Source organism: Salvelinus alpinus, chromosome 16 (assembly GCF_045679555.1).
Source record: "Salvelinus alpinus chromosome 16, SLU_Salpinus.1, whole genome shotgun sequence".
In the NCBI taxonomy this organism is placed as follows: domain Eukaryota; kingdom Metazoa; phylum Chordata; class Actinopteri; order Salmoniformes; family Salmonidae; genus Salvelinus; species Salvelinus alpinus.
Genome location: NC_092101.1, coordinates 42696980 through 42839573, shown reverse-complemented (window position 1 = coordinate 42839573; position 142594 = coordinate 42696980). Strand labels below are relative to the sequence as shown.

Below are 142594 nucleotides of genomic sequence, written 5' to 3'. Positions count from 1 at the left end.
CTCTCCCTACGGGTTGCAATGATTCATTTCATTCATTTTTAACCAGTCAAAGTATAAAAATGGTATATATAGAGAGGTTTCTAATAATATGTTGCGATGTATAATATAGTGTAAAAAGTGGATATATAAACTGTACAAAACATTAGGAACACCTGCTTTCCACAGTATAATGGCCGGGTGAGTCCAGGTGAACTATATGATCCCTTATTGATGTCACCTGTTAAATCCACTTCAATCAGTGTATATGAAGGGGAGGAGGCAGGTTAAAAAGAAGGATTTTCAAGCCTTGAAACAATTGAGACATGGTTGGTGTATGTGTGGCATTCAGAGGGTGAATGACAAAAGATTTAAGTGCTTTTGAACGGGGTATGGTAGTAGGTGCCAGGCGCACTGGTTTGAGTGTGTCAAGAACTGCAACACTGCTGGGTTTTCACACTCAACAGTTTCCCGTGTATCAAGAATGGTCCACCACCCAAAGGACTTCCAGCCAACTTGACAACTGTGGGAAGAAATGTCAACATTGTCCAGCATCCCTGTGGAACGCTTTTGACACTTTGAAGAATCCATACCCCGATGAATTGAGTCTGTTCTGAGGGCAAGAGGGGGTGCAACTCAATATTAGGAAGGTGTTCTTAATGTTTGGTACACTCAGTGTATATTTAGTGAACTAGTTAATGACTGTGGTATGCCGTGTCTCTCTCTCTCACTCTGTCTCTCACCGATCCAGACTGGTAGGTGAAGCTGCGTCTGCGGTTGAGCAGGGTCTTGCGGATGCAGAAGAGGGCCAGCAGGGCCAGCAGGATGGTGACACAGGTGACCGTCACAGACCCCACTACCGCCACCACCAGCTGGTAGCCCTCGCTGCCTGGACGCCCCCCCACACCCTGGGTGGTTGGAGTGAAGTCCTGGAAGCCTGAAAGGGGAGGAGGACAGGAGGAGATGAGGAGATGAGGAGGAGAGGAGGTGAGGAGGAGGTGAGGAGGAGATGAGGAGGAGATGAGGAGAGGTGAGGAGGAGGTGATGAGGAGGAGATGAGGAGGTGTGCAGTGAGAATCACCTGGGCATCTCCTATTTCTTATGTACAATAGGCTAAGTATCCTTAGTATTAGGTTAAGTATCCTTAGTATTAGGCTAAGTCTCTCTCTCTCTCTCTCTCTCTCTCTCTCTCTCTCTCTCTCTCTCTCTCTCTCTCTCTCTCTCTCTCTCTCTCTCTCTCTCTCTCTCTCTCTCTCTCTCTCTCTCTCTCTCTCTCTCTCTCTCTCTCTCATTCATTTGGCAGAGTGGTGTAATCTATCTCTCACCATCTCCCTGGGTCCTGGCATGGACCATCTTGCTCCACTCCCCCGGTACTTTAGAGAAGGCTCTCACTCTGAACTGGTAGAGAGTACTCCCGTTAAGCGCAGTCACGTCTTTAACCGTCTTGTTGCCATCGTCAGTATCTACCCAGGGGTGCAGGCTGCCCTGACCCACTGGCTGGTACTCTATGATGTACTTCACTATGCCCCCGTTAGGGTCCTCAGGGGGCTGCCACTTCACCTGCACCGCAGACACAGACAGGGGCAGGGCCTGGACATTACGAGGGGAGGAGGGACCTGAGGGAGAGGGGAGGAGAGGGAGGGAAAGGGGGAGAGGGGGAGAGAGGGGAAAAGAGAGGATACATCAGGGTTAGTATTGGTCAGAAGGTGTTATCTTATGCTACATGGCTACATGGCTACATGGCTATTGCCCAATGCTGCACAATGCTTTCATCCTGATTTCCTTTCTTTAATCATGACACACTACGAGGGCAGGGGGGAGCCAGGCACCATACACCATACATCCACCAATCATGCTCGTCAACACTCACCGCTAAGCCAATAGAAAGAGTTTTTGTTAGTTACCCTGGCTGTTGATGCGGAAGTGGTAAGGCTTAGAGGCAGGCCCCAGACTGCCACAGTTGAGTAGCCTGACGACCACTGTGTAGTCTTGGTGGTACTGCAGGTTGTAGAACTTGGTGGAGAGCACATTGAGCAGGGTGGTCTCCTCTCTCAGCTTCTCTCCTGAGGGGGAGGGCCCAAAGAGCTGCACTAAGAACCCGCTGGCCGCACCCACGGCCCCGCCCGCGTTGCCAGGCAACAGCCAGCGTACGGTGGCGTTGCGGCCCTCCACCGAACTGAAGTCAATCTCCGGTCGAACCGTTGGCTCTACAGTAGCGACACAGAACACGCAGTCAGGGAGAGGTCCACCAGCCTGGGATACTTTCTCATTCTACTGTTTACTTAGCCTCGGGCTTACAGACGGACAAAGAACATTCTGATCTGGTCACTTATAGACCTCAGAATTAAAGAACCATTCCCAGATTCAGAACCAGCACTTAAGCTGTCCACTAGGACAAACTACGACTAACTTCAACTCTCTCACACACACACACACACACACACACACACACACACACACACACACACACACACACACACACACACACACACACACACACACACACACACACACACACACACACACACACACACACACACACACACACACACACACACACACACACACACACACACACACTCCCCCTCTGCAGCTTCATCAAACCTCTGCTCTGACTTTCTTCCATTACGATACTACAAAAACTAAAATGGCCGCTATGTTGTTTCTCACCTGGACAGTCAGTCTCCATGATGGCCTCAGGCCCCAGAGTTCCCTCCCCTCCCTCCCCAGGACGGGTCAGCTGGACACGGACGTGGTAGCGTGTAGACGGCTTCAGATTCATCAGAGTTATAGGCTCTCTACTGTACACTGAAGAACATGAACAGAGAGAGAGAGCATCAGAGACCATTATCAATGTAGCATAGGGATCTAAAGTGTATACTGTATAATTAAGCAACAAGGGCCGAGCCGGGCAACACGGAGTGCCTGGACACAGCCCTTAGCCGTGGTATATTGGCCATATACCACAAACCCCAAGGTGCCTTATTGCTATTAGAAACTGGTTACCAATGTAATTAGAGCAGTAAAAATACATATTTTGTCATACCCGTGGTATACGCTCTGATATACCACAGCGATCTTTCCTGTGAAATGGATAATAACGCATGTTGCCACTTGCCAAGATGTGTAGTTGTAACTCCCATGACTTTACATGAGATCAAACTCCACCTGACATACCTATGATGGAGGACCAGGAGTCTCCAGTCTCCATGGGCTTGTAGAGGAGCTTGGTGGAGTCGATGGGTCCGTCTCCTCTGTAGGAGTCCACAGGCATCACCACCAGCTGCTTACTCCTCTTCTCCAGCAGCTTGGGAGGGGTGCTGGGGCACGGCGGCTCTGGGGAGAGAGCGGGTGGGGGTGAGGGTGTGGGTGAGACGGGTGATATGACAAGTTTCAACCAGAACATTAAAACCTTTTTGTCTACCCTTTTTCTCAGTGTGTATTTAGGACAGGTTTCCCACTCAAATCAAGTCCTGCACTAAGACGTATGTTCAAGTCCAGGACTAGGGTTCCTCTGTGTCTAGGAAAGCTGCCCTCGATGTTAAGCACCTCACACTGACTGATCTGGACCAGTTAAATACTTTTCTCTTCTGACCTTTGACAGTGAGGTTGAACTTGCGGGAGTCTTGTCCCCCATTGGTGGAGACCCTGCACTCCCATAACCCAGCATGCTCGAAGGACAGACGGGGGATCTCAAACTGGGCTGTGCTCTTATGGGAGTCCATGGTGGTGCGAGACGCCTGAGAGAGGTCCAAATAGATATGGGTAAGTCTGTATGTTGAGCCAACTGACATTAGCATAAAAAATATTCACCTATTTTCACTGTTACAAAAACACAGAATTTCCAAAATCTCACTGACTACACCATCACCGTTTGATTCCCAGTAACGGAATAATCCAATAGAAAATAAACACCCTGGCCATCCCTCTATTGCCTCTACCTTGAGCACAGAACTGTCCAGTTTGCGCAGCTCGATGCTGGTGTGGCTGGGCAGGGGGTTGCCTGTGGCAGAACACAGGATCTCAGGGCTGGAGTCAAGGTTCCACTCCAGACTACTGGCCATGTCCAAGATCTGAGGGGCGCGGTCTGATGGGGGAGAAACAGATGAAGATGAGGAAGAAGATGCTTGGTAGAGGCACCAGTGGTGATGATGAGGAGGAAGATGAGGAAGACGAAGTAATGTTTACCTACCTGATTTCTCACAGTGCTGTCCTCTCCAGCCAGTGGGACACTGACATCCACTGAAACGGTTACACACTCCCCCGTTCTTACACCTACAGCTCAGGCTGCAGTCTGCCCCGTACATGTCCCTGTGGCAGGCTGGGGGAGGAAAGACATTAGGATGGGAATGCCAAGCTGTTGAGGTTCTAATAAGTGTGTCATGAATTGCTACCTGATCTGGCTATGCATGTTATGTACGTATCTATTTTAACACATGCAGTAATGTCGATTGGTTGGTTGTACAGTACAATCAATATTTATTTGTCAATCCAAGGCTGAAAATACGCCATAACCCTATTTATAACAAATTAACTCACATTTGTTGCAGTGGTTCCCAAACCACCCGCTGGCACAGGAGCATCCGTAAGGGTCAGCCAGGCAGAACCTCAGCCCTACACAGTCCAGCTCTGACCTGCACCACTCCTGGCAGTTACGGCCAAACATCCCCTCTCTGCAGGCTGGAAGGGAAGACATTACAGTCCTAGATTTAGTACAGGACAGGCACAGTTATTTCAGACAGTTTGTCAATAGAATATACTGTATTTTACACACACACACACACACACACACACACACACACACACACACACACACACACACACACACACACACACACACACACACACACACACACACACACACACACACACACACACACACACACACACACTACAAATTAGCAATTGTGTGTATGTGTCAGCTTCAAGGCCACAATTTTATTCTTTAACATATTGCCTGTAACCCCCCCCCCCCCCCCCCCCCCACACACTCACACCCAGACACACCCACACTCACACCCAGACACACCCACACTCACACCCAGACACACCCACACTCACACCCAGACACACCCACACTCACCTGTCTCACAGCGCATCCCCATGAACCCTGGTGGACAGATACAGTCCCCGTCACTGTCGTGACACACCCCTCCATTGAGACACTCTGGACAGTCCTTGTCACAGTCGGCACCCCACTTCTTACTTGCACAGTCTGGGAGCGACAGCAGAGAAGCATCAGTGGCCAACCCACCCAAATACAAACACCTCATCCATATGTGAATCATCATACAGATCCTTGTAATGGTTAGCAGTAAGAGAGATGCTCCTGGGAGAGGTGTTGGAGGGCCAGTAGGAGGCACTCTTTCCCCAGGGCAGTGATTGGGGACATTGCCCTGTGTAGGGTGTCGTCTTTCAGATGGGATGTTAAACGGGTGTCCTGACTCTCTGTGGTCACTAAAGATCCCATGGCACTTATCATAAGAGTAGGGTGTTAACCCCGGTGTCCTGGCTAAATTCCCAATCTGTCTCTCATACCATCATGGCCACCTAATCATCCCCAGCTTCCAATTGGCTCATTCATCCCCCCTCCTCTCCCCTACTAACTATTCCCCAGGTCATTGCTGTAAATGACAATGTGTTCTCAGTCAACTTACCTGGTAAAGTAAGGGTTACATATAAATAAAGGTACGGTAAGACAGGTAAGACTATTAACTTAGTACTAACAATGTCCAACCAAAAGTGTTTCAGAGAAGAAATAACTAAATGTATTGTCAGGCTTACATCCAGATGAAAATAGATCAATCCCAGGACAGACAGTATACAATAGCAATGGGAGGTTCAGCTTATTTTACTGACTCTAATCTTTTGACTCGTTCAGTCAAAATAACGAATTTTTAGGGTCTCCCGGGTGGCGCAGGGCACTGCATCGCAGCGCTAGCTGTGCCACCAGAGACTCTGGGTTCGCGCTCAGGCTCTGTCGCAGCTGGCCGCGACCGGGAGGTCCGTGGGGCGACACACAATTGGCCTAGCGTTGTTAGGGAGGGTTTGGCCGGTAGGGATATCCTTGTCTCATCGCGCACCAGCGACTCCTGTGGCGGGCCGGGCGCAGTGCGAGCTAACCAAGGTAGCTAGGTGCACGGTGTTTCCTCCTACACATTGGTGAGGCTGGCTTCCGGGTTGGAGGTGCGCTGTGTTAAGAAGCAGTGCGGCTTGGTTGGGTTGTGTTTCGGAGGACGCATGGCGTTCGACCTTCGTCCCTCCCAAGCCCGTACGGGAGTTGTAGCGATGAGACAAGATAGTAATTACTAACAATTGGATACTACGAAATTGGGGAGAAAAGGGGGGTAAAAAAAATAAAAATAATAATAATAATAATAACGAATCTTTCAACTCATTTTATTTGAGTCAGTAATGCCCAGAGCACCAGGACCTCCTACTGGTGAACAATGAACTGAAAACTCAAGAGTCATGATTCTACATTCGTTCACCATAGGGGGCTTGTTGGAGCTGTCATTTGCGACTGAAACTTGTTAAATTTGTTGATTGCTAGGCATACAAATAAGATAATGTTTTGTTACATTCTGATACATTCGAAGTGAAGTTGTGGCCGCAACCGGACGAGATTGTGAACGACTCATGGCGGAATGCATTGCTTGACTGCTGTGAGGGTGATAAGCTCAATATCGTTCGTAAACTGCAGCCCCCAAACGATTTGCTCTCGAGTTGGAGTTTGTTGAGTAGAGGCTGTGTATGTTTTGGTTCTACAAAGCTGTGTCCATCATAACGTTCAATAATCAATGAACTGCAGTCATTCTTACACCATCTTACACTGAGCCGGAAGAGAATGTATTAATACTGCTGTAGGACTCATTGCGGCCAGCACTAGCAGGTCAAACGAACTACTAAAATGAACGAGTCAATTTGTGTATGTGTGTGTGTGTGTCTTTGTGTGTGTGTGTGTGTGTTTAATATGAACACCCCTTCTGTACCTCTGACAATCAGCCTCATCCAGGCTCCATTGATGGGACTGTCTCCCACGAAGCCTGCACTGTAGATGCCCTCGTGGGCACGAGCCACGTCCTCAAAGGTTAGCACAGTCGTACTGTTGGACACATCACCCCAGTGGGTCATGTAGAAATAGTTTCCTGGTGATAGAACACAGTATGAGTCAGGACATAGGACAATATATCATTAACATCATTAATCAATGAATCAAGCAATTGGCTATATTGCCATGTCATTTTCTCATTTAGATGAATCTATTCCCTCCCTCCGTAACTCACCATTGTACTTCCAGGTGACATCTCTCCTCTGGGAGCTGAGGACCTGCATGGCCAGGTGGACTGTGTCCCCTCTGTTAGTCGTCACTGTGAGGTGGGCCGGGACAAAAAGACCTGGAAGGAGCAAAACAGAAGAAGATGTGTTATCTCTCCCTCCCTCTCTCTCTCTCTCTCTCTCTCTCTCTCTCTCTCTCTCTCTCTCTCTCTCCCTCTCCCTCTCCCTCTCTCTCTCTCTCTCTCTCTCTCCCTCTCTCTCTCCCTCTCTCTCTCTCTCTCTCTCTCTCTCTCTCTCTCTCTCTCTCTCTCTCTCTCTCTCTCTCTCTCTCTCTCTCTCTCTCTCTCTCTCTCTCTCTCTCTCTCTCTCTCTCTGTCTCTCTCTCTGTCTCTCTGTCTCTCTCTCTCTCTCTCGCTCTTTCTCTGTCTCTCTCTCTGTCTCTCTCTCTCTCTCTCTCTCGCTCTTTCTCTGTCTCTCTCTCTGTCTCTCTCTCTCTCTCACACACACACGCTCTCATTCTTTCGCTGAGAGCCTCTTCCTTACCTTTGCTGTAGTTGTTGATGAGAGTGACTGTGACCAGGTTTCTAGTAGGACTAGTTCCCTTTGATGCATGACAATAGAAGATGCCCGTCTGGTCCACTATACCAACAAACTCATTGGCCACCACCTCCTTGGTCTTGGGCCTCTTGACGTTGTATCGGGACGGTGAGGGGAGGATGAGAATGCTGTTGTCCTTCTTGATGTCCAGGTCTAACTCTGCTGCATCCCGCTCCCCAGTGAGGCAAGATATGGAGAAGCGCTGAGGGGTGGAGGCCTCGGCGTTGGAGATCATCGTCAGGTCTGTAACCGCACCTGTACGGACGAGATGGCATCGCTCACATGATACAGTAATCTACACTATTATGAGATAAAACAACAAAGGGAAGCTACTGTAGTAATCTACTGATGTTATAAAAATCTGTTAATTCATTCTAACCCAAACAAACAGTACTAGACCTTAGGGCAGGGGTATTTAAATCTTACCCTACGAGGTCTGGGCTATTGCTGGTGTTCTGTTCTACCAGATTATTAAGAATGGGGGAAAAAAGCAATGGAACTGGCTTCGAGGTCCAGATTAGAATTTGAGGGCCTGAGGGCATAACGCTACAACCTGGGGACATATTTCAGTTACAAACTGACCTAGAATCAGTGCAACCAACATAAATCATTAGGAGCCAAATAAGAAAACACATCATATATGGTGGCACAGAAATGGTGCAACATAAATTCAACATTCCTGTTCTGTGGCATTTGAGCCCTGATCCACGGAACAATAGAAGGAAACAGGGATGAGCTCCTGCTCTCTTAGGAGGATGCATTCTGCACTCCCATTGAACTTTTATAGTAGCCCATGACTTGTTGTGTCAAATCAATTCTGATGTTCAGAAATCTAAATTACAGTTGCCTTGCATAGCCTACGTTATAGCCTTCTTTCTGGGGCATAAACATTCAGTGGAAATGATTACAACATCTAATAAGCACCTTGAGTAATGTAGCTTATACCTATTTCAGACAGAAGGTGTAGTATATTACCTGTAAAAAAATACCAGGCAATGTTTATATGGGCCCCTTTCAAACAGCCCCTTATTTACCACTTTCTTGCATGTATACATACCCCTTTTATACATGTCAGTGGGTAACTGGTAAATTAGGAAGCGAAGAGGGATGGGGGATGTTGTTCAACCTTGGGGGCTGTCTGTATTTCAAACATGGAGTTCTTAGCCTAGTGGTTAAGAGTGTTTGGCCAGTAATCGAAAGGTTGCTGTTTCAAATCCCCGAGCCGACTAGGTGAAAAACTGACGCTGTGCCCTTGATCAGGGCACTTAACCGTAATTGCGCCTGTAAGTCGCTCTGGATAAGAGCGTTGGCTAAATTAATAAAAATGTAAAAATGAAAGCCAGAAAAAAATAATAACAAAATATCCCAAAGCTGTGGATTTTTTCCATCCTCCACCTGTGTCAAGGTCATGCCACGCTTTGTGTAAGAGCTATTGAAGACTGAGATCCGAAATCGTAATATATACAGTTGAAGTCGGAAGTTTACATACACTTAGGTTGGAGTCATTGAAACTCATTTTTCAACCACTCCACAAATTTCTTGTTAACAAACTATAGTTTTGGCAAGTCAGTTAGGACATCTACTTTGTACATGACACAAGTCATTTTTCCAACAACTGTTTACAGACAGATTATTTCACTTATAATTCACTGCATCACAATTCCAGTGGGTCAGAAGTTTACATACACTAAGTTGACTGTGCCTTTAAACAGCTTGGAAAATGTCATGTCATGGCTTTAGAAGCTTCTGATAGGCTAATTGACATAATTTGAGTCAATTGGAGGTGTACCTGTGGATGTATTTCAAGGCCTACCTTCAAACTCAGTGCCTCTTAGCTTGACATCATGGGAAAATCAAAAGAAATCAGCCAAGACCTCAGGAAAAAAAGTGCAGACCTCTACAAGTCTGGTTCATCCTTGGGAGCAATTTCCAAATGCCTGAAGGTACCACGTTCATGTGTACAAACAATAGTATGCAAGTATAAACACCATGGGACCACACAGCCGTCATACCGCTCAGGAAGGAATCGCGTTCTGTCTCTTAGAGATGAACGTACTTTGGTGCGGAAAGTGCAAATCAATCCCAGAACAACAGCAAAGGACCTTGTGAAGATGCTGGAGGAAACAGGTACAAAAGTATCTATATCCACAGTAAAACGAGTCCTATATCGACATAACCTGAAAGGCCACTCAACAAGGAAGAAGCCACTGCTCCAAAACCGCCATAAAAAAGCCAGACTACGGTTTGCAACTGCACATGGAGACAAAGATCGTACTTTTTGGAGAAATGTACTCTGGTCTGATGAAACAAAAATAGAACTGTTTGGCCATAATGACCATCGTTACGTTTGGAGGAAAAAGGGGGATGCTTGCAAGCCGAAGAACACCATCCCGACCGAGAAGCAAGGGGGTGGCAGCATCATGTTGTGGGGGTGCTTTGCTACAGGAGGGACTGGTGCACTTCACAAAATAGATGGCATCACGAGGGAGGAAAATTATGTCGATATTTTGAAACAACATCTCAAGACATCAGTCAGGAAGTTGAAGCTTGGTCCAAATGGGTCTTCCAAATGGACAATAACCCCAAGCATACTTCCAAAGTTGTGGAAAATGGCGTAAGGACAACACAGTCAAGGTATTGGAGTGGCCATCACAAAGCCCTGACCTCATCCTATAGAAAATTTGTGGGCAGCACTGAAAAAGCATGTGCGAGCAAGGAGGCCTACAAACCTAACTCAGTTACACCAGCTCTGTCAGGAGGAATGGGCCAAAATTCCCCCAACTTATTGTGGAATGCTTGTGGAAGGCTACCTGAAACATTTGACCCAAGTTAAACAATTTAAAAGCAATGCTACCAAATTCTAATTGAGTGTATGTAAACTTCTGACCCACTGGGAATGTGATGAAAGAAATAAAAGCTGAAATACATCATTCTCTCTATTATTATTCTGACATTTCACATTCTTAAAATAAAGTGGTGATCCTAACTGACCTAAGACAGGGAATATTTACTAGGATTAAATGTCAGGAATTGTGAAGCACTGAGTTTAAATGTATTTGGCTAAGGTGTATGTAAACTTCCGACAACTGTATATATATTTTTTATGGTGTGGATTATTCTCCATCCACCCCTTTCAGAATATACCATCTTCATAGTCATGGCATGCTTGGTTCAACAGCTATTGATGAGAGAATATCCACTGAATATCCAGTATAAAACTAATTTTACCTTGGCCAAAAACAGGCAGGCATTGTACATTTGTGTGATATTTGACTGTGTGTGAAAGGGGTATTACTGTGTTTTTAAGATACAATTTATTTAGGGTTTAAAATTGAATGGATCAGAATAAGCTTGTCCCCCCCACTTACCTGACACAGGTATGAGGCACAACAAGTACAAGATATCAATCATAATCGTAATCCTCAAAACCGCAAATCACAAATGAGCAGTGGTTTCTCCAATCCAATTCTTCGGTTAAAAGCGAACACTTCTACATTCCGGGCGGCGGTCCCCAGCGTGCCAAAGAACCGCGCGTGTCTTTGCGCATTTCCATCAATTCCAGTAACTGTTTTTAACAGTAAAGTAATCCCCGCAGTGATATCTCTTTCCCTATGAGTGTTCCAGATCATGTCACATTCTCCAGATCTCATCTGAGCGTTCTGACTCTGGGTGGGAGAGGAGAGGAAGGAAGAGCGTCACGAGGGGAAAGAGGTCGTTACTCTCCAAAAGCCTTGGTTCTGATTTCAGGAGTTGCAGAGTTTTGCATTAGTTTGTGGATTAACCTACTTTATACTTGTCATAGAATGTAAATTCGTTTTCCAATCAATTTCTATATTTCCACCAAATTCGTTGTTAGCCAAGTCAATAATTCACGTAGGCCTAAAAAATAGCATTTAAAAAAATTATCCTGCAACAAATGTCGTCGTTGTTTTATGTATTTGCACAGTTTTGACGATGCCCAAGAATGGTTGGTTTTAATGCATTTAGATGTGCATGTGTTTTTTATTTCCCTCAGACATATTCTACATCTCTCTGCCCCAGGCTGGTCTCATAGACTAGACATAACATAGTAAATGTAAGTCAGGGACAGTGAAATTAGTATATGTATACGTTTGGTATGGTTACATAAGACAAAAGGTTACTTAACGCAAAAAACGAAAGTAAGGTGGTTGGTCGGGGTGGATGTATAACGCAAACTAGCGACTCAAAGGATGCGTGTTCGAATCGCAACACAGACAACTTCAGCATTTTAGCTTCCCTAAATGCTGACACTGCCTTTTGCATGGTAGTAATAATAGGCCTACGCACACAGAGTTTTCTCTAGCTGCAGATATGTTCTGAAAGGCCACAGTCAGATCTATGTAATAATAGTAGATGGGTAATGTAATAGCTGTGTTCTTTCCCCCCAGTAAGTTAGTTGTGATCCCTGCAGCTGGTGGTCATTTGGCCTCTCCTTCACTGTTCCAACCAGCCTGAGGAAATTATTATGAACAGTCTGCTTGTTGAGTCTCTGCTATTCTATCATTACAGCTGTAATCAGATGGATCAGGTCCCGTGTCTCACTTTTTTATACTCATTTAGAGAAGTTTAAGTACCACTCACTTCTCTTATTTCAGGACGGGCGGGCTTTGAAATGGTTGTTTTAATGTTTTCTTTACGTTTCCTGATGCCCTCAGACAACTGAAGTTGACTCAACGTCTTATTGTTCGAAACTTCCTGTTTTCGATAAGAGAGTTCAAGATTTGCTTAAAATGGAGTGTATTTCTGAGGGATTTGAGGGCTTGGTTCAGATAAATACAATTCTGATATAATCTACAACTCACTTGTTACGCTTGTCTTATGTGATTGCATGAAACTGCTCAAAATAGGTGAGGACACAACATTTCACCGTACCATTGAATAGCATAATCATAATAGAAAAATGACAAAAATACTTTGATGAGGTGTCCAGAGCAGGAGACTATTGTTATGTCTCCAGGTCAGAATGTTTCCATTTTGATACAGGCCAAACGGAGGGCACTTCCCAGTGTTGGCTCAGGTTTGTTTTAGTCTGTGGTTCTATGATGGTGACCTCCCTGTCCCTGATACTGTAAATAGACCATCACCTTGAGAGGGCCTTCCTATTTCCTCTACACAGGGTCACAAACACTCCACACACAGGACTGACTCATCACACATGACAATGAGGACAGAGACTCATCTTATCAGTCACACTGAATACACTTTCTGTCAGGGACACAAGAATTCCACACTTTTTTTGTTTGCATCAGTGCTGAGTTTATACAATTTCTTCCCAGAATGAATTACAAATAATTGCACAACTTTTTCTCAGAAGGAAATGAATCAAATCAGTTTCATACCAGTTTTTTGGAGGAGATCCAACTTGGCCGTGGTGCAAAACGTTTTATTGTTCTCAAATACTCACGCTGTTCTCAAAGATGGATGGAAGGTAGAGCACATGGACAGACAGATGCAGAAACAAACAGACATCTTGGTGGTTGCAGAGTGAGTGGACTCTGAGAGAGGAAGCACACAGGGGAAAAGACTGGATACTGTGTCGACATAGTCACTGTGGCTGCTGGGTGCAGCGAGGCGTCAAGAAGCCTGAGACAGGGTGTGTGTGCATGCATTTGAGCGCATGAGTGCCTGCCCGCCGATGCATTAGTTTGTGCGTGTGCGTGTGTGTGTGTGTGTGTGTGTGTGTGTGTGTGTGTGTGTGTGTGTGTGTGTGTGTGTGTGTGTGTGTGTGTGTGTGTGTGTGTGTGTGTGTGTGTGTGTGTGTGTGTGTGTGTGTGTGTGTGTGTGTGTGTGTGTGTGTGTGGATATTGCAGGGTGGGGCTCAGGACGTGGCTCGATACTCCTCAGACATGGCTCATTGTCCAGAGAGCTATTTGTTGTCCTGAGGTAATTATGAGCAGTGTTTGTTGACTTGCTTTAGAGGACACCGCCAGACAAACCAGCCCACCTCCCCTCGCTAGGGTCAAAACACAATATGTGTACCTCACACAAGGTCATCAATGGGAGAGCAAACGATCAGAAGAGGTTTATGTATTTATGGTGTTTACATTGGATCACATCACATGATGATAGTTTTCTGTTATTGTTAATGTAAAGAGCAGTAGGATACGCTGACCACCGGTTTTCATTGTGTTGCATGTTGCACTGTAACTGTATTACAGTGTTATTGCTTGAAGATAATCTGAACTGAAACACCAAACCTCAAAATCAAGCGGACAAATCTGGTCTGTGGGAAAATGTCAAACAGTAGAGGTGAATTTACAGCTGCACACTCCCCTCCGTGTTTTAGTACTTTTTGGACATTTTGTTGTGGTTTTAGAGGTGGTGTTGTTGGATGTCGGGTATGGGTGGACTGGTCATCTGGCATTTCGGGCAAAATGCCAGATGGTCTGGTCCATTTTTACCCTAGTGGGCACCTAATTATTAGTATATATATAATTTTTCCAAAAGGATTGTTATCTGGCTAATACTTGGGGCCTCAAGGAAAAACATGGGCCGGTATGGTTGCCTCAAGGAAAAACATGGGCCGGTATGGTTGCCTCAAGGAAAAACATGGGCCGGTATGGTTGCCTCAAGGAAAAACATGGGCCGGTATGGTTGCCTCAAGGAAAAACATGGGCCGGTATGGTTGCCTCAAGGAAAAACATGGGCCGGTATGTTTGCCTCAAGGAAAAACATGGGCCGGTATGGTTGGAAAAAAGGCAAAAAAATTGCAGGTGTGTTAGAAATGCCAGGACCGATTTCTGGTCCCAGTCCGTGCCTGGTGTGGAGTGGGGTGGCGGTGGTGGGTGTTGGGAGTGGGCCTGGAAGTGAGACTTTGTGAGAAAGTTTGTATTAAATTCCCATTTCCACCCATTGTGTGAGGAGCTGGCAGAATTCCATAAACACTGACCCACTCCTGCAAGCCCATGTGAGCCGGGTTAGGGATGCAGTGTACACCTCTCTGGCCCCTTGAGACCCCCTACCCCCCTTCCCTCCTCCCCTGTCTGTGGAGGAAACCCACCCATGGGACCCCAATCCAGACCCCTGGGGGCTCCAGGGCAGCCAGTGATTACATTACAGGGTCCAGACTCTTGAGAGGTGAGTGGAGTGGGTCAGAGGGCAATCAGTGTTACCTTATGTTAAACCCCCTTCGATGTGTAATATAATGTGTTAACTTCCCCAGAGATAACGAGGTGAAAACTACAGAAACATGTGTCTGCTCTCAGAGTCAGAACGCTGTCTGTCATCTGTATGGCTGAACAACAAGCCAAGAAGACTTCTAGTGGGGTGTGTGTGTGTGTGTGTGTGTGTGTGTGTGTGTGTGTGTGTGTGTGCGTGCGTGCGTGCGTGCGTGCGTGCGTGCGTGCGTGCGTGCGTGTGCGCGTGCGTGCGTGCATATTTGTGTGTGTCCTGGTGCTTGGTGACAGCCAGGTCCAGACACTTGTCATCTCGCCCGCCTTGTCACCATTCCCTCCTCCGGGCTGTCAGTGGAATAAGCCGCTCAGCAAATCCCACGCCTGCCACAGCTCTGTGTAATAATAAACAGCATCCACCCTGCCATCGCCATCATCAGAGATGAAAATGGTGCTGTGTTTAGAGTTAGTCAGATGGGACGACACTGAGTGAAGTGATGTGTGACAGTCAGCAGAGGGATATGAGGTCAGGTCAGCAAGTGCCGCTGGGATTCTGGGAGGATACAGGGTTATCATAAGAGGAAGTGCATAGTAGCTTGCTAGTTTGTAGCACATGTCAGCCTCAAGGCCTAAAATCATATGAATTAATTTATGTTGGCTACTATGAGCCCAGAAAACCCCACTGTGTTTGCATGGACGTAAACACACGTACACAAGCACACCATGATCCTGTCAGTGTGACAACCTTAAAATAAAGTGCAGTGATAAAACAGTTAACATTCAATTGAAACACTCCACACTCCTCATGAATCACACAGCCAATTTATATATCTTGTATTGTAATTTGCACTGTACTATGTATAGGACCTAGATATTGTGTGTATGATGATATATAAGCTATGTGTGACGTTTTAAATTTATGTATTTCAGTCCTTGACTAGTAATGCTCTGTACTCTGTATTATGTCATCAGAGTAGCTGATGCTTTTGCAGTGGCTGTTGGAGATGCTAATAAATACCAGAATCAAGTGAAGTCCCCATGGAAACAATGCTCTGCCATGTTCCATCCTTCCCATTTCCTCTGTTCCTCAGCAGTCTTCTTCTCGCCACACAAATGTATTGAGTCCTGCAGATACAGCTTGGCACGCTATCCTGTCTGGTATGGTCATGGCTAGAAGGGCTCCTCCAGCTTTCGGTCAAATTAACGTCAGATTTTACTTTTCGGAGCAGGTTAGGAGAATTAACGTAGCAGGTTAGGAGAATTAACATAGCAGGTTAGGAGAATTAGGTTAGGAAAGGGGTTAGGGTTAGCTAAAATGCAAAAAAAAAAATGACATTAATTTGACTAAAGCTGTATCCCTTCTATGGCCATCTGATACCTAAACCCAGTCTTTCCCTGCTGTAGAAACACAAGATGTATTCGTGTTTTTCTTCCGCTTGATTTACTAGACAGCTTGTTTAACTTGTTTCCAATTAAGTAATTGGCAGTACATTTACTCCACAACCCATTGCCACCCACGCATTAGTAATAATTGATACAATCAATCAATATGAAAGTGTATATCTTCAGTTCAGTGATCTCTAAAAGGACTGACACAGTACAATGGATTCATACTGGCTTCTCTCCATAATAAACCATTCTACACCCTCTCCATGTGTGTCAGTTGAGTGGAAATTGGCCCGACATTATTGGTCCATGTGCTTGGAACTGAGTGCCATGTTTCCAGCCGTACCCTCATTCCCTTTGTCTGTCCTGATCTAGAAAGACAACATGGTCCTCATAAAGCCTGTGGCAGCCCCCAGCTGCTGCCCCAGTTGAGGGTGAAGCAGAGGGGGAGAATGGTTTGAGGGTAGGGCAGGGGAGGGGAGATGATTGGATGAGAGTGAGGATGAGGAAGGGGGGAGGATGGCGCAGGGGAAGATGGGTAGCCATTGGTCCTGCACCAGCTCTCGAACAGGGTTGACCCATAGTTCCAGGGCAAAAGAGCACCAAACAGGGGCTTCCCTGTGGAGCAGGGCACAGAGGTCGGTCGTTCCTGCTGTACATACCTGAATCTACACAGACCATACACTCATGTCTGCATATACAAAAAAATGTCAGGAAAATAACCTCTCACTCAAACGTCAACAAAACAAAGGAGATTATCGTGGACTTCAGGAAACAGCAGAGGGAGCACCCCCCTATCCACATCGACGGGACAGCAGTGGAGAAGGTGGAAAGTTCCTCGGCGTACACATCACTGACAAACTGAAATGGTCCACCCACACAGACAGTGTGGTGAACAAGGCACAACAGCGCCTCTTCAACCTCAGGAGGCTGATACACGCTCAAAAGCATGTACTTTCAGGAACACGCACAAACTTTCAAAAACATGCAGGCACAACACACACACACACACACACACACACACACACACACACACACACACACACACACACACACACACACACACACACACACACACACACACACACACACACACACCCCAAAACTCCCCTGTTGACATTATGGAAAATCAACAGATCAAACTATGAAAGTTGAGGTGCAAATAGAAACACAACATTCAACAATTTCAAAGATTTTACTGAGTTACAGTTCATATAAGGAAATCATTACATTTTAATTAATTAATTAGGCCCTAATCTATGGATTTCACATGACTGGGCAGGGGTGCAGCCATGGGTGGGCATGGGAGGGTAAAGGTCCACTCACTTGGAAGCCAGGCCCAGCCATTTAGAATGAGTTTTAACCTACAAAAGGGCTTTATTAAAGATGGAAATAGTCCTCAGACCCCCCCCCCCCCCCTCTCTGACGATCCCGCAGGTGAAGAAGCCAGATGTGGAGGTCTTGGGCTGGTGTGGTTACTCGTGGTCTGGGGTTGTGAGGCCAGTTGGTCATACTGCTAAATTCTCTAAAACGATGTTGTAGGTGGCTTATGGTAGAGAAATCAACATTCAATTCTCTACCAACAGCTCTGGTGAACATTCCTGCAGTCAACATGCACAACATTTGAGAGAAATAAGCTTTTTGTGTGTGTGGAACATTTCTGGGATCTTTTATTTCACCTTACACGTTGCATCTACAGTTGAAGTCGAAAGTTTACATACACCTTAGCCAAATACATTTAAACTCAGTTCTTCACAATTCCTGACATTAATCCTCGTAAAAATTCCAGGTCTTAGGTCAGTTAGGATCACCACTTTATTTTAAGAATGTGAAATGTCAGAATAATAGTAGAGAGAATGATTTATTTCAGCTTTTATATCTTTCATCACATTCCTAGTGGGTCAGAAGTTTACATACACTCAAATAGAATTTGGTAGCATTGCCTTTAAATTGTTTAACTTGGGTCAAACGTTTCAGGTAGCCTTCCACAAGCTTCCCACAATAAGTTGGGTGAATTTTGGCCCATTCCTCCTGACAGAGCTGGTGTAACTGAGTCAGGTTTGTAGGCCTCCTTGCTCGCACACGCTTTTTCCGTTCTGCCTACAAATTTTCAATAGGATGAGGTCAGGGCTTTGTGACGATCACTCCAATACCTTGACTTTGTTGTACTTAAGCCATTTGCCACAACTTTGGAAGTATGCTTGGGGTCCTTGTCCATTTGGAAGACCCATTTGCGACCAACTTCCTGACTGATGTCTTGAGATGTTTCTTCAATATATCCACATAATTTTATATAAATATAGGAGAAGGTACAGAATATAAATATAGGAGAAGGTACGGTATATAAATATAGGAGAAGGTACAGTATATAAATATAGGAGAAGGTACGGTATATAAATATAGGAGAAGGTACTGTATATAAATATAGGAAAGGGTACGGTATATAAATATAGGATAAGGTACGGTATATAAATATAGGAGAAGGTACAGTATATAAATATAGGATAAGGTACGGTATATAAATATAGGAGAAGGTACAGTATATAAATATAGGAGAAGGTACGGTATATAAATATAGGAGAAGGTACGGTATACTAATATAGGAGGAGGTACGGTATATAAATATAGGAGGAGGTACAGTATATAAATATAGGAGGAGGTACAGTATATAAATATAGGAGGAGGTACGGTATATACATTTAGGAGGAGGTACAGTATATACACAAACCAGAGAAGAAGACAAAGACAGAGCATGATTCTTTTATCAAGAAAACACAGATGTATTCCAAGGACACAAAACAAAGCCTGAGAAGATTAAAACGGGAGAGAAAAGCATGTCTGATGTTCCCACGAGGGAGATGAAATGAGCAGCAAGCAAGTGAGAGTGACAAAGAGCTAAAGAATGAGAGTGAGAGAGACAAAACCATGAGCTCTGTTCGTCAGCTTGAGCACAGGAAGTGGTGCTGCTGGAGCTGATATGTGTTCAGGAAGTGGCTGGAGCATGGGGCAGGAATCCCCCAGCGTGCAGCCTTGTCAGGCAGAGGCAGCCTGGAGCAAAGGCATAGACAGGAAAGCCTATGTGTCTCCTGTCTGCCTTCGGGGTATTTGCTCAGCCCTCTGCCCACGGCCCAGGGAGCAGGGACTATAGTTCCCATCAGCCAGTGGGGGAAAGCAGCTGGAGCAGGGACTATGTAGTTCTCATCAGCCAGTGGGGGAAAACAGCTGGAGCAGGGACTATAGTTCCCATCAGCCAGTGGGGGGAAACAGCTGGAGCAGGGACTATAGTTCCCATCAGCCAGTGGGGGGAAACAGCTGGAGCAGGGACTATAGTTCTCATCAGCCAGTGGGGGAAAACAGCTGGAGCAGGGACTATAGTTCCCATCAGCCATTGGGGGAAAACAGCTGGGGCTGTGGACGGTCGCCACCGACCCAGCATGGAGTGCTTCCAACCAAGCCAGCGATCTGAGGAGAGTGTGTTGTATTAATAGTGACGCGTGCTGATGCACAGACAGTCCTTGCCCTGGTATCTAATCTAATGGGCAGTTTTCTGCAGAAGCCTGTTTGATGTCCTGATGTGCCTTGTGTTTCACTGTTTGACAAGCTACCTAGATGTGTATCATCAGGATGTATGAGGTAGCTCAGGTTCAATTCCCAACGGTTCAAGGGCACACCCCTAAAGTATACCCTTCACCTTGTATATTTACAGTACATGAACACCTGCTGTGGGGTTTACTACAGGGATGCAGATACAGATCTCTTTTCCTATTGTGTAACTACGCAGAAGGGTGATTAAAGCTCTTTTATATCTGAGGGCCACCCAGTCCTATGTGTGGGTACTGTTGTGTCCCATAATGCTTCCCAGTGGGTTTCTACTCTGCATCAGACTATTGTTATAGCCTGCTAGTTCACACACTGGGTGAAGAACCCAAGCCAAACACTGAAGTGATATAAATAATTTATTAACACATCACTTGGACAAATCAGTTTCCTCACAGAGACCACAGTTTCTGGCGGTTTCCACCTCAAAAAGAAAGTGAATGTTCTTGCAATTGAATACAAAGGTCAAAGTTCTAAATTCGTCTTTCCAAACTCCAGACTAGCTTTTGGATAATGAATTCAAGCAATTGAAATGTAACAAAACTAGCAGTTATGACCTTAGGCACCTAAAATCAAGAAAATAAAGAACATTATGTGTCTTCACCTATTGTGTAATATGTGGGAGCCAATGTAATATCCAGACAGCGCAACCTGAACGTAGCATGGTAAATTTAAATCAGTCTCCCTCCATTTTGTATGATATGTTACAAATTCCAATTTGCTGTGGCTAACGTTAACGTTAGCTAGGCAGCTAACGCTAACGTTAGCTAGGTGGCTAACGTTAGCTAGGCTAGGTGATAATGTTAGAGGAAGGGTTAGCTAACATGTTAGTAGGTGCAGAGTAGCTAAAAAGTATAAGCAAAGTTGCTAATTAGTTCAAATGCTGAAGTTGTCTGTGATGAGATTCAAACACGCAACCTTTGGGTTGCTGGACGTTTGCGTTACACACCCACCAATCCACCGTGGCATACCATCCTCCTTTTGTTTTTGGCTTGTAACCATACCAACAGTAACATATCAAACTAATTTCAGTGTCCCGGATTTACTTTTACTATGTTACATCTAGTCTATGAGACCAGGCTGAACAGGGAAAAACAGAAGTCTCTTAATGACATTCTAAGTGCCAAAAAAAAACAGCCCAGACTGTCTGGTGGATTGTTTGTGTCCTAGCCTCTCCCTGTCCCCCTCTCCATTGTAATGTACTGTACTGTATACACGTGTTGTTATTTCCCCTGCTTTACAGAGGCAGTGAGGCCATCACAGCTGTCTTACAGAGGGAGCTTGACCACTGACCTCAACTACCATACCACTGGGACAAACAGCAGGAGTCCCTGGAGGTACGGGTGGGAAACCCCACGACTCCTTTACTGCTGAGTGGCCAGTTTGCAGGGTCATGTTCATTAGGGCACACAGTAGCAAATTGTTTTGCAATAGAAGACAAAAGCAAGCATTTATTATTAGACCAGTTCAGGTAGTCCCTCCGTTTGGCGCCTAATGAATATGACCCTGCTGTCCTGCCATCTGCCTCCCCTAACGAGCCGAGGCCTCTTAGGAACGTGCTAGAAGCACAAGAGGATTGGAGGCCTGGAGTGCATACTGCAGGTTCGGCGCAGGGAGCAGGACAGGATGTGGCCCTATTGTTTTCTGGATCCCCCTCTTTTCCTTCCAGGGTTGCAGAAGGCCGCTCTCTCTCCCTCAAGGCCCGAACATCTTAAAGTAAACAAAAAACGCTTCACATGTATCTTGTCTGTTTCCCTCTCTCAGATCCAGACGTTTTGAGAGATAGGGTGGTTTTATAAGAACAAAGCAAAGTGTGTCTGTGGGGTGCGCTTTATTAAATGTGCAGTAGCGTCTGTGCTATATCATATCCTGACTGTGGATAGACTATGTCCGTGTAAAAGTAAGCTTATGTGATGTGTAAATGTGAATGTGTATTGACGTGTAAATAACATGGGTTCTCAGCTGTGAACCCAGATAACAGGAACAGTGTTCTGTGTGATACTGACTACTATTGTGTATAAACATTCTGACATAAGGGAGGACAAAGCATGTCATTTTATAGCACCACGTTGTTATTGAATTGACTATCGACTCTGATCAGGTCTCGTGTAGTACCATTGGATAAAGGCAAGGGAAAGTAGGAGGGAGAGGCGAGCACACCTATGTAGTTACAAAGTTACTCATTAACCTAAGTCCTTCAGAACACGACTGAGGTGAACGCACCCCTTTCAACCTTTGCACAACATGCCTCCATTTTATAGCAAAGGCGAAATACAAACTTACAGTGACAATGCTGCATTAATGTGAGCTATAAGGAAGAGGACATATTGTTACCTGGGTTTCAGGTACATACGGACCAGGCTGACCAGGTAGGACACTTCTAATGAGCGGATTTTCTCTAAATGTTAACCTTTTGGGCTGTTTCCATTTGTCAACATTGAGATCATATGACCTCCCGATTCTCTTATTGATCATTTAGTACTGTGGTTACGGTAATACAGTATGTTGGTATATTTCTATGACATACTAGTATAATAACCAAATGCAAACAACCTTTTGATCAATCTCAACTACAGTATATCAGTAATTATGTTTTGACGACTATTACGAGATATAATACCATGAAAGTGGATGAATGAGCGAGAAATGGATATATAGATGCATGTTGCTCAGCCAGGCAGTCGTGCCCACATGTTGATACCCGCCATTTGCTGTTTTCATCAAATAAGGCTAAACCTTTGACAGCCAACGCCTTGATAATAATGTAAAACATTGTTCATTCGGGGAGGATGATGTGGTGAGGTCTAGTTACATTAACAAGGAGACACAGGAAGCTAAAGGTCTGTCAAATGCATTACTCTTTGATGCCACTAACCTCTAAAGCTAAAGATATTAGTTTCTGGTGTATTTGTTTCTAGAAGTTGCTTGGCTCTATTGCTGACACTGTGTAGGCTTTTAAACAAATGTTAGAAAGAATTGTGCCTATTGCCAGTTGCTTTGTTTATGACTTGCAGTGGGATTAACAGAGTTGCAGATGTGAAACTCATTAACCCACAACAGTCTAAGCCCTGTCTAAGCTGGGGGAGGGTTCTAGTAAGCTATATGGAATTGTTTTAAGAAGGTCATACCAAGGATCATTAGCTATTTGATTTTGAATTTTAAGACCACTTGAAGTATAAAAAATAATACAGTATTAAAACATTATGTGATGAAAATGTTAATTTGACCTTCCTGGTATTAGCCCATACAAACAAATTGAATAACACATTCACCACATGGAAAAACAGATAGTGCCCCAAAGAATCTAAAGGAAGTTTGTTCTGAAGTATCTGTCCTATGTCTCTCAGAAACGTTTTATTTAAATTTGTACATGCATTTTAACCCCTTATTTTTGTCATGAAACAGTCTCCACATATACACTACATGGCCCAAAGTATGTGGACACCTGCTCGTCGAACATTTCATTCCAAAATCATGGGTATTAATATGGAGTTGGTTCCCCTGTTGCTGCTATAACAGCTTTTCACTAGATGTTGGGACATTGCTGCGGGGACTTGCTTCCATTCAGCCACAAGAGCATTAGTGAGGTTGTGCGCTGATGTTGGGCAATTAGGCCTGGCTCGCAGTCGGTGTTCCAATTCATCCCAAAGGTGTGGGTTGAGGTCAGGGCTCTGTGCAGGCCAGTCAAGTTCTTCCACATCAGACGAAGGACTGCTTTGTGTGTCACTTCCGTATCCAGAGAGGAGAACGAGGAGTGGGGAAGAAGAGGGATGAAAGGGACAGGACCCGGGCAACCCATTACAGAACAGAAAGATGTGGCATTGGGCTGCAAGGACGGGAGTGTGTGGCGGGCTGGTCAAGGAGCCCCTTTCAAAGCGTACCGTTAAACATAAAGTACACACACTCATGCAGATGCATGCACACACACACACACACACACACACACACACACACACACACACACACACACACACACACACACACACACACACACACACACACACACACACACACACACACACAGGGCAAAAACTGGTTGAATCAACATTGTTTCTACGTAATTTCAACCAAAACATTCAATGTGATGACGTTGAATCAACATGGAAAATTGATTGGATTTGAAAAAGTAATCAACATAAGAGAATTTCGTATTTTTAACCTAAATCCAATGACATTGTGAAATGTTTTGTTGATTTTATGTCGAATTCACATTTGTTGACAACTCAACCAAATGTAAATTAAAACAAGACTTTGAACTGTGCTACTACACACATAGCCTCTTGTGGGCTCCTGGGCTTCCCATAGCTCCCAGCCGTGGTGTCGTTGTGCCTTTACTGTGCGAGGACAGGAAGAGATTAAGAGATCCCCACTCGGGTCTTTACAGCCAACCATGCTGAGCTTAATACCAGAAGGAGGAGAGGAGAAGAAGCCTAATGGCAGAGCGACCAGCCAGTAGGCCCCCTCTGTGAAAAATATCTTTGGTGCCAAGAGGACTCTACAAACAGGCCGGGATCAGATTAAAAAACAAAGAGAGAAGAAAGATACACAGTCACAGATGTGAGAAGAACAACATAAGAGCAATCTGCAGAACAAAATATATTGTTAAAGTGTGTGAAAGAGCTCTTCAGTCTTTAACTAAATGCTTTAAATCGACTTTTTATTGTATAGAAAGTGTGTACACACACCTGCATAGAAAATGTACAATACATGTGGGAACACTAAACTGGTACTCTTGTCTTTGTGAGAACATGCCAATAGACAATCTTCAGAATGTGCAATGAGTCCGCGGATCTGTATATAACATAATGAGTCAACACTGCATGCAAACAAATGTAAATTTAGCAAATTTGCTTAAAGAAGAGCATAAGAGGTCACTGGTTTTAGTTATGTCAAAAAACTGTTTATGTTTTCAACACGATTCTGGTGTGTTTTAGGGCCAGTCATTTTCCTGGGCAGGTCACATAACTATACCTTGTTGGGGGCCTATGTCAGTAAGGTCACAGGCCCTATGAGTCAGGGCATAGTGAATACATTTGAATTTATTTGGGGTTATAAACATATAAAACAAGATGTAGAAAGAATTCCCAGAGGATAAAGAATGAATTAAAACACTTGTCTCAATTAAGTTCTGGTTATCTGGTTATTATTTCTCAATTCAGTTCTGGTTATCTGGTTATTATTTCTCAATGCAGTTCTGGTTATTATTTCTCAATTCAGTTCTGGTTATTATTTCTCAATGCAGTTCTGGTTATCTGGTTATTATTTCTCAATTCAGTTCTGGTTATCTGGTTATTATTTCTCAATGCAGTTCTGGTTATCTGGTTATTATTTCTCAATGCAGTTCTGGTTATCTGGTTATTATTTCTCAATGCAGTTCTGGTTATTATTTTTCAATTCAGTTCTGGTTATCTGGTTATTATTTTTCAATTCAGTTCTGGTTATCTGGTTATTATTTCTCAATGCAGTTCTGGTTATCTAGTTATTATTTTTCAATTGAGTTCTGGTTATCTGGTTATCATTTTTCAATGCAGTTCTAGTTGTGATTCATTTGTCAGTTTGATTAATACTTAGTTGTGACTCATTTGTCAGTCTGATTAATACTTAGTCTTTGTCTGTCCATCTGTGATTCCTACAGGAAGCGGGGGAACCATGGGGTCCTGGGGCCACGGCCTGTGTGTGGTTTTGTGTTTCTGGGGAACAGTTAGCGGGAGCATGCTTCAGAGTCGCACTGTTGGCCCGTGTACTGTCAATACTGGCACGGTAAGAAAGACACACAGCTTTCTTCTTCTCCCTGTTTTCTTCTCCTCTTTTTCTTGCCGTTGTTCAGTTCCAAGCAGTCACGTGAGGAAACACTATGGGGAATTTCCTGTTTGAGACATTTTTCCTGTTGTTGATCATAAGATAGTGTTACCTCTGGGAGTGAAGTCTGATTCGTTACAGGATATCAACATAAGAATTATGTAAAGATTAAGGCTCTCTTTGAGCGAATTGATTTGTTGTTCACAACTTTATTTGTTATATATGAGATGGTTTTCTTTATCTTTCGTTTTAAAGTTACATGGAATATTTATTTATCAGCACCAGACAGTTGCAAAGACTCCTAATTAATTCATTAACACCACATGTTTTTATTCACCCATATAATGGCTTTAGGGAGAAACTTCCAAAAATCATAAAGTTCATTTTACACCTCTTGATTCTTGCTAAATGGCAACCACAATATGGGAAGGGTTGGCTTGACCAATCTTGTCCATCTCTTCCCCAAGGCATCATTTAACTGCAGTTGGAGGAAACTGGCTCATATTCCAACAGAGATATGGGACAATGCAACCACACTGGACCTCTCCCAGAACCACCTCAACTTAACTAACCCTCAACACCTCAGACAACTACAGAGGTTGGATCAGCTGGTTAACCTCAATCTCTCAGGCAACTACCTCCCTCTGCTGGGGAAAGACAACCTCTGCAGCCTCCCCTCCCTGCATACACTAGACCTCAGTGGCTGCCAATTGACTTCCATAGAGGCTGGAGCTCTGCAGGGTTTACCCAGTTTAGGGAAGCTGTTTTTGGGGCACAACAGACTGCAAGTCCCCCTGTCTGTCTCCACTCGAGATATAGTAACTATATCCATCCTGGATCTCCATGGGAACCAAGAGCTTGAGCGTGGCTCTGATGATTTGTCGACAGGAATCAGAAGACCATCTCATAGAAAACTGTTGACAAATGACCGTGAACATCCCACCACAACTCCAACTAACACAATGACTACAGCTAATGGTAAGGATCTCATAACAATTTACTTCTGCCTCATATCATCTAATTTATATGTAGTTAGGTCATCATATAATTATCAGCTGTCATAGAATTCTTTGATGCTTACTCAAGCGGTCTTGGCGGTTATAGCTGTGATGTAATTCATAATAATGATTTGAACAGTAAAACCTATTCCCCTCTCGCCTAACAGGCACAGAGTCGCCTGGTCAGAGCCGCCCCTCCCACAGTTGGCAATATATGGTGGCAGTCCTTGTGACGGCCATCTCCCTCTCCCTCCTCATCGCCAGCCTGGCCAAATGCCAGCTGGTCCGCCGCTACCTAGCCAGCTATCGCCACACCCGTCTGACCGAGCAAGACACAGCCAGCCAGTGTGACCCCAACAGTCTGGAGGTGGGCTTCTCTATGTACAACCATGCGGGACAGGCACAGAGCCCCCACCCTGCTCCTGTCCCCCAGGGAGAGATGGACATAGAGGATGAGGAAGATGATGATGGCTTCATAGAGGATAACTACATACAAGCCAGCGAGAGGGAGAGGGCTAAGAGGGCACTTGAAGTGGAGGAAGAGGAGGAAGAGGATGGGATGGACTTTAGCATTGGCTAGGAAGAAAGGGAGAAGGTGGAAAGAGAGGGGAGAGAATGAGAGAGGGAAGAGAGCGAGAGAGAGGTCACTAGCCTATTTGGACACTGATTGGGGCCAATGCAGATATTAAACATAAGCATGTCTATTTCCATCATCTTTAGAGGGAAAAAACAGTCACAGAGACAGATTAATACAAAACTGACATAAGCAATAACTCAATTTAGCTCCGCAATAGTGCACCTTTGCCTGTGTCTTTCAATGGATTTCAAAATTGGGCTGGCTGTTTGTACGGACTTTGTTAGAAAATTATTATTTAAAGTGGGTCAAATAATCAATCAATCAATTTGTTTTTGAGTTAGATTTTTCTAAGTTCCAACTCAGTTTTACCAATGAATTTGATGTTGTTTGGGTGTGCCTGCACTCCATTTTGTTACATTTGTAGATAAAATAAAACGTTTTCAAATTCAATAGCGTACCTGTTTTTCTTTCTGTAGAAAAATACATACAATTATCTTGAAACAGTTAGGCATATGCGTCGATCTATGATAATGTATAGCAATGCTTTATATAATACAATAGACAAACACGCCTGATAGTAGCCTATGCATAACTTAAGCAGAATAGAAGAGAATCGATACCATATGTAGACCTAATAATTGATGTAGGATTGGTTTTGCATGCTCTGTTGCGTTGAAAGCTGCTTGACAGGTCTGACGACGAAATACTACCCGGAAAGAGCAGTGGCGTGCATTAGACAACAGCGCGCGATGGGAGATGCACTGAATGAAATGTTGTAAGGGATATTCAACGTCAAAACATTTATATTTTTTGTGCTATTAGTTTATCAGGATGTCGGCGTCTGCTATATTCATCCTGGACCTTAAAGGAAAGGTAAGCTGAGACTTGACAGTCTACGTGGCACTGGCGGATAAGTTTATAGTTTGACATCGATTAGTCTTGCGTTGCTGTTGCGGTTTTAAGGAAGACTAGTTCGCGACGAGGCTAGGCATCGATCAACAGCGCCTGCATCTGCCAGTGTAGCGCAGAAATCCATGCGTAAAAGCGCACATAAGAAAATGAAAGCGCGGTAGGGAAGGCTATAGTAAAATTACATACTTGTTTATCTTTTAATATTTACAACTAAATGTATTTGTTTCTCAGAATTCGTCACTAGCTATGTTTCCAATAGCTTGTCCAGTGATTTTTTTTGTAGACATTTAAGAAAGTTCGCATAGAAAATAGATTCTACAATTGTCTGCTAAGGTGTTTCTATTGAACTATCTTGTGTCGATGAAAACAGCTGGACGTAATGACGTCACACCTAAAAAAAGAAATCGACAATTTTTTTTTGTGATTGATGTGTTTTGATTACCCATTTAGGCAAATTGCGCATTAATACATGGGCCTGTATGCCCTCCCTATCCGTTTAATGTCTCAGGTAGCCCGCGAAACCCCGAATGGATAGAATACAATAATTGACCATGGTGAAAGTTGCACTCTTTTAGATCTGAAATAATTGGATGGAGAAACTTGCCAACCAACCAGGAAATCGAGGCATAGCAATTTAGGCATTCTTGAAAGTCAGGCCAATCCTTATCCTGCATATACATGTTTTTTGTTGAAACAAAATATTTAGCAAGCAGTAGAAATGTAGAATTAAATGTGAAGTGGAGCTTATATACTAAACAAAAATATAAACACAACATGCAACAATTTCAAATATTTTACTGAGTTACAGTTCATATAATGAAATCAGTCAATTGAAATAAATTCATTAGACCCTAATCTATGGATTTCACATGACTGGGAATACAGATATGCATCTGTTGGTCACAGATACCTTTTAAAAAAAAGTAAGGGTGTGGATCAGAAAACCAGTCAGTATCTGGTGTGACCACCATTTGCCTCATGCAGCGTGACACATCTCCTTCGCATAGAGTTGATCAGGCTGTTGATTGTGGTCTGTGGAATGTTGTCCCACTTCTCTTCAATGGCTGTGCGAAGTTGCTGGATATTGGAGGGAACTGGAACACGATGTCGTACACGTTGTCGTACACGTCGATCCAGAGCATCCCACACATGCTCAATGGGTGACATGTCTGGTGAGAATGTAGGCCATGGAAGAACTGGGACATTTCATTTTCAGCTTCCAGGAATTGTGTACAGATCCTTGCGACATGGGGCTGTACTGAAACATGAAGTGATGGCGGCGAATGAATGACACGACAATGGGCCTCAGGATTTCATCACGGTTTCTCTGTGCATTCAAATTGCCATCGATAAAATGCAATTGTGTCCGTTGTCCGTAGCTTATGCCTGCCCATACCATAACCCCACCGACAGCATGGGACTCTCTGTTCACAACATTGACAAACAGCAAACCGCTCACCCACACGACGCCATAAACACTAGCTGCCGTCTGCCTGGTACAGTTGAAACTGTGATTAATCCGTGAAAAGCACACTTCTACAGTGTGCCAGTGGCCATCGAAGGTGAGTATTTACCCACAGGAGTCGGTTACGACGCCGAAATGCAGTCAGGTCAAGACCTTAGTGAGGACGATGAGCATGCAGACAAGCTTTCCAGAGAAGGTTTCTGACAATTTGTGCAGAAATTCTTTGGTTGTGGAAACCCAGTTTCATCAGCTTTCCGGGTGGCTGGTCTCAGACGATCTCGCAGGTGAAGAAGACAGATGTGGAGGTCCTGGGCTGGTGTGGAAACACATGGTCTGCAGTTGTGAGGCCGGTTGGACATACTGCCAAATTCTCTAAAACAACGTTATGGTAGAGAAATTAACATTCAATTCTCTGGCAACAGGCCTGGTGAATATTCCTGCAGTCAGCATTCCAATTGTACAACTGTGGCATTGTGTTGTGACAAAACTGCACATTTTAGAGTTGCCTTTTATTGTCCCCAGCACAAGGTGCACTTATGTAATGACCATGCTTAGTAAGCCTCTTGATATGCCATAACTGTCAGGTGGCTGGATTATCATGCAGAAGGATAAATGCTCACTAACAGGGATGTAAACAAATGTGTGCACAAACTTTCAGAGAAATAAGCGTTTTGTGTGTGTGGACAATTTCTGGGATATTTTATTTCAGCTCATGAAACATGCAACCAACACTTGACACTTTTATATTTTTGTTCAGTGACCAAAATCCACCCCATTTCAAACCCATACAAATATTGTTGATCTTCAGAAACATTTTTTCGCGACCTTGCTTTTGTCGAATACACCTGGGAAACCTGCCCTCATACCACAGTAGGCATTGACCACATTGGCATTCCACTTTGTGATCGGATCAATTATATATTTCACGTTTGTTGTCAGAGAAATAGCAATCTACTGCAGCGATCTCTGAACCCCAGATGGTTTATATGTGCCTCTTCTAAAATTGGAAATAATTTATTGTCAAATTATAGCGCATTCACAAACAACCATTCACAGCAGACGATGGACTGTTGTCGGGGAGGTTACAGTGTAGCAGCAGTGCAGTAAGTAGTCCGAAAATTTGAGTTTCTATTGGACAAATGTAGGTAGGTCCCTCCCCGTTTCGTTCCGTTTGGATATGTTTGGTTCGTAGTGAAGATATCGCTGAGGTGTATTCATTACCCCGAATCTGTTGCAGAACGTTTCAGTTGGACAAATTCCGGTAGGGAACCTCCTCGTTTCGTTTGGAAGACCTAATGAATGTGGCGCCGGTGTTGTGAATAGAAACATTCCTGGTCAAACTTGTTCTGCAACACCAAAGTGCACCATGCCTATTCAATATTAGGCTTTACCTGCCAGACTGGTCAGGCAACGTTTTCTCTTGTTCTGTGCTCATATTTCTTATTAAACTTACAGTATGTTTACAAAGTTGCTAACTGTTTAATTTACTAACAGATATATCATTAACATGCAATAATAGCCTACATTCATTGGCTTGAAGCCAGCTCAGACAGCAGGGCTGCGTTCAGTACGTTTCTATGTTCTGGAACGTTCAACTGAACGTAAACGGTTGGGTTGTTGGACGCTGTCAGCATGGCCACTGTCCTTTAAATAAGTCACTCATTGCTTAAAGCCACACCCACCAAACAGGAGAAAACATACCTCAAAGTCTGTTCAAACTTACAAGAATGTTTTGGAGAAACATGTCATTCAGTACAAACCATTCCATAGCGTAGCAAACGTTCAGGCGAACTGAACGGACCTCAGAGTATTTTCTTATCACACCAAACCTGACTTTCCTTATTTGGATGGTCATGTTAATAATATTTTGGAGAAAGGACAAAAGGCCCCACCAGTGCCTGAAGGTGTCAGGGGGAAAGATTACCATCTCATAGGCCCCAGGGGGAAAGATTACCATCTCATAGGCCCCAGGGGGAAAGATTACCATCTCATAGGCCCCTGCCTGCATCCCTGATAGTGCTGATTAAAGCCTTTCTCTCTTTGCCCTGGGAGCAATCTAATACCTCTGACCCAGGCTGGACTGTACTGGAAGCCCCAGCTGCTCCCTGGCTGGAGGGCAAACAGACATGCTTCCAATGTAGCTGTTTCATTGGTTGTCTGTCTCTTGGAGACTAGGGTGGCTGTATACAGGCAGTGTATCAACACACTGGTTGTCTGTCTCTTGGAGACTAGAGTGGCTGTATACAGGCAGTGTATCAACACACTTGTTTGTAGTAGTGAGATGTTATGAATGTAGCTTTATGCTGTACTGTTCATGTAAATGTTTCACAATCTCTGTCTTTGAAATATATTGTTATGCTGATAAATGGCTGCTTTGTTTAGTACTCTGACTTCACTGGAAAGTTAAAGAATGGCCACCAGCACCCTGATGAATTCTCCCCAGCTCGCAAATTTAAACAGTGTCTATTCTTTACTTTGTATACCCTGCACCTGCAATTCTGGATGAGTGTACACTACTTTTAAAGTGCACGTTTTCTGTCTCAATATGTGTGAAACTACACGATGTATAGATACTGTAGATCTTTCAGGATTAAATATTGAGTTGCCATGTGTGCTTGATTGTCAAACCCTGTCCTTCTCGGAGGTAAAAGGCAAGTTTTTTGGAGACCCTCTGGTAGCTTGATAGATACTCCATGGTTGTTTACCTCCAAATGACTGAGCTGGTTTTCCCAAACGGCACCCTATTCCTTATGTGGACTCTGGTCAAAAGTAGTGAGTCACATAGGAAGAGTGCCCTTTGAGACTGACCCTAAGCGATCGCTAGTCTGTTTATCTTAATTGAGATGTGCCGTCAGCCTCTGAAGATCATACAGACAGTAGTTCATATCGATTGTAAACAATGCCTCATTAACAATGACCAGTATCCTGTTACCAAACAATCTTCCCCTGGCAGAATTGTCCTATAGTTAAGGGGATGTGTGTGTGAAGCAGGCCTAAGGGCCCTCATTACAGCCAGTCAGTGTGTTTTACCGTTTGTCAGCCAACAGTGGGACTGAAGGTGAACCAAGCTTGATTTCAGCTTTCCAGACATGTCTCTCGTTCAATCTCAAACGGTAACAGCATCACTGCAGCAGTCTCTCAGATCTGTTTCACTGTAGCAGGAGGCACTGCCTAACTGAGAGTTGCTGTGTGTCTGTAGGTTCACATTTAAAGTTAGCAGAATAGTCTCACTCCACCAGACCAACATCCTATAATGGCTGGAGTCTAGGCTAGCATAACACAAATGTCATGTTTTAGAGAAACTGTGCAAAGGGGATTTTCAGGGGAATAAAAGAGAGGTCACAGATATAGTCAATCTGGTTTAGTTACAAGTTGCAACAGGGAGAATGATCTGTAAACACCAGCCCGAGAAGATAGGAAGACTACATCAGAGGCTACAGAATCATAGCTACATTAGTGTGGCATCAAACTTTAACCACATAAGTCAACACTGGCAGACATTTGATACTGGCAGTTAAACAGGTCAAACATCAGTACTTAGTTACAGTAAATCAAATACGAGAGGAAATTATCAAACAATTCCTCATTAAAGTGGTTTAATGAAAGAAAGAAAAAAGTGGCTGGAGTGAGGTTTGCTAGCTCATGATGACTGCAGAAAGTGTCTGGGGATTTAAACATGGAATGAGGAACTTGCCATGGCATGTTCTGATACATGCGTTTGATTAACACAGAGGGGGAGGTGTTGATGAAGGGATAGTGACAATGAGTTTGAACAATATTTTTACTTTTTCATTTCCTTGAACCTTCATGGCAGTTTACTGTACATTTTAATCAGAAGCCAAACATGTTATTTTTAATTCTCAAAATGGTATTAGTTGAACACTGACCTCTACATTCTTAACAGTCAGGTAGCTTTGGTGTTTCCTGCATGTGCGTCAAGACTCCTCTTTAAATGCAACAAGCTTTGAACTGTCTGTTGGTCTGTCTGGGATTCCACCATCATTTTATAGCTAAAGAAAGAGGAAGAGCCTGTCCATATCCTTTCACTGTGTGAGGAGTTTCCTGTGTGACAGAGGGCCATCTTCAGTGCAGACCTGGGAAGAACATTCTATTTTCTATGAAAATACCAACTTTTCAAATACTCAAGGAAGTCAACTAAAAAGGCAACTATTTTCTTTGATATTCAAATACAGAAAAACATAATATTTGAAAAGGTATTTGGATATATGCAAGTTATTTGAAAACCCCAAAATATGTATTTGATGGCTGCCAAATATTTGAAGAATCAAAAACTACACCTGTTGAGTTAGTTCAAATACAGTGGGGCAAAAAAGTATTTAGTCAGCCACCAATTGTGCAAGTTCTCCGACTTAAAAAGATGAGAGAGGCCTGTAACTTTCATCATAGGTACACTTCAACTATGACAGACAAAATGAGAAGGAAAAAAATCAGAAAATCACATTGTAGGATTTTTAATGAATTTATTTGCAAATTATGGTGGAAAATAAGTATTTGGTCACCTACAAACAAGCAAGATTTCTGGCTCTCACAGACCTGTAACTTCTTCTTTAAGAGGCTCCTCTGTCCTCCACTCATTACCTGTATTAATGGCACCTGTTTGAACTTGTTATCAGTATAAAAGACACCTGTCCACAACCTCAAACAGTCACACTCCAAACTCCACTATGGCCAACTCAACTTAGTGTCCTAAGTTTTCATAACTGTGACCTTAATTGCCTACCGTCTGTAAGCTGTTAGTGTCTTAACGACCGTTCCACAGGTTCATGCTCATTAATTGTTTATGGTTCATTGAACAAGCATGGGAAACAGTGTTTAAACCCTTTACAATGAGGATCTGTGGATCTTTTACGAATTATCTTTGAAAGACAGGGTCCTGAAAAAGGGACGTTTCTTTTTTTGCTGAGTTTAGTTACATTCTCAGGTCTGTATTCAAGTAGTTTAAACATGTAGTTGCTTTCTCAGGTCTATATTCAAGTAGTTTAAACATGTAGTTGCTTTCTCAGGTCTGTATTGAAATAGTTTTAAAAATAAGTAGTTTCTTGGGATCTGTATTCAAATAGTTCTGGTCACATCCTTTGTTTCTCCAGAAAAGCATAGCTAAAACTAGTTATCCCAGGTCTGCTTCAGTGTGTGAGGTCCTTCAAACATATGCTTTGATCTATCAGAGTGTGAGGGGTCCAGTCCAGCGACTCTCAATACTGACTCATCTTGTTATTGGTGTTGAAATGAAAGGGTGTGTGTGAGTGAGAGTTCCCTCAGGCCACTCCAGTGTATCTTGTGGTGTGTGAGAGAGATATATTTATTTTGCACAATGCTGTCATTGGACATTGTGATCCCAGATTAGTTGTCAGTTATTTTATGTTTCTAAACAGAGGCCTCCCAGCAGAGGCTGTTGCTCCTTTCATTTACTGTACATCTTCCACAGCTTACTGCTGAGCCTTCACAACAAGGGGAAGGGCATATGCTCCACGTTTGATCTTTTTGAATTTCTTCCGTTGCATAACTGCCTCTATGGACTCCCTGGATAACAGTGAGAATTGCTGCCGACAGTGAACTATCCTATCTAAATAAAGATGAATTGAATTGAAAATGAATTTCATTAATGTGTTACAATGCCCTCTGTGTCGTGTGGTGTCAGGTGTTGATATGCCATAACTATATGGGTGTGCAACGCTTTACCCTATTTACAAATCTTCACCCTGTTATATGTTTTCCCTGTAGGTGTTGATCAGTCGTAACTACATGGGAAACATGGACATGAATGAGGTCGACCACTTCATGCCCATTATGATGAGGATGGAGGAGGATGCAGACTCCTCGCCCCTGGTGACACACGGCTCCGCCCACTTCCTATGGATCAAACACAGAAACCTCTACCGTATCCTGTCCAAACAGGAATTCCTGTTACTGCTCAGTCAGGCCGTCTTGGTTACCAAGCTTCTGTCTCTCTTACCATGCTCAGGACGACTGTCTCTGCTTCTGACACATCACACAATTCACAGTTCACACCCACACTGCATGTCCTTTATCTGTACATCTCATGTTATTCTGAACTAGAGGGAAATGCTGGGAACAACTAATCTTATGAGTCAACCATCTCAGTTGTGGTTGTAAAAGTTCCATGTGAAAAATATTTTAAAACAGCAGTGGCCCAGTTACTTTTCTGTTCAACAGTTTTAGTATATTCTTAAGTTATTCTTCAGTGGTGGCAATGACCAAGAAGAATGCCAATGCAGCCCTGGTCTACTCCTTCCTCTACAAAATGGTGGAGGTGAGTGTGTGCTTTACTGATATACAGTCGTGGCCAAAAGTTTTGAGAATGACACAAATATTAATTTTCACAAAGTTTGTATGATGGCAATTTGCATATACTCCAGGATGTTATGAAGAGTGATCAGATGAATTGCAATTAATTGCAAAGTCCCTCTTTGCCATGCAAATGAACTAAATCCCCCCAAAACATTTCCACTGCATTTCAGCCCTGCCACAAAAGGACCAGCTGACATCATGTCAGTGAATCTCTCGTTAACACAGGTGTGAGTGTTGACAAGGACAAGGTTGGAGATCACTCTGTCATGCTGATTGAGTTCAAATAAAAGACTGGAAGCTTCAAAAGGAAGGTGGTGCTTGTAATCATTGTTCTTCCTCTGTCAAACATGGTTACCTGCATGGAAACACGTGCCGTCATCATTGCTTTGCACAAAAAGGGCTTCACAGGCAAGGATATTGCCAGTAAGATTGCACCTAACTCAACCATTTATCGGATCATCAAGAACTTCAAGGAGAGCGGTTCAATTGTTGTGAAGAAGGCTTCACGGCGCCCAAGAAAGTCCAGCAAGCGCCAGGACCGTCTCCTAAAGTTGATTCAGCTGCGGGATCGGGGCACCACCATTACAGAGCTTGCTCAGGAATGGCAGCAGGCAGGTGTGAGTGCATCTGCACGCACAGTTAGGCAAAGACTTTTGAGGGATGGCCTGGTGTCAAGAAGGGCAGCAAAGAAGCCACTTCTCTCCAGGAAAAACATCAGGGACAGACTGATATTCTGCAAAAGGTACAGGGATTAGACTGCTGAGGACTAGGTTAAAGTCATTTTCTCTGATGAATCCCCTTTCCGATTGTTTGCGGCATCCGGAAAAAAGCTTGTCCGGAGAAGACAAGGTGAGCGCTACCATCAGTCCTGTGTCATGCCAACAGTAAAGCATCCTGAGACCATTCATGTGTGGGGTTGCTTCTCAGCCAAGGGAGTGGGCTCACTCACAATTTTGCCTAAGAACACAGCCATGAATAAAGAATGGTACCAACACATCCTTCGAGAGCAACTTCTCCCAACCATCCAGGAACAGTTTGGTGATGGTGGCCTTTTCCAGCATGATGGAGCACCTTGCCATAAGGCAAAAGGGTTAACTAAGTGGCTCGGGGAACAAAACATCGATATTTTGGTTCCATGGCCAGGAAACTCCCCAGACCTTAATCCCATTGAGAACTTGTGGTCCATCCTCAATAGGCGGGTGGACAAACAAAAACCCACAAATTCTTGCAAACTCCAAGCATTGATTATGCAAGAATGGGTTGCCATCAATCAGGCTGTGGCCCAGAAGTTAATTGACAGTATGCCAGGGCAGATTGCAGAGGTCTTGAAAAAGAAGGGTCAACACTGCAAATATTCACTCCTTGCATCAACTTCATGTAATTGTCAATAAAAGCCTTTGACACCTATGAAAAGCTTGTAATTATACTTCAGTATTCCATAGTAACATCTGACAAAAATATCTAAAGACACTGAAGCAGCAAACTTTGTGGAAATTAATATTTGTGTAATTCTCAACTTTTGGCCACGACTGTACAGTACAGTTGAAGTCGGAAGTTTACATACACTTAGGTTGGAGTCATTAAAGTAGTTTTTCAACCACTCCACAAATTTCTTGTTAACAAACTATAGTATTGGCAAGTCGGTTAGGACATATACTTTGTGCATGACACAAGTCATTTTTCCAACAATTGTTTACAGACAGATTATTTCAATTAGAATTCACTGTATCACAATTCCAGTGGGTCAGAAGTGTACATACACTAAGTTGACTGTGCCTTTAAACAGCTTGGAAAATTCCAGAAAATGATGTCATGGCTTTAGAAGCTTCTGATAGGTTAATTGACATAATTTGAGTCAATTGTAGGTATACCTGTTGATGTATTTCAAGGCCTACCTTCAAACTCAGTGCCTCTTTGCTTGACATCATTGGAAAATCAAAAGAAATCAGCCAAGACCTCAGAAAAAAGATTGTAGACCTCCACAAGTCTGGTTCATCATTGGGAGCAATTTCCAAACGCCTGAAGGTACCACGTTCATCTGTACAAACAATAGTACGCAAGTATAAACACCATGGGACCACACAGCCGTCATACCGCTCAGGAAGGAGACGCGTTCTGTCTCCTAGAGATAAACGTACTTTGGTGTGAAAAGTGCAAATCAATCCCAGAACAACAGCAAAGGACCTTGTGAAGATGCTGGAGGAAACGGGTACAAAAGTATCTATACCCACAGTAAAACGAGTCCTATATCGATATAACCTGAAAGGCCGCTCAACAAGGAAGAAGCCACTGCTCCAAAACCGCCATATAAAGCCAGACTACATTTTGCAACTGCACATGGGGACAAATATCGTACTTTTTGGAGAAATGTCCTCTGGTCTGGTGAAACAAAAATAGAACTGTTTGGCCATAATGACCATGGTTATGTTTGGAGAAAAAAGGGAGAGGCTTGCAAGCCGAAGAACACCATCCCAACCGTGAAGCACGGGGGTGGCAACATCATGTTGTGGGGGTGCTTTGCTGCAGGAGGGACTGGTGCATTTCACAAAATAGATGGCATCATGAGGGAGGAATATTATGTGGATATATTGAATCAACATCAGTCAGGAAGTTAAAGCTTGGTCCAAATGGGTCTTCCAAATGGACAATGACCCCAAGCATACTTCCAAAGTTGTGGAAAATGGCTTAAGGACAACAAAGTCAAGGTATTGGAGTGGCCCTCACAAAGCACTGACCTCATCCTATAGAAAATTTGTGGGCAGATCTGAAAAAGCGTGTGCAAGCAAGGAGGCTTACAAACCTGACTCAGTTACACCAGCTCTGTCAGGAGGAATGGGCCAAAATTCACCCAACTTATTGTGGGAAGCTTGTGGAAGGCTACCTGAAACGTTTGACCCAAGTTACACTCAATTGCCGTTAAATTGTTTATGTAAACTTCTGACCCACTGGGAATGTGATGAAAGACACAAAAGCTGAAATAAATAATTCTCTACTATTATTCTGACATTTCACATTCTTAAAATAAAGTGGTGATCCTTTAAACTGAGTTTAAATGTATTTGGCTAAGGTGAATGTAAACTTCCGACTTCAACTGTACCTACTGGAGTACACTGCTTGTATTCAACCAATTGAATGCAATCCTATTGTATTGTATTGATCATGTAATAAGTTGTCTGTCTGTGTGCCCATCTGTAGGTGTTTAAGGAGTACTTTAAGGAGCTGGAGGAGGAGAGTATCCGTGACAACTTTGTGACGGTGTATGAGCTGATGGACGAGGTCATGGACTTTGGCTTCCCTCAGACCACAGACAGCAAGATCCTGCAAGAGTGAGTATTGGACTGAGTACCAGTCAATCAATACTGCAGTCTGTCTTGGTAGGATTGGCTTGACATTTCAGACTGTAATACAGTGGCAATACTAAAACAGAGTACCAAACTGACTGATATCCAACAGACTGATATCCACAGACTACCAAACTTACATATATTCAACAGACTGATATTCAACAGACCACCAAACTTACTAATATCCAACAAACTGACTATCCAACAGACTGATATCCAACATACTGATATCCAACTGACTGAAATCCAACTGACTACCAAACTGACTGATATTCAACAGACTGATATTCAACAGACTGATATTCAACAGAATGATATCAGACTGATATCCACAGACTAAGATGCTTACTTATATCCAACAGACTGATATCCAACAGACTGATATCCAAATGACTGATATCCAACTGACTGAAATCCAACTGACTACCAAACTTACATATATTCAACAGACTGATATTCAACTTACTGATATTCAGCAGACTACCAAACGTACTGATATCCAACATACGGAAATCCAGCTTACTACCAAACTGACTGATATCCAACAGACTACCACAGTGCTATGTAAACTACAGTATATCGGGTACAAATGCTTTAGCTTGTTAAGAATACTTTATTTTTGTGTTTTCTTCAACATACTACCAAACTGACTGATGACCTGCAGACTGATGACCTGCAGACTGATGACCTGCAGACTGATGACCTGCAGACTGATGACCTGCAGACTGATATCCAACAGACTACCAAACATATTGATATCCAACATACTGATATCCAACTGACTGAAATCCAACTTACTACCAAACTGACTGATATCCAACATACGGAAATCCAGCTTACTACCAAACAGACTGATATCCATCAGACTACCACAGTGCTATGTAAACTACAGTATATCGGGTACAAATGCTTTAGCTTGTTAAGAATACTTTATTTTTGTGTTTTCTTCAACATACTACCAAACTGACTGATGACCTGCAGACTGATGACCTGCAGACTGATGACCTGCAGACTGATGACCTGCAGACTGATGACCTGCAGACTGATATCCAACAGACTACCAAACATATTGATATCCAACATACTGATATCCAACTGACTGAAATCCAACTTACTACCAAACTGACTGATATCCAACAGACTGATATCCAACATAGTACCAAACTGACTGATATCCAACAGACTGATATCCAACATAGTACCAAACTGACTGATATCCAGCTGACTGATATCCAACAGACTACCACAGTGCTATGTAAACTACAGTATATCGGGTACAAACGCTTTAGCTTGTTAACAATACTTCATTTTTGTGTTTTCTTTAACATACTACCAAACTGATTGATATCCAGCAGACTACCAAACTGATTGATATCCAGCAGACTACCAAACTTACTGATATCCAACTGACTACCAAACAGACTGATATCCAACTGACTGAAATCCAACTTACTACCAAACTGACTGATATCCAACTGACTGAAATCCAACTTACTACCAAACTGACTGATATCCAGCTGACTGATATCCAACAGACTGATATCCAACAGACTAATATCCAACAGACTACCAAACTTACTGATATCCTGCAGACTGATATCCAACAGACTGATATTCAACAGACTGCCAAACATACTGATATTCAAAAGACTGATATTCAAAAGACTGATATTCAACAGACTGATATCCAACAGACTGATACCAACAGACTGATATTCAACATACTACCAAACTTACTGATATCCAACAGAATGTATCCAGCTGACTAATATCCAGCTGACTGATATCCAACAGACTACTAAACTTACTGATATGCAACAGAATGATATGCAACAGACTGATATCCAACAGACTACCACAGTGCTATGTAAACTACAGTATATCGGGTACAAATGCTTTAGCTTGTTAAGAATACTTTATTTTTGTGTTTTCTTCAACATACTACCAAACTGACTGATGACCTGCAGACTGATGACCTGCAGACTGATGACCTGCAGACTGATGACCTGCAGACTGATATCCAACAGACTACCAAACATATTGATATCCAACATACTGATATCCAACTGACTGAAATCCAACTTACTACCAAACTGACTGATATCCAACATACGGAAATCCAGCTTACTACCAAACAGACTGATATCCATCAGACTACCACAGTGCTATGCAAACTACAGTATATCGGGTACAAATGCTTTAGCTTGTTAAGAATACTTTATTTTTGTGTTTTCTTCAACATACTACCAAACTGACTGATGACCTGCAGACTGATGACCTGCAGACTGATGACCTGCAGACTGATGACCTGCAGACTGATGACCTGCAGACTGATATCCAACAGACTACCAAACATATTGATATCCAACATACTGATATCCAACTGACTGAAATCCAACTTACTACCAAACTGACTGATATCCAACAGACTGATATCCAACATAGTACCAAACTGACTGATATCCAACAGACTGATATCCAACATAGTACCAAACTGACTGATATCCAACAGACTACCACAGTGCTATGTAAACTACAGTATATCGGGTCCAAACGCTTTAGCTTGTTAACAATACTTCATTTTTGTGTTTTCTTTAACATACTACCAAACTGATTGATATCCAGCAGACTACCAAACTTACTGATATCCAACTGACTACCAAACAGACTGATATCCAACTGACTGAAATCCAACTTACTACCAAACTGACTGATATCCAACTGACTGAAATCCAACTTACTACCAAACTGACTGATATCCAGCTGACTGATATCCAACAGACTGATATCCAACAGACTAATATCCAACAGACTACCAAACTTACTGATATCCTGCAGACTGATATCCAACAGACTGATATTCAACAGACTGCCAAACATACTGATATTCAAAAGACTGATATTCAAAAGACTGATATTCAACAGACTGATATCCAACAGACTGATACCAACAGACTGATATTCAACATACTACCAAACTTACTGATATCCAACAGAATGTATCCAGCTGACTAATATCCAGCTGACTGATATCCAACAGACTACTAAACTTACTGATATGCAACAGAATGATATCCAACAGACTGATATCCAACATAGTACCAAACTGACTGATATCCAACAGACTGATATCCAACATAGTACCAAACTGACTGATATCCAGCTGACTGATATCCAACTGACTGATATCCATCAGACTACCACAGTGCTATGTAAACTACAGTATATCGGGTCCAAATGCTTTAGCTTGTTAACAATACTTTATTTTTGTGTTTTTTTCTCTGCTAAAGAGTGAGTGGAGTCAGTTAGTCAACACCTCTGTCTGCACACCTTTCTAATAGATGGCTTGCCAGCATACTTGCATCCAGACTAGTGACAGTATACAATAGCCTACAGGATTCAGAGGGTTTAGCTCGTTAACAGGAATTTGTTTTCCTGTTTTGCTCCTGGGAAAGGTGCCATGTTCTGGCAGAAGGTTCAGCATTCACTTAATTAGGGCCAGGTTACCACGGCAACGGGCTAAATATGTCTCCTTAACTTCTTGACGCACGGATCCCTTTAGCGGGAAACAACCGCTGAATTGCAGAGCGCCAAATTAAAAAAAAAAATCAAAAAAAAATTATTTTCATGAAATCACAAGTGTAATATACCAAAACACAGCTTAGCTTGTTGTTAATCCACCTATCGTGTCAGACAAAACAGTAAGAACACCTAGCAGCCATGTAGATTGGTCACGAAAGCCAGAAAAGCAATAAAATTAATCGCTTACCTTCGATGATCTTCGGATGTTTGCACTCACGAGACTCCCAGTTACACAATAAATGTTCCTTTTGTTCGATAAAGATTTTTTTTATATCAAAATACCTCAATTTGTTTGGCGTGTTATGTTCAGTATTTCACAGCCTTAGGCAAGCCATCAAGGCTTGACGAAAATTCCATATAGTATCCGTAAAGGTCCTAAAAACATGTCAAACGTTTTTAATAATCAATCCTCAGGTTGTTTTTAACATCAATAATCGATAATATTTCAACCGGACTGTAAACTATTCAATACTGGAGAGAAAGAAAATGTCGAGCAACCAGTGTCGCGCGCAAGAACTAATGGAGGTACATCTGTGTATCCACTGACGCGTTTTGATAAATCTCGCTCATTTTTCAAAATAAAAGCTTGAAACTATGTCTAAAGACTGTTTACACCCTGAGGAAGCCACAGGAAAAGGAATCTGGTTGATATCCCTTTAAATTGATGAAAAGCAGGCAATGGAACAGTGATTTTTCAAAATAGAAGTCACTTCCGGGTTGGATTTCCTCAGGTTTTCGCCTGCAAAATCAGTTCTGTTATACTCACAGACAATATTCTGACAGTTTTGGAAACTTTAGAGTGTTTTGTATCCTACTCTGTCAATTATATGCATATTCTAGCATTTGGACCTGAGAAATAGGCAGCTTACAATGGGAATGTTATTTTTCCAAACATAAAAATTCTGCCCCCTAGCTTCAAGAGTTACATCTTCTTACACTTACAATTGAAAGCCTGCTTGTAACATCATACTATAATTTAGTATTTTTATAATTGCTCAAACAGACTGTTTACTGTGATTAATATGGTGACTGTCTGATGTAGACATGTGAAGATTTTGCCCTGAGGTTTGATGAGGCCTTTATCAGTGTGATGTCTGTGTTGTCTGTGTCCATGGGCCTGAAAAGGGCTGATCATCGCTAGACTGTCTTCCATTGACACACACACACACACACACACACACACACACACACACACACACACACACACACACACACACACACACACACACACACACACACACACACACACACACACACACACACACACACACACAAAATACCACCGTCAGCTGGCTGCACTCGACACTCCAGACAGACGAGCTCTGTTCCGATCCTCGTTTTACCAAGGAGACCCCCGCCCCACCTCATCCCGGCGTTCTTCCATCCTCGCCCTGTTCTCCCCCCAATCAGGCTCTTCCACAACCTCCCCCCTTAAAACACTACCCACCTGACCTGCCAACCATTCCCTTTTCTTCCCCTGCGTGTGTGTGAGACAATGAGTGTGTTTGTGTGTGTTGTTTCGTAGTATGACTGACATGACATTCTTATGCTAATCTGTCGATTTGCCGCCAACTCTGCTCTCGGATAGACTCATTAGCATTTCTGAGAAGAATCAGGACCAAACAAAACAAGCCCACTTGTCTTTCATCTCTTTCCACTCTCTGTGAGTCGTGATGAGGCGTTGAGATGAGGTGTTGAGATTAAATGATCTCCCTGCATGAGTAGGGGTTATCGTAAAACACAGTGCGGTGGTGAAATCAAACCAGTGTTTGTCATTTCTTGGTCAATTTTGGGGGTCATCTTTCGGTGCCTGAGCCCAGAGAATGTTTAGTAAAGGACAGGGGATTTCTCAGACGAGCCCAGAGAAGGTTTAGTAAAGGAGAGGGGGTTTCTCAGACGAGCCTAGAGAAGGTTTAGTAAAGGAGAGGGGGTTTCTCAGACGAGCCCAGAGAAGGTTTAGTAAAGGAGAGGGGGTTTCTCAGATGAGCTCAGAGAAGGTTTAGTAAAGGAGAGGGGGTTTCTCAGACGAGCCCAGAGAAGGTTTAGTGGAGGAGAAAAAGTCGGCAAGCATCAGAAGGGTCCATGGTGGAGAATGGATCAATCTGACTCATTACCCCAGGGGGAGCTTGGAGAGATGCAGGCAGAAGAGATCTATCAGGGGGGATTACAGGTGTGTGTGTGTGTGTGTGTGTGTGTGTGTGTGTGTGTGTGTGTGTGTGTGTGTGTGTGTGTGTGTGTGTGTGTGTGTGTGTGTGTGTGTGTGTGTGTGTGTGTGTGTGTGTGTGTGTGTGTGTGTGTGTGTGTGTGTGTGTGTGTATTTGAGGAAGTAGATGGTGTTGCTGTCTGTCACCTGGTTGTTTGTCAGTGAGATATAAAGAGAGGCAAGGGCAGGTGTCCCACAGATGGTCACGTTTGCATACTGGAGGTACATCATCTCCCTCCTACCCACACCCCATCTCATCACATCCTCCCTTCAGACACCCAGTCCTCCCTGGAGGACAACAAGCCTCTCTCAGGACAGTATATCTCTGCCTGTTGTATAACTCAGCACTGCAGCATACGGTACTGATAGTACAGCCAGTAGTAGACGATAGTCATACAAGGTCTGCTGTGTTTAAAGGCACAATGGGATCGGGCTAGTGACATGTAACCACTCTCGCGGAGCTATGGCTGCAAGGCCTGACAGTCTATGAGGTCAACTTGATTGCTTTTAGCAATTGCAGATTGTACCGATTTAATGAGCACACAAGATGTACTTCAGGTACAAAATAATGATTTGAGCTCAGAGTTTAGTTTAGCGCAGTCTGAGTCTTTTGGTTACAATTACAATCTAAACCCCCTTGTTCCAATTACAACCACGGTTACCAAGCTCACAACCCAAGACAAATCCTTTCAATAATCTATCTACTCCAGTCAAGAGGTTTAATAAAATTAACTTTCTATTCTGGGGTATCATAAGCTCTGCCATCAATAATGAATAAATACAAGGTATGATATCACCTAGAAAACAAATATCTTCATAAAATAACTTCCACTGTCCTCCCTAGAGGTCCTTTTCGTCTCGTGCTTGCTCCTCTGTTCTTGCACCTAAGTGGAAAGTGAGGTAGTGATGCCTGTATTTGTCCCCCTCTGAACAAGCCTACATGGTATCTGTCCTCTCTCCTCTCCCCCTCTCTTCTGTCCCCTCTCTGCTCTCCCCGGTCCCTCTGTCCCTCTCTCCTCTCTCCTCTCCTGTCCCCCTCTCTGCAGGTACATCACCCAACAGGGTCACAAACTGGATGTGGGCGCCCCTCGCCCCCCCGCCACCGTCACCAACGCTGTGTCCTGGAGGTCGGATGGCATCAAGTACAGGAAGAACGAGGTGTTCATGGACGTCATCGAGTCCGTCAACCTACTGGTAAGAAGCCTCTTTAATAGGATCTCGTTTTGTTACTATTCTACCTGTTCACTGTGAAGATAAAGTCATGGCAACTCCAAAGTAAGAAACTGCTAAATAGAAAAACAACAGGGGACACCTCTAGTAAACAATAATTATTAAAGAACACTAGCCAAGCCATAAGTTTCCACACATCTTTTAACCCTTTGAATGTGTGATCTAACAGTATAGAGTACTGATGACAGGTAACAAATGAGAGTGACTAGTTGGGACAGTAGTATGATTATAAAACAGCTGGTCTGGCTTTGTGTGGCGTAACTGATTTGTGTGCAGGGTAAGACGAACATACAATAGATTAAAGGCCCAGTCCAGTCAAAAACTAGAATTCCCTGTGTTTTATATACACTACCGTTCAAAAGTTTGGGGTCACTTAGAAATGTCCTTGTTTTTGAAAGAAAAGCACATTTTTTGTCCATTAAAATAACATTGAATTGATCAGAAATACAGTGTAGACATTGTTAATGTTGTAAATGACTATTGCACCTGTAAACGGCAGATTTTTTATGTAATATCTACATAGGCATACAGAGGCCCATTATCAGCAACCATCACTCCTGTGTTCCAATGGCACGTTGTGTTAGCTAATCCAAATTTATAATTTTAAAAGGCTAATTGATCATTAGAAAACCCTTTTGCTGTATGTTAGTACAGCTGAAAACTGTTGTCCTGATTTTAAAGAAGCAATAATACTGGCCTTATTTAGACTAGTTGAGTATCTGGAGCATCAGCATTTGTGGGTTCGATTACAGGCTCAAAATGGCCAGAAACAAAGCACTTTCTTCTGAAATTCGTCAGTCTATTCTTGTTCTGAAAAATGAAGGCTATTCCATGCGAGAAATTGCCAAGAAACTGAAGATCTTGTACAACGCTGTGTACTACTCTCTTCACAGAACAGCGCAAACTGTCTCTAACCAGAATAGAAAGAGGAGTGGGAGGCCCCGGTGCACAACTGAGCAAGAGGACAAGTACAGTAGAGTGTCTAGTTTGAGAAACAGACGCCTCACAAAAGAAGAAAGCTAAGGTAACTGAGCTAAACGACTACCGCCCCGTAGCACTCACTTCCGTCATCATGAAGTGCTTTGAGAGACTAGTCAAGGACCATATCACCTCCACCCTACCGGACACCCTAGACCCACTCCAATTTGCTTACCGACCCAATAGGTCCACAGACGACGCAATCGCAACCACACTGCACACTGCCCTAACCCATCTGGACAAGAGGAATACCCATGTGAGAATGCTGTTCATCGATTACAGCTCAGCATTTAACACCATAGTACCCTCCAAACTCGTCATCAAGCTCGAGACCCTGGGTCTCGACCCCGCCCTGTGCAACTGGGTCCTGGACTTCCTGACGGGCCGCCCCCAGGTGGTGAGGGTAGGTAACAACATCTCCACCCCGCTGATCCTCAACACTGGGGCACCACAAGGGTGCGTTCTGAGCCCTCTCCTGTACTCCCTGTTCACCCACGACTGCGTGGCCATGCACGCCTCCAACTCAATCATCAAGTTTGCGGATGACACTACAGTGGTAGGCTTGATTACCAACAACGACGAGACGGCCTACAGGGAGGAGGTGAGGGCCCTCGGAGTGTGGGGTCAGGAAAATAACCTCACACTCAACGTCAACAAAACAAAGGAGATGATTGTGGACTTCAGGAAACAGCAGAGGGAGCACCCCCCTATCCACATCGACGGGTCAGTAGTGGAGAAGGTGGAAAGTTTTAAGTTCCTCGGTGTACACATCACGGACAAACTGAATTGGTCCACCCACACAGACAGCGTTGTGAAGAAGGCGCAGCAGCGCCTCTTCAACCTCAGGAGGCTGAAGAAATTCGGCTTGTCACCAAAAGCACTCACAAACTTCTACAGATGCACAATCGAGAGCATCCTGTCGGGCTGTATCACCGCCTGGTACGGCAACTGCTCCGCCCACAACCGTAAGGCTCTCCAGAGGGTAGTGAGGTCTGCAGAACGCATCACCGGGGGCAAACTACCTGCCCTCCAGGACACCTACACCACCCGATGTCACAGGAAGGCCATAAAGATCATCAAGGACAACAACCACCCAAGCCACTGCCTGTTCACCCCGCTATCATCCAGAAGGCGAGGTCAGTACAGGTGCATCAAAGCAGGGACCGAGAGACTGAAAAACAGCTTCTATCTCAAGGCCATCAGACTGTTAAACAGCCACCACTAACATTTAGCGGCCGCTGCCAACATACTGACTCAACTCCAGCCACTTTAAAAATGGGAATTGATGGAAATTATGTAAAAATGTACCACTAGCCACTTTAAACAATGCCACTTAATATAATGTTTACATACCCTACATTACCCATCTCATATGTATATACTGTACTCTATATCATCTACTGCATCTTGCCATCTTTATGTAATACATGTACCACTAGCCACTTTAAACTATGCCACTTTATGTTTACATACCCTACAGTACTCATCTCATATGTATATACCGTACTCTATACCATCTACTGCATCTTGCCATGCCGTTCTGTACCACCACTCATTCATATATCTTTATGTACATATTCTTTATCCCTTTACACTTGTGTGTGTGTATAAGGTAGTAGTTGTGGAATTGTTAGGTTAGATTACTTGTTGGTTATTACTGCATTGTCGGAACTAGAAGCACAAGCATTTCGCTACACTCGCATTAACATCTGCTAACCATGTGTATGTGACTAATAAAATTTGATTTGATTTGATATTGCCACATTATCATCAAACTGGATAGCTAGATCTCTGAGCTCCCTTTTTGTGACAAGCCACTTTATCATCTTCAGTCTCAAACATCTTCCTTAACCTCATATAAACCTGCCATCCTTGATTGCTCCTTGTCAAAATCAGAGTTTTTGTGATTCATATTTTTCCCTGTCTGTAACCATCTCTGTAGGTGAGTGCTACCGGCAGTGTCCTGCGTAGTGAGATCGTTGGCAGCATCAAGCTCAAGGTGGTCCTGTCTGGGATGCCTGAACTCAGACTGGGCCTCAACGACAAAGTGCTCTTTGAAATCACAGGACGTGAGTATAAACACCTCCAGTATAATGTCTGTACACCATAGCCGTGGGCAGTAGGGGTGCTGCAGTATCCCCCCCCCCCCACAATACATTTAAATAATGTTTTCAAAATTGAATAATTACTCCTGTCTGAACACTGACTGAATCTGGGCAGCACATGCACCAACATTTTATTTATTTTGTATTTTATTTAACATCTATTTAACTAGGCAAGTCAGTAAAGAACAAATTCTTATTTACAATGACAGACTACCAAAAGGCAAAAAGCCTCCTGTGGGGACGGGGTCCTGGGATTTAAAAAAATAAATAAATGTAATATAAATATAGGACAAAACACACATCACAACAAGAGAGACAACACAACACTACATAAAGAAAGACATAAGATAACAACATAGCAAGGCAGCAACACATGACAACACAGCATGGTAGCAACACAACATAACAACAACATGGTAGCAACACAACATGCTAGCAGTACAAGACATGGTACAAACATTATTGGGCACAGACAACAGCACAAAGGGCAAGAAGGTAGAGACAACAATACATCACACAAAGCAGCCACAACTGTCAGTAAGAGTGTCCATGATTGAGTCTTTGATTTCAAATAAACAGTTTGTTGCATTGTGACCATAGAAATAGAATCCATAGAACCCAGCTAGCACATAACGTTCTGAAAACGATATGTTTCTTAGAGCTTGGTGAGAGCGTGATTGTCCAATGGTTATTTTGCATACAACCTTCCCATAACGTTTCCTACAGGTTTTGTCATGGTTCGTTTTAAAGTAATGTTCTCAAACTGTTCAGAGAACGTTAAGAAAAAACGTTCTTCTGTTGGAATTTTAGTATAACATTTTCTGCAGGTTTCTTCACGGTGCAATTTAAAGTCCTGTTCTCAGAACATTAAGAAAACTTTAGTAACATTCAAAGAACGTTCTAAGAATGCTATGTGTGTTGGCCACACCTGATCTTAATGAGTGCTTGTTTCCTTTGAAATGGGGTCTGTTTGAATAGACAAAAATTAACAGCTATGTATGAGTTAAGAAAACATGGCAGGCTAGCTCCATGCTAGTGGCACAGTGGACTAATTCCATGTATAGAGAGCAGAAGATCAGGTTTTGAATCTCACTGACGCCATGCCACAATAAAAAAAAGAGAGATGTGTTTGCATAATTAATGTCCTATCTGTGCTTGGAGTTAAAAAACTTTAAACTAAGCTAGCAGTGTTACAAAAGTCTCATGAAATGCTTTTATAAAAGGCCATATTTTCCGGACCCTGCTAAGATTTTTGCCCCATCCTAAAAAGTCTTCTTCTGAACTGTATGCCACTAGGCAAATAGGATAATAGAATACGTTATTATAAAGGGATTTTTATACACCCAACTCAATATCTTTCCGTGGCTATGCTGTACACAGTATACACACAAACTGACTTACAAGTACACAGACACACACCAAAAGTTAAGGACAATCATAGCCAGTGCAGTGTTTTGATTACGAAGTCATCTTTATTAATGTGTCTGTCCTGGCTTGCTACATGTAAACTGCCTTGTGTGGGTTAAACAGCACCCTCTTCTGGTCAAAGCCTGTTAATGTCACTACACATGAAGAAGATACTGTTGGAGAGTCAGGGCAGTCAAATCTGGGTATAGGGAAATCATGCTAATGATACATAAAGGAAAGAAAATCACATGAGCTTACAGCTTACAGGGAGAGTTTTGAAGTAGGCTTTGAGAGATGTGAGAGCTGAAACAGATCAAATTGTGAAAACTAATAAAACACAGGATTAATTTCTGTGATATGGACACATGACTGTTCTGTTGCCATGTTCGGGAGATCGTGAACCACAGGGGACAGTGTGATAACCTAAACCCTTCTATGTCTGGCATCTCTCTCTCCCTCCACCCCCTTAGAGCCCGAACATGACCGACTGTGCCTCCTTTTTGACCGTTCCACAATCTCTCAGTAATGATGCTACCAGGGGGACCATACTTACAGTATATTGGGGAGAGTAGCGCTCCAAAGGGCTAACCTGCTGGGATGTAATGATCTGATAGGCCTGCTAGGTCTCTGATATCCAAAGACTAGACGCTAGCTCTCCCTGGAGGATGGGGCTTTACATTGAAATGTCACACACACACACACTCGGTCAAACTCAGTCACCTTGGTGTGGACAGGGTTCATTCTACCTGGGTTCATGTGGGGCCCAGAGTCATGAAGAGCTTTTAACAGCAGCTCTGCTGGGCCTTTTTCTATGTATTCAGGAAAACAACGGGAACATTAGGCTTGCTCACCACAGTACACAGCCACATTGCCAGGTCATTGTTTTCTAACCCACTCCTGAAGTGGATGTTCTTCCAAAACTTTCTCTTATAACAGCTATGATCGATTGAACTCTTTTCTAAAGTACCTACGCAGAAGAAACAGTGGTGTGAACAGTGTCACTGTGTGTTTTCTGATCAGGAAGGATGACAATGGAACCTACAGGACACTATTTAGTATCCGAGATAATAAGACTGTACAGCACTTGAACTGAGACTGGAAAACTTCTATGGACTGCTATGGATATTTTGCACCTGTGCACCTGTCAGGCGTTGTGTATTAGGACATAGCCTTTACAATAACCCCGCCCCCTTACCTGTCCTGTCAGGAGAGAAATGTAAGACGGTAGAGCTGGAGGATGTCAAGTTCCATCAATGTGTCCGTCTGTCCCGCTTCGAGAACGACCGCACCATCTCCTTCATCCCCCCCGACGGAGAGTCCGAGCTCATGTCCTACCGCCTCAACACCACGGTCAGCAGAACACACACACACACACACACACACACACACACACACACACACACACACACATCTCCTTTGCTCCATGTTGACCTTCTCTCCTCTTCTCTGTCTGCCAGGTGAAGCCTCTGATATGGATTGAGAGTGTGATTGAGAAGTTCTCCCACAGCCGAGTGGAGATCAAGGTTAAGGTAAAGGATGTCCACCGTCATCCGCTGTGTTTTAGCATGGCTCCAACATTGGCTTTCCTATGAACCCTGGCTGCAATGTGGGACAATGTTTGGGTTGGGACTGTTTCCTCAACCTTTAACTTTAGATGTTATGAGTTAATCATTGAGCAAGGAAGTCTTCATACAATAACCTCTGTGTTTCTTCTTGATGACTGTATCCTTTCTTTCCATCACTAGCATTGCACGTCTCTGCTGGTAACCCTGTGACCTTTTGACCTTTCACCTCCACCCTACAGGCCAGGAGTCAGTTTAAGAGTCGCTCCACTGCCAACAATGTGGCCATCATGGTACCTGTGCCCAGCGATGCCGACTCGCCCAAATTCAAGACGAGCACAGGCAGCTGCAAGTATCTTCCTGAGAAAAGCGTGGTGCAGTGGAACATCAAGTCCTTCCCTGTAAGTAGCTAACGTCACTGAGATGAACTGAACATTACTACCCTGAACAAAAATGTAAAGTGTTGGTCTCATGTTTCAGGTGAAATAAAAGATCCCAGAAATGTTTCATTCCCACAAAAAGCTAATTTCTCTCATATTTTGTGCACAAATTTGTTCACATCCCTGTTAGTGAGAATTTCTCCTTTGCCAAGATAATACATCCACCTGACAGGTGTGGCATATCAAGAAGCTGATTAAACAGCATGATCATTACACAGCTGCACCTTGTGCTGGGGACAATAAAAGGCCACTCTAAAATGTGCAGTTTGTCACACATAAAAACATTTTAAAAAGTAAAATATTCCCCAGCTTCTCTCCATTTACACATGAATGTCAGAACCTGGATGAAACTCATGACGGCCTCAGCCTCTCATGATCCTTGTGTTGATGTCACAATGCCACAGATGTCTCAAGTTTTGAGGGAGTGTGCAATTTGCATGGTGACTGCAGGAATGTCCACCAGAGTTGTTGCCAGCGAATTTAATGTTAATTTCTCTACCATAAGCTGCCACCAACTTCTGAGGCCCATTGTGAGGCCCATTTTTAAAAAAGGTTTCTGTGACCAACATGCATATCTGTATTCCCAGTCATGTGAAATAGATAGCATAGGTCCTGTGTGGCTTAGTCGGTAGAGCATGGCGCTTGAAATACCAAGGGTCGTGGGTTCGATTCCCGCTGGGACCACCCATACATAAAATGTATGCATCTGCTATATTATTGTAACAGTAGCCATGTGTTTAAGATACTATTTTGTTCAATCCACCCTCACACAGTTGTACTCTTCAAAACCATACTATGGGTAATTATTGACCAGGAGCGGCTGGTGGGAGGAGCTATTGGAGGAAGACGGGCTCATTGTAATAGCTGGAATGGAGTAAATGGAACGGAGTCAAACGCGGTTCCCATATGCCGTTCCATTGATTCCATTCCAGCCATTACAATGAGCCCGTCTTCCTCCTATAGCTCCTCACACCAGCCTTCTCTGTTATTGACTAAATACTAACTAAATGGTAAACATGCGGTCTTATCCATTAACAGATTCTGAAGGCTACAGTATTCTCACAGGAAGCAGCACATTTTCTGATAACATGTTTTTCCACAGCCACCAGAAGAATCACGGGGAGGTTAGACGAGTTATGTCTGATAACATGTTTTTACACAGCCACCAGAAGAATCACGGGGAGGTTAGACGAGTTATGTCTGATAACATGTTTTTACACAGCCACCAGAAGAATCACGGGGAGGTTAGACGAGTTATGTCTGATAACATGTTTTTACACAGCCACCAGAAGAATCACGGGGAGGTTAGACGAGTTATGTCTGATAACATGTTTTTACACAGCCACCAGAAGAATCACGGGGAGGTTAGACGAGTTATGTCTGATAACATGTTTTTACACAGCCACCAGAAGAATCACGGGGAGGTTAGACGAGTTATGTCTGATAACAGCTAGAGAAAACACTTCATATTGATAAAGACTGACAAGCATTCTTTACTCAACCCCATGGCCTAACTATTATTAACATTACATTCAGCATGACTCTGTCAACTCTCTCTGCTGCTGTAAAACCACATCCTTCCTGCCTCTGAGAAACAAAAGAGTCGCATGGACAATTTAAAAAAATAACTGTGTGGAGGTGGTATTGGTGATGTGTCGCAGGAGACTGTGTTTATTAAAAACAAAAAAATATGTTTTTTAAGTGAGAAGTAGGCATTGGTCTGAAGCTGAAAAAGAAAGGAAATTCACATGAGCACCACAATGACTATTCCACCCATGCTCTACCAAGGTTTTCCAGCACCCAGCTTTGACCTACTACAGTAGCTGTGTTGGTATTGTACTTCAAACTATGTGTTGGCAGGTTGCTTGGGGTTCCAACCTTCTCAAACAGCCTAATTCATACTCTTAGAGGAGGTGCTCCCACAATCATGTCATTTGTACCTCCATTCAGGTCATCTTGTAGTTGTTTACCTAACAAGGAAGTCCTGTGCACTGTTGATGTATCCTGCACCAGTACAGACGTGAGGAGTGTTTTAATATGACTGCATGGCCTGGCTAGCTTTATTGTGATAAGATCAGGTAGGGAGGGGTTTGGCTTCAACGGGCCATTTGTTCGGTTTACAGTGCACTATAAAGTACACTATATATACAAAAGTATGTGGACACTCCTTCAAATTAGTGGACTCGGCTACTTCAGGCACACCTGTTGCTAACAGGTGTATAAAATCGAGCACACAGCCATGCAATCTCCACAGACAAACATTTGGCAGTAGAATGGCCTTACTGAAGAGCTCAGTGACTTTCAATGTGGCACCGTCATAGGATGCAACCTTTCCAACAAGTCAGTTAATCAAATTTCTGCCCTGCTAGAGCTGCCCTGGTCAACTGTAAGTGCTGTTATTGTGAAGTGGAAACGTTTAGGAGCAACAACAGCTCAGCCGCGAAATGGTAGGCCACACAATCTCACAGAACGGGACCGCCGAGTGCTGAAGCAACACTCACTACCGAGTTCCAAACTGCCTCTGGAAGTAACGTCACCACAATAACTGTTCGTCAGGAGTTTCATGAAATGGGTTTCCATGGCCGAGCAGCCGCACACAAGCCTAAGATCACCATGCACAATGCCAAGCGTCGGCTGGAGTGGTGCAAAGGTCGCCGCCATTGGACTCTGGAGTAGTGGAAACGCGTTCTCTGGATTGATGATTCACGCTTCATCATCTGGCAGTCTGACAGACGAATCTGGGTTTGGCGGATGCCAGGAGAACACTACCTGCCTGAATGCATAGTGCCAACTGTAATGTTTGGTGGAGGAAGAATAATGGTCTGGGTTGTTTTTCATGGTTCGGGCCCCTTAGTTCCAGTGAAGGGAAATCTTAACACTACAGCATACAATGACATTCTACACGATTCTGTGCTTCCAACTTTGTGGCAACAGTTTGGGGAAGGCCCTTTCCTGTTTCAGCATGACAATGCCCCCATGCACAAAGCGAGGTACATACAGAATTGTTTTGTTGAGATCGGTGTGGAAGAACTTGACTGACTGGCCTGCACAGCCCTGACCTCAACCCCATCGAACACCTTTGGGATGAATTGGAACGCCGACTGCGAGCCGGGCCTAATTGCCTGACCTCACTAATGCTCTTGTGGCTGAATGGAAGCAAGTCCCCGCAGCAATGTTCCAACATCTAGTGGAAAGCCTTCCCAGAAAGTGGAGGCTGTTATAGCAGCAAAGTGGGGAATGTAGTATAGTTCACAACATAACAAAGAACCTTAATGAAGAGAAACGCTCCAGTTTTCCAATAAACCTCATACCTGTGTGTGTTTCTATGTTTGAACAGGGGGGGAAAGAGTACATGATGAGGGCTCACTTTGGTCTGCCTAGTGTGGAGAGCACTGAGTTGGAGGGGAGAAGGCCCATCACTGTCAACTTTGAGATCCCCTATTTCACTGTATCTGGTATCCAGGTAAGCTAACCGATCCCTTAAATATATGTTTATCAAAGTGGACCCTTGTAGAGCCAGGTATGAGTTCCATCGAATAGTGCATACAGGCTGGAAGGAGCTGATTCACGTGTGCGTGTGTCAGAGCGTGCCCCAGAACGAATCAGTTGGACGGGCCTTTGATTTCCATAGGCATGCATGTTTTTTTACGGGAACCCCTGTGTGCACGCGCTTGCGTTTCACAATTTTTTCAAGGGGTGTAATAGGAAATGCAATAGGCAGCTTGTGAGTTTAAAGTTTGGGGAAGCTTACAATTTATCCTACCATTTTTACCGATCTGGGTGCCAGTTATGATTATTTTTATATATGCACATTTTCGTGTAACAGTTTCATTGCAATAATAAAGTTTTTTGTTTCTCAATATCATAGTCAGGTGGTTAATCATAAAAATCTGAAGTAAAATGATACAAATGTACAATTTCAAATTCAACTATGGCGAGAGCACTAGCCTCTGCCATATGGGCACATTTAATATACTGTGATCAATTGGCGGCTAAAGAAATGAGAGCATAGAAATCAGAGATAGCTTATTGGCAAATGCAGCAGTGGGCCTTTAACGTCCATCGTCAACTAAGTAAAATGCATTGGCCTAAAGCTGTTTTTTAAATGTTTTTAAATTACATTTCCACTGGATATATGGGATCATCAGATCATGATATTTTGTTCTTTCACACCGAGTCTTGGCAATTATCGAGGTGTTGGAAAGATTTTTCAAATACTGAGGAACTATCATTGCAATGGATGTAAAAAATGTAAATAAAACTGACTTCGTTGACTTGTGTGAGGCAAAGAAAAAATTACTTCGAAACTCAGCTTGTTAGTGGTGTATGTGGTGAGTTAAGACAATCAGAAAATCAACATTGCCAAATGTGCACTTTCCTACATATGCATGTATTATGGAGAGAGAAGCGCCATATCTTCGCCTCACACCCATCCACTTCTTTTACATTTGTTTAATTTAACCTTTATTTAACTAGGCAAGTCAGTTGAGAACACATTCTTATTTACAATGAAGGCCTAACCCGGATGACGCTGGGCAAATTGTGCGCCGCCTTATGTGACTCCCAATCACGGCCGGTTGTGATACAGCCTGGAATCGAACCAGGGTCTGTAGTGACGCCTCTAGCACTGAGATGCAGTGCGTTTGGCCGCCGGCCAATTGATGCAACATTTTTCATTATTTTCACACATATTTTAGACCCTTTTCACTGACAGCTGCAACTCAGTCAGCTAGATCCATTGTTACGTTCACTAGCCATATTGGGGCCTTCCCAAACTCACTGGTGATTTTAAAACAATCCACAGCTATTTTTCTAAAATAAGCTAATGATCCTCTGTGGCTAAGTCATGCTCCCCAGTGAAGTATTTTGAATGGTTTTATATACAGGAGTAAATACATAATTTTGGCCAAACATCAATTTACTTTAGGGCAATCCAGCATCCTAACAGGGCACTGTGCACCCACCAACTTTCCTTTCCAATTCACAAGAGGCAGAAACCTGAGATCTGTATGTAATGAGGAGATGCTGATGTCTCCACCCTAACAATGGGAGTCTTTGTCCTAAAGGCGGGAAGGCAGATGACAAGCTAAGGTCTGCATCACAGGAGGTTGGTTGGCACCTTAATTAAGGAGAACGGGCTCGTGGTAATGGCTGGAGGGAAATAGTATCAAATGCATCAAACACATGGTTTCCCTCTGTCTCATTATGTTTAGACCATGGTTTTTTTTTTCCTATTGCGTTATTGACTGTATGTTTGTTTATTCCATGTGTAACTCTGTGTTGTTGTTTGTGCCGCACTGCTTTGCTTTATCTTGGCCAGGTCGCAGATGTAAATGAGAATTTGATCTCAACTAGCCTACCTGGTTAAATAAAGGTGAAATGAAAAATAAAATAAATAAAAATAAATGTGTCTGATGCTGTCTGGACAGAAATAGTATGACATGCCTTACTCTTTTGGTCCACACAGCATCAGATACATGGTCTACACATACTGAGACAGAGGGGCGCTGTTTCGCTCGCTCGGATGCTTTAACCCTCCTGTTGTGTTCGTTTCATGTTAATTAATTCTGTGTTCCCGGTCCAAAATACCGCCCCATTATTGATGATTATAAATCCATAATAATCCATATATTATCACTAATGTTATGTTCAATCTTTTTATCAACTTAAGATCTTGTGAACATTACAAGTTTTGAACTTCTATTTGCGGCCTGTAGGCCTCATTGACCTGAGCTCATACAACTCGTTTTTGAGTTAACAATTCTGCTGTCACAGAATGAATTGTGAGCAAGGCCTCAAAAAAGCTTTATATACCAGAGCTGCAAGAAAAGTTCTATATATTATTGAAACAATGTTGCGATTGTTTGTGAGAATGCCAACAGGTGTGGTTCCCGTGGTCGAAAGATTCTATTGGGAAAGGTTCCCGTGGGGGTTGCCATGGAAGCCAAGAAGGGGGGGGGATGTGTGTGTGCTCAAACACACATGCATGTGGGGGTCTGGGAGAGGAAGTGTGTCCATCTGATGAATGGGCATGTGCCTGAACTCAATTTTATACACTAATTGTAGTCTCACCAATTCATTTTTAATGGCCGGTCATTTTTGACCGGGAACACCACAGGTGTACAAAAGTTAAATAAAACACCCAAAATGTAATGAAAATCATCAAAATATATTTTGTGTGTCCAGATGCCCTGTGTGGACAAAGTCATGGAACCTTATGATAATTAGATTAAATTAACTAAAAAAAATTCAGAGAGAGAACTTTCTGTCGGTGCGGGTCTTCAAATAAATTATCAATATTTTATTTGGACTTGCAAGGAGGTACGGTAGGGCGGGCCAGGGCCCCTAAGGCCTGCCCATAACGTCGGCCCTGGTGTGTGTGTGTGTTGTATGTGCTGAAACTGTTCTTTGCTCCTCCTCAGGTACGCTATCTGAAGATCATTGAGAAAAGTGGCTATGAGGCCTTACCATGGGTACGCTATATAACGCAGAGTGGAGGTGAGACACACACACACACCATTCGGCCCGGCAGTGAACCCAGCTATCATATCTATTACCTCTCTCCTGAAGCTGGGGAAAGGGGGATTTGAATGATGCCTTACTGCCATTAGGTTCTCTGTGGCACTGCTCGGCTTGCCAAGGTGGCTATCACCTTTTCATTGTGATCAGCAGAGGTAGGGAGAGAACGAGAGAGAGAGAAAGGAAGGGAAAGAGGTAGAGAAATAGACAGTGAGAGAGAGAGCAGTGTTGACTTAATAATAAGGTGGGGGGGGGGTGAAAAGTGAAAGACTAAAGTTATTGTAAAGCCATAATAACTACTACCCTGACCCCAATGTGTATCTCAGTCACCCAGAGCCCCAATGCTAATTTGAATGTTAATGTGACGCCACAGTACAGGGGTAATGTGATGATGGTTAGAAGAGTGTTAATGTATTGCTGTTACGTCTTCTCTTCTTGGCAGATTATCAACTCCGGACAAACTAAGGGCGAGCCTGCTGCTAGACGAATAGATCGTCACTCTCTCCCTCTCTCTGGGAGTGAGGGACAACAGAGGACAAGGAAAGGGGAACAACTTTCACCACTGTCAATTCTCAAAGGACCAAGTAGTCATCTTGCAGACATGAGGACCTTCAAGACTCAATTTCCCTTCAGAACTCGACTGTTGTCACCTTCGACCTTTGTTGTGTTACATCATCTGGAGAAACATGTTTTATCTCTTTAGAATAATGAACCTAGTGGTTTTCTTATTGGTCACATTGTAAACATTTGTATAGTTGTATTTTCTTCTTAAAGCTGGAAGAATTCAGGACATTTATGATCTCTGAAGTGTGAATGTTGAAGCCTGTGTACAGCACTGATATAAAATGATATCTGGTTGGTGTGGATGCTAGCAGTTCATGTTATCTTGGGGCCAGCTGTAAGCATATAATCCCCACTGTGTCCAATGAGATGAACACTAAGATAATGAATAGGCCTGCATAATATCAGCAGCTGTGTATTACCAAATTGTCGTCACAGTTCCTAGACATGTGCTTGTACTCAGCTGACAACTACGAGGAAAAGACTGAAGGAATTCTCTGTGTGCAAATTACAATTATGTAGTGTTTCTAACAGTCTTGTGATACAGACACATTTATCGCCTTGAGAAAAAGCCATGATCAAAATAAGTAAACCAATAATACAGGTGGTCCGAAATGAAGAGAATGTTGTTTAGATAGGAAACAAAGTGGACATATCTATGTCAATGTGTCCCCACCAAACATACACCCAACTTTTCCAAAGCAGCTATTGGTTGGTATGGTTACAGTAGTCTGTTGTGCGTGCAATGCACCACCCCTCATATCAGTTCTGGTTCTCTCTCTGCCAGGGGAATAGCTCTGGTTCTCTCTCTGCCAGGGGAATAGCTCTGGTTCTCTCTCTGCCAGGGAAATAGCTCTGGTTCTCTCTCTGCCAGGGGAATAGCTCTGGTTCTCTCTGCCAGGGGAATAGCTCTGGTTCTCTCTGCCAGGGGAATAGTTCTGGTTCTCTCTGCCAGGGGAATAGCTCTGGTTCTCTCTCTGCCAGGGGAATAGCTCTGGTTCTCTCTGCCAGGGGAATAGCTCTGGTTCTCTCTCTGCCAGGGGAATAGCTCTGGTTCTCTCTGCCAGGGGAATAGCTCTGGTTCTCTCTCTGCCAGGGGAATAGCTCTGGTTCTCTCTCTGCCAGGGGAATAGCTCAGGTTCTCTCTGCCAGGGGAATAGCTCTGGTTTGCTGTGTGTAGGCCTACTGTATGAAATCCAGACCTGGTTTCAAATACATGTTTATTTGAGTATTTGTTATTTAAATACAAATTTTCTGTATATTTGAGTATTTTCAAATGTGGTGAATCAACTTTTTTTCAAAATACTATTTTCAAATACCTGGGATAGATGCATGGGAGTATATTTGAGACAGTCTATTTGAATATTTTAAAATACTTTCCAAGTGTATTTCCAAATATATTCAACTACTTGTTTTTTCAAATAAAACATATCTAAATACTTAATACTAAATAGTATGTGAACCCAGGTCTGATAATCTCATATTAAACCATCCATGTAAAATGGTTGATTATGAGGAACAGGACAAATATGACTACACTCTGCCAGATATTCTCTCCAGTGGGGTTTTTAATGATTGAAAAACACAATCTATTAATATCTTATTTATTAACCTCTGTATGTCAATGGGGGACAAAGGGATCTAGATAGAAATAAATAACTTTGTACCTTACTATCTTCCCTGGTTATTTCCATCTCTATCAGTGAGATGTTATCAAATGAAAGTCAGGGAACTGGACCTGAGGGCTCTCTCTCTCTCAATTCAATTCAATAGACTTTATTGACATGGCAAGATTAATGACTTACATTGTCAAAGTATACATATAGCAAAAATGGTGGGACCAACAGCAATAATAATAGTAGTAGTAGTGGAAATGGGATTACCATTAACAGCAACTACAACAATATTAATGAGAATAACAATACATAAAAGCAATGGTAGTAGACCAGTCTCAACATGACTGAGAAGCCACATGACATGGTATGAAAGCCAAAACAAAACTAAATTGGAAATATTATTGACATTACATTGCACTTTTCACAGGTTGTGGCAGGAGGACACATATTTGGCTGCCATAACTGCACATTTTGGCTTTTCACCCAATAAATATTTTTTATTTTCCTTCATCTTTTAGAGTTTCAAATTCTTTGTACTGAATGATAATTTTGGGAAAGAAAAATTATCTTTAGGTCTGAGTATTTGTCACAGTGTAATAGGATATGCAGCTCTGTCTCTACCTCTCCCCTGGAGCAGAGTGAGCACAGCCTGTCCTCTCTGGGCAGCCAGGTTTGTCTGTGACGACCGGTCTCTATAGCCAGACTGTGCTCACTGAGTCTGTACCTAGTGAGTGTTTTCCTCAGTTTTCTATCAGTCACAGTGTTCAGAAAGTCTGCCACCATGTACTGTCTGTTTAGAGCCAAATAGCATTGAAGTTTACTTAGATTTTTTTGTGGTGTCTTTCCAATAGGTGATATATTTTTATTTTTGCTTTGTGATGATTTGGTTGGGCCAGATTTTCTGAGTGATGTCTTCAGGCTCTATGGGGTTGGTTTGGGTTTGTGAACTGAGCCTCAGAACCAGCTGGCTGAGGGGACTCTTCTCTTTTTTCATCTCTTGACATTGTAGCTGTGTGATGGAATAGTTGTAAAATTTGATGGCTCTTTATCTATTCGAGCAAGGAGTTTTTTTTGCCCAATTCTGCTCTACATGCGTTATTTGAAGGTTTTCTTTGCACTTGCAATACATTCTTGCAAAACTCAGCATGCAGTATTTCGATTTGATGTTTGTCCCATTTAGTAAATTCATTATTAGACAGCGGACCCCATACTTCGCTGCCATATAGAGCAATTGGTTCTATAACTGATTGGAACATTTTGAGCCAGATTCTAATTGGAATTTCAATTTTAATGTTTCTTTCAATGGCATAGGATGCTCTTCTTGCTTTGTCTCTCAGCTCATTCACAGCCATGTGAAAGCTACCTGTGTTGCTGATATTTAGTTCTAGATACGTGTAGTTTTTGGTGTGTTCTAATAGAACTGTGTCCAAATAGGATTTATATTTGTCATCCTGATTTCCAGATCTTTTTTGGAATATCATTATATTAGTTATTTTTTAGATTAACGGTCAGAGCCCAGGTCCGACAGAACCTGTGCATATGATCTAGATGCTGCTGTAACCCCTCCCTAGTGGGAGACAGTAGCACCAGGTCATCTGCGTACAGCAGACCCTCCTTAGTGGGAGACAGTAGCACCAGGTCATCTGCGTACAGCAGACCCTCCTTAGTGGGAGACAGCAGCACCAGGTCATCTGCGTACAGTAGACACTTGATTTCAGTGTTGTAGAGGGTGAGACCAGGTGCTGCCGATTCTTCTAATGTTTTTGCCAATTCATTAATGTAGATGTTAAATAGTGTTGGACTTATTGGGCAGCCCTGTTTCACTCCAAGTCCCTGAGAGAAGAAGTCTGTTTGCTTGTTGCCAATTTTAACCGCACATTTGTTTTTAGTGTACATTGATTTAATAACATCATGTTCTCCCTCCAATACCACTTTCTATTAGTTTATAAAAAATGACCTTCCTGCCAAACTGAATCAAATGCTTTCTTGAAGTCTACAAAACACAAGTATATTTTGCCTTTGTTTTGGTTTACTTGTTTGTCTATTAGTGTGGAGGGTGTAAATGTGGTCTGCTGTACATTTGTACGAAATTATGTTGTCTGCTATTTATGATACTGCAGAAAATTTCCCCCAAGTTGCTGTTAATGCAAATTTCTCTGTAATTATTTGGGTCAAATTTGTCTCCATTTTTATAGATTGGTGTGATCTTGGTTCCAAATATTGGGGAAAATACCTGTAGTGAGGATAATGTTGAAGAGTTTGAGTATAGCAATTTGAATTTGTGGTCTGTATATTTGATCATTTCATTTAAAGTACCGTCAGCTCCACGGGCCTTTTTGGGTTGGAGAGTGCATAGTTTTCCCCAAAAAATGTCTTCTGTAATTGGGGTATCCACAGGATTCTGATAGTCTGACTGCTGATTCAAGGATTTGTAATTTTTCTTGTATATATTGTTGTTCTGGGCAAAGTGATTTCTCCACATATCCCCCTTTTGGATAGCCAATTCCTCATGATGAGGTTTGTTTAATTTATTCCAATTCTCCCAGAAGTGGTTTGATTCTATGGATTCCTCAATTACATCCAGCTGATTTCTAATGTGCTGTTCCTTTTTTGTTCTTAGGGTGTGTTTGTATTGCTTCACTGTTTCCCCATATTGACGGCGAATATTTTTGTTGTCTGGTTCTCTGTTTTTTAAAATAACTTTCTGAGATTTCTCCAATCATTATCAACCCATTTTCATGATCTATTCTTTTTGGTTTGCTCTTATGCTTCATTAGATTAGCCAAGGAGGCTAATTTGTCAAATCTAAAGTTTATGTTCCAAACGGCCAAATGTACACCTTCATTGCTTTAGGAGAATGTTAAGGCTAAAAGATTGTCCAGGAGAGATTGTATTTTTTGGCTACTAATTGCTTTTTGGTAGATTTCTGTACTGTTTGCACTTCATCTATAGGCCTGTTTAGTACCATGTAATTTATTGGGCCGTGATGCTTCATGGTTGGGTTTCGCTTTTCTCAGATACACTGTGATTTTACTGTGGTCTGAGAGAGGTGTTAGTGGGCTGACTGTGAGGGCTCTGAGAGACTCTGGGTTTAGGTCGGTGAGGAAGTAGTCTACAGTACTGCTGCCAAGGGATGAGCTGTAGGTGTACCTACCAAAAGAGTCCCCTCTTAGCCTACCATTGACTATGTACAGACACAGTGATCGACAGAGCTTCAGGAAAGGTTGTTGCTTCCTGGTAGGTGTTTGTCCCCATGACTGTTAATCGTGTCTTGTTCTTCTGCTGTTCTAGCATTCAGGTCTCCACAGACCTGTACGTTGCCTTGGGCCTGAACGTGACTAATCTCCCCCTCTAGAATGGAGAAACTCTCTTCATTGAAGTAAGGTGACTCTGAGGGGAAAATATGAGACACAGAGGAAGACGTTTTTATCTGTTAAGATAGCCTCTTTGTTGATTTTTAACCAGATAAGAATTCTCCTGTTTTGATCAATTCAATTGAATTAGTTAGTTCAGATTTATACCATATTAGCATTCCCCCTGAGTCTCTGCACTGTGATTCCTTTTAAGTTGCTGGATGGTACAATTATCTCCCTATAACCTAGTGGACAGCCAGTGGAAACATCAACTCTGCACCATTTTCCTGTAGTACTACAATATCAACATCATCAATTTCTTTCAGGAAATCTGGGTTTCTGCTCTTTAGCCCAAAAGCAGAGGAATTCAAGCCTTGTAAATTCCAACATGCAACGTAAAAAGATTTCATAACTGTTTTTTTCTTTCCCTTCAAAATGATATACACTCACAATCCAACAAGAACTATTAAAATAGGATTTTTCAATTAACGTAAACTCTTATTATGCAAATATTATTTGTTTATCATTTAAGATAGCATTTGTGTCATGCGACTTGCGTGGATGTAGTGTGAGGATGGTGGAGTTGTTGTGCTCATCTTACCATGACCCTCGGCCAATCACGTGAGCATAAAATACTCAGCATTTGTTTAATGTCACTCATTTGATTGGTGGAGGCTGGGCCAGTTGCTCCTCTCACAGACTGTGCATAGCTCTGTCTGCAGGGTTTTGGCTCCTCCAGGTGTGGGTCTGCGGTGGTAGGCCTCGTCTGGGTGGGTCTGTGCCGCGCTGGCTGTGGTTGGTGGTTGGTGCTGTGGCCGTGGCTGGGGGGTCCAGAGTTCTGGTCCGGGGTGTTATCTCGGTGGGGTGGAGATTGCTCCGCTGTTCCTAGTTTGAGAGATTGGGTTGCGGTTTAAAGCAACGTCCTTGAGTCTTGGCAAGGATGGGGACTATCTCCCTGTACAAGTGAACATGGTCATAGAGACAGTCCAGATGGAGGGTGGGATGGTGGGCCAGGTGTACATTGGGTCGCAAGGCACAGTCCTGGGAGAGGCTGGCGTTTATTCTTTGGATTGTGGCAGGGTGGAAGTCCTTCCTCTGTAGAAGGGTTGACACTATGATTCTTGAGTTGGGGAAGATTGCGGAGGCCTTCTCAATCACTCCCCGTAGTGAAGTCGCCACCCTCTTCTGCTGAGCACGCAGGTCGTTGCTTCCGGTGTGTATGATTATGTGGCTTGGCGACCCGAGCTGGGCCTTATCAAGCAGCTCCATGGCACTGTGTTGTTGGCACCACATCTTTCTCGTTTTGTGTCTAGGGAAAAGTTTAATCTCCTGAACAAACTTCCCATTTGAGTCCATCAACAGGACCATGTCAGCCAGTGTTTCTTCTGGACTGGAGGGGGTAGAGTGGGGGCTGGTGGGTGTTGGAGCTGGTGTGTGGCTGGTCAGTGCCGGTGCTGCTGTCAGTGGGAGGCTGTTCTGTGGGCTGGGGTGAGGTGTGCAGCAGGCAGGGCTGGGGAGGCCTGGCTGGTTGAGGTGGGCTCCTCTGCTGTGTGAGGCCAGGTCATAGAGTGGTGATCTAGCTGCTCCTGCAGCCTGTCCTCTGTCCTCTTTCTCTCCTGCAGCCTGTCCTCTGTTCTCTTTCTCTCCTGCAGCCTGTCCTCTGTCCTCTTTCTCTCCTGCAGCCTGTCCTCTGTCCTCTTTCTCTCCTGCAGCCTGTCCTCTGTTCTCTTTCTCTCCTGCAGCCTGTCCTCTGTTCTCTTTCTCTCCTGCAGCCTGTCCTCTGTCCTCTTTCTCTCCTGCAGCCTGTCCTCTGTCCTCTTTCTCTCCTGCAGCCTGTCCTCTGTTCTCTTTCTCTCCTGCAGCCTGTCCTCTGTTCTCTTTCTCTCCTGCAGCTCCTCTCTTAGTGTGGTCAGATTGTACTGCTCTGCCTGTCTTTTTGGAGCTCTCTCACCTCCTTTGTTAGATCAGCCAGCTCTCTCTTGAGTCCGTCTCTCTCTTGCTGAACCTCTTTCAGCTGTCCTGCAAGGCTGCTGTCCTGCTCTGTTCGCACCTTGGTTAGGAGCTCTTCTAAGGTGTGGATGTCTGGTTGCTGTTTGCTCACGCTCTCCCTGAGCATGACCACCTCCCCCTCCAGTTTGGTGAACTCATCCCTCATGGCAGCCATGGTGGTGAGGAGGGCCTGAGCCTGCTCTGCACTGAGGGGGTCGCTCTCCTCCTTGGGCGTGTCCTCCACTATGGTGGGAAGAGAGGTGCTGGATGTGCCTTTTTGGGTGGGGAGAGTGGGGGTGATGGTGGTGCTGGTGGAGTTTCTCTCTCCTTGATGGTCTGAAAGTCTGTTTCAAACAGCCTAAGGTTACTTTGCACCATGACAGTCCCAGTCTTGTAGAGGTTAATTGTTATCATGGCGCTGTCAGGGTCGTCTGTCTATTTGACTTTCAGCTTCCACCCATTACAGATTCTTTCTTTCTTTATGGATGGGTAGTGAGAGCAGACTGCTGAGCGCCATGCATTTGGTTGGTCAGGGAGAAAGATGAGATTACTCACATTACCGTTTTTGTAGAGATCTGCGAAAAGGGTTTCTGGCCTCCCCTTTAGTAGTTTTTGTTTAAAAGCTTTCCTCCTTGTCATTTTTGGCCTCTGGAGGGTAGAGAATGGACTCAGCGCTGAGGGGGAGTGGAGACATGGTGCCTGCTACTACTGCTGCTCTGTTTTGCTGCACCGTTGCCTTGGCAACCGGTTTTGTTTATCTGCTGCTGTTGTTAGCTAGCTCTAATTTAGCTCAGAAACCGGCAAAAAAAGTGAAAAATCTTCACACCGAAAAAACAGAAGATGTTTAAAGTTAGAGTCCGTGCTCCTTTTTGGTTTACTCACTCAGTTTGGTCGTTTGATGTAGTTGTATTAACTCCCCTTGCTAGGTTTGTTCTGGCTGGCTTGTTAGCCTGCTGGCTAGGTTTTTGTGGTGTAGCTAGCTAGCGAGTCAAGACTTCTTAATTTGAGGCGCAAAGTGACTTTTTTCTATTCTGATTGAATAGAGTTGTTGTTCGTCACGTCTTGTCTTTAATTATTTTTTAGATTTGAGTGTTTCTCATTCTAAAAACAAAAAAACTGAAATAAATCAGGAGCTCACGTTGAACATGTCTGTAGCTCTTTCTCTCTCTCTCACTGTCTGGCTTCTCTCTCATCACTGTTTGTGGCTGTCGTCTCTCTATCATACGTACACAAACATACCTGGCACCACCTAGAAGGCATGTCCTGCATAGCAGTGCACAGCAGAGACCAAGAACAGTCCCTTGTCAATTAGGGATTGCACGCTGTACTGGCTCATTGCACAGTCACTGCCGATGCTGTGTGTGTGTGTGTGTGTGAGAGAGAGAGGGTGGTAAGGGTGAGCCGTACTGGGCGATGCCAGCCCTTTTACGATCCACAGCCTGTCCATTGTCCCAGTGCCCAACCATCAGTACAACAACAATGGCCGCCTCAGTGACCCCTATTGTCTCTGAGCAACAGGCCGCTCACATGCACTGCCTGATAAGGAGGTGCGAGGGCCAGACACACACACACAAACACACAGCAACTTAAATCCAAGAACAGCATCCAAGCACATAGACGCTTTGTTTAATGAAACCACATTGTACCCTTTAACCATGGCAACAATGCAGGACGTTCTCCTCAGATTCTTGGTAAGCGTTGCAAAGCAAAGTGAGTGATGACACAGCTTGCTTATGGAGGCCTTTGACCACCCAACACTGCTGTAAACCTGTGACATGAAAAGGTGACAAAATGTGTCATTGATCACTTTGATTAAGTTTGGAGATGCTGGGTACATTATTCTATGATATGATTATTCCTTACAGCAGCTTTTTCACCTGCTGCTTTGTAGTGGATGATATTATTATTATTACATTGGACACATTATGAATCATTATCTCTGCACTGTGTTCAGTGTCTGGTGTCTGTGCAGTCACTGGTATTCTCTTCATTCCACATCATAGAATGGTGCTCTGCTGGGCTCATAAAATGGCCCATGCTTGAACCATAAAAATAGAATGTGTTGACACAGCTCTGTATTCCTCATGCTATTTCATGATCCTGCAAAAGTCCATTGCTGTGGTAATCAACAACTCATTGAACATATAGTGGCTTTCCAAGAAGGCCATTATGCTAAAATGCCATTTTCAAAAGTGATGTCCATTGGTCCCTCCCTGACAGCAAGGTGGATGTGGCCCACATTCAGAACAAACGTGGCCCAGAAACTACAAGGCCACATACCTCAAACCAGAGCTGGCCAATAAGCTCCAACCCTCCCCCAGTGCGCATCTCCCACAGATCAAATCTGGGCCATATGAGTGTCGCAGTCATCTCCTGTCTGGGCTACCTGTCCCATCCCATGTCTCTGGTGGTCAGGTCAGATGAGGTTAGCCAGGCTAGAGGTGGTCTCCCTCCTACCCTGGTCCATGTGTCGTCCAGAGATAGTGAACAGCCCCACAGCCCTGTCCCTAAACCTCTGGCCCGGCCTGGTCCTCTCCAGCAGCATCACCACCCCTGTGTACACCCCTACCCCCACTACCGCTGCCCCCCCTCCAGCTAACAACACCACCCCAGAGATGTACATATCGTTCAGGGCCACGCCCGGCTGGGGCATGTGGTGCTCCAAAGCCAGCTTCAGCAGCACAGCCCCACAGACCACCAGACACAGCCCCGTAATAAGCACCACTAACAGATCCGACAGCCCTCCGCTCTTAAGGATATCGATCCGCCTGCGACTCCGCACACAGTTCATGTCCTGCACGGCCGAGCTCATGAGCTGTTTGAGGAGGACGGCCAGGGCTAAGAGACACAGGGCCATGCCCGCTCCCATGCGCCAGTCACTGGAGAAACTGGTGGTGGTGGAGAGGAGGAGCACGCCACCCAGGCCGCAGCCCAGGATGAGGAGGACCGCCACACAGTAGCACAGCAGAGACTTGGCTGGGTCCCGGAACCACCACAGCTCCACCTGTTCATCCAGAACACTGCGCTGGATCTGAGCAGGGTCGGGACCGGCCAGCTGGCCACCCCGCGACGGAGGGAAGTCCTCCAGCTCTGGCATCCTGATCCTCCCAGCCTGACAGACACGCTCACCAGAGAACTCTACCAGGACACAAGCTATATCACTGGAACTCTCAGTGGAACACCGTTCTTTCTCTCTGGAAACCTTGAGTGGATCTCAATAGAGTCCTCAGTGAATCACAGCAGATGGATTACTGGACACCTCACCGGATCACAGTTCCTTCTCACTTGATTACAGGTCCTCTTGGTGGATCACAGGGCCCATCAGGTAGTCCACTGCACTCTGAGAGGATGTCCTGTCACTGAACCCTCAGAGCTCAGGGACCAAATGCAGCCTGATGGATACCTGGGGAGAGGAGAGACAAGGGACATTAGAGCCACCTGCTGACACGCACGCACGCACGCACACACAGACACATGTACACATGTATACACAGACACACACAGACACGTTGCTGAATATGCCATCTTTAAAGCAGGGCTCTAAACATGAAAGATCCTGCCATATAACAGAGGTATCCTGCAGAGAGAGGCGTTTGAACTGACTCAAAACATAATGCTGAAAATGCAATCTGAAAACCCCTTCTTAGACGTGTGTGTGTGTGTGACAGAGACAAATAAAGTGAAATAGAAGTGTGTTTCTATGTTTGAGTGTGTGTTAATTAGATTAGCAGCTGATAGTGGCCTAGCATCTTTATGGTGTACTCCTGTATGTAGATCAGCACCGCGTAGGCTAGTTTGGCCACCGCGTAGACTAGTTTAGCCACCTCCTCGTAGGCTAGTTTAGCCACCTCCTCGTAGACTAGTTTGGCCACCTCGTAGGCTAGTTTGGCCACCGCGTAGGCTAGTTTAGCCACCTCCTCGTAGGCTAGTTTAGCCACCTCCTCGTAGGCTAGTTTAGCCACCTCCTCGTAGGCTAGTTTAGCCACCTCCTCGTAGGCTAGTTTAGCCACCTCCTCGTAGGCTAGTTTAGCCACCTCCTCGTAGGCTAGTTTGGCCACCGCGTAGGCTAGTTTAGCCACCTCCTCGTAGGCTAGTTTAGCCGCCTCCTCGTAGGCTAGTTTAGCCGCCTCCTCGTAGGCTAGTTTAGCCGCCTCCTCGTAGGCTAGTTTAGCCGCCTCCTCGTAGGCTAGTTTAGCCGCCTCCTCGTAGGCTAGTTTGGCCGCCTCCTCGTAGGCTAGTTTGGCCGCCTCCTCGTAGGCTAGTTTGGCCGCCTCCTCGTAGGCTAGTTTGGCCGCCTCCTCGTAGACTAGTTTGGCCGCCTCCTCGTAGGCTAGTTTGGCCGCCTCCTCGTAGGCTAGTTTAGCCGCCTCCTCGTAGGCTAGTTTAGCCGCTTCCTCGTAGGCTAGTTTAGCCACCTCCTCGTAGGCTAGTTTGGCCGCCTCCTCGTAGGCTAGTTTGGCCGCCTCCTCGTAGGCTAGTTTAGCCGCCTCCTCGTAGGCTAGTTTAGCCGCCTCCTCGTAGGCTAGTTTGGCCGCCTCCTCGTAGGCTAGTTTGGCCGCCTCCTCGTAGGCTAGTTTGGCCGCCTCCTCGTAGGCTAGTTTGGCCGCCTCCTCGTAGGCTAGTTTGGCCGCCTCCTCGTAGACTAGTTTAGCCGCCTCCTCGTAGGCTAGTTTAGCCGCCTCCTCGTAGGCTAGTTTAGCCGCCTCCTCGTAGGCTAGTTTAGCCGCCTCCTCGTAGGCTAGTTTAGCCACCTCCTCGTAGGCTAGTTTAGCCGCCCAGCTCTCGTCCTCTGTGTTGTGTGCCACCTCCTGTTCATTCCCCTGCGAGGTGATATTTATAAGATGGCAGAGCAACGCTGACTACAGTCCCCCTCACAACAGGGCTCAAGTATGACTCCTTTTATCAATGGGCTGTCCCTGTAGTCCCAGCGACTCTCAAGGTCAGGGCACAGACAGCTTGTCTTTAAAAGTCTGACAGCCCCTTTACTAATCAAAGTCAATAGCGCGAGCCGAGGCACTGAGCGAGGCGAGCACAGAGCACCAGCAGCTCTCTGACAGGAATTACAACTGTCCTCTAACAGACCTGGTCTAGTCTGCTGACACAAACAGAACACTACTAGTGTGTCTGAGCCTCCAAGCAGCAGGTTGAGCTGAGTCCTCATCAACACACAGGGATCATCACACTGAGATATGACACACAGTACAGCTGAGTCATAAGGTGTTCACATTAGGTGTGAAGTGAAGGGATACTAAATAACAGAGCGCATTGTGTATATTGGACTCCCGCTTCTCCACGCCGTTTCAGTTCATAATTATGAGGTGGATGTGTATACGAGGTGTACAGTGTGTGTATGTGGGGGGTACAGTGTTTGTGTTGTTGAGTCACTAATTAAATCCCAGCAGGTTTGGACCTGATGCCACTGACGGGTATAACAGGAATAGAAGGCAGTAATTGAGGTGACATATGAGCTGGATGAAAACAATAGAAACACACACATACAGTGGGGAGAACAAGTATTTGATACACTGACGATTTTGCAGGTTTTCCTACTTACAAAGCATGTAGAGGTCTGTAATTTTTATCATAGGTACACTTCAACTGTGAGAGAAGGAATCTAAAACAAAAATCCAGAAAATCACATTGTATGATTTTTAAGTAATTCATTTGCATTTTATTGCATGACATAAGTATTTGATACATCAGAAAAGCAGAACTTAATATTTGGTACAGAAACCTTAGTTTGCAATTACAGAGATCATACGTTTCCTGTAGTTCTTGACCAGGTTTGCACACACTGCAGCAGGGATTTTGGCCCACTCCTCCATACAGACCTTCTCCAGATCCTTCAGGTTTCGGGGCTGTCGCTGGGCAATACGGACTTTCGGCTCCCTCCAAAGATTTTCTATTGGGTTCAGGTCTGGAGACTGGCAAGGCCACTCCAGGACCTTGAGATGCTTCTTACGGAGCCACTCCTTAGTTGCCCTGGCTGTGTGTTTCGGGTCGTTGTCATGCTGGAAGACCCAGCCACGACCCATCTTCAATGCTCTTACTGAGGGAAGGAGGTTGTTGGTCAAGATCTCGCGATACATGGCCCCATCCATCCTCCCCTCAATACGGTGCAGTCGTCCTGTCCCCTTTGCAGAAAAGCATCCCCAAAGAATGATGTTTCCACCTCCATGCTTCACGGTTGGGATGGTGTTCATGGGGTTGTACTCATCCTTCTTCTTCCTCCAAACACGGCGAGTGGAGTTTAGACCAAAAAGCTCTATTTTTGTCTCATCAGACCACATGACCTTCTCCCATTCCTCCTCTGGATCATCCAGATGGTCATTGGCAAACTTCAGACGGGCCTGGACATGCGCTGGCTTGAGCAGGGGGACCTTGCGTGCGCTGCAGGATTTTAATCCATGACGGCGTAGTGTGTTACTAATGGTTTTCTTTGAGACTGTGGTCCCAGCTCTCTTCAGGTCATTGACCAGGTCCTGCCGTGTAGTTCTGGGCTGATCCCTCACATTCCTCATGATCATTGATGCCCCACGAGGTGAGATCTTGCATGGAGCCCCAGACCGAGGGTGATTGACCGTCATCTTGAACTTCTTCCATTTTCTAATAATTGTGCCAACAGTTGTTGCCTTCTCACCAAGCTGCTTGCCTATTGTCCTGTAGCCCATCCCAGCCTTGTACAGGTCTACAATTTATCCCTGATGTCCTTACACAGCTCTCTGGTCTTGGCCATTGTGGAGAGGTTGGAGTCTGTTTGATTGAGTGTGTGGACAGGTGTCTTTTATACAGGTAATGAGTTCAAACAGGTGCAGTTAATACAGGTAATGAGTGGAGAACAGGAGGGCTTCTTAAAGAAAAACTAACAGGTCTGTGAGAGCCGGAATTCTTACTGGTTGGTAGGTGATCAAATACTTATGTCATGCAATAAAATGCAAATTAATTACTTAAAAATCATACAATGTGATTTTCTGGATTTTTGTTTTAGATTCCGTCTCTCACAGTTGAAGTGTACCTATGATAAAAATGACAGACCTCTACATGCTTTGTAAGTAGGAAAACCTGCAAAATCGGCAGTGTATCAAATACTTGTTCTCCCCACTGTATATAATTGGCTTCTCTCTCTTATACCAAAAAACACATTATTTTCTCTCTCTCTCTCTCTCACACACACACACACACACTAGTGCGGAGCGATTAACAAAAACATTTTCTGATTATTAAACAACCATTTGATTGACGTTGGTTCAATTACTTGAATTCCCCAACGTAATCCAAACCGACTCCATTTAGTTTGGTTTTCTTGTGAGCTCAACGTGCCATTTCTCTAGTGAGAAATCCTATCCAGCACGAGAGACATCAAATCAAGAACGAACTGTGAGATGCTGTAGGGAGTTTTCAATAGGCAAATATTCAACCTAGTTCAGCGCAGAAAACGTGGTAATTACCTACCGGAGTTGGGGAAGCTACTCTGAAAATATAGTTTGCCAAGCTACCAATTACTTCACACTGAAAGACATTAAGCTACCCTTAAGAAAAATATAGTTCACTTAACTAGAGTTACTTTGAAAAAGCAGTTCACTACATTCAAACTACACTAAATGGCTAAAAGTATGTGGACACCCCTTCAAATTAGTGGATTCGGCTATTTCAGCCACACCAGTTGCTGACAGGTGTATAAAATCGAGCACACAGCCATGCTATCTCCATAGACAAACACTGGCAGTAGAATTTCCTGTACTGAAGAGCTTAGTGACTTTCAATGTGGCACCGTCATAGGATGCCACCTTTCCAACAAGTCAGTTCGTCAAATTTCTGCCCTGCTAGAGCTGCCCCTGTCAATTGTAAGTGCTGTTATTGTGAAGTGGAAACTTCTAGGAGCAACAACAGCTCAGGAGCGAAGCTCACAGAACAAGACCGGCGGGTGCTGAAGCGAGCAGCGTCTAAAAAATAATTTATCCTCGGTTGCAACACTCACTACCGAGTTCCAAACTGCCTCTAGAAACAATGTTAGCACAATAACGTTTGGTCGGAAGCTTCATGAAATGGATTTCCATGGCCGAGCAGCCACATACAAGCCTAAGATCACCATGCGCAATGGCCTGCACAGAGCTCTGATCTCAACCCCATCGAATGCCTTTGGGATGAATTGGAACTCCGACTGCGAGCCAGGCCTAATCGCCCAACATCAGTGCCCAACCTCACTAATGCTCTCATGCTGAATAGAAGCAAGTCCCCACAGCAATGTTCCAACATCTAGTGGAAAGCCTACAGAGAAGAGTGGAGGCTGTTATAGCAGGAAAAGTGGGACCAACTCCATATTAGTGTCCAGTATAGTATCATGTAGATATATAGTATCATGTAGAGACCACTGCAAAATTATCAGTTTCTCTGGTTTTACTATTTATAGGTATGTGTTTGGGTAAAATGAAAATGTTGTTTTCAATGAACTACCTACAACATTTCTTCCAAATTCCAACTAAAAATAGTCACTTAGAGCATTTATTTGCAAAAAATGACAATTGGTTAAAATAACAAAAAATATGCAGTGTTGTCAGACCTCGAATAATGCAAATAAGATAAGTTTATATTCATTTTTAAACAACACTAATGTTTTAACTTAGGAAGAGTTCAGAAATCAATATTTGGTGGAATAACCCTGATTTTCAATCACAGCTTTCATGCGTCTTGGCATGCTCACCATCAGTCTTTCAAATTGATGTTGGGTGACTTTATGCCACTACTGGCGCAAATATTCAAGCAGCTCTGCTTTATTAAATGGCTTGTGACCATCCATCTTCCTCCTGATCACATTCCAGAGGTTTTCAATGGGGTTCAGGTCTGGAGATTGGGCTGACCATGACAGGGTCTTGATCTGGTGGTCCTTCATCCACACCATGATTGACCTGGCTGTGTGGCATGGAGCATTGTCCTGCTGGAAAATCCAATCCTCAGAGTTGGGGAACATTGTCAGAGCAGAATGAAGCAAGTTTTCTTCCAGGACAACCCTGTACGTGGCTTGATACCAAAGGTGCTGCCAAAGGTGATTCAACAAAGTTCAGAGTAAACAGTCTGAATACTTACGTAAATGTGATATTTCCTTTTTTTATACATTTTCTAAAATGTAAAAAAATAACTGTTTTTGCTTTGTCATTATGGGGTATTGTGTGTAGATTGATGAGGGGGAAAAAACGATTTAATCAATTTTAGAATAGGGCTGTAACATAACAAAATTTGAAAAAGTCAAGGGGTCTGAATACTTTGAATGCACTGTGTATATATATAAATAAATAAAATTGCATCAATGATTGTTGAAGATGTATTCAATGATCACACCGATGATAGAAATTATGGAAATGTGATTCAGTACATTTTGATGGGTAGTGCAAGTGTATAGCCCAAAACAGTGTAATGTACTGTAAATTACAGTACATGTAGCATATTACTTTCAGCACTTCAAAAGGGCAATTTTGAGACATGCATTTTAGCACTTTTTGCTATTGGATTAACTGGTTGTTAAAACAGCTAAAATGAGAAGATATCCTTATCTTATGTTTTGGTGATAAAACCAATGTACTCTGTCACACCCTGGTCTGTTTCACCTGTCCTGTCTCCACCCCCCTCCATCTTCCCTATTACCCTCAGTGTATTTATACCTGTATTCTCTGTTTGTCTGTTGCCAGTTAGTCTTGTCTTTCCAAGTCAACCAGCGTTTTTCCAATCTCCTGTTTTTCTAGTCCTCGCGGTTCTAACCTTTTGCCTGCCCTGACACTGAGCCCGCCTGCCTGACCATTCTGCCTGCCCCTGACCTCGAGCATGCCTGCCTGACCATTCTGTCTGCCCTGACACTGAGCCCGCCTGCCTGACCATTCTGCCTGCCCTAACACTGAGCCCGCCTGCCTGACCATTCTGCATGCCTGACCTCGAGCATGCCTGCCTGACCATTCTGCCTGCCCTGATACTGAGCCCGCCTGCCTGACCATTCTGCCTGCCCTGACACTGAGCCCGCCTGCCTGACCATTCTGCCTGCCCTGACACTGAGCCCGCCTGCCTGACCATTCTGCCTGCCCCTGACCTCGAGCCTGCCTGACCATTCTGCCTGCCCTGACACTGAGCCCGCCTGCCTGACCATTCTGCCTGCCCTGACACTGAGCCCGCCTGCCTTACCATTCTGCCTGCCCTGACACTGAGCCCGCCTGCCTGACCATTCTGCCTGCCCCTGACACTGAGCCCGCCTGCCTGACCATTCTGCCTGCCCCTGACCTCAAGCCTGCCTGACCATTCTGCCTGCCCTAACACTGAGCCCGCCTGCCTGACCATTCTGCCTGCCCCTGACACTGAGCCCGCCTGCCTGACCATTCTGCCTGCCCCTGACCTCGAGCATGCCTGCCTGACCATTCTGTCTGCCCTGACACTGAGCCCCCCTGCCTGACCATTCTGCCTGCCCTAACACTGAGCCCGCCTGCCTGACCATTCTGCATGCCTGACCTCGAGCATGCCTGCCTGACCATTCTGCCTGCCCTGACACTGAGCCCGCCTGCCTGACCATTCTGCCTGCCCTGACACTGAGCCCGCCTGCCTGACCATTCTGCCTGCCCTGACACTGAGCCCGCCTGCCTGACCATTCTGCCTGCCCCTGACCTCGAGCCTGCCTGACCATTCTGCCTGCCCTGACACTGAGCCCGCCTGCCTGACCATTCTGCCTGCCCTGACACTGAGCCCGCCTGCCTGACCATTCTGCCTGCCCTGACACTGAGCCCGCCTGCCTGACCATTCTGCCTGCCCCTGACACTGAGCCCGCCTGCCTGACCATTCTGCCTGCCCCTGACCTCAAGCCTGCCTGACCATTCTGCCTGCCCTAACACTGAGCCCGCCTGCCTGACCATTCTGCCTGCCCCTGACACTGAGCCCGCCTGCCTGACCATTCTGCCTGCCCCTGACACTGAGCCGGCCTGCCTGACCATTCTGCCTGCCCCTGACACTGAGCCCGCCTGCCTGACCATTCTGCCTGCCCTGACACTGAGCCGGCCTGACCATTCTGCCTGCCCCTGACACTGAGCCCGCCTGCCTGACCATTCTGCCTGCCCCTGACACTGAGCCGGCCTGCCTGACCATTCTGCCTGCCCCTGACACTGAGCCGGCCTGCCTGACCATTCTGCCTGCCCTGACACTGAGCCGGCCTGACCATTCTGCCTGCCCTGACACTGAGCCGGCCTGACCATTCTGCCTGCCCTGACACTGAGCCGGCCTGCCTGACCATTCTGCCTGCCCTGACACTGAGCCCGCCTGCCGCCCTGTACCGTTTGGACCTGGTTATGAACTCTTGCCTGTCCTCGACCTGCCTCCCTCGTTGTTAAATAAATATCAGAGACTCGAACCATCTGCCTCCTGTGTCTGCATCTGAATCTCGCCTTGTGTCGTTATATACTCATTATATTTCACAGTAACCTTATATTTGGGATCAATGGTTGTGTGGTGAAAGATGTCTACAAACAAAATGAATGCACAAAGTTACAACTGACTAATTCGGCGTTTTGTACAAAAAATGTATCAAATTCACCACATGCTTGTGAAAATAGTACCAAAGCGATAAAAACAAAATGTAACAGAATGTGCAATTTAGCTATTAAACACAACTATATTTCAAGTGAAAATTAGGCAGGTCTGATGCCAAAAATGAAAAGAAATTCTTGCTTACTTCACCCATATTTTATTTTTGCATAAAAAGTAGTGTGTAGTTTCAGTAGTTAGCTACACCGCAAAACATTTATTAACTACTCAAAACACTACCAAGATTTTGAATTTAGCTCAACCACCACCAAGCTACTGCAAAATTCCTAATTGAACTACATGTAGTTCACTACTCCCCAACCCTGTTAAACTACAATGACCAGAATCTATTTAGCCTATTCTTCCTGGAGCTGCACACAGACCGCATGAGAGAGGAATGTACAACACAGCAACAACAGAGATAGACAGACAGTTTGGGACGTATAGCTTTACTAACCGATTGACAGTTGTAGCAGACAGCTCTGCAGCGTGGGCAGCTGTGGCAACCCAATGATCAGGGGCTACCCTTTTCGCTAGCTAAGGCCAGGGAGCTTGGCTCGTTGGGGAGCACAGGGATAATGCTAGATGGTCGTCTGGCTGCTACTGCCTGAGCAGAGATGAGATGACGACCTTAAGAAATGAAATAATTAAATAAAAAAATGTAGTAATATAGTAATGTGAATTCATTATTGTTAATAAGTGCTAAGCAGTAATTGGCAGTCACATCATGGGGCTCATTCATTGCTTTATTCTGTGTTAGAGACAATTGATTGTTCTCAATATTTGGCTTTGGAATTTCAATTCAAAAGCTCAAAAATTATTTCAAGCTCATATTTCATAATTAATTTTAAAAAACGAATATTTTGTATTTATCGAAACCAAAATTGAAAAACGTGATTATTTGTTTTAAACCGAACCGACTTCAAAAAGCACTATTCGCTCAGCACTAACGCACACGCAGTCTCTCTCATTCTCCTCTCTAGAGGCTTTCTGCCTGCTCTCTTATCAGAGCTGATAGGACCTCTCCTTCACATCACTCAGATACCAGAGGCCTCATCATAAATACCTTCATCATCTGCTCCTCTGTGTGAGCTATTCTCTAGTCTGTCTCTTCTGTATTTAGCAGACAGGCACAGAGGCAGACAATGACTTCCCCCAAACGTCTGCAGCACCTAGCAAGGTTGATGACGGTTATATGCAGAGCAGCATATTTCAGTTATGCAAATTCTCTGTGATAATGATGATGAAATCCCACAGATAATCGTAAACCTTGAGAATCAGTTACTAAGACCTCTTTTTGGTTCAGAGTTTTTGAAAAGGTCTGAAGGTCGGTCTGTTGGTCGACTCGACAGAGGAGCTATGCTTTATGGACACTGTATTCCCCATGTTATTTGGCCCTGCTGAATTCATCCCACCAAGTCATTAGTGTCTAATTTTATGTTGAAGTTCTGTTCTTTTAAAATAGGAATTTGACATTATAATCAGTCTGTAGATCAAGTATTAACGGGTTCACATAACATAATATCCAGTAAAAAAGAAACAAAATGGTAGTTATTTTACTTCTGACAGGAGGAGATGAAAGCCAAGGGAGCCAGACAGTTGCAGAGGCTTTGCTTTGATCTGCAGTCAAACGGCTGAAACGGCTTGTCCCTACTTCCTCTCTGGAGGGTTTGTACCGACACACCACTCCCTCCAATCAGCAGGTGTTTAAAGAGGCCTTTAGAGCTACCAGCAGTACTGAGGGGTCCCTTTAATAATTAATACAGGCCTGAGAGCCCAGGCCAGCCAGCAGGGAAAGAGGAGCAGTCCCTGACAGGATGGAGTTTCATTGGCTTTCAGTAAACTGATGTCACGTTCCTGCACTGGTCCATCAGCACATTCTCATACAGGCCAAGCAGGCATGGAATGGGACGCCTACAGAAAAAAAGTCTGGTCGTGTTGAAGTCTCACAGGCAATGAGTTAGCTGACTATGACACAAACGGGGTCCTCGCCGAGATCCTGTTGTGTGAATGTGTTAACTGAGGCCCTTGGAGAGGATGTGTGGCCAGGAGTTGCCGTGGCAACAGTGCCTCCTCTTCCTGTTCCTGTCAATGGGTGTTCTCCACGGGTGATGAGAGGGGTCAGGGTTGGCACCATCTGTTTTTGCGCTGGGCATCAGTGCCAAGCTCCATGGGGGCCGGGAGGCTGGTGCTGCTAGGGGCTGGAGGCAGGCAGGCGTCTGGGGATGAGGCTAGGCAGGGCTGGATGGAGGCGTGGCGGGTGGAGAGAGAGAGAGAGGTTCTGAATGGTTCATTATTCAGGCAGTGTCTATGTTCCTGTCACAGTACAGCCAGTCAGGGGCCTCGGGACCCTCTCTGTGGCCAGGCACGGTGAGAGGACAATTGGCAGACTCACCAACTCAGTTGGGCTTAATGCTATTTGAATTGTGGACTGTGGGCTTGATAGCAAATACTAATACAACTAACAGCACAGGGAAACACGTGTCTCCCCCCACCTCTCCCGGTTCCTGATGTTGTTTTCAATCTCTCTTCAGCAGACCTAGTGATGTTGACGGTGATGTCACTACCCCTCTCAGCTTGCACTGACTCCCTGCCGAGACCTCAGACACCTGGCTCTACAGTAGCTTGCCTGCATCAGTCAAAAACTGGATGGAAAGAAGAATAGAATAGATAAGAACAGAATTGAAAAAAGAAACAGAGCACCAACACAACATTATCTAAACCGAGTCTGACATTTTTTTGCACTTGACTTTTCATTAGCATACAGTATTTTCCTCTCTTGAATGCAGACTGTTTCCTGTCCTTAGTGTGGTTTTGCTGATAGTTTCTCCTATAGCTGCCCCCTCAGATGTACACTCCCCTCTCTGTAGTGGCCAGCCTGAGCCTGCCTGCCTTTATTGAGCACAGCTCCAATATTAAAACCCTAATCAAATCACCAATTAACATGCGCTCGCGTCCCCCTGCCTCGGTCCATTCTGCTGACGACAATAAACATGTTTACCTTTTGTTGTTCGCCATTTTTTATTATTATTATTTTTTTAGTATGGGTTCGGAGGCGGCCTTCAACATACTCAAACATCCCTGCTCTGTGAGAAACAGGAGCCTGGGTTCCAGATAGAACCTGGTCCTCACAGGGCTGGGTTCCAGATAGAACCTGATCCTCACAGGGCTGGGTTCCACACTCTCTCTCTCTCTCTCTCTCTCGCTCTCTCACCTTCTGTCTCTCTCTCACACTCACCCTCTCTCTTGTGCTCTCTCAAATACATCAAACACATGGTTTCCTGGCATTATTATGAGCCATCCTCCCCTCACCAGCCTCCGCTGACACACACATGCGCTTACTCACACACACTCACTCCTTCCCTCACTCGCCTTTTAGTTTATTGGTGAGACTATGTTATGTATGTAGATCATGAGATAGCAGGGAACTACAATGGAGAGGTCACTCCTAGATATAGTTATTTACTGTTACACAAGAATATGCTAGATGGATTTTTCACAACATCAGTGACTTTAGTTTTGTATGGTATATACAAGTGGAAATAGCTACAGCAGTGTTTAGAGATTGCGGCCATTAGCAGGAACTAGTTACAGTATAGGAAATCCTGGTTGGCCTGAATAAATTTAAAAAACTGAACAGTTCAGTCCTCCACAAAACCTGTTACACCCATTCTGTCTGGCAATAAAAGTTCATATTTATTCAGCTATTTCAGTCTTTACAGTTTCACCAAAATGTGTCTGAAAATATATGAAACTATAATTGTGTTATTTGCATCATGGATGTAAGAATAGTCAGGAGTATGTTTTTGTTTTTAAATACATTACTGTTTTTTAATGCAATGTTTAATATCTCTTATGGTCAAGGGTCAAGTCAGGCTCGAAAAAATGAATTCAAATTTCAGTCAAACAGCTAATAACCATAATTAAACTTCTGGAAATTAATACCTTTATGAGGGGGTGGACCAAGTAAGTGACCAATTTCCCACTACTAAATGTTAACAAATTCTAAAATTTTGAGCTTCACTGTCCTTTCATGGGAGAAATCTATCAGAAAATATGCTTTGAGTCTTTAAGAAAATACAAAGGGCTATTTGTATTCAATGTGGCAACTGCAGTGAGCTAAACTCTCCAATGTAGACTACTCTGGCTCTATGGGATGATTGTCTCAACAGTATGGTGACAACAAACATACAGCAACACATTACCTATGGCTGTCATACGTAACACTGTCATAATGACACGTTATGACAGTAAACTAGGCTATTTATATTCAGCTCAAATATCTTGCTTGATAATTCAAATAAGTAGCTAGCCTAGAACCGAACTATAAAAGGTGGAACAATGTCAAGAAAGTTATATAGCCTAGTCACCTTCAGGTGGCTCGGCTTCATCAAATCGAGTGTGTGATCCATGCACTGTCTAGCATTTGTATTCTGTCTATATGCTGTTTACCTGTGCGTGGTGCTGGCACATTCCCTGTCGCTATTCATCCCCGAAACGGAACGACTCCACAAATCTTCGTTCCTGCGCCGGGAGGTATTTCCAAATCCAAACCATATGCCGCGCGTTTGGTGCGTGAAAGGACGGTTTGAAACAGTATAGTCTCAATAATCAACATAATCCTGACTAGACTGACTACCTTTCTCCGATGTGGAGCCTCCGATGGTGATGGTGATTGTGTGTGCCTCTCGCTCTCACTGAACCGTGCGCAGGTCTAGCGGACTTTCCCGGTTGCAGGTGTGGTCACCGCACGCAGAGGCGACGCCGGTTGGGAGGGGAAAGCGCATCCGTAGGCTACAGAGCAGCGCGCGACCTTTCGCTGGCGTCCCATGGGGAAAGCCCGCGCGCCAGCCTTAAATTATAAACACTTCTCGTGAAGGGGGTGTGCGCCGTTGGGATAGCACCTAGCAGACAGACAAAATAGATTTTCCCAGTACTTTTTAAAGTCTAGAGAATGATAGGCTTACCGTTTTTGCCACTTCCCATTATTATGGTGATAATAAGAAGGAATATCCTACCAGTTGACAAACAGGTCCCGTAAAAACGCACGCACTCGCATTAATAAAACAAATATGCTAGCCTACTGATAAGCCTATAGGAGTAGACTGTTTTGCATGCACAACAATGTCATTTGTTCTTGTTAATTAATAGTTTGTCATAAAAAATCCATAATTTCCAGTCTGACAGCTTTGATTTGACCCTGCCAATAACACCCTCCATTCACTTTTGGAAATTCCAATCTCATTTAAAATATATATATTTATGCTATATTAACACTCAAATATGAATTGCTCTCCTTTTTATTTTCAAGTCCCTAGAAATTGGTTTGGATGGAGGGGTTGGGTGTGGTTATGAGTTGATTTTGGAGGGAGGGTAGCTTGGCGGTGGAGGGGGGGGGGGTCTGAAGGTGGTTATAAGTTGATTTGGAGGGAGGGTAGCTTAGCGGTGGAGGGGGGAGGTCTGAAGGTGGTTATGAGTTGATTTGGAGGGAGGGTAGCTTGGCGGTGGAGGGGGGTCTGAAGGGGGTTATGAGTTGATTTGGAGGGAGGGTAGCTTGGTGGTGGAGGGGGGGGTCTGAAGGTGGTTATGAGTTGATTTGGAGGGAGGGTAGCTTGGCGGTGGAGGGGGGTCTATAAGGGTGTATCTTCATCAGGACCTGGATCTCCTCCCTGAGCCTGTGAATCTCCAGGCGCTGCAGCTGAACGATGCGGTCCCCCACCTGGTTCAGACGGACCACCATGTTACTGGGGTTGGCCCTGGGAGACAGCAGCGCTGGGGGCGGAGACAAAGTCAGCTCACTGAGCAGCTACTTTAGATGCGGATAACTTAGAAATAGGAGTTTTTCAAGTGACCGAACTAGGAAAAAAACTTAACGATGAAACAGAGAACCTCAAGCACCTCTATGAATATAGACTTCATGAAGTGAGGTGGTTGTCCCACATGGTAAAAGTTATCCTACAGACTCTTTCCAATGAAAGCTGCAATCAGTTGTCTTTACTGTAAATCAGTCCAGATAAGAGAGAAACAGGTCACCTTTGAGAGTGTTGGTCTGCTTCTTGCCCTGTTTTCTCAGACTCTTGTCGTGGACCTGGGAACGCACCAGACGCAACTCCTGTCTCAGGTCGTTGATCTCTCTGATCAGAGTCACATTCTCCTGTAGCAATCAATGAATGAATGAATGAATCAACCAATCAGTTAGTCACAGAATAGTACAGAACAAACAGCCTATAGATTTGGGGTGTATAATAAAGTTGTGGTCACTAATTCTAGGACTATTGTGTGCGGCACTCCAACAGTCCTTTATGAAAAGTCTTGTCTGTCACCTGCATGATCTTGACGTTGTCTGCATGGTGAACCACGCCGTCTTTGGCCAGTTTCCTCTTCAGGGAATAAAAACACAAATATAAACACCTGCCATGCACTCAAAGTAAAATGGTATCCCTCTCCCTCACACACTACATACCTTCTGCAGTCCCTTGTGCATCTCCTTGTCGGTGGTGTTGAGTTTGAGCTTCAGCTCAGCGATGTCCAGTTCCTGTTGAGCGTTCTTCTTGTGTAAGGTATCCAGCTCCTGCTCCATCTACAGAGTACAGGAAGCCCATAGCATTGATGTCTATATACTCCCTCATACAGCTGATCTATAGCACTCATCTAAACCCTGATCCACTCTTATCTATATGGACACAGTAATCATTTCCATCTACATGAAGAGAGAGCTAAAAGTTGGCAGGCGGTTTAAATAAGTATCAATGATGTAGGAAAAGCCTCCCCCTTTTTCCTCCAAACATAACGATGGTCATTATGGCCAAACAGTTCTATTTTTGTTTCATCAGACCAGAGGACATTTCTCCAAGAAGTACGATCTTTGTACCCATGTGCAGTTGCAAACCGTAGTCTGGCTTTTTTATGGCGGTTTTGGAGCAGTGGCTTCTTCCTTGCTGAGCGGCCTTTCATGTTATGTCGATATAGGACTAGTTTTACTGTGGATATAGATATTTTGTAGCTGTTTCCTCCAGCATCTTCACAAGGTCCTTTGCTGTTGTTCTGGGATTGATTTGCACTTTTCGCACCAAAGTACGTTCATCTCTAGGAGACAGAAAGCGTCTCCTTCCTGAGCGGTATGACGCTCAGTACTATTGTTTGTACAGATGAACGCGGAACCTTCAGGCATTTGGAAATTGCTCCCAAGGATGAACCAGACTTGTGGAAGTCTCCAATTTTTTTTCTGAGGTCTTGGCTGATTTCTTTGGATTTTCCCATGATGTCAAGCAAAGAGGCACTGCGTTTGAAGGTAGGCCTTGAAATACATCAACAGGTATACCTCCAATTGACTCAAATGATGTCAATTAGCCTTTCAGTAGCTTCTAAAGCCATGACATAATTTTCTGGAATTTTCCAAGCTGTTTAAAGGCACAGTCAACTTAGTGTATGTAAACTTCTGACCCACTGGAATTGTGATACAGTGAATTATAAGTAAAATAACAATTGTTGGAAAAATTACTTGTGTCATGCACAAAGTAGATGTCCTAAATGACTTGTCAAAACTATAGTTTGTTAACAAGAAATTTGTGGAGTGGTTGAAAAACGAGTTTTAATGACTCCAACCTAAGTGTATGTAAACTTCCGACTTCAACTGTACCTACTCAAGAGACATTTCAGCGATGGTTAACGAATTCAACAATCCACAGCTTCCAATTGGCTCATTCCTCCCCTCTCCTTTTCTCTGTAAATATTCCCCAGGTCGTTGCTGTAAATGAGAATGTGTTCTCAGTCAACTTACCTGGTAAAATAAGGGTTAAATATTTCAAAAAATAAACTATCCCCCTCTCTTTTTTCACATAAGGTTACATGTTGACATGTTGTGACCCTGCATAAACAAAGCATGAACAAAGAATGGGGTTGTTAGCGCAATTGATTTGCGATGTTATATCCCTCCAAAGAGCATGTCCATATCTTAACGTGTTCTGAGGGAGGAGACAACCATTTTCATCATCTTCTAACTCTGTCTCTTAGGCTGCGGTCCAAACACTTAAAAGACACACCCTCCTCCACTTACCATTGCCTTATGCCCTTGGGGGAATCCCTGTCGCCATCTTGGAGGGCGGTCCATTTAAAAATCATTCCTTCCTCCCTCGCCCCTTGCCCTGCAAGTGTATACTCGTCAGACGTCATGATACGTCATCAGAGGTGTCCACCTAATTTGAGGGCTAAGGGATAGGGTGTGTCTTTTAAGTGAAACACTGTGCACACACTGTATATAGACTTCTTCTATTGTGTTATTGACTGTACGTTTGTTTATTCCATGTGTAACTCTGTGTTGTTGTTTGTGTCGCACTGCTTTACTTTATCTTGGCCAGGACGCAGTTGTAAATGAGAACTTGTTGTCAAACTGGCCTACCTGGTTAAATAAAGGTTAAATAAATCAAATCAAATCAAATTTTATTAGTCACATACACATGGTTAGCAGATGTTTATGCGAGTGTAGCGAAATGCTTGTGCTTCTAGTTCCGACAATGCAGTAATAACCAACAAGTAATCTAACCTAACAATTCCACAACTACTACCTTATACACACACAAGTGTAAAGGGATAAAGAATATGTACATAAAGATATATGAATGAGTGGTGGTACAGAACGGCATCGCAAGATGCAGTAGATGGTATAGAGTACGGTATATACATATGAGATGAGTACTGTAGGGTATGTAAACATAAAGTGGCATAGTTTAAAGTGGCTAGTGGTACATGTATTACATAAAGATGGCAAGATGCAGTAGATGATATAGAGTACAGTATATACATATGAGATGGGTAATGTAGGGTATGTAAACATTATATTAAGTGGCATTGTTTAAAGTGGCTAGTGGTACATTTTTACATAATTTCCATCAATTCCCATTTTTAAAGTGGCTGGAGTTGAGTCAGTATGTTGGCAGCGGCCGCTAAATGTTAGTGGTGGCTGTTTAACAGTCTGATGGCCTTGAGATAGAAGCTGTTTTTCAGTCTCTCGGTCCCTGCTTTGATGCACCTGTACTGACCTCGCCTTCTGGATGATAGCGGGGTGAACAGGCAGTGGCTTGGGTGGTTGTTGTCCTTGATGATCTTTATGGCCTTCCTGTGACATCGGGTGGTGTAGGTGTCCTGGAGGGCAGGTAGTTTGCCCCCGGTGATGCGTTCTGCAGACCTCACTACCCTCTGGAGAGCCTTACGGTTGTGGGCGGAGCAGTTGCCGTACCAGGCGGTGATACAGCCCGACAGGATGCTCTCGATTGTGCATCTGTAGAAGTTTGTGAGTGCTTTTGGTGACAAGCCGAATTTCTTCAGCCTCCTGAGGTTGAAGAGGCGCTGCGGCGCCTTCTTCACAACGCTGTCTGTGTGGGTGGACCAATTCAGTTTGTCCGTGATGTGTACACCGAGGAACTTAAAACTTTCCACCTTCTCCACTACTGACCCGTCGATGTGGATAGGGGGGTGCTCCCTCTGCTGTTTCCTGAAGTCCACAATCATCTCCTTTGTTTTGTTGACGTTGAGTGTGAGGTTATTTTCCTGACACCACACTCCGAGGGCCCTCACCTCCTCCCTGTAGGCCGTCTCGTCGTTGTTGGTAATCAAGCCTACCACTGTAGTGTCATCCGCAAACTTGATGATTGAGTTGGAGGCGTGCATGGCCACGCAGTCGTGGGTGAACAGGGAGTACAGGAGAGGGCTCAGAACGCACCCTTGTGGGGCCCCAGTGTTGAGGATCAGCGGGGTGGAGATGTTGTTACCTACCCTCACCACCTGGGGGCGGCCCGTCAGGAAGTCCAGGACCCAGTTGCACAGGGCGGGGTCGAGACCCAGGGTCTCGAGCTTGATGACGAGTTTGGAGGGTACTATGGTGTTAAATGCTGAGCTGTAATCGATGAACAGCATTCTCACATGGGTATTCCTCTTGTCCAGATGGGTTAGGGCAGTGTGCAGTGTGGTTGCGATTGCGTCGTCTGTGGACCTATTGGGTCGGTAAGCAAATTGGAGTGGGTCTAGGGTGTCCGGTAGGGTGGAGGTGATATGGTCCTTGACTAGTCTCTCAAAGCACTTCATGATGACGGAAGTGAGTGCTACGGGGCGGTAGTCGTTTAGCTCAGTTACTTTAGCTTTCTTGGGAACAGGAACAATGGTGGCCCTCTTGAAGCATGTGGGAACAGCAGACTGGGATAAGGATTGATTGAATATGTCCGTAAACACACCAGCCAGCTGGTCTGCGCATGCTCTGAGGACGCGGCTGGGAATGCCGTCTGGGCCTGCAGCCTTGCGAGGGTTAACACGTTTAAATGTTTTACTCACCTCGGCTGCAGTGAAGGAGAGCCCGCAGGTTTTGGTAGGGGGCCGTGTCAGTGGCACTGTATTGTCCTCAAAGCGGGCAAAAAAGTTGTTTAGCCTGTCTGGGAGCAAGACATCCTGGTCCGCGACGGGGCTGGTTTTCTTTTTGTAATCCGTGATTGACTGTAGACCCTGCCACATACCTCTTGTGTCTGAGCTGTTGAATTGCGACTCGATTTTGTCTCTGTACTGGGACTTAGCCTGTTTGATTGCCTTGCGGAGAGAATAGCTACACTGTTTGTATTCGGTCATGCTTCCGGTCACCTTGCCCTGGTTAAAAGCAGTGGTTCGCGCTTTCAGTTTCACGCGAATGCTGCCGTCAATCCACGTTTTCTGGTTTGGGAATGTTTTAATCGTTGCTGTGGGTACGACATCGTCAATGCACTTCCTAATGAACTCGCTCACCGAATCAGCATATTCGTCAATATTGTTGTTGGACGCAATGCGGAACATATTCCAATCCGCGTGATCGAAGCAGTCTTGAAGCGTGGATTCAGATTGGTCGGACCAGCGTTGAACAGACCTGAGCGCGGGAGCTTGTTGTTTTAGTTTCTGTTTGTAGGCTGGAATCAACAAAATGGAGTCGTGGTCAGCTTTTCCGAAAGGGGGGCGGGGGAGGGCCTTATATGCGTCGCGGAAATTAGTATAACAATGATCTAGGGTTTTTCCAGCCCTGGTAGCACAATCGATATGCTGATAGAATTTAGGGAGTTTTGTTTTTAGATTAGCCTTGTTAAAATCCCCAGCTATGATGAATGCAGCCTCAGGGTGTGTGGTTTCCAGTTTACAAAGAGTCAGATAAAGTTCGTTCAGGGCCATCGATGTGTCTGCTTGGGGGGGAATATATACGGCTGTGATTATGATTGAAGAGAATTCCCTTGGTAGATAATGCGGTCGACATTTGATTGTGAGGAGTTCTAGATCAGGTGAACAGAATGACTTGAGTTCCTGTGTGTTGTTATGATGATCACACCACGTCTCGTTAATCATAAGGCATACCCCCCCGCCCCTCTTCTTACCAGAAAGATGTTTGTTTCTGTCGGCGCGATGCATGAAGAAACCAGCTGGCTGCACCGACTCCGTTAGCGTCTCTTGAGTTAGCCATGTTTCCGTGAAGCAGAGCACGTTGCAATCCCTGATGTCTCTCTGGAATGCTACCCGTGCTCGGATTTCATCAACCTTATTGTCAAGAGACTGGACATTGGCGAGTAGTATGCTAGGGAGTGGAGCGCGATGTGCCCGTCTCCGAAGCCTGACCAGGAGACTGCCTCGTTTGCCCCTTTTACGGCGTCGCACAGGGTCGCCGGCTGGGATCAGATCCATTGTATTGGGTGGAAGGCAAAACACTGGATCCGTTTCGGGAAAGTCATATTCCTGGTAGGAACGATGATGAGTTGACGTTAATCGTATATTCAGTAGTTCCTCCCGACTGTATGTAATGAAACCTAAGATTACCTGGGGTACCGATGTAAGAAATAACACATAAAAAAACAAAATACTGCATATTTTCCAAGGAACGCGAAGCGAGGCGGCCATCTCTTTTTCGGCGCCGGAAGTCAAGTTATACAATATATAAAGTTATACAATACAATAAAATAAAGCGTTTGGACCACAGCCTTAGTGTGCAGAGGGACACTTAGGGAACTATTCAATCCGGATTGTGGAAATTCAGCACTACAGCGTTATTGAAATTTAAAGGCAATGTTCCCACGTCAGCAGAGACTGCATTCATGGTAAACGCTGCAGATGTCGGCTCAATAGGAAATGACCTTGACATTTCTACCGTGCTCTATGTAACGCTTCAGCCATACAGACTGAATAGAGACAATAATTGATAACTGTCTTTAATGTGTAAATGTCACAGATGCTATCTATGAAAAGATTACACCCCCTTCCCCCCCTCCCTTCCTCTACACTCACACACACATTCACCCGCCCTCAAGATAAAACGCTTTTAAATAGCTAATTGGACAGAGAGTAAATTATAACAAAATGGCCCCGCATCAAAAGAGGAGGCCCCAGTTCAGTTCAAACACAGATCCATCCTCCTATCCTTTCTCTTCATGAATAAAGATTCACACTCAGCAGAGTAGCCGTGGCAACTGTTGTTCTAACGCTCGTCGTCACTAACGATGATACATTTGAACATTAAAGATGCCTCCCAGAAGTTAAGCTTGAACATTAGATTTGGTTCACTAACTAGCTTGTATTGTTGAACTATGGAAGTGACATTTTATATTCAATTTCATGGGATATTAAAGTTGGAAGAGGATTATGAATGTAATTGAACTGGTCAAATAACTCAAGCCAAAGACTATAAAGAAAATGGGTTGATTTCATGGCTTATTTAAACAACCTAACAAACCTGTTACATGGCAACATTGCATCATGCCATGTTATATTCTATGAGTTATTACATGGCAGTTAAATGATTGTCTAGTCAGTCAGTGTAAAGTGGGACAAAGCTTCCTGCCATCCAGGACCTCTACACCAGGCGGTGTCAGAGGAAGGCCCTAAAAAGTGTCAAAGACTCCAGCCACCCTAGTCATAGACCGTTCTCTCTGCTACCGCACGGCAAGCGGTACCGAAGCGCCAAGTCTAGGTCCAAGAGGCTTCTAAACAGTTCCTACCCCCAAGCCATAAGATTACTGAACACCTAATCAAATGGCTACCCAGACTATTTGCATTGCCCCCCCCCCCCTTTTTTACACCGCTGCTACTCTCTGTTGTTATCATCTATGCATAGTCACTTTAATAACTCTACCTACATGTCCCTGTGCCCAAGAACACAAAGGCAACCTACCTAAATGACTACAGACCTGTAGCACTCACGTCCGTAGCCATGAAGTGCTTTGAAAGGCTGGTAATGGCTCACATCAACACCATTATCCCAGAAACCCTAGACCCACTTCAATTTGCATACCGCCCAAACAGATCCACAGATGATGCAATCTCTATTGCACTCCACACTGCCTTTTCCCACCTGGACAAAAGGAACACCTATGTGAGAATGCTGTTCATTGACTACAGCTCAGCGTTCAACACCATAGTACCCTCAAAGCTCAAACCCTCAAAGATCCTGACAGGCCGCCCCCATGTGGTGAGGGTAGGTAGCAACACATCTGCCACGCTGATCCTCAACACTGGAGCTCCCCAGGGGTGCGTGCTCAGTCCCCTCCTGTACTCCCTGTTCACCCACGACTGCATGGCCAGGCACGACTCCAACACCATCATTAAGTTTGCTGACGACACAACAGTGGTAGGCCTGATCACCGACAACGACGAGACAGCGTATAGGGAGGAGGTCAGAGACCTGGCCGGGTGGTGCCAGAATAACAACCTATCCCTCAACGTAACCAAGATTAAGGAGATGATTGTGGACTACAGGAAAAGGAGCACCGAGCACGTCCCCATTCTCATCGACGGGGCTGTAGTGGAGCAGGTTGAGAGCTTCAAGTTCCTTGGTGTCCACATCAACAACAAACTAGATTGGTCCAAACACACCAAGACAGTCGTGAAGAGGGCACGACAAAGCCTATTCCCCCTCAGGAAACTAAAATGATTTGGCATGGGTCCTGAGATCCTCAAAAGGTTCTACAGCTGCAACATCGAGAGCATCCTGACTGGTTGCATCACTGCCTGGTACGGCAATTGCTCGGCCTTCGACCGTAAGGCACTTCAGAGGGTAGTGCGTATGGCCCAGTACATCACTGGGGCAAAGCTGCCTGCCATCCAGGTCCTCTACACCAGGCGGTGTCAGAGGAAGGCCCTAAAAATTGTCAAAGACCCCATCCACCCCAGTCATAGACTGTTCTCTCTACTACCGCATGGCAAGCGGTACCGGAGTGCCAAGTCTAGGACAAAAAGGCTTCTCAACAGTTTTTACCCCCAAGCCATAAGACTCCTGAACAGGTAACCAAATGGTTACCCGGACTATTTGCATTGTGTGCCCCCCCCAACCCCTCTTTTACGCTGCTACTACTCTCTGTTTATCTTATATGCATAGTCACTTTAACTATACATTCATGTACATACTACCTAAATTGGCCCGACCAACCAGTGCTCCCGCACATTGGCTAACTGGGCTATCTGCATTGTGTCCCACCACCCGCCAACTCCTCTTTTTACGCTTCTGATACTCTCTGTTCATCATATATGCATAGTCACTTTAACGATACCTACATGTACATACTACCTTAATAAACCTGACTAACAAGTGTCTGTATATAGCCTTGCTACTCTTTTTTCAAATGTCTTTGTACTGTTGTTTTATTTCTTTACACACACACACACACACACACACCCACACACCCACACACCCACACACCCACACACCCACACACACACACACACACACACACACACACACACACACACCTTTTTTTCTTTTCTTTTTTTTCGCACTATTGGTTAGAGCCTGTAAGTAAGCATTTCACTGTAAGGTCTACACCTGTTGTATTCGGCGCACGTGACAAATAAACTTTGATTTGATGTACATATTACCTCAACTAACCGGTGCCCCCGCACATTGACTCTGTACCCTGTATATAGTCTCGCTATTGTTATTTTACTGCTGCTCTTTAATTACTTGTTACTTTTATTTCTTATTCTTATCTGTATTTTTTTCATCTGCATTGTTGGTTAGGGGCTCTAAGTAAGCATTTCACTGTAAGGTGTTGTATTCGGCGCATGTGACTAATAAAAATGTTATTTGATTTTTTGATCTGAGGCCTGTTTGTCTTGTCTTGCCAACTTCTATGGTTGTTGCGTGACAAAGACCACATGAGTTGGCAAGACAGCACAACATATCTGTGATCAGCAGGCTAAGGTCTTGTCCCTGTTCCTGTGTAAGAGAAACACATCCATGATCTGATCTGAGGCCTGTTTGTCTTGTCTTGTCCTTTATCCATGTGTAGGAGAAATGCATAAACGACCTGAAAAAGAAGAACCACGAGCTGGAGAAATGTACGTTTGTTCTGGACTACAAGATCAAAGAACTGAAGAAACAGATCGAGCCCAGAGAGAACCACATCAAGGAGATGAAAGAGCAGACCCATGAGGTAAAACTTCCTCCTCCTGTATCAGTTCTTTAACTGGTTAAGTGGCCATGATGGTTTGAGGCCAGATTGTACATTTTTACCAGGACACCGGGGTTAACACCCCTACTCTAAAGAGTGGACATTTTTGCCATGGGATCTTTAGTGACCACAGAGAGTCAGAACATGCGTTTAACGTGCCATCCGAAAGACGGCACCTTGCAACAGGGCAATGTCCCCAATCACTGCCCTGGGGCAATGGGCTAAAAAAAATGTTTAGACCAGAGGAAAGAGTGCCTCCTACTGGCCCTCCAACACCACTTCCAGCAGCATCTGGTCTCCCATCCAGGACCAACCCTGATTAGCTTCAGAGGCAAGTCAGCAGTGGGATGCAGGGTGGTATGCGTACGTGAGTTTGTGTTCGCAGAGCAAGTGTCTGAGTGGGTGCCTGAAACGGTGGCCTGCTCCACCACATGTTGATGCAGTGGGATTATTCATTATTGGACCTTCACACTCAAGGTTCAGTGCTGTGAGAAGGGGAGGAGTCTCACAGTCTCAAAGTCACCTTGTCTGGTGTGATGCATGGGACTGGGACTGGGACTCAGGATAATGGATGTATGGGGGAGAACAGCTTTTACGGACAATATATAATAGTGTATAAATTCATTGTGTTCGATTATGCGAGAAGAACATTTCAACAAAGTCAACTACATTCATAAACAGTAGAGGTCCATCAATAAAACGGACTTGTTTCCTTCCTTAGTGTTTCAACAGTTTCAATGGCATCCAGTCAAGTAACCGTCCATGTTTCTGCATACCATGGAGGCAAACGTATCATTCCTGCCTGGCTCCTTTTGGAACAAATCTAACCCTCTCCATGCCATGGCATCTGGCTGTACCCCCTCAGCCCAGCAGCAACCCTCTCACCTTATCCTGGATGGTGTCATCCCTCTCCTGGATCTCTTTCTTCAGGGCCAGGATGTCTTTCTCCACGCTCCTGTCGTCTATATTCTTCTGCAGGCTGCTGAACTGCAGTGTGTGTGCGTGGGTGTGTGTGCGTGGGTGTGTGTGTGGGGGGGAGGGAGGGAGGGAGGGAGGGAGGGAGGGAGGGAGGGAGGGAGGGAGGGGGTAGACGGGGCAGGGAGAGGAGAAAAATGTCATCAGTCACCGTCGTCATAACTCATTGTGACTTACACAATGGTCATATTCTTTATAGCTTCCCATAACCAACAATAAAGCCTCCACATGCAGTACCATATTGGATAGTAAAAACAGCCTAACCTGATCTAGGGAGAAAGGGAAGGAGACAAAAAGAATCTGAGAAGACAAGAAAAGACAGCCGACAGACAGAATGGGGCCATAGGACTGCAGAATCTACACACAGGATCTGACTTAACATCCTCCCTGTGATATTGAGTGAGCAAGCGGAGGGAGCACATTAGAGCCTAACTATGGACACATGGACAGGCCCTGCTCGCCGTCAGCAGGCCGTATGCTGCGTCTGATTGGCTGTAATTATGATGTACCACTGTGATGAGAGGGCAGGCAGGCAGGATCTAGGTGGGAGAGGGTTGGATAGGGAGTGTGTGAAGGATGGGAGTTGGAGGGAGACTAGCGGGGAATCTTGCGTCCTCTCCTCTCTGTCCTCTCCTCTCCCCCCGTCCCTCTCCCCCGTCCCTCTCCCCCGTCCCCCCCCCCTGTCCTCTCCCTCCCGTCCTCTCCCTCCAGTCCTCTTCTCTCCATCCTCTTCACACTTCCATATCAAAATGTCTGAGGAAAATGAGGAGAGCATTGGAGAATATCTGAGGAGAGGAACCTCTGAGGTGGGAAGACGATGTCTCTACCCTCTTCTTCATGATGCCGGTGTCTCCCTTCATGCGCATGTTGGTCTCCCTCTCGTCCTTCAACCACCTCTCATAGCGGATCCTGATGTCCTGGATCTCCCTGTCTCCATCCTCCTCCATCTGCTTCCTGCTCTCCTCAAACTCCCTCCCCTTGATACGAGACTCCTCCTGACACTACAGAGGGAGGGGAGGGAAATAAGTCAAGACAGAGTTTAAAGTTGGAGAGATACAGAAAGAAGGAGGGGTAGGGGGAGGAGGGAGATATACAGAAAGAAGGAGGGAGAGGGGGAGGAGGGAGAGATACAGAAAGAAGGAAAGAGAGGGGGAGGAGGGAGAGATACAGAAAGAAAGAGGGAGAGGGGGAGGAGGGAGAGATACAGAAAGAAGGAGGGAGAGGGGGAGGAGAAGAGATACAGAAAGAAGGAGGGAGAGGGGGAGGAGGGAGAGATACAGAAAGAAAGAGGGAGGGAGAGGGGGAGGAGGGAGAGATACAGAAAGAAAGAGGGAGGGAGAGGGGGAGGAGGGAGAGATACAGAAAGAAAGAGGGAGGGAGAGGGGGAGGAGAAGAGATACAGAAAGAAGGAGGGAGAGGGGGAGGAGAAGAGATACAGAAAGAAGGAGGGAGAGGGGGAGGAGAAGAGATACAGAAAGAAGGAGGGAGAGGGGGAGGAGGGAGAGATACAGAAAGAAGGAGGGAAAGGGGGAGGAGGGAGAGATACAGAAAGAAGGAGGGAGAGGGGGAGGAGGGAGAGATACAGAAAGAAAGAGGGAGGGAGAGGGGGAGGAGGGAGAGATACAGAAAGAAGGAGGGGGAGGGAAGGAGGGAGAGATACAGAAAGAAAGAGGGAGGGAGAGGGGGAGGAGAAGAGATACAGAAAGAAGGAGGGAGAAGGGGAGGAGAAGAGATACAGAAAGAAGGAGGGAGAGGGGGAGGAGAAAGAGATAGAGAAAGAAAGAGGGAGGGAGCGGGGGAGGAGAGAGAGATACAGAAAGAAGGAGGGAGAGGGGGAGGAGAAGAGATACAGAAAGAAGGAGGGAGAGGGGGGAGGGAGAGATACAGAAAGAAGGAGGGAGAGGGGGAGGAGGGAGAGATACAGAAAGAAAGAGGGAGGGAGAGGGGGAGGAGGGAGAGATACAGAAAGAAGGAGGGAGAGGGGGAGGAGGGAGAGATACAGAAAGAAAGAGGGAGGGAGAGGGGGAGGAGAAGAGATACAGAAAGAAGGAGGGAGAGGGGAGGAGGGAGAGATACAGAAAGGAGGGAGAGGGGGAGGAGGGAGAGATACAGAAAGAAAGAGGGAGGGAGAGGAGGAGGAGAAGAGATACAGAAAGAAGGAGGGAGAGGGGGAGGATAAGAGATACAGAAAGAAGGAGGGAGAGGGGGAGGAGAAGAGATACAGAAAGAAGGAGGGAGAGGGGGAGGAGGGAGAGATACAGAAAGAAGGAGGGAGAGGGGGATGAGGGAGAGATACAGAAAGAAGGAGGGAAAGGGGGAGGAGGGAGAGATACAGAAAGAAAGAGGGAGGGAGAGGGGGAGGAGGGAGAGATACAGAAAGAAGGAGGGGGAGGGGAGGAGGGAGAGATACAGAAAGAAAGAGGGAGGGAGAGGGGGAGGAGAAGAGATACAGAAAGAAGGAGGGAGAGGGGGAGGAGAAGAGATACAGAAAGAAGGAGGGAGAGGGGGAGGAGAAAGAGATAGAGAAAGAAAGAGGGAGAGGGGGAGGAGGGAGAGATACAGAAAGAAGGAGGGAGAGGGGGAGGAGAAGGGATACAGAAAGAAGGAGGGGGAGGGGGAGGAGGGAGAGATACAGAAAGAAAGAGGGAGGGAGAGGGGGAGGAGAAGAGATACAGAAAGAAGGAGGGAGAGCGGGAGGAGGGAGAGATACAGAAAGAAGGAGGGAGGGAGAGGGGGAGGAGAAGAGATACAGAAAGAGGGAGGGAGAGGGGGAGGAGAAGATATACAGAAAGAAGGAGGGAGAGGGGGAGGAGAAGAGACACAGAAAGAAGGAGGGAGAGGGGGAGGAGGGATAGATTCAGAAAAAAGGAGGGGGAGGGAGAGGGGGAGGAGAAGAGATACAGAAAAAAGGAGGGAGAGGGGGAGGAGAAGAGATACAGAAAGAAGGAGGGAGAGGGGGAGGAGAAGAGATACAGAAAGAAGGAGGGAGAGGGGGAGGAGAAGAGATACAGAAAGAAGGAGGGAGAGGGGGAGGAGGGAGAGGGGAGGAAGGAGAGGGAGAGATACAGAAAGAAGGAGGGAGAGGGGGAGGAGGGAGAGGGGAGGAAGGAGAGGGAGAGATACAGAAAGAAGGAGGGAGAAAGACGTGGAAAATAGCAAGGCAAGAAAGATGGGAAGAAAGAGGGGGGATGAGATAGAGAGAGGTGAAGGGATGGAGTGGGGATAAGAAAGATAACAAAACGAGACAGATGGCAAGAGACAGAAGGAGAGATATAGAGAGAGATAAAGAGGGATAGAGATAAAGGGAGAGATAAAGGGAGCTCTACCTCAACACAGACAGAGGTCAGAGGACAGAGGTCATCCTAGCATGGCATCTGTGAAGAAGATGGATAATCCCATTGTTGGGTGTTTGCTTATGCACCTGTAGTAACCTACATCCTCAATTATCCCAGTCAGGACCAATCTAAAGAGCTACTCCGCATGCCATTCGCCGCCTCATCTTTTATTTCAGCTCATGAAACATGGGACCAACACTTTACATGTTACATTTATATTTTTGTTCAGTGTAAATAGAGTTTCCCATCTCTGTCATAATGACCGGAGCAGAGAAGAGAGCCCATTAAATTCACACTCTGCTGTTAGTTCTCCTCATCCTGAGTGACGGTCATCTTTCTGACAGTCTACAAAACCAGTCAGGAGAGACGATAAAGGCCCCTTGAGTTATTGTCAGATGCTGGAGCTTTGAAAGAAACTCCAACAATCATACATTTTAGCCAGTCTTTCTGAATAGGTCAGTGGTTTGTTGGATGCCACCCAGCCCTTCCCCAGCAGGCTATTTGCAATCCAAATGGTGGTGAAATAAACAAAAATTTCACTGACACACAGATGTAGGATCTTCATTTGACTAGTATTGTCTCAGCAAAATAATCCTGCAGCAACAGGATTTGAAAGTTTAGTCCATAATGTTGCTTGGCCGGTGGTTAGGCTATTAGCAGGTCAACATGAGGCTACATGAAAAGTGGAATACTGTTAATATAACTGTGTGTTAGTTTGGATTTTCAGTAAATTTATGTAAATCACAAAGCTTATCTGCATTTTCTGGAAAATTCACTGGACAATTCTAATTCTAGTAAGAAAAGAGTGATCAAATTAAGATCTGTAATATCCACTTCAATAAATGAGTCCCTGGGGGTAATTTAGCTATGCTTAAACATTACATGTACACTTCTGGATGAGGCTGGCACAATAACTTTAATGTTATTCATGAATGACAACAACACTTTACCACTGCTGTAATCGTTTCTTGCCATCCCTTGATAGTAGCCTTTATATTCACATCAATTTTGCCCCCCCCCCCCCACCCCCCTACCCCACCCCACCCCTCTGTCTCTCTCTCTAAGATGAATTCACTATTCCATTCAGAGTGAAATAATAAAGTGATTAAGCAGGCCCTGCGTTGCCCCGCGTCTCACACCTCCTTTAGCGGTGATGGGAGTTGACGTCACATTTCCTTAAAGATTCTGCGGACGTCCTCCACGGAGAACCTGCCACTCCCAGATTAATTTGTCCCTTCATTTCCAATCAGTGTCACAGCAGGGAGGGAGAGGAGAGGAGAAGAGAGGGGAGAGGAGAGGAGAGAGGGAGGCGAGAGGATAGGGAGGAGAGAGGATAGGGAGGAGAGAAGAGCGGGAGTTGAGGAGGGAGGGAGGGAAAGAGAGGAAAGAGGTAGGTAAGGAAGGGAGGTGAGTGTGAGTGTGAAGGGAGAGAGGGCGAGAGGGGAGGGAGGGAATTAAGGAAGGGAGGGGAGTGTGAAGAGAGGGAGAGAGAGAAGGAAGGGGGAGAAGGGAGGAAGGGGAGTGTGAAGGGAGGGAGGCCAAGAGTTGTTCCTGACCACATGCCCTGACCAGGGAAAAATCAGGGTCCTAACACAAAGAACTGGTCAGGGAAAACTCAGGGTTCTAACACAAAGAACTGGTCAGGGGAAAACTCAGGGTCCTAACACAAAGAACTAGTCAGGGAAAACTCAGGGTCCTAACACAAAGGAAGGTTTTCGTGAGGAAAAAACAGGACCCTACCTGTAAGGACTCTTTATATAAAGCCCCAAATCCCGCCTACAAACATCCCCTAACAAGCCCTTTGACGTTATATCTCCTACCTGCTCCAAACCCAGCAGCTTCTCATGCAGCTTCCCCTCATAGTGGAGGGTGAGATCCTCCAGGGCAGCAGTCAGAGAGGATATGAGGAGGACACTGGATCCAACAGTCAATACTATCAGGTGCTGCTGTCAATGTACACACTGAAATGGGAGTCATTCAAGTCTCATACTTCTCAACTTAGAGGCAACTTTTCCGATAGATGTACAAGAAGTGAGAATAGAATAAAACAGAATAGAATGGAATAGCTAGAATAGAACAGAATATAATAGATCAAAATAGAATAGAACAGAATAGAACAGAATAAAACAGAATAGAATAGAATAGAACTCACCCAGATCCTGCAGCTCTTTGGAGTGTTTCTCCGTCACCTCGAACATGGCTTCCTGATTGGCTGACTCCGTCTTGCCTCGTTCCGTCTTCAAGATCTGACAGGAGAGATGAAGAGAGGTGAAGCGAGAGGGATGTATCTACATATGAACCTCACCGAGGTGTTCACCTTAAGCCAGCCCAGCCAGTGCCACTTTCAATTTTCATTTCCATGTATCGATCTAGCAGTGGCTCTTATCAAGGCTGGCTCTTACATGGCAAAGTAAGTCAGTGCATACCATTATGAGAGCTAAACACTTTTGAAAGTTAAAACGTGTTAAAAGTATTACAGCGTACATACTGAACAAAAATATAAAACGTAACATGCAAGAATTTAAAAGATTTTACTGGGTTACGGTTCATATAAGGAAATCAGTCAATTGAAATAAATAAATTAGGCCCTAATCACATGACTGGGAATACAGATATGCATCTGTTGGTCACAGATACCGTAAAGGAAAGATAGTTGTCACGACTTCCGCCCGAGGTCGGTCCCTCTCCCTGTTCGGGCGGCGTTCGGCAGTCGACGTCACTAGTCTTCTAGCCATCGCCGATCCACCTTTCATTTTCCATTTGTTTTGTCTTGTTTTCCCGCACACTTGGTTTGCATTCCCTCATTACTCGTCTTGCATATAACCCTCTGTTTCCCCCCATGTCTGTGTGTGGAATTGTTATATGTAAATGTATGTGTACTCCAGGCTGGTTTGCGCTGGGTTATTGTAACCCGTGTGTGTTTAGTTTTCTGAGTGCCATGTTTTGTTCACCTCCATTACAGAATTCCACACCCGAATTATGGAGTCAGCAGGAGCAGGTACCCATGGTAGCGGAGTCGAGGAGCGCGTCCAGGAGCATACGGCAATGCTTCACCATCTCGGCGCCGCCATGGATCGCGTCGTCCAGACGATGGACCACTGGGAGAGACAGAGAGTCCCTCCAGCGCCCCCACCAGCACAACAGGGGTCTCCACTACTCACTCCCTCCGCACCCGGTTCCAATGGGATTCGTCTCGCACTTCCCAGGGAGTACGATGGGACGGCCGCACGCTGCCAGGGTTTCCTGCTGCAGCTGGATTTATATCTGGCGACCGTTCACCCGGATCCCTCGGGCCGTGAGAGGGTGTCCGCCCTCGTCTCGTGCCTCTTGGGGAAAGCTCTGGAGTGGGCCAACGCTGTGTGGGGAGAAGGAGATGCGAAGCTGGACCACTTCAAGGATTTCACCCACCGCTTCCGGGCCGTCTTCGACCACCCGCCTGGGGTAGAGCGGCGGGTGAATGTCTCTTCCACCTGAGGCAGGGAACGAGGAGCGTCCAGGAGTTTGCGATGGACTTTCGGACCCTGGCTGCCGGCACGGGATGGAACGAAAGGGCCCTGATTGACCACTATCGCTGCAGTTTGTGCGAGGACGTCCGTCGGGAGTTGGCTTGCAGGGACACCACCCTCACCTTTGACCAGCTGGTGGAACTGTCCATTTGGCTGGATAACCTACTGGCTACCCGCGGACGTCCAGGTTCCCAGAATGTGAAGGCAGACGCACTGTCCCGGCTGTATGACACAGAGGAGCGGCCCATGGATCCTACCTCCATACTCCCGGCCTCCTGCCTGGTGGTGCCAGTAGTATGGGAGCTGGACGCGGACATTGAGCAGACGTTATGTGCAGAGCCCGCTCCCCTCCAGTGTCCCGCTGGGCTCACACGTCACCCTCCTCTGGTCATCCAGGGATCGGTTGGACAGTGCGCTGTTTGAGTGGGAAGTACTGGTGGTCCACCTTGGCTAAGGACGTGAGGGTTTATGTTTCCTCCTGGAGGGCGTTCATGGAACGTCTGGGGGTCTCGATCAGGGTTTCACCCCAAGAGTAATGGGCAGGTGGAGAGAGTGAACCAGGATGTGGGTAGGTTCCTGCAGTATTATTGCCAGGACCGGCCAGGGGAGTGGGCGGCGTTCGTGCCCTGGGCCGAGATGGCTCAGAACTCGCTCCGCCACTCCTCCACTAACCTCTCCCCCTTCCAGTGTGTACTGGGGTACCAGCCGGTTCTGGCGCCTTGGCATCAGAGGCTCCTGCGGTGGACGACTGGTTCCGGCGCGCGGAGGAGATATGGGACGCCGCCCATGTTCACCTCCAACGGGCCGTGCTGCGCCAGAAAACCATCGCACACCGTCACCGCAGTGAGGCCCCGGTGCGGTCTGGCTCTCAACCCGAAACCTGCCTCTCCGCCTGCCCTGCCGGAAGCTGGGCCTGCGGTTTGTGGGGCCATTTAAAGTCCTGAGGAGACTGAACAAGGTTAGTTACAGGTTACAGCTTCCCCCCGATTACCGTATTAACCCCTCGTTCCATGTGTCTCTCCTCAGGCCGGTGGTGGCTGGCCCGCTCCAGGAGTCTGAGGTGCGGGAGGTTCCTTCGCCCCCTCTGGACATCGAGGGGTGCCCCGGCGTACTCCGTTCGTTCCATACTGGATTTGAGGCGTCGGGCGAGGGGCCTTCAGTACCTCGTGGAGTGGGAGGGGTACGGTCCGGAGGAGAGGTGCTGGGTTCCGGTGGAGGACGTGTTGGACCCTTCGGTGCCGCGCGTCAAGGGGGGGGTACTGTCACAACTTCCGCCGAGGTCGGTCCCTCTCCTTGTTCGGGCGGCGTTCGGCGGTCGACGTCACCGGTCTTCTAGCCATCGCCGATCCACCTTTCATTTTCCATTTGTTTTGTCTTGTCTTGTTTGTCTTGTTTTCACTTGTTTTGTCTTGTTTTCCCACACACCTGGTTTGCATTCCCTCATTACTCGTCTTGCATACAACCCTCTGTGTGTGGAATTGTTATATATAAATATATGTGTACTCCAGGCTGGTTTGCACCGGGTTATTGTAACCCGTGTATGTTTAGTTTTCTGAGTGCCGTGTTTTGTTCGCCTCAATAAAGGGCTCCGTTTGCTACCCATTTCTGCTCTCCTGCGCCTGACTTCCCTGCAGCCGGTTACGCACTCCATTACAACAGTGTGGATCAGAAAACCAGTCAGTATCTGGTGTGACCACCATTTGCCTCATGAAACGCAACACATCTCCTTCGCATAGAGTTGATCAGGCTGTTGATTGATCAGGCTGTTGAATGTTGTCCCACTCCTCTCCAATGGCTGTGCGAAGTTGCTGGATATTGGCGGGAACTGGAACACGCTGTCGTACACGTCAATCCAGAGCATCCCAAACATGTTCAATGGGTGACATGTCTGGTGAGTATGCAGGCCATGGATAAACTGGGACATGTTCAGCTTCCAGGAATTGTGTACAGATCTTTGCAACATGGGGTTGGGCTTTATCATGCTGAAACATGAGGTGATGGCGGCGGATGAATGGCACGTAAACGGACCTCAGTATCTCTGTGCATTCAAATTGCCATCGATAAAATGCAATTGTGTACGTTGTCCGTAGTTAATGCCTTCCAATACCATAACCCCCACCGCCACCATGGAGCACTCTGTTCACAACGTTGATATCAGCAAACCACTCGCCCACAAGACGCCATACATGCTGTCTGCCATCTGCCTGGTACAGTTGAAACCGGGATTCATCTGTGAAGAGCACACTTTCCAGCGTTCCAGAGGCCATTGAAGGTAAGCATTTGCCCATTGAAGTTGGTTACGAGCCAGAACTGCAGTCAGGTCAAGACTTTGTTGAGGACGACGAGCATGCAGATGAGCTTCCCTAAGACGGTTTCTGACAGTTTGTGCAGAAATTATTCTGTTGTGCAAACCCACAGTTTCATCAGCTGTCCGGGTGGCTGGTCTCAGACGATCCCACAGGTGAAGAAGCCGGATGTGAAGGTCCTGGGCTGGCATGGTTACACGTGGTTTGCGGTTGTGAGGCCGGTTGGAAGTACTGCCAAATTCTCTAAAACAGCGTTATGGTAAAGAAATTAACATTCAGTTCTCTGGCAACAGCTCTGGTGAAAATTCCTGCAGTCAGCATGCCAACTGCACACTCCCTCAAATCTTGAGACATCTGTGGCATTGTGTTGTGTGACAAAACTGCACATTTTAGAGTGGCCTTTTATTGTCCCCAGCACAAGGTGGTGGGGACACCTGTGTAATAATCATGCTGTTTAATCAGCTTCTTGATATGCCACACCTGTCAGGTGGATGGATTATCTTGGCAAAGGAGAAATGCTCTCTAACAGGGTTGTAAACAAATGCCTGCACAACATTTCAGAGAAATAAGCTTTTTGTGGTCATGGAAATTGACATGTTGTGTTTATATTTTTGTTCAGTATATATTGAGCTGTAGTAAACAGACTCAGGGCTCTATTTTAACAAACTTAATATAATGGTAAATCTAAGTGCAGGCGGTAGCGCTATAGGTTCGGGGGGGGGTCAGAAATATTTTTGCTATTTTCACTATCAAAATTATCGGCGCACTTGCTGGCGTTGGCGCGAAAGGGCTGGGGGTTGTTGAATAAACAAGTTGTGGTTGTGTCGAGGCTTGGCCCCTCACTGGCCAACCAGAACGTGCTCCATAGCGATATACTGTATGTGGTTGTTTCAAGTTGTGTAATTACTGTCTTTTATATATTGCCTTGGAATCAACTCCAATTCCAATGTTAGTCCGTTATAGTTTGTTAAATGGCTTACAGCAACGAAATAACAAAATGTAGACCTATCTTTGACATATGTTAACTATGCCGTTCACATTGTTCTAAGTAATTGCATGTCTTCAATAGCATTCACACTGATATAGAGGCCACTACTGTACACTGTATTATGGCTGAGCAGGGACACGCCAAACATTGTCAATAAACACGATTCAATTCATTATTGATAGAGCCTAAAAAGAAAACAAATAATTATAATAAAATTCTAAACAAAACAAAACAACAACTTGTTATAAAAACACTTACACACACCACAATTTCTCCCCGTGGGCATATAATATTAAAACAATGCAGACTATGGAGGGTTTTACGCACATCCAAACTTTTCACAGTAGCTGGACAAAGATTCCATATAAAGAGAAAGGGAGAATGTCCCCTCATTGTTATACTGCTCCCAAACAAGCCTATGTTTTATGAACATAATTGTAACCATCTTACAGATCACATCACATTCACACATCTCCAGAAGTTCCATTGCATGCGCGCCACAGACGTTGTAACCATAAAACCAGGAAGTTGAATCATTCTAATAAGATTGGTTGTAATAAAATTAAACAACAATAAATACATGTAAAATGCAATGATATCATAAAATCGGCAGGATCAAAAAAGACAGGCATTGCTGTTGACCCAGCCCTCATTATAGTAGGCCTAAGGGAGTGCTTGAGTTTTGAACATATGAAACGGAAAACAAGAAATTGTTACAGGTTACAGATGACTTCTGAATACGAGGTTCACTGGTATTCACTGAGGTTCTCATCTCTCGTTTCATGATGGACATGGACACGTAGCCTACATCATGGAGGGGGTTTTACACACCTCCAAAACGGGACCTGCATGGCTAAAATAATGTGGGCATGCTGACAATGTCAGCTCACTGTTTTACCCCTCTCAATCTTTATATTTTTTTCTTTTTTCTTTCTTTAACCTTTATTTAACCAGGAAGGGCTCATTGAGATTTAAAATCTCTTTTTCAAGAGCGTCCTGGCCAAGATAGGCCATTTTAATAAAGCTTTGGTGATTAAGAGCCAAACGCTTTATCGACAGTCTTGACTACTTTGTGATTGCATTGGGCAGGACAAAAAAAACGTAATTGAGAGGAGGGGAGGCTATGCTCGGTTTTTAACCAAATTTTAAAACGAAATGTGAAAAAACATTTGTTTTTTATGTTTCCAAATACGTATACAGGCACCAAAAGCATGTTAGGCTACTCTTGTTCCATGCGTGTTATGGGCAGTGTGCATCACGGCTGGATAGGCTGCGTTTCCGCTGTCAATATTCATGCCATAACCAACTGTGTTACCACTAAAACCAGCTTTTGGTTGGTCTTAAATATCCCTACCAGCGCTGCCTGAAATTAACACTTTGGATCATGTTTTTAAGGACACTCAAATATTTATACACCTCCCATCAGAGAGCAAGCGAGCTGATATAAGACAGGAATATTCCCGAACCTGGAGAGTCCTCCGAGTTATTTGGGACAAGGTAAACATAAGTATTTCATCAGATTAATAATTTTTATAATTTACTGTATTAATCTGTTTATCTCAGAGCCAATTTACCATCTAAATGTATCTTCATTGCTCTAATTCACTCAGGTAATTATATCACATGTACTAGTACTTTCTTTACTTAACTTAATTAAGGTAGGTAACTAATTATGTTTGAAGCCTTGTCTCACCTGTCTCCTGGTCTTGAGCGACTCTATCTGCTCGACAAACTTAGCCGACATCTCTTTGATGTCCTCGTTGTAGTTCATGTCCTTCAGACGGAGCTGGTACTCATTCTCCATCTTCAGCTCCTCCACACGCGTCTTCAGCTCCAGCATAACCTGGTTCTGTTATGGAGGAAAGGAGGGATGGGGAGGGAGAGAAAGAGAGACGGTAGAGAGAGAGGGAGAGAAGAAGAGGAGAGTATCTTAAGTGAAGAGAGTGGGAGAAGAGAGAAAGGGAGGCATAAGGAGAGGAAAGAGGAAAGGACAGGGAGAATGTGAATAATCAGGTTTTAGGATGAGCAACTGCATGGCTCTTGCAAACCTACCACAGGAGGCTACTGAGGGGAGAACGGCTCATAATAATGGCCGGAAACGGTGCAAATGGAATGGCATCAAACACCTGGAAGCCATCTGTTTAATGTATTTGATACCGTTCCACTGATTCCGCTCCAGCCATTACCACAAGCCTGTTCTCGCCAATTAAGGTGCCACCAACCTCCTGTGCAAGCTACAATAAGGTAACCACCCCCACCCCATGTATCAAGTCGGTGTAACGCTACAACAGTCCCCATGGGTGTCCTACAGATGTAGGATCTTCATTTGATCACCCTGTTGCAGGAAAACTTAACTGCAACGCAGGACATTTTTTATTTGAGGTTTAAAAGGCTTCCGAATTTAGTAATTTCCACTTTGAAATTTCAGACTTGATTTTCCCCTATGAAAAATGTATCAACCCCGACAAAAATGTCAATTTATTATATCCATGTAATAACTCATATTTCCTGTTAATTATTTTCCTCCTATAGCAAACTGGCTCAAATTAAGATCCTACATCTCTGTACCTTCTCCTCTAGGTCTGACTTGGTGATGAGGATCTCCTCAGCGTAGGTGATCTCCTTGTCTCTCTTCAGGCCGCGGCCCTCCTTGTCTATGATCGTCCAGATGAGCAGACAGCAGTCCTCAGACACCGTCAGCAGGTACTGGTCATCCAATGTGATCACCATCTGAACACAGAAAGGACACACACTTTACATGCCTCTGTTCAGGATACATCACTGAGGATACACTGCTTTGTGTGTGGTCCATTACACTGCAATGGCTCAAACTTTGCTGCGTTGTATTGCGTTGCAATGCATAGTATGTTCCTGTTTTGTGGAGGCATTGCACTGTCGTACTTTGGTGACAGGTGAAGAGTGGGCCTGATACTCGATCCAGTCCTTCTGGATAGACAGGGGTTACTTGATGGCCCTGATGGTCCCGATAGAGGTCCCAGTGAAGAGCGTGCGTCCGGACCGGGACATGGTGATGGGGGTGTATGCCACGTCTTCAGCAGGCACCTCACGCAGGATCTCACAAAGAGAGCGAGAGAGAGGGGTGGGGGGTGGGGACAAAATTGATGTGAATATATTGGCTACTATCAAGGGATGGCAAGAAAGGATTACAGCAGAGGTAAAGTGTTGTTGTCATTCATGCATAACATTAAAGTTATTGTGCCAGCCTCATCCAGGAGTGTACATGTAATGTTTAAGCATAGCTAAATTACCCCCAGGGACTCATTTATTGAAGTGGATATTACAGATCTTAATTTGATCACTCTTAACTTACTGAGAATTGTCCAGTGAATTTTCCAGAAAATGCAGATAAGCTTTGTGATTTACATAAATGTACTGAAAATCCAAACTAACACACAGTTATATTAACAGTATTCCACTTTTCATGTAGCCTCATGTTGACCTGCTAATAGCCTAACCACCGACCAAGCAACATTATGGACTAAACTTTCAAATCCTGTTGCTGCAGGATTATTTTGCTGCCACAATACTGGTCAAATGAAGATCCTACATCTGTGTGTCAGTGAAATTTTTGTTTATTTCACCACCATTTGGATTGCAAATAGCCTGCTGGGGAAGGGCTGGGTGGCATCCAACAAACCACTGACCTATTCAGAAAGACTGGCTAAAATGTATGATTGTTAGAGTTTCTTTCAAAGCTCCAGCATCTGACAATAACTCAAGGGGCCTTTATCGTCTCTCCTGACTGGTTTTGTAGACTGTCAGAAAGATGACCGTCACTCAGAATGAGGAGAACTAACAGCAGAGTGTGAATTTAATGGGCTCTCTTCTCTGCTCCGGTCATTATGACAGAGATGGGAAACTCTATTTACACTGAACAAAAATATAAATGTAACATGTAAAGTGTTGGTCCCATGTTTCATGAGCTGAAATAAAACATCCCAGAAATTTTCCAGATGCACAAAATGCTTATTTCTCTCAAATTTTGTGCACAAATTCGTTTACATCCCTGTTAGTGAGCATTTCTCCTTTGCCAAGATAATCCATCCACCTGACAGGTGTGGCATATCAAGAAGATGATGAAACAGCATGATCATTACAGAGGTGCACCTTGTGCTGGGGACAATAAAAGGCCACTCTAAAATGTGCAGTTTTGTCACACAACACAATGCCACAGATGTCTCAAGTTTTGAAGGAGCGTTCAATTGACTGCAGGAATGTCCACCAGAGCTGTTGCCAGATAATTGAATGTTCATTTATCTACCCTTAGCCTCCTCCAACATGGTGTTACAAAATTTGGCAGTACGTCCAACCGGCCTCACAACCATAGACCACGTGTAACCACACCAGCCCAGGACCTCCACATCTGGCTTCTTCACCTGCGGGATCGTCTGAGATCCAGACAGCTGATGAAACTGTGGGTTTGCACAACCAAAGAATTTCTGCACAAACTGTCAGAAACCTTCTCAGGGAAGCTCATCTGCATGCTCCTCATGACGTCCTCCTCACCAGGGTCTTGACCTGACTACAATTTGACGTTGTAACAGACTTCAGTGGGCAAATGCTCACCTTCTATAGCCACTGGCACGCTGGAAAAGTGTGCTCTTCACGGATGAATCCCGTTTTCAACTATACCGGGCAGATGGCAAACAACGTGTACGGCGTTGTGTGAGGGCGAGCAGTTTGCTGATGTTAACGTTGTGAACAGAGTGCCCCATGGTGGTGGTGGGGTTATGGTATGGGCAGGCATAAGCTACAGACAATGAACACAATTGCATTTTATCGATGGCAATTTGAATGCACAGAGATATCGTGACGAGATTCTGAGGCCCATTGTCGTGCCATTCATCCGCCGCCATCACCTCATGTTTCAGTATGATAATGCACTGCAATGTCGCAAGGATCTGCACACAATTTCTGGAAGCTGAAAAGGTCCCAGTTCTTCCATGGCCTGCATGTACTCACCAGACATGTTTGGTTGAACATGTTTGGGATGCTCTGGATCGACGTGTACGACAGCGTGTTCCAGTTCCCGCCAATATCCAGCAACTTCGCACAGCCATTGAGGAGAAGTGGGACAACATTCCACAGATCACTATCAACAGCCTGATCAATCAACAGCCTGATCAACTCTATGCGAAGGAGATGTGTCGAACTGCATGAGGCAAATGGTGGTCACACCAGATACTGACTGGTTTTCTGATCCACGCACCTACCTTATTTTTTAAAGGTATCTGTGACCAACAGATGCATCATCTGTATTCCCAGTCATGTGAAATCCATAGATTAGGGCCCAATGAATTTATTGTAATTGACTGATTTCCTTACATGACCTGCAACTCAGTAAAATCTTTGAAATTGTTGCATGTTGCATTCTTATTTTTGTACTTTCCCTTTCAGAACTTCATATAACACAGCTGGAAACTGACACCAGCAAAAAATATGAAATTAAGATTTTTGAAATAAAATATTCCCTCAAAACCATCAACACCACTTTCAAGGAAAACATATGCCTAGTGAGAATAAGGAAAACTGGCTAATTAGATCTAACTGCTCCCCTCAATTATTAAAACTATATTATCGCTATCAGGAAGAAAGTCCTCATAGAAGTTTATACCAACATTTAACTGACTATATTTAAAAACTAATACACAGTTGTCAGAGCATGTAACATTTCAAACAAATGTTCATCTTTTTCTTCTTTTTTTACATCAGCAATTGACCAAAAAGACCAAGCAGAAACAGAAGCATATTGGCCAGAAACAACTTTCTAAAAGGAAGAAACATTTCATATGCTACTGTTTTCAGGTCTCACTTGACAGTCCTGGATCTCTTTCAGGGTACAGTCGGTCCCCACGGCGAAGATAGTCTTGGCGTCGCGGGAGACGGTGACACCGGTGTAGCTGCAGGACTTGAGGACGCTCTCCGACTCCCGCTTGCTGGTCAGGGTGTTCCACTCGTACACAGCCCCCTCCATCCCGCACGACACCAGCCTGCTGTCGTCACCACTCCAGACTATGGAGTGCACCTGAAGATGGAGACACATAAAGTAGGACTCTAACATACCACCCCCGCAGTCACCTCTGTTATCTCTGCCACCTTGAGTTTTTCGAGATAGGTAAATTAACAACAGAATTAACAAGGAAAAACTCAAAGCTATAACTATGGCCAAGGTTTTTCATGGCCAGCTCACATGGCCTAGAACTGTTGGCCTGAGGCGAGGCTTACTGGAAGTGTTGGCAGTCAGTATGAATAGCCTGACTCTGATGATAAATCATGCAGTAAACCATCAGCGCCCCTCACCTTCCCATTGTGTCCCTTGAGGTTGAGGACGTTCTCGAAGGTGGTGCTGCAGTAGATATGAATGACATTTCCATTCACTGCAGAAAACAGGTGTCCTCCGTGACTGAAGGCACACTGAAAGGCAAAGCATACAGTGCACTGTGAGAGCAGGAATAGCTAGAAATGAATGTTTGAGTGCCAGTGATGTTCAGCTATCTACAATGAGCTACTGTTGGCATTGAGAATTCTTAATTCTGACCTCTCTACAGCCTCGGACGTTGAACTCCTTGAAGGTCCTGACGTCGTCTATGAGCAGGTTCATGAGCCTCAGCTTGTCAGAGAATCCCACCAGGACAAACAGGCCAGAGGGGTGCAGGGCAATGCTGAATGCCTCCTCCTGGAACTCCTTATACAGCTCCAGGGTGCTGATGGGAAGGGAGAGAGAGATTGACCTGATAGACGGCTAAGGGGGAAGGGAGAGGGAGACGGACCTGATAAAAGGCTAAAGGGGAAGGGAGAGGGAGGCGGACCTGATAAAAGGCTGAAGGGGAAGGGAGAGGGAGAGGGAGACAGACCTGATAAAAGGCTAAGGGGGAAGGGAGAGGGAGACGAACCTGATAAAAGGCTAAAGGGGAAGGGAGAGGGAGACGGACCTGATAAAAGGCTAAAGGGGAAGGGAGAGGGAGACGGACCTGATAAAAGGCTAAAGGGGAAGGGAGAGGGAGACGAACCTGATAGAAGGCTGAAGGGGAAGGGAGAGGGAGACGGACCTGATAAAAGGCTAAAGGGGAAGGGAGAGGGAGACGGACCTGATTGAAGGCTAAGGGGGAAGGGAGAGGGAGACGGACCTGATAAAAGGCTAAAGGGGAAGGGAGAGGGAGATGGACCTGAATAAGGGCTGAGAGTCTAAAAAAACACTAGAAGCCAGTCATGAAAGAAACGTCCTCAGATATAACTACCATTGAGAATAGAAAACAAGCTGAGACCTGAGACGATCCCACAGATTTGACATCAAGTCCAGATTTTCTTAAAGGGATAGTGAGGCCAGTGAGACTAACTCTTACTTGGTCTCGAAGTTTCAGATGCGTACGAACTGGTCCAGGGAACAGGTAGCGATGAAGGACTTACGGATACATATGGACAGACCAGTGATAGACAAGGAGTGGAAGGAATAGGACAGGAACTCAAACTGAGCCTGCTCCACCTTGCTCATCTCAGCAGAGGACAGGGTGATAATGTAGAGCTGACCCTGGTCTGTACTGGTCACTACAGTCTCCTCTGACGGACTGATGACCAGAGAGACAATCTGCTGCTGCTCTGCCTGGCTGGGCTCGTGGCTACACTGGTCTGGGGGGGATCTGGATGGGACAGTTTATTTCCAAAATGTTATGTCCATCAATTTTTCCCATTTGTGTTTCTTCATCAGAAATGCTTGCTTATGGGTAACTTAATGTGTGTGTGTGTAAAGTATTACTGTTCTCAGAATTTTAATTCCAAGATTTTAGATGTGTATGATTTTTGTAATTTTTGCTAAACACTATGTATCCACTGTTTAGCTGGAATGGAATGTTCGTATCCTGTATATTTAACTGTGATATGTGCTTGTCTCACCTAGCTATCTTAAGATGAATGCACTTACTGTAAGTCGCTCTGGAAAAGAGCATCTGCTAAATGACTAAAATGCCAAATATAATATAAATGTATTAATTAAAAATGTAGTTATTTGTTACATTTGACTGTGTAAAACCTAGCAGTACTACTTATTTCTCTGAGAGTGAGACGAATATGTAGCATTTAGCAAAAAACATGATTATTTGTCTCTCTGAAGTGAAACCATACACCATTATAGATTTAAACAAATACATGTCTGTCATTGAGCAACCCCATGCCATGATTAGATAGTGAAAAAACACACCAATCTCTTTCATAATTTCTTTAAACAATAAAAGCAAATTTACCAACATTTCTGAAAATGGATATATAGTGTTTTGGAATAAAACTCTTAAAATAAAACACACACACACACACAAATAATGAGCTTAGTTCTATACAACATATTGCTGGAAAGAGTGATGGAAACGAAGCAAGGTGAAAGCTTTCTTACCCTTATCTCCCTGGTCTTCCTGTAGTTGTCCTTATCGTCGGTTCTCTCAAACAGACACACAAAACAGACACACAGTCCCAGGACCGGCCGAGCAGGCAAAGCCTTTGGAGTACGCTGTGATGACTGTAACCCGAGGCAACTGAGGAAGGGACTATTCATCATTTCCCTTTGCACTGTAAAAAGTATTTTTTTTAAAATTGAAAACTGTACAACATGGTCATTCTTACAATGTGTTGGTGACATCTGTTTGGAGTTCTTTCAGCCCCAGGTTGTCTTTTTCTCCCTGTGCCCACCTCTCTGGGTCCTGTGACATGGTGGTCTTGGTGGACACACACATATCCCATCGCAGGTCTCCAGACTCAAACACCATCAGCCTCCCTGCCTCTGTCCCGGCTATCACCCTGTCCTCAGACACCCAGGCATGGGACAACAAGTTATGGGTCTCCAGCTTCTGGAAGGTGGACTACTTCAGAGCCCCCTCTGCATTGCGGAACAGCTTGAAGACCCCATTCCCACTCACACAGATCTGGGTGTTGTCCTATGGGTTCAAACTGACCTGGAAACATATAGTGTGAGACAGTGCCATTGAAATATAGCTTGTGTAAGTAAATTAGTATGTGTCCGATCAGCTACAGAGTTGATACTACAACAGAGCAAGGACCCGTAAGGTTATTTAATGCCTTTTAAATGGAAAAATAACACTGCTATTTTGAATGAACATGCTGATCATTCCACACCACCATTTCATTGCAAAGGACGCTTCCCTGGCCCCACTAACAAGCAGTGGTGGGAAAAGTACCCAATTGTCATACTTGAGTAAAAGTAAAGATACCTTAATAGAAAATGAAAAAGTGAAAATCACCCAGTAAAATACTACTTGAGTAAAAGTCTAAAAATATTTGGTTTTAAATATAATTAAGTATCAAAAGTAAAAGTAAAAGTATAAATTATTTCAAATTCCTTATATTAAGCAAACCAGACAGCACCATTTTCTTTTCTTTTTAATTTACAGATAGCCAGGGGCACATTCCAACACTCAGACATAATTTACAAATGAAGCATGTGTGTTTAGTGAGTCCGCCAGATCAGAAGCAGTAGTGATAACCAAGGATGTTCTCTTGATAAGTGTGTGAATTTTATATTTTTCCTGTCCTGCTAAGCATTCAAAGTACATTTAGGTGTCAGGGAAAATGTATGGAGTAAAAGGTACATTATTTTCTTCAGGAATGTACTGAAGTAAAAAATAAAAATTGTCAAAAATATAAATAGTAAAGTAAAGTACAGATACCCCAAAAAACGACTTCAGTAGTACTTTAAAGTATGTTTACTGAAGTACTTTACACCACTGCTAACAAGAGAGCAGTCCGACCTCACCTGGTTGACTGGGTTAGCGGCCACAGTGGTCTTCACCATGGCCATGATCTTCTGCTTCTCCCACATCCAATAGAAGAGGGTGTAGTCTGGCGTCCCTGACTGGCCGATGAAGTACTTGGAGTCAGTGGAGAACGCCATGGAGACAAACTCATGGACAGGGATGTCCCCTCCACTCAGCACCTTCCTCTTCCGGCTCTGCTCGTGCTGCAGGTCATACACGGTGATGGTGGCCCTCTCGCCACGCTCCGACACTGCCGGGTAGCGGCGGTTTGAGCTGATGGCCAGGGCGTACATCCACTGACTCCTCTCCAAACCTGAGAAGCAAAATCAAGGATGAATCACAAAGAAAACATAACTGGAAGTTGGATAAATTGAACAGGTTGTTAACAGCTAATTCTGTTTTGAATACCAGGTTTATGTTTGTCGATGAAAAGATTTCAGAGAGTGCTGTACTGTCAGAAACACTAAACATCTATAAAACACCCTGACCCTAGACATATTGTTGTAATCCTGAGAAGTGAGCGTGGCAAATACCTGGGATGAACCTCTGCCATTTCTGATCGATGTTGTAACGAACACAGTTGTTCCCAGATGGGAAGATGACAGTCTGCTCATCAAAGTAGCACAGGTTATTTGCCACGCCGGTCCGCAGACCAAAGCTGTAGTGACACTGGGCCACCACTGCAGACATCACACAGCCCTGTCACGTCAAAACTGCAGACTAAAATCTGCCAGTAAAAGGGAAAGAAGAAAAATAATTTAGAAGGATTTGTATCTTTATGTGGTAGGCAAAAGTCGGAAGGATACTAATTCAATTCTGTATGGCCATATTAATCATTTTCACCTTAATCTGAAATTGCCTCCTATCCCTTGAAGCTTACATCTACAACTCCTGATCTTCAATACTTTTTATAGAGTTATCTGGAACCGTAAAGGTCAACTTGGAAAATAAATTATCGTCTTATTTTACTAGGCAGCTACTTACCTGTATTGAAAATACAAAAATAAATAAATAATTGTGTTTATTCTGCAAAACTCCTTATTAATTACTTAATTTGAATACAGTGAGACGTCCAGAGATTGACATGCTATTTTTGCCGAAGTGTGGAAAATAATATGAATATAATGTTATCGTTAAATTCTATCACTATGGAGAAGCTTTCATACAATGTATAATTACATAATAAGTAACGAATATAACTAATTAAAGCATACACCTATATCATTATAAATCGAATATATGTCGGAAATTCACACGAAGAAGGTTTATTGTCCTCTGGTCCTTTTTTCACGAGTTATACACGAGAGCTGTAAAAACTGCAAAATAAAACTTCGGATAGGAACCTTTGATTACTTCGGGGCGGGTGTTTCACCGGAAGACATTTTCGGTGTACCCTTTACAGACGCCAATTCCTTCTCACGTGAACCGCTCCATGTGAGCACGGATTTTATGGTATTTGGTCCACAAAATCACTGTTTGTATCCAATCATTCTCGTTAACAATACCATGGATATTATTGAAGATGACGAGCAGTTAGGTGAGACGTCTGAGGAGGACAGCGAATTATCTGACGGAGAGGTAACCGGGTATTTTATAGCGTGCTAGCTAACATTAGCCAGATTAGCTAGCTAGTTAACTAACAATGTATCCGTTAACGTTGTGTAGGTGCTTTACAAGGCGTAACTGTGCTGTGTTTTTCGTTTTCATTAGCTTCAAGATGCATTCGCAAAGGGATTGTTAAAGCCTGGGTTGAACTTTACAACACAAGAACCAAAGAAGATTGTCAACAATGTGGTGAGTGTTGACATGCGCACGTGTCTGCGACCAGAAAGCCACCCTTGTCTATCTCTCATTCATGCTTTATTCGACTCATAAGTCACACATGATTGGCTGTTCTAATATGATCCATATTTGATTCGTGGTTGTGGACAGGCGGGTTTGAAACAATGCCTCGCTGACTTTCGTAAGAACACACTACCCTGGATAGAGAGGCTGGACATGGTCAATCTCCCCGCTGATGACGTCGTTGCCAAGTCCGAGGGCAGACTCGACAACAAGGCCAGCGAAGACATCAACCCAGATGACGACTTCCAGAGAGAGATGTTCTTGTGAGTGTCTAATGTCCATACAGGCTCATATCAGTGGACAGATAATTTGTTGTCATGGTGCTGTCCTAGTCATAGCAATTGTAAAACATATCCTCTCTTTCATTGGTCTCTTCCAGTTACCGTCAAGCCCAAGAAGCTGTTCTGGAAGCGATGCCCCGGCTACTGAAGCTGAAGATAGCCACCAAGAGACCCGAGGACTACTTTGCAGAGATGGCCAAGTCAGACCAGCAAATGCAGAAGGTAGGATGTCCTGATCTGCCCTTACTCCCAGAGAGATCTTGCCATCTGTCTTTATATGTATGTGGCTGAATTGCATCAGGTTTGGATTGATCTCTCTGACACCCAAACTGTTGAATAGTAATGTTGTTCAGCTATTCCTTTAGCCAGTAATTCAAATCACATTTTATTTGTCACTTTTATTTGCTGAGTAAAACAACCTTACACTGAAAGTTTTTTTTGTGTGTGTGTGTGTAAACGTTTATTTAACTAGGCAAGTCAGACGGCCTAGGAACTGCCTTGTTCAAGGGCAGAATGACAGATTTTTACCTTGTCAGCTCGGGGATTCGATCTTCAAACCTTTCAGTTGCTGCCCCAGGTAGCCATCGTAAGTAAGAAGCTACCTGCTTACTTACAATGCAGTTCAAGAAATAGAGTTAAGAAAACATTTACTCAATAAACTGAAGTAAAACATTAAAACTAACACAATAAATTAACAATAACGAGGCTATATACAGGTACAAATTACCTCGACTAACATGTAGGTAAAGTGACCATAGATAATAAACAGCGAGTGTTAAAACAAAGGGAGTGGTCAATGTTTTTGCAGGCTTTTGGTAGATACATGCATGAAGACTAATAAACATTGATTTGCAAAAGGTATCGTGATGAAAATAAATATCCTCTGTAAATCACATTGGCTATGTGTTGGAGGTTGGTTCAGACCGATTATGCAATTAGAAGACAACCTGTCTTGCACTTGTGCTTTCTAAGGAACTTGCAACATTGTATCATGGTAGTGGTGTTGTAATACTGGTGGATTCTCGGAACAGATGGATTTTAAGGTTGTTGCTAGATGGAGTACAGCTGCAGTATTTTAGCTAAGCATAACCCTTTCCCTAACCATGACCTAATTCTCCTAACCTACTACGTAAAGTCACTACTATTCCCATAGTTGTACTTTGTAGCCACAACCGTAGAAGCAATCAGTCCCGAGAAACCATCAGTATCACCACAATGTTGACGGACACAACTGTAAGCACACGGGAGAAGTGTTTTGGTATTTTATGACGTTTTGCTAGATTACTCTTCATAAAAGAGAACTTTTTCATACCTAGTCCACCAAGGAGGAGTATTCCACTGATCTAATGCCTGGTCGAGTAGTTGGCTTAAAAATGCTAAAAACTGTGACGCTTGCTTGATAGCTAACTAGCTACTTTACCAAGGATGGAGGCACAGACAAGTGGAAAAATAAATTGACTCCGCAGCAGCAGAGGATATTGGCAAGCTAAATGGATGGAGGGGGACATGCTTTGTGCAAGGAGCCAACATGCACTTGGTAGGCTATCATTTCTTGTATTATAATTGCATTAATTTCCGTGACGGTCACAATGAATCGGCAGTGGGCACTCCTAACAAAGCATTAAGAATTTAACATAGTCCAAATTGTGTATGCATACGCACAGCGGTGTTCTAGAATATTGGACTGTTGGCTTTCATACTTTTCTAATTCTCAGAGCAGTTCAAGAAATTTGTGTCACTGTCAATGCATTCTAATGAATAAAGGATGCGTACCGGAGACGTATTTGGTGGGAATTGTAGGGATGTGCACATTCGGGCTGTTCGTCCCTCGCGGCTGTTTGTCTCAGAGCAGTGTAGCTAAGTATGTCACAATGGGGCGGCGGACTATCGACTCCTAGTGTCTGTGGACCATGAATTACGCTTTACCCTACACGTGGCTGGCATCCAACTGAGATTCTATTTGATATGCACATTTGTCCAGCAATTTCAAATCTGGTTGACTGTCACGGAAACACTAGTGTGGTCATCAATAATGCGATCCTTTATCTTTTCCTACAGATCAGGAAGAAACTCATCACGAAGCAGATCATGATGGAGAAGTCGGAAAAGGCCAAGAAACTAAGAGAACAAAGAAAGTATGGCAAGAAGGTCAGTCTCCATTCATCTTACACGACAGCAGTGGGGGTCTCACTGGAATTTGACTCTAATATTATGTCCTCTTGGTGAATGTGATCTTATGAAATTGTTGTTGTAGGTACAAGTAGAGGTTATTCAGAAGAGACAGAAGGAGAAGAAGGCCATGATGTCTGCAGTGAAGAGGTATCAAAAAGGTGGGTCCTCAGTTCCACATGTTTTGTTTACCACCCAAGTCACCCATCTTGTTTGCACTATTTTGGTTGGTAAGTTGATTTGGGTGACATCTGCTAAATGTGATTCATAACGGTGAACACCCTCCTCTCGTAGGCATGACTGACAAACTGGACTTCCTGGAAGGAGATCAGAAGACTGCTAAAGGAGGCGCTCCAGCTAAAGGAGGTGCAGGGAAAGGGGCCGGTGGCCAAACACCTGATAAAAAGGCCATGAACAAGAAAGGGTAAGATGCCGCACAGACGTGGGAATGTTGTTCACGATGCTTATTCAACTACCTACCTATATTCATTGTATTCAGTGCTTTTATACCAAATCTATATGTACTTGGACTAAAACTGAAGTCTCTGACTTGACAGGCCCAATGCTAAGAGGAAGTATAAAGACCAGAGGTTTGGCTTTGGCGGGAAGAAAAGTGGAACCAAGTGGAACACCAAGGACAGCCACAACGATGTGTCAGGGTTCCGAGCCAAGGTGGCTCATGGGAAAGGAGGAAAGGGGGGGAAAGGAGGCAAAGCAGGACCAGGCGGAAGGGGCCCCGCCAAAGGAGGGACTGTAAGTCAGACAGACAACCATGATTGGGTCATACAACATCACAATCTTTGAATTAAAATATTGTGTTTATAGTGTTGGTACATTTTGTTTGTTATTGAAAAAAGTTAGTTATTTTGTCATTTTGGTCCTTGTTTTTTCTCTTCTATTTCTTCAGAAACGACTGGGCAAGAATGCACACAAGAAGATGAAGGGTCGCTCCTAAAGAGGTGTGTGTTGTCTTTGGTCTTTGCACACTGCATCCCAACTTCTGGAAGGAAGTAATATTAGAGAGAAGTCCTCTCTTTCTCTTCTTGATCACACACACCACCCTTCATGGAGCCCTTGGGGCAGTGGACTGATGTGGAGGCCCTTTGTGTGATGATTTCCCAAGATGTCCTTCCTAGAGTATCACCAAGGCTACAACATGTCCTTCCTAGAGTATCACCAAGGCTACAACATGTCCTTCCTAGAGTATCACCAAGGCTACAACATGTCCTTCCTAGAGTATCACCAAGGCTACAACATGTCCTTCCTAGAGTATCACCAAGGCTACAACATGTCCTTCCTAGAGTATCACCAAGGCTACAACATGTCCTTCCTAGAGTATCACCAAGGCTACAACATGTGGACATGGCTGCATGCAAGCTTTAGAATGTCTCCATATGAAAACCGGACAGAGCGGTACCAAACATGCCAAATTCAAGTTTTTTTTTTAATGGTTTAAACCCCTAACATGAATATGGACATCAACGTATAATGACATTTTTATTATCGTCAGTAAAATAAATCCATGTATCTTTTAAAGGAGATCTTTATACATTGTTGTAAGGCGTCTACGTTTGTGGAACGATTTGCTGAAAGTGAAAACAATGATGAAGCCACTTCCACAAATGTATGTCATCTAGTTTGAGTAAATACTTGATAGATTTTTGTAAAATGCACACTTTGCAAGTCTGCTTATTGACCCTCTGATTCACTACCTTTAGTGATGTGACATTTCTAATATTGAACAGCTGTCATGTTTGGCCTTTTCCATGTATCAATATTATTAATGTGTAGTGGGCCAATGTGTTACTTTCTATAGATCTGGGTAAATGTTTCTTCTGCAAACAGGTTCTCTTCATTTGTTGCCGGTATGACAATAGTTGGCACATTTTAGGCAAGAATAACCCCTTCTCTAGCCTGAGTGCCAGTCTGTTTGTGCTATTATACCAGCTAATTTCATGCTGAGTTTTGCTTGACAATGACTGATGGAGATGGCAAGAGCACAAACAGATCTGGGACCAGGATACACCTGCATCTGTTTAACTTGAATAATTGATTAGTATGCTGCTTCATGTTTCTCTCTTGTTTGTTATAAACTGGGTGTTTCGAGCCTTGGTTCTGATTGACTGAAAGCCGTGGTATACGGTCTGATATACCACGGGTGTGACTATTTATTTTCACTCTTCTAATTATGTTGGTAACCAATAGCAAACTTATTGTCAATACGGGGGCGCTGTTTTCACTTTGGGGAAAATCGTGCCCAAATGAAACGGCCTCGTACTCTGTTCTAGATCATACAATATGCATATTATTATTACTATTGGATAGAAAACACTGAAGTTTCTAAAACTGTTTGAATTATATCTGTGAGTAAAACAGAACTCATTTGGCAGCAAACTTCCATACAGGAAGTGAAAAATCTGAAACCGAGGCTCTGTTTCAGGGCCTGCCTATTCAACTGGCTTTTATTTATCGATATGCATGCACTTCATACGCCTTCCACTAGATGTCAACAGGCTGTGGAATGGGGTGTCTAGCTTGATCTGAGGCCGAACAAGAGCTTTTGGAGTGACAGGTCCGGTATTTTCTTTGTCTTCAACGGTGCGCGAGGGACCTCGACATTGTCTTCTGAAAAGCGTTCGGTATACACGGCGAATATCTCCGGGTCTGATTTTATTTTATACATATGATAATAACATCATAAAGTAGGTTTTTTCAACCGAGTTTTATCAGTTTATTCAACGTTTATTGGGACTTTTGGAGTTTTCCGTTCTTTGCGCCAAGAGAGGATGGGAATGTTAGCAACCTTGGCTAGCATTGTGGCGCGAATTCGACAGAAGAAATGGACATTCTAAAACCAAACAACGATTTATTCTGGAAATAGGACTCCTTGTACAACATTCTGATGGAAGCTCAGCAAAAGTAAGACAACATTTATGATGTTATTTCGTATTTTTGTGTAATATGTTGTCTATTATCCGCCGTGTTGGTGAGCGCTGTCTCACAATAACCCAAGCTGTATGTTGTGGTAAAGTTATTTTTTAAAAATCTTAACACGGCGGTTGCATTAAGAACCAGTGTATCTTTCATTTGCCATACAACAAGTATTTTTATGTAAAGTTTATGATGAGTTCTTTGGTCAGATTAGGTGAGTGTCCAAAATATTTCCGGACATTCTGGGGAAATGTTTCTACGTATTCACAATGTATAACCACGATTTGCAGCTCTAAATATGCAAATTTTCGAACAAAACATAAATGTATTGTATAACATGATGTTATAAGACTGTCATCTGATGAAGTTGTCCAAAGGTTAGTGATAAATTTTATATCTATTGCTGTTTTTTGCGAAAGCTACCTTTGCGGTGAATAAATGCGTTTTTGTGTTTGGCTATTGTGGTAAGCTAATATAATTCTATATTGTCTTTTCGCTGTAAAACACTTAAAAATCGGAAATATTGGCTGGATTCACAAGATGTTTATCTTTCATTTGCTGTACACCATGTATTTTTCTTAAATGTTTTATGATTAGTATTTATGTATTTCACGTTGCTCTCTGTAATTATTCTGGCTGCTTTGGTGCTATTTTTGATGGTGGCTGCAATGTAAAACTATGATTTATACCTCAAATATGCAAATTTTCGAACAAAACATAAATGTATTGTATAACATGTTATAAGACTGTCATCTGATGAAGTTGTTTCTTGGTTAGTGACTAATTTTATCTCTATTGTCGGTTTTGTGAAAGCTACCTATGCGGTGGAAACATGGTGAAAATATGCGGTTGTGTGTTTGGCTATTGTGGTTAGCTAATAGAAATACATATTGTGTTTTCGCTGTAAAACATTAAAAAAATCAGAAATGATGGCTGGATTCACAAGATGTTTATCTTTCATTTGCTGTATTGGACTTGTGATTTCATGAAAATTATATTATATGATATCCCTGTCCCGTTAGGCTAGGCTAGTCAGCTTTTTTGATGAGGAGGATCCCGGATCCGGGAGGGTGATGAAGTAGAGGTTATTAAGGCACCTTGGGGGTTTGTGGTACATGGTCAATATACCATGGCTACAGGTTGTGCACAAGAACAGCCCTTAGCTGTGGTATATTGGCCATATACGTGGTATATTGGTATATATACCAATATATGTGGTATATTGTGGTATATTGGCCATATACCACACCCCTTTGGGCCTTATTGCTTAATTACATTAGGTCTGCCTGCAACCAGTTACATTGTGTTTCCTTTGGACAGTAAAGTAATATTCTTCATAGCTGTGTTTCCATAAACATTTTATCCAGTAAAGAGACCAATGAACCAGGTTATCATAATTCAGTCTGGTAGGCTGTAGATCTAACCCAGGTTCTGTGTCTGTTCTTTCAGACGCCATGCTGCATCCATGTACTTGGTGATCTCGGAGTTCTGCCGTGACCAGTTCAGTCTTCTATCGCTGCGATCTGAAACAATCTCAGGGCAGAAAAGCTAATTTAGAGGGCTGTAACAGTGCCACAACAGGCTTAGGACACTCAGACAGGGGACATGACAACTTGTTACAACAAATACCTGGGAGTAAAGGGGACAACTTGTCAAACCATTTTGAAAAGTAGCTATTTTCCTGATCATCACTCACAAAGAGGGGTTTCTTACCAGAGGTCTGGATATCCAGCCTATCTCCTGGCTCTCAGTTTGGGGGTGAGTGTATTTCTTGGTTGGCTCCAAACAAGCCCTGTGGAGGGCCCTTAGGAAAGCAGCTGGGGGATAAAACAATCTTAGACAGGGATTCCCAAACTGTCCTGGGTGCACGTTTTGGTTTTTGCCCCCGCACTACACAGCTATTTCAAATAATGGAGTTGGTTATTTTAATCAGCTGTCCTTGGGTAAAGATCAAAACGTGAACACGGAGGGCCCCAGGACAGTTTGGGAAACCCTGATCTAACAGACTGGCCAACATCTCATAACATTGAAGAGCTATTAGGCATACTTACGGTCCTCCTGCACTTTGTCGTGTGTCTTGTTGCCAGCCATAGGTTTGTCAGTCAAAATGTGAACTGAGAAGTGAAAGATGAGAAAAAGTGGTTGTTCATCATGAAATTCCTCCTCGTTCACATAATTCATCATGAAATTCCTCCTCGTTCACATTAGTCCACACATCTTTCTACAGAGGTGGAATGTGCTTACATCTTTTGTACGGGTTGATGCTAAATAGCGTGTACACTTTTTGGCTCTTATTCTCTTTCTTTATGGTCTCGATGTGAATTGCGTTCTGATTAACAATATCCGCAGGATCCTTTTCTTTTGACTGCTTAGTCGATGCCATCCTGGTTTGTATAAATTCGGATACAATACAGAAAAAAGACGAGAGACGATACGTAGTGTGCAGCTTTATAGCAAACCAGCCCACGACACGAAATACAAAGTGTATCATTCGCAAAAATTATTTTGTTCTCTCGTTGCCTAGCAACCATAAGCAGAAGCCCAGATAGAATGTACGGGTACTTAGTGGCCACACGAGGGCGCACAGTACTCATTTTATATCAGTCACAGCCATGGATGAAATTAAATTGCCTTTATATCTGTGCAGAGCTACAGGGGCTGTAGTACTGTGCTCTTGCCCTGATAGCGGAGAGAGTACATTATTTCTGTCTTGTGGTGTAATGCTATTTTTTTAGGTGCAGGACCGCATTTCTCAATACAATGTTGTACCGACAGATGTAAACTATTTACTATTATTATAGAATATGCATAAAATGCATCCTCCAATTGCAACGTCTGTCTAAGCCCACACATATTGTTTCAAGAAAATTATATATTTTTAATAACCTCAAACACCAAGTTAGGCGTACCTCATTTCAAAATAGGCCATCATCACTGTCAATCATGAATGATAGTTCTTCACGTTTTACCGGTGAAATGTGCCTTTGAACGGGGTAGTCCGTACCAGCGCACCAGTTTGTGTCAAGAACTGCAACGCTGCTGTTTTTTTTTTACGCTCAACAGTTTCCCGTGCTCATCAAGAATGGTCCACCACTCAAAGGACATCCAGCCAACTTAACACAACTGTGGGAAGCATTAGGGTCAACATCGGCCAGCATCCCTGTGGATGGTGTAACGTTAACGTTATAGGCCTACTATGCTATGCTATTATATTTGCTTCTGTTATGTAAAATACCAATTCATCATTATGTGATGTTACGGGACATTGATTCAGCTTCAGAAATCATTTTCCAGAAATATTTGTAACAGCTACTTTTATTCTCAAAATATAACAATTGAGGCACTCCAGCAGCACAACACCACTGCTTGTAGGCCTCCATTAAACCAATTTACTGCACCGTTGGCAATTGAAAAACATCAAAGAACATGTTTTCCGATCAATTTAAACCAAGTATGCTTGTTTGATATCTAGCTAGAGGTACTATATCAAACGCTATTGGGGTTTTAATCTTTACATGATCCGCTCCTTTCCATCTTAATGCGCTTGAGACAATCAGTTGTGACAAGCTAGAGGTGGTATACAGAAGATAGCCCTATTTGGTAAAAGACCAAGTCCATATGATGGCAAGAACAGCTCAAATAAGCAAAGAGAAACGACAGTCCATCGTTACTTTAAGACAATAAGGTCTGTCAATATGGAACATTTCAAGAACTTTGAACATTTCTTCAAGTGCAGTCGCAAAAAAAATATATGTATATACAGTTGAAGTCGGAAGTTTACATACACCAAATACATTTAAACTCAGTTTTTCACAATTCCTGACATTTAATCCTAGTATAAATTCCCTGTTTTAGGTCAGTTAAGATCACCACTTTATTTTAAGAATGTAAAATGTCAGAATAATAGTAGAGAGTGTGTGTGTGTGTGTGTTATTTCAGCTTTTATTTCTTTCTTCACATTCCCAGTGGGTCACAAGTTTACATACACTCAATTAGTATTTGGTAGCATTGCCTTTAAATTGTTTTACTTGGGTAGCCTTCCACAAGATTCCCACAATAAATTGGGTGAATTTTGTCCCATTCCTCCTGGCAGAGCTGGTGTAACTGAGTCAGGTTTGTAGGCCTCCTTGCTCTCACACACTTTTTCAGTTCTGCCCACAAATTTTCTATGGGATTGAGGTCAGGGCTTTGTGATGGCCACTCCAATACTTAGACTTTGTTGTCCTTAAGCCATTTTGCCACAACTTTGGAAGTATGCTTGGGGTCATTGTCCATTTGGAAGACCCATTTGCAACCAAGCTTAAACTTCTTGACTGATGTCTTGAGATGATGCTTCAATATATCCACATAATTTTCATCCCTCATGATGCCATCTATTTCGTGAAGTGCACCAGCCCCTCCTGCAGCAAAGCACCCCCACAACATGATGCTGCCACCCCTGTGCTTCACGGTTGGGATGGTGTTCTTCGGCTTGCAAGCATCCCCCTTTTTCCTCCAAACATAACGATGGTCATTATGGCCAAACAGTTCTATTTTTCTATCAGACCAGAGGACATTTCTCCAAAAAGTACAACCTTTGTCCCCATGTGCAGTTGCAAACCGTAGTCTGGCTTTTTTATGGCACTCTTCTTCCTTGCTGAGCGGCCTTTCAGGTTATGTCGATATTGGACTCGTTTTACTGTGGATATAGATACTTTTGTACCTGTTTCCTCCAGCATCTTCACAAGGTCCTTTGCAGTTGTTCTGGGATTGATTTGCACTTTTCGCACCAAAGTACGTTCATCTCTAGGAGACAGAACGCGTCTCCTTCCTGAGCGGTATGACGGCTGCGTGGTCCCATGGTGTTTATACTTGCGTACTATTGTTTGTACAGATGAACGTGGTACCTTCAGGCGTTTCGAAATTGCTCCCAAGGATGAACCAGACTTGTGGAGGTCTACAATTTTTTTCTGAGGTCTTAGCAGATTTCTTTGGATTTTCCCATGACGTCAAGCAAAGAGGCACTGAGTTTGAAGGTAGGCCTTGAAATACATCCACAGGTACAACTCCAATTGACTCAAATTATGTCAATTAGCCTATCTTTTGCACACCAGTATTTCTACTTGCACATCATCATCTGCACGTCTATCACTCCAGTGTTAATTTGCTAAATTGTAATTACTTCGCTACTATGGCCTATTTATTGCCTTACCACCTTACACCATTTGCACACACTGTACATAGACTTTTTTCTATTGTGTTATTGACTGTACGTTTGTTTATTCCATGTGTAACTCTGTGTTGTTGTTTGTGTCGCACTGCTTTGCTTTTTCTTGGCCAGGTGGCAGTTGTAAATGAGAACTTGTTCTCAACTGGCCTAGCTGGTTAAATAAAGGTGAAATTTAAAAAATAACAATAAATAATCAGAAGCTTCTAAAGCCATGACATAATTTTCTGGAATTTTCCAAGCTGTTTAATGGCATGGTCAACTTAGTGTATGTTCACTTCTGACCCACTGGAATTGTGATTAAGTGAAATAATCTGTCTGTAAACAATTGTTGGAAAACTTACTTGTCATTCACAAAGTAGATGTCCTAACTGACTTGCCAAAACAAACTATAGTTAACAAGAAATTAGTGGAGTGGTTGAAAAGCGAGTTTTAATGACTCCAACCTAAGTGTATGTAAACTTCCAACTTCAACTGTATATTTAGCCAACCTGGACTTGGGTAAATGTAACATAGTATGATATGTTTTGTATGGTATGTATTAATTTGTGTTTGTCCTTCTGTCTTATGTAACCATATCAAACGTAACATATCATACTAATTTGAATGTCCCGAATTTACATTTACTATGTTGCGTCTAGTCTATGAGACCAGGCTGCAATAGCCTGAAATTATTGCTTGGTCAATAATTATTTGTGTCTGAGTTTTTTTCTTATTTTTGGGACTGCTGCTGTTTTAATTCTGAGGCTGTTGTAGTGTTATATATTGATTTAGGGTTTTCATAGGGAGCCATTTGTCTTGTCTTGGGTTTATGTTATAGGCCTACTAGGTTTTGAGGGTGGTTATCAATCTTTCTTTTTCAGAATGTTCTTACATTTGTCAGGCAGGCAGACATAGGCAGATGATACTTGGAGTACTTTAGTGTTCAGCTACTCTCCATCTGTTGAAGGGAGCGTCTTTGTGTTGCTGATGTCGTCTACTGGGTTGACAGATATGCATATTTAACAGTAATGGAAACTTTGAGAAAGTACAGTCACTGCTAACTGGCTGCACAGTGCTGTAGAAACCCGAATTGAGGTTTTCACACTGTGCAGAACTGGGCTTGAGTTAGCCTGCCATCTGTACTAACCTTGTGGGGACACAATTCAGTCCCATTCAAAATCCTATTTTCCCTAACTTTAACCCCAAAACCTAGCTCCTAACCCTAAAACTAACTCTAGCTCCTAACCCTAAAACTAACTCTAGCTCCTAACCCTAAAACTAACTCTAGCTCCTAACCCTACAATTGTTGTTAGTTTACTATACTTCTGGAGACTTCTGGTCCCAATAAGTATACTTACACACACACACACACACACACACACACACGCTTCCCGTTGTAAATGGCACATTTCATTGGGTGGCTCCCTGGGGAAAGCAGTGATGGCAATCTCACTGCTGTGGAGCACCTGCACTTGTCTCCTCACATAAGGCCTTTTATTTCATTTCCCTTTCACTTCTTTTCCCTTCCTCCAGTCTTCCTTCGTTCGTTCCTCTCCCATCTGGCCTGCTCTGAGGCAATCATTTTGTTTCCCCCTCTCCCCGTCTGACGACTTCTGAGCATTGTGTGTCTCTGCGCTTGTCTGCGCCGTGTCACTGCCTCCCTCATGGAAAGAGACAGGTTAATAATGCTGGAGATCTTCTGCTACTCTGCCTTCCCATGTTGGAACCTGATTTAAGGAAAAATAATAGAAAATAAGTAATAACATGGAATAGCTTCCTGCAGAGTATCAGCTAGTGTTAGTGTGTGGAGTTGTTATTGGGAAGGTCTACAGGCAGGTTAGTAGGCTTCAGTGTGTGATTTTGTGTGTGTGTCTCTGTGTCTGTATGTGTGTGTGTGTGTGAATGTGCGTTGGTGCATGTGTGTGAATGCATGTGTGTGTGACTGTCTCTGTGTGTGTGTGAGGAACCCCGGGCTTATCATGTCAATCATATCCCTCTGTCTCCTATCACAATGTCCCACCACGTTAACTTCAAGACAGACACTTCTTCCCCCTTTGCATTCTGGGTTGGAGAACAGAGAGAGGGCATTTTTAGGTTGTCAGGGTAGCATTCTGATGTAGTAAACATCCTCTGGCCATAATGGAAGCATTTCAAATGATTTTCCCTTGTTTGAATATGGTTATTATTCAGAAAGGTCATGGAAAAGAACATCACATTTTTATGGCAACTATACACCCCATATAATTCCTTTAGAACTGGTGTGTGAGCAAAATAGAGAGAGAGAGAGTTTTCCCCCCTGAACGTGGCTCAGTATCAAAGCCAATAACAGCTGAATATTCAGGAAGCTTGCCGATGCCGTGGCGCAGCACCTTTCCGTAGTAGACAGGCCTACTCTGCGCCATGGCAACCGACGACTTTTGACCTTTCCTCACGAGGTTGAGTTCTAATTACAAAGTTCCCTCCAACTAGCCTGCTAATTAAACTTCACGCAATGTATAATTCAGCCATTTTCTCTCTGATTAATCCAACACAGAACAAACAAGAACCAGTGTTTATTCTTTCACACTCTATCTAATCCACTTAGGTATGACCACTAATGAACTCTGCTGATATTTACTAACTGAGGGGGAAGAGGAATCCACTAGAGATGGAATTTGGAATTTAGAACGGACATTTAATGAACTTCCTGTGTAACTTTTAATTACTCTAACATGACCTTTGGAACATGAGTGGTTGTGGATGAGAATCAAAGGGAACGGTAAAAATAATATCTAATCAAATAGCATGTTTGAAACGTAAATGGATTTTCTTTTTCATAAATGGATGTTTTTCTGTAATATAGAGGAGTATGTTATGCTATAGAGGAGTATGTTATGCTATAGAGGGGTATGTTATGCTATAGAGGAGTATGTTATGCTATAGAGGGGTATGTTATGCTATAGAGGGGTATGTTATGCTATAGAGGGGTATGTTATGCTATAGAGGAGTATGTTATGCTATAGAGGAGTATGTTATGCTATAGAGGGGTATGTTATGCTATAGAGGGGTATGTTATGCTATAGAGGGGTATGTTATGCTATAGAGGGGTATGTTATGCTATAGAGGGGTATGTTATGCTATAGAGGGGTATGTTATGCTATAGAGGGGTATGTTATGCTATAGAGGGGTATGTTATGCTATAGAGGGGTATGTTATGCTATAGAGGGGTATGTTATGCTATAGAGGAGTATGTTATGCTATAGAGGAGTATGTTATGCTATAGAGGAGTATGTTATGCTATAGAGGAGTATGTTATGCTATAGAGGGGTATGTTATGCTATAGAGGGGTATGTTATGCTATAGAGGGGTATGTTATGCTATAGAGGGGTATGTTATGCTATAGAGGGGTATGTTATGCTATAGAGGGGTATGTTATGCTATAGAGGGGTATGTTATGCTATAGAGGGGTATGTTATGCTATAGAGTATGTTATGCTACAGAGTATGTTATGCTATAGAGGCGTATGTTATGCTATATAGGAGTACTGTATGTTATATATGTAACGTCTGCTTCCAACTCACACCCTCAAACACGAAGATCCCCTGAACACAGCTCACTTTCCAGCTCTGACACTCAAACAACTAGATCCCCTGAACGCAGCTCACTTTCCAGCTCTCGCACTCAAACAACTAGATCCCCTGAACACAGCCCACTTTCCAGCTCTCGCACTCAAACAACTAGATCCCCTGAAAGCAGCTCACTTTCCAGCTCACACTCTCAAACACATAGATCCCCTGAAAGCAGCTCACTTTCCAGCTCACACTCTCAAACACATAGATCCCCCGAAAGCAGCTCACTTTCCAGCTCACACTCTCAAACACATAGATCCCCTGAAAGCAGCTCACTTTCCAGCTCACACTCTCAAACAACTAGATCCCCTGAAAGCAGCTCACTTTCCAGCTCACACTCTCAAACAACTAGATCCCCTGAAAGCAGCTCACTTTCCAGCTCACACTCTCAAACAACTAGATCCCCTGAAAGCAGCTCACTTTCCAGCTCACACTCTCAAACAACTAGATCCCCTGAAAGCAGCTCACCCCATGTCCCAATCACCTGTTCACACACCTGTATGTCATTATCACACACTATTTAGTTCAGTTCTTTGCACCCCATCACTGTGAGGTATTGTTTGTTTTGTGACACGTCTTTCGGGGCTCTGGGTTTTTCCCCTGTGATTTACTCCTCCCATGTATGATAGTTTTTGCCTGCCTCACTAACGATGCCTTTTGCCTATTCGCTGCCTGTACTTTGGCCTATCGGATTTCCTGTTATCTACCTAGGGCCATGATCTCCCGGACTACGTTACAAGCCTTTTCCCTGCCTGTACTGTTGCCCTTTTACCCCTGTGTATGACCTTCTGCCTGCCCCTGGACCCAGCTACCTGCCTCCTGTGGTCCTTTACAACAAACACCTGCTGCGCCCTGCGCTTGAAACCAGCTCTCTGTCTCCCTTTGTGTTCATTACAATATAGGAGTATGTTATGCGCTATATCCATTACAACCTACATCTACAGGGAATTGACATTTAGAAAATGCCTTTAGAAATGTATTCAACCAAATGCTGTCATAAAAGACAAATAGATTTTTTCTCGTATAAATATGCAGACACTGTAAAGGTACCATAAAAAAAAATGTCTTGACAGATTCTAACTAGCCTTACTCATGAGCCAGTGGAGAAGAGAGCCCATGCAGGACAGTGTATTGTACAGATAGTCTCCAGTGAAGGACGTGATAAAGTTATTTCTGTGTGTACCTGGAGCCCTGAGCTGAGCCCTGTCTGTGGCTGCCAGTCAACCACAACACCAATCTGAACATAACTATGAACACAGCCTGCCTCTCATGCTCTATTGTCTCCACATACACCAAGATAATGCTCTATCACACACATCTCCACATACACCAAGATAATGCTCTATCACACACATCTCCACATACACTCTGTGTTACCACCCCAGTGAGTGTGTGTGTGCTGAGTGAGATAGTGAGATAGTCATTTTCCAGTCCCTCTTCTCTACCTGTGTTAGGGAGAGCAGGGCACCTCTACCCACACATCCAGTGCCATGCAGGTATATCCATCTATAGCTAAATACAACCCTCACACTGGAGCCAGCAGGACAGGTGATAGTAGAAGTACATTTATCTTTACACACACACACACACACACACACACAGCTGATGGTGCTGTGTGATCCCTAAGGTTCAGTGGAGACACCCTTGTCGTGGGAAAGCTTTACACAGATCAGATCTTAGTGTTGTGTCACCCCTGCTCCTCTCTAATCTCCCTGTTGTGTCTCAGTAGTAGTAGACTTTCTCAGGAGACTTTCTCAGACTTTCTCACTGCTTGAATGCAGCAGATTAGAGCTGCACAGATTAGGACAGACCTTGTTGTAGAATAGATATCTGACCAACGTTACTTTATAGTCTTCCTTTGCAGACTGTAGTAAATGTTTTGGTCACAAAGGCAAAAGTGCTTTCATAAATGTTGGAGGCTGTCTGGTCTGGTCTGGTTGCTGACGGTTAGTAGCATGGTTCTTCCACCGGGGGGCAGTAGTGGGGGATGTGAGCTGACTCAGTCAGGTGTACCATCCAGGGTGGTCCTCTGCCCTCCACTATGTAGTCATGTTTTAATCATATTTGCCCTCCTGACTACACATTGTCATCTTCATGGAGTGAATCAGGGAGTGTGGAGGCTGCTGATTCTCTGTGCCTCGCTTGCAATCAGAGACGATTAGCTAGACACATTAGAGGAGAGAGCCGGACACACAGGGCACTCGAGGATGTGTGTGTGTATGTCTGCATGAGCACCTCATCGATTCGGTTAACGTCTCTCTCTGCTCTAAAACCCCACTTCTCACCTGCACCAATAATGTATTTCCGGACGGTGACTGGCGAATAATTTGTTTGTGTTTTTGAGGACAACACCTCTGTAATGTCTCAGTGACTGGTGAAGACAACACCTCTGTAATGTCTCAATGACTGGTGAAGACAACACCTCTGTAATGTCTCAGTGACTGGTGAAGACAACATCTCTGTAATGTCTCAGTGACTGGTGAAGACAACACCTCTGTAATGTCTCAGTGACTGGTGAAGACAACACCTCTGTAATGTCTCAGTGACTGGTGAAGACAACACCTCTGTAATGTCTCAGTGACTGGTGAAGACAACACCTCTGTAATGTCTCAGTGACTGGTGAAGACAACATCTCTGTAATGTCTCAGTGACTGGTGAAGACAACACCTCTGTAATGTCTCAGTGACTGGTGAAGACAACATCTCTGTAATGTCTCAGTGACTGGTGAAGACAACATCTCTGTAATGTCTCAGTGACTGGTGAAGACAACATCTCTGTAATGTCTCAGTGACTGGTGAAGACAACACCTCTGTAATGTCTCAGTGACTGGTGAAGACAACATCTCTGTAATGTCTCAGTGACTGGTGAAGACAACACCTCTGTAATGTCTCAGTGACTGGTGAAGACAACACCTCTGTAATGTCTCAGTGACTGGTGAAGACAACACCTCTGTAATGTCTCAGTGACTGGTGAAGACAACACCTCTGTAATGTCTCAGTGACTGGTGAAGACAACACCTCTGTAATGTCTCAGTGACTGGTGAAGACAACATCTCTGTAATGTCTCAGTGACTGGTGAAGACAACATCTCTGTAATGTCTCAGTGACTGGTGAAGACAACACCACCCAGGACAGGAGTTAAACCCACCCTTCCATGAGGCTTCATTGTCCTCATAACAGCCTGCACTCCAGATTACTGTCCAGGAGGGATCCATTTTGTGAGAGAGAGAGGGCAGGAGGGATGGAGAGAGAGTGATAAAGTGGGAGGGAGAGAGGCAGAAAGGGAGGGAGTGTGAGAGAGAGATGGAAGCAGGTAGGTAGTGAGAACGGTAGGATGTAGGAATGGATGGATGGAGGGAGGTAGAGAGGGAGGGATGGAGGTGTAGAATGAGAGAATGGGTCACAGATCATAATGTTTTGGAAATGGGTTGAAGGCATATCCTACCTTTTCATTTGTTTGGCAGAACATCATCCAAATTAATTCATATCCCAGAAAGCCTGCCCGAGGGAGACTAAAAACAATGTATATTTTGAATGTTCTCATAGCAGTACAACTGTGGACCAGTAGCAGTACAACTGGGGACCAGTAGCAGTACAACTGTGGACCAGTAGCAGTACAGCTGCGGACCAGTAGCAGTACAGCTGCGGACCAGTAGCAGTACAGCTGTGGACCAGTAGCAGTACAACTGTGGACCAGTAGCAGTACAGCTGGGGACCAGTAGCAGTACAACTGTGGACCAGTAGCAGTACAACTGTGGACCAGTAGCAGTACAACTGGGGACCAGTAGCAGTACAACTGTGGACCAGTAGCAGTACAGCTGGGGACCAGTAGCAGTACAACTGTGGACCAGTAGCAGTACAACTGTGGACCAGTAGCAGTACAACTGTGGACCAGTAGCAGTACAACTGGGGACCAGTAGCAGTACAGCTGTGGACCAGTAGCAGTACAGCTGGGGACCGGACCAGTAGCAGTACAGCTGCGTACCGGACCAGTAGCAGTACAGCTGGGGACCAGTAGCAGTACAGCTGGGGACCAGTAGCAGTACAACTGTGGACCAGTAGCAGTACAACTGTGGACCAGTAGCAGTACAACTGGGGACCAGTAGCAGTACAACTGGGGACCAGTAGCAGTACAGCTGGGGACCGGACCAGTAGCAGTACAGCTGCGGACCAGTAGCAGTACAGCTGCGGACCAGTAGCAGTACAGCTGGGGACCAGTAGCAGTACAACTGGGGACCAGTAGCAGTACAGCTGGGGACCAGTAGCAGGACAGCTGGGGACCAGTAGCAGTACAGCTGGGGACCAGTAGCAGTACAGCTGCGGACCAGTAGCAGTACAGCTGCGGACCAGTAGCAGTACAACTGCGGACCAGTAGCAGCACAGCTGCGGACCGGACCAGTAGCAGTACAGCTGTGGACCAGTAGCAGTACAGCTGCGGACCAGTAGCAGTACAGCTGCGGACCAGTAGCAGTACAGCTGCGGACCAGTAGCAGTACAGCTGCGGACAAGATGCAGTACAGCTGCGGACAAGTAGCAGTAAAGCTGCGGACAAGTAGCAGTACAGCTGCGGACAAGTAGCAGTACAGCTGCGGACCAGTAGCAGTACAACTGGGGACCAGTAGCAGTACAGCTGCGCACCAGTAGCAGTACAGCTGCGCACCAGTAGCAGTACAGCTGCGGACCAGTAGCAGTACAGCTGCGGACCAGTAGCAGTACAGCTGCGGACCAGTAGCAGTACAGCTGCGGACCAGTAGCAGTACAGCTGGGGACCAGTAGCAGTACAACTGTGGACCAGTAGCAGTACAGCTGGGGACCAGTAGCAGTACAACTGTGGACCAGTAGCAGTACAACTGTGGACCAGTAGCAGTACAACTGGGGACCAGTAGCAGTACAGCTGTGGACCAGTAGCAGTACAGCTGGGGACCGGACCAGTAGCAGTACAGCTGCGTACCGGACCAGTAGCAGTACAGCTGGGGACCAGTAGCAGTACAGCTGTGGACCAGTAGCAGTACAACTGGGGACCAGTAGCAGTACAACTGGGGACCAGTAGCAGTACAGCTGGGGACCGGACCAGTAGCAGTACAGCTGCGCACCAGTAGCAGTACAGCTGCGCACCAGTATTAGTACAGCTGCGGACCAGTAGCAGTACAGCTGCGGACCAGTAGCAGTACAGCTGCGGACCAGTAGCAGTACAGCTGGGGACCAGTAGCAGTACAGCTGGGGACCAGTAGCAGTACAGCTGGGGACCAGTAGCAGTACAGCTGTGGACCAGTAGCAGTACAACTGTGGACCAGTAGCAGTACAACTGGGGACCAGTAGCAGTACAACTGTGGACCAGTAGCAGTACAGCTGGGGACCAGTAGCAGTACAACTGTGGACCAGTAGCAGTACAACTGTGGACCAGTAGCAGTACAACTGTGGACCAGTAGCAGTACAACTGTGGACCAGTAGCAGTACAACTGGGGACCAGTAGCAGTACAGCTGGGGACCAGTAGCAGTACAACTGGGGACCAGTAGCAGTACAGCTGGGGACCGGACCAGTAGCAGTACAGCTGCGTACCGGACCAGTAGCAGTACAACTGGGGACCAGTAGCAGTACAGCTGGGGACCAGTAGCAGTACAACTGGGGACCAGTAGCAGTACAGCTGCGGACCGGACCAGTAGCAGTACAGCTGCGTACCAGTAGCAGTACAACTGGGGACCAGTAGCAGTACTACTGGGGACCAGTAGCAGTACAGCTGGGGACCGGACCAGTAGCAGTACAGCTGCGGACCAGTAGCAGTACAGCTGCGGACCAGTAGCAGTACAACTGTGGACCAGTAGCAGTACAACTGGGGACCAGTAGCAGTACAACTGGGGACCAGTAGCAGTACTACTGGGGACCAGTAGCAGTACAGCTGGGGACCGGACCAGTAGCAGTACAGCTGCGGACCAGTAGCAGTACAGCTGCGGACCAGTAGCAGTACAGCTGGGGACCAGTAGCAGTACAACTGGGGACCAGTAGCAGTACAGCTGGGGACCAGTAGCAGTACAGCTGGGGACCAGTAGCAGTACAACTGGGGACCAGTAGCAGTACAGCTGGGGACCAGTAGCAGTACAGCTGGGGACCAGTAGCAGTACAACTGGGGACCAGTAGCAGTACAGCTGGGGACCAGTAGCAGTACAGCTGGGGACCAGTAGCAGTACAACTGTGGACCAGTAGCAGTACAACTGGGGACCAGTAGCAGTACAACTGTGGACCAGTAGCAGTACAGCTGGGGACCAGTAGCAGTACAGCTGCGTACCGGACCAGTAGCAGTACAGCTGCGGACCAGTAGCAGCACAGCTGCGGACCGGACCAGTAGCAGTACAGCTGTGGACCAGTAGCAGTACAACTGGGGACCAGTAGCAGTACAACTGGGGACCAGTAGCAGTACAACTGGGGACCAGTAGCAGTACAGCTGGGGACCGGACCAGTAGCAGTACAGCTGCGGACCAGTAGCAGTACAGCTGCGGACCAGTAGCAGTACAGCTGGGGACCAGTAGCAGTACAGCTGGGGACCAGTAGCAGTACAGCTGGGGACCAGTAGCAGTACAGCTGGGGACCAGTAGCAGTACAGCTGCGTACCAGTAGCAGTACAGCTGCGGACCGGACCAGTAGCAGCACAGCTGCGGACCAGTAGCAGTACAGCTGCGGACCAGTAGCAGCACAGCTGCGGACCGGACCAGTAGCAGTACAGCTGCGGACCAGTAGCAGTACAGCTGCGGACCAGTAGCAGCACAGCTGCGGACCGGACCAGTAGCAGTACAGCTGTGGACCAGTAGCAGTACAGCTGCGGACCAGTAGCAGTACAGCTGCGGACCAGTAGCAGTACAGCTGTGGACCAGTAGCAGTACAGCTGCGGACCAGTAGCAGTACAACTGCGGACCAGTAGCAGTACAGCTGCGGACCAGTAGCAGTACAGCTGCGGACCAGTAGCAGTACAGCTGCGGACAAGTAGCAGTACAGCTGCGGACAAGTAGCAGTACAGCTGCGGACCAGTAGCAGTACAACTGGGGACCAGTAGCAGTACAGCTGCGCACCAGTAGCAGTACAGCTGCGCACCAGTAGCAGTACAGCTGCGCACCAGTAGCAGTACAGCTGCGGACCAGTAGCAGTACAGCTGCGGACCAGTAGCAGTACAGCTGGGGACCAGTAGCAGTACAGCTGGGGACCAGTAGCAGTACAGCTGGGGACCAGTAGCAGTACAGCTGCGGACCAGTAGCAGTACAGCTGGGGACCAGTAGCAGTACAGCTGGGGACCAGTAGCAGTACAGCTGCGGACCAGTAGCAGTACAGCTGGGGACCAGTAGCAGTACAGCTGGGGACCAGTAGCAGTACAGCTGCGGACCAGTAGCTTGTGGAGAGATGTTGACACAACATAGAGCAATCCTCTCTCTATGAGGTCACATGACCTTTTATGTGCCAATTTTCATCAGATTCTTTGAAGCAAAAATAACAGATTATTCCAGACAAAAAGTAGCATGCTTCTTTTACCATTTCAAAAGATGTCAAAAGAATGTTATAAATTTGTGTTTTGAGGATATTGCTATATGTAGCCTGACAAAGTGAGATGGCCCATGAATCCAGTTCATTTGGGAATTGAATGATCCTTCTCATGATATTAATGACTACCCAAGCCCCCATTAAATCAACACTGATTGTTTCTCAGACTAAATGTATACTGAAGCTCCAAATTTCTAAGAGTGTCTGAGAATTTGTTCAGGTTTTTTTCCATTTGTTTTAACTCTGGACTAATGACACCATGCCTCTCCTCTCGTGAATAGTGCTGCTGATGAGAGACGGACAGGGTCGTCCTCCATGTCACATTCCTGACCAGTCAGAGTGGTCTTTGTTTGGGTAGGGGATCCACATCAGTTGGGCCCTGTCCTGGCCACACGCCCTGGCATACCTCACAGGTGACAGGAAGTCATGACAGCAGAAAACAACCCTGAGGTCAGAGAGAGAGAGAGAGAGAGAGAGAGATCTATATCTATTATGTGTCCAGTGATAGTGCTCAGTTAGTGATGCTAACTAGTAGCTGGCAAATCTACAGTACATTATATAGTAAAGGACTCATGGAATGTGACTCACCCAGTTATGAGACAGATGATCTTCTCACCTAGGAGAGAAGGAGGAAACACTTCAGTGTGCAGGTTACAAAGTATATTGAAAGCAGGTGCTTCAACGCAGGTGTGGTTCTGAAGATAATTAAACAATTAACAGCCCACATGCGTAGGGATCTCAGTGACTTTGAAAGAGAGGTCTCAAAGGAGCATAGGGGGTTTAAGTGTGTGTGTGTGTGTGTGTGTGTGTGTGTGTGTGTGTGTGTGTGTGTGTGTGTGTGTGTGTGTGTGTGTGTGTGTGTGTGTGTGTGTGTGTGTGTGTGTGTGTGTGTGTGTGTGTGTGTGTGTGTGTGTGTGTGTGTGTGTGTATAAGTGAAATTCTATCATTTGGTGTTTTGTTGATGGTGGTGGAAAACGTTGTCTCAGGCTCCGCTCCAGGATCTCCCATAAGTGTTCAATTGGGTTCACATCTGGAGACTGAGATAAATACACACACACACACACACTACTAGTTAGCATTTGATTGAAGTCCAAATGGTGTTTGTAATTGTTACGCGCCCGAGACAGTTTTCCACAATTTATCGTGGAAGAATGGTGTCGCATCCCTCCAATAGAGTTCCAGACACTGGTAGAATCTAAGGTGCATTGCAGCTGTTCTAGTGGCTCGTGGTGGCCCAACGCCCTATTAAGACACTTTATGTTGGCGTTTGCTTTATATTGGCAGTTACCTGTTCTGGCTGTAACTGGTTCTGTTTTGTTCTCCTCCTAAGCACCAGGTGTGTAATCTCTTAAAAGCTTGCCCTCCATTCGCAGGAGATTGGAAAGCAGCCACCACGTTAAATAAAGTTGAATTTATGTAAGATGTTGAAAAATGACACACACACAGAGACTCGCAGTGACAGGCCAACTAGATGTCACGCCTGTCTGTCTGCAGCTACCACTTACAGCAGGTGACAAAAGAGGGATAGAGTTACCTCTGAGAGGGAGGGTGGTGTTTGCTGACAATCAGTCGGGACCTGACCTGGTCTCTCTCGGTTTCTAATGGGGTGAGGGGGTGAGGGTGGAAGGGAGGGAATGGAGGCGAGGGAAGTCTGAGAGTGGAGAGGTGGATCCCAGGATCATCCCTCTAACAAAAGGACCAAAAGATGAAAAACCTTGAGGGTTTTCAGAGGCTGCACTGAAAATAAAAGCCAGAGAGAGAGAATAACAACTACAAACACCATTTGGACTTCAATCAAAGGGCCTATCGATAAAGTGTCTGGGTAGAGTGAGGGATGGGAACACCGCTATTGTTGGATTCGGTTGCTTTCTGAGCAGATTGAAGAGAGATTGATGTACTTATTAACTGAAAACGGCCCCCCAGACTCCTCATTAGAACTACATACAGTCCTCTCTGTGTGCCTTGAAAAGCCAAGCACAAAACATCAAAATGGAGCCTGTCCATCATACAGTTATCTGAGCAGATGAATATCTAGGATGGGTCGTAGGTTGCTCTCCCTCTGTCATCTTCACACGGCCTTCATGGTCTTCAACACTGTCTCTCTGCTCATCTTGCTTTGTAGCCCCTGGCAACATCACTTTCAGATGTCAGAACTATGGAGTGGAGACAAACACACACTCATCTTCAATCTAATTCCACTGTAATCTTTTATATAGTACAAACTTGTTGAGATCTCAGAAGTCTCAGTCCAACACTGTTGTATAATTCCTAGCAGCTCTGTGTGCATGGGTATGTGTGCATGAGTATGTGTGCATGAGTATGTGTGCATGGGTATGTGTGCATGGGTATGTGTGCATGGGCATGTGTTAGTGTGGGTTGGAAGCAGACGAGAGGAGTGCCGTACTGTTAGGTCATCTTCCCCATCACACTCCTACTGGGAAGGAAGTGCTGACTAGCACAATTTCCTGAACAGCATATTGGGAAACATGCATGAACACAACACACACACACACACACACGGACACACACACACTCCTAATAGGAAAGGTTTTACATGGAGCTCTGGTCTGCAGCCAGCTCTTGTGATGCCGTGGCGACTGCCAACAACCAATCATCACACTTTTCACCTGGCCATGGCTTGGCAGTGCGACCACTGACAACTCTCCTGTAAAAGTGTCTAGCTGGCAATGAACTCTTCCGTAAAGTGAGCTTGAGAGGTGAGCATCAGAGGTGGCCATGGCCCGGCTCGTTTTTAGTTTTATTTTAGTGGCAACGAGCCATCGGTCGCCAGCTGGTTATCTGCTAAGGACTATTGGAGGCACATGGAGTACAGTAGTAGCCTTCATCTAGATCTCAGTGTTCATGTGATCTCGAGCCCCTCAGTACATAACAGCTCTGTAGATGCATCTCCCTCCATGTGCTCTATCAGTACATGTGTTGTGTACCAGTCCACTTGGGCCAGGGATCAGCTGTATTGGCAGCAGTAGCCGTCGTGCTGTCCAAAAGACGGCTAGATATAGGGATCAGAGGCGTCTCACACGTCAGACTTGTATCTCTTTTAAAGTGTCCAGTAAAGTGTAATAGTCTCTTGCTGTTTGAATGCTCTGTATAATGCATAACACAATATAAACTGGACCAAGAACATGGCCAATATAACAGATGTCATCGTTGATGGTCTACCCCAGCAGACATAACTACATAACAAACAAAACATTCAAAAAGGACATTATGATGACATGTTTTTTCAAATATATTTTCAATCATCAGCACGCCACAGAATAGCAATATGCAAACATTTCAGAGCACAAGCCATCCAGTCAGCGCCTCACTGACCTGTTATCAGCAAGAGTGCATGTGTGTACATGTTAACTGTGTGTAGAAGTCAGCTGTGTTTGTCCAGAGTTGAGTAGTGATGTCTGGAGCCTGACAGAAAGACAGATAGAGAGTGTAGAGAACAGAGACAGTTTGAGCTGATCCCAAACCGAGGTGGCGACTGCAGGAACAGAGAGATAAGAACAGATCCCTCCTTTGGTAAGGAAATGGATCTACCTGAGACAGAGGGTGGGAGAGAGGGAGAAAGGGAGGGAGGAAGGGAGGAAGGAGTGATGGACAGAGGAAGGGAGGGATGGAGTGAGTGAGTGAGTGGGGGGGAAGGAGCGAGGGGCGGAGGGACAGAGGGACAGAGGGATGGAGTGAGTGGGGGGGGGGGCGAGAGGCGGAGGGAGACGGTGCCGTTCACTCCCTGTCTCTTCTCATAACCCCATTTGGAGGATCACGTTACTGCAATATCCCCTTCCACTTAGAGACTCACTCAGCTCAAGTGGCCTGCTTTGTTCAGGCATGTGTTCTGCCACGTTCTGCCTCTTAAGACTACTTCTGTCTGTGGGGTCTCAGCGCTAATACTGCTACTGCCAGAGAGAGAGAGAGATGGTGTGTTTAGGTTAGGTTGGTTTAAATGTTGCACTGGGTATATTGAGTTACGCCAGGGGCCTTCAGGCTCTCTCTTTCTCAATTTATCTTTCTCCCCTCTGTTTTCCCATACCATCTCTCTTTCCTTCTCTCTCTCCCTATTGAAAAGGTACAGTGGAGCTGGGGTTTAGGGGTTGCAGCCCGGGGAATGAAGGTTGAAAGGGTGACTTACAGAGCACTGTATGGCCTTGACTCTCTTCACATGGGTGTTCTCTACTTCAGAAAGTATTCATACCCTTATTCCACATTGTGTTACAGCCTGAATT

General features: G+C 44.7%; 6 protein-coding genes and 1 pseudogene across 17 annotated transcripts in view; 3 read left to right on the top strand and 4 right to left on the bottom strand.

Moving 5' to 3' along the window:
* Positions 1-11537, bottom strand: part of tie1 (tyrosine kinase with immunoglobulin-like and EGF-like domains 1) — a 21576-nt gene extending 10039 nt beyond the window's left edge. For 2 of the 7 annotated variants that reach the window (XM_071346301.1, XM_071346300.1), the window contains exons 1-15: positions 11220-11537; positions 7798-8106; positions 7263-7373; positions 6969-7124; positions 5060-5191; positions 4516-4656; positions 4169-4297; positions 3918-4063; positions 3572-3716; positions 3154-3312; positions 2647-2784; positions 1881-2183; positions 1302-1592; positions 708-913; positions 1-6 (exon numbers count right to left, since the gene is read on the bottom strand). The exon at positions 1-6 is cut by the window's left edge. In XM_071346301.1, the coding sequence (XP_071202402.1) occupies positions 1-6; positions 708-913; positions 1302-1592; positions 1881-2183; positions 2647-2784; positions 3154-3312; positions 3572-3716; positions 3918-4063; positions 4169-4297; positions 4516-4656; positions 5060-5191; positions 6969-7124; positions 7263-7373; positions 7798-8106; positions 11220-11262 (2415 nt within the window). In that variant the 5' untranslated portion in view covers positions 11263-11537. The remainder of the gene's footprint in view (positions 7-707; positions 914-1301; positions 1593-1880; positions 2184-2646; positions 2785-3153; positions 3313-3571; positions 3717-3917; positions 4064-4168; positions 4298-4515; positions 4657-5059; positions 5192-6968; positions 7125-7262; positions 7374-7797; positions 8107-11219) is intronic. The other 5 variants (XM_071346304.1, XM_071346302.1, XM_071346305.1 and 2 more) reach the window with 5 other exon arrangements.
* A 10620-nt stretch (positions 11538-22157) lies between these two features.
* c16h1orf210 (chromosome 16 C1orf210 homolog) lies at positions 22158-27791 on the top strand. 2 transcript variants are annotated; one of them, XM_071346297.1, is made up of 4 exons: positions 22158-22336; positions 25603-25727; positions 26234-26744; positions 26932-27791. In XM_071346297.1, exons 2-4 carry the CDS (start codon positions 25617-25619, stop codon positions 27342-27344), a joined length of 1035 nt encoding a protein of 344 aa, XP_071202398.1. In that variant the 5' UTR covers positions 22158-22336; positions 25603-25616; the 3' UTR covers positions 27345-27791. The 2 variants fall into 2 exon arrangements, with proteins under 2 accessions (XP_071202398.1, XP_071202400.1); XM_071346299.1 differs by lacking the exon at positions 22158-22336 and adding an exon at positions 22549-22807.
* A 267-nt stretch (positions 27792-28058) lies between these two features.
* On the top strand, positions 28059-61650 carry LOC139541540 (AP-1 complex subunit mu-2-like). 2 transcript variants are annotated; one of them, XM_071346293.1, is made up of 12 exons: positions 28059-28214; positions 35461-35617; positions 35943-36010; positions 39244-39374; positions 46224-46371; positions 49328-49454; positions 52105-52247; positions 52355-52426; positions 52702-52860; positions 56237-56362; positions 59322-59397; positions 59861-61650. In XM_071346293.1, the coding sequence occupies exons 1-12, from the start codon at positions 28173-28175 to the stop codon at positions 59881-59883; spliced, it is 1272 nt and encodes a 423-aa protein (XP_071202394.1). In that variant the 5' UTR covers positions 28059-28172; the 3' UTR covers positions 59884-61650. The 2 variants fall into 2 exon arrangements, with proteins under 2 accessions (XP_071202394.1, XP_071202395.1); XM_071346294.1 differs by lacking the exon at positions 28059-28214 and adding an exon at positions 34392-34660.
* An 85-nt stretch (positions 61651-61735) lies between these two features.
* Positions 61736-83343, bottom strand: LOC139541541 (transmembrane protein 125). 3 transcript variants are annotated; one of them, XR_011668361.1, is made up of 4 exons: positions 82940-83338; positions 80048-81132; positions 65550-70340; positions 61736-64985 (listed from the first exon to the last, which is right to left on the bottom strand). XR_011668361.1 is itself a non-coding variant. In XM_071346295.1 (3 exons), the coding sequence occupies exon 3, from the start codon at positions 70032-70034 to the stop codon at positions 69354-69356; it is 681 nt and encodes a 226-aa protein (XP_071202396.1). In that variant the 5' UTR covers positions 70035-70340; positions 80048-81132; positions 82940-83338; the 3' UTR covers positions 61736-69353. The 3 variants fall into 3 exon arrangements, 2 of the variants coding, with proteins under 2 accessions (XP_071202396.1, XP_071202397.1); XM_071346295.1 differs by having other exon boundaries at positions 61736-70340; XM_071346296.1 differs by lacking the exon at positions 80048-81132 and having other exon boundaries at positions 61736-70340; positions 82940-83343.
* An 11060-nt stretch (positions 83344-94403) lies between these two features.
* Positions 94404-116134, bottom strand: LOC139540627 (cilia- and flagella-associated protein 57-like; annotated as a pseudogene).
* A 40-nt stretch (positions 116135-116174) lies between these two features.
* Positions 116175-121214, top strand: LOC139541538 (probable rRNA-processing protein EBP2). The gene is made up of 9 exons (XM_071346290.1): positions 116175-116391; positions 116524-116607; positions 116746-116921; positions 117038-117161; positions 118998-119087; positions 119194-119269; positions 119403-119532; positions 119666-119861; positions 120016-121214. The coding sequence occupies exons 1-9, from the start codon at positions 116263-116265 to the stop codon at positions 120061-120063; spliced, it is 1053 nt and encodes a 350-aa protein (XP_071202391.1). The 5' UTR covers positions 116175-116262; the 3' UTR covers positions 120064-121214.
* LOC139541539 (cilia- and flagella-associated protein 144-like) lies at positions 120775-124549 on the bottom strand. 2 transcript variants are annotated; one of them, XM_071346291.1, is made up of 4 exons: positions 124284-124549; positions 124091-124153; positions 123753-123856; positions 120775-123572 (listed from the first exon to the last, which is right to left on the bottom strand). In XM_071346291.1, the coding sequence occupies exons 1-4, from the start codon at positions 124528-124530 to the stop codon at positions 123459-123461; spliced, it is 528 nt and encodes a 175-aa protein (XP_071202392.1). In that variant the 5' UTR covers positions 124531-124549; the 3' UTR covers positions 120775-123458. The 2 variants fall into 2 exon arrangements, with proteins under 2 accessions (XP_071202392.1, XP_071202393.1); XM_071346292.1 differs by having other exon boundaries at positions 123452-123562.
* Positions 124550-142594: the final 18045 nt, after the last annotated feature.

What these genes read in the sequence shown, in the direction of transcription:
- c16h1orf210 (XM_071346297.1), top strand. Translation starts at nt 25,617, where the DNA reads ATGGGGTCCTGGGGCCACGGCCTGTGTGTGGTTTTGTGTTTCTGGGGA. An exon ending in GTACTGTCAATACTGGCACG is followed by an intron (nt 25,728 to 26,233) that starts GTAAGAAAGACA and finishes CTCTTCCCCAAG; the next exon opens with GCATCATTTAACTGCAGTTG. An exon ending in CACAATGACTACAGCTAATG is followed by an intron (nt 26,745 to 26,931) that starts GTAAGGATCTCA and finishes CTCGCCTAACAG; the next exon opens with GCACAGAGTCGCCTGGTCAG.
- LOC139541540 (XM_071346293.1), top strand. Translation starts at nt 28,173, where the DNA reads ATGTCGGCGTCTGCTATATTCATCCTGGACCTTAAAGGAAAG. An exon ending in CCTACCGCCTCAACACCACG is followed by an intron (nt 52,248 to 52,354) that starts GTCAGCAGAACA and finishes TCTGTCTGCCAG; the next exon opens with GTGAAGCCTCTGATATGGAT. An exon ending in CTATATAACGCAGAGTGGAG is followed by an intron (nt 59,398 to 59,860) that starts GTGAGACACACA and finishes TCTTCTTGGCAG; the next exon opens with ATTATCAACTCCGGACAAAC.
- LOC139541541 (XM_071346296.1), bottom strand. Translation starts at nt 70,034, where the DNA reads ATGCCAGAGCTGGAGGACTTCCCTCCGTCGCGGGGTGGCCAGCTGGCC.
- LOC139541538 (XM_071346290.1), top strand. Translation starts at nt 116,263, where the DNA reads ATGGTATTTGGTCCACAAAATCACTGTTTGTATCCAATCATTCTCGTT. An exon ending in GCGAATTATCTGACGGAGAG is followed by an intron (nt 116,392 to 116,523) that starts GTAACCGGGTAT and finishes CGTTTTCATTAG; the next exon opens with CTTCAAGATGCATTCGCAAA. An exon ending in AAGGCCATGAACAAGAAAGG is followed by an intron (nt 119,533 to 119,665) that starts GTAAGATGCCGC and finishes CTGACTTGACAG; the next exon opens with GCCCAATGCTAAGAGGAAGT.
- LOC139541539 (XM_071346291.1), bottom strand. Translation starts at nt 124,530, where the DNA reads ATGATACACTTTGTATTTCGTGTCGTGGGCTGGTTTGCTATAAAGCTG. An exon ending in CGACAAAGTGCAGGAGGACC is followed by an intron (nt 123,857 to 124,090) that starts GTAAGTATGCCT and finishes TTTATCCCCCAG; the next exon opens with CTGCTTTCCTAAGGGCCCTC. An exon ending in GCTGGATATCCAGACCTCTG is followed by an intron (nt 123,573 to 123,752) that starts GTAAGAAACCCC and finishes TTCTGCCCTGAG; the next exon opens with ATTGTTTCAGATCGCAGCGA.